Raw genomic sequence first — 144179 nt, forward strand, 5'->3', positions numbered from 1 at the left:
TCTTTTCATGTGCACTCAAAGCACTTTTATTTAAAATATTATTTTCTTTCTTCACTTTATTTACTATGCATGACACTTTTAGATTCATAATTTATTGTTTATTTAAATGCAACTCTAATTTAATTATTATTAATTAAGTACTTATATTAACTTAATATTTACTCTTTAATATTTTAATTCACTTTTTACTCAATTTTCTAATTTTTAATTTTTAATTTAGTCTTTAAATTAAATTAAAGCATATATTTAATTAATTTCTCAATTAATTAAATATCAATCATACTTTAATATTTCTTTTTTTTAATCAATTAATATTTAATAGTTCTAATATATATGATTAATACAAACATCACAATTAAATCATTTATCAAGTAAATCACATAGTCAAACCCATATAAAAGCAACATAAGCAAAATTGACCAAAGTCAAAATGAAATAACACGCACAAAAAAACCCACAGCTTTCAAAAAGGGTAGTCAGTTAGATAAATGTCATCCTTCTTAGGACAAGTAATAAGGATTTGGTTTGGATTGGGCCTGAATATTAACTCCCCATTTTTACCATTGAGTTATTGTGATAGGCACACTCATCCTAGAAATTTAGGGAAGTTGATGGCTGGTACCTACAACCTGCATATAAGATGAGCATGTAGATGTGCATATATATCTAAGCTAAACAAGCAATGGTGGAGACCGGTACATCATGTAGATCTTAATTCATGGGTGACTATGATTCCCTCCCTCAACCACATTTGGCACATCAAATAGAATAGTAAAATAGACAATGCAAATATTGGGTTAGTACCATAAATAATCGCAAGTGTAAATATCATTATGTTCTAATATAAATAATACATCATCATCATTTAAAGACATACCATATGACATTATTATGGAAGTAATTATATTTACTAACTTAGATAAATTAAAGCATCATCATTATGAAGGTAATCATAACCATCAAATGAAAATGTGAAAGTATCATCATTGCGAATAACCATTATTATCTAGTAAATCAATTACCCTATATATCAAAGTATTAAATTTAAACAATAGTTAGGGGTAATATGTCCACAAAAAAGTTAGATAGAACTTTAACAATGAAGTCTACAATGATAGTAAAGGAGGGTTTTACCTGAAACATGATAGGATTTAGGGTGTCTCAACTTCTACAACTGTAAATTTGTAACCAGCTCCTCTAATGCAAAATTTGTTGAACTTCCACTATTAATGATCACTTTACAACATTTTCCTACCATCCTACATCTAGTCTTGAAAATAATTTTCCTATGAATATATTCTTCATCAATTGTCTTATTACACAAAGTTCTCCTCACCATCAGGTTTTCTCCCACCTTGGGTCCACAAGGTGAACCCTCAAGATCTCCCTGAACTACAACATTTCTATTACCTTGTTAATTTTCACCAAAGTACCTACACTCAAAGGATCTATTTCCTTCTTTACCATGGTCCACATCTATAATAAATACCATGAAAACCTCCTCTAGAGTAATAATTACCTCTTCCTTCATCAGAACTATAACCTTTCCACTCAGTCTTGTTTTTATCATCAATTTTCCATTCAGATTTACCCTTATCTTTTGCAAAATTATCAGATCTACCACCTTCTTCATAAGATCTGTCTCTTCCTCTCTAGAATCTACCACCTCTACCTCTCTATCTTTGTTCATTCTTCTTTGTCAAGATCTCTTCATCTTTCAAGGCATATTGATATGTTTCTTCCACACTTTCCAACTTCACAAAACTTATCTCATCTTGAATTCTAGATATTAATCCATTCAGGTACCTTGAAACTTTCTTGATCTCAGCATCCACATGTCCAGATCTGATGTCTAATCTAGAAATAGAATTTCTTAGCATACTCCTTCACACTCATGTCCTTTTGTCTCAAATTTTGCACCTTTCTCAACAAGCTAACTTGATAATTGGCAAGAAGGAACTTCTACACTTTTTTCACCATTTTCAACCAAGTTCTTGTATTTTGCTTTCCTCTTCTTTGTCTACCAATTTGTAAATGCTCCCGCCATAGTGAGGCATGAACTTTCAACCTAGTGACTGCAATCTTCATCTTCCTATTATCAAGAATGCCTTCAAACTCAAATAACTTCTCCATATCAGAGTTCCAATCCAACACAACATTGGTGTCCAATTTTCCATCATAAGGAACAAATTCTACAATAGGATTTGAATGTACCTTAGATAATACTCTCAATAATATTTCCTCATCTTGATCTTCCTAAAGTTTTAGATTAGAGTTTGGCGTCATTACTTCATCATTGCTCACATCATCTAGATGCACTCCTCTCCTCTAGGTTTTCTCTATCGCATCTAATTTGGTTGCAATTTGTCTCAACGTGTCCATAATAATAGGGTCATCATTTCCTCTACCTCAAACCTGTTAGGATTAAACCATGGACAAAAATAACAATTGCATGCAAATGTAAACAATATCATAAGATAATAGATCACACAAAAAAGAACACAAGACACCAAGATTTAATGTGGTTCACCTAAACCCTAGGTTACGTCCACCAAATAGTAAGTCCAATATTTTTATGATCTAGTGATTACAACTTAATTACAATCTGTAATCCCTTACAGCTCAACACTACCGCAAGCCCTTACAACTCAATGCTACCACAAGCCAATTTTTGCATCACCATATAAAAAATCCCTAACCCTAAGCCCTTTTATACAAGTATTTTTACCACTTTACGGTTAAAATTAATAATTACATGTCAGCCCAAAACCCCAATAAAATTCTAAACCCCGCTGAGGAATTATGGAGTATGTATAGTACTTCTTTGATCAGTTACCATAATCTAACAATCTCCCACTTGGAAATTGATCTTGTAGCTATGCCACTACTCCATGAGGTTCCCACTGGATCAAACCACCCTGGACGTTGTTATCCTTTTATTCATGTTTAGTCCAGAAGACCAAGTAAAGCTGAAGAGGAATTCAGCTTCTCCCTTCTCACTACCTTTATAAACATATCCATTGTATTTTAATTTGTATGTCTCTTCTCTAGCTTTAACTATCCATCATCAAAAATGGATCGAATGAAATGGTACCGCAACTGTATGTGTTTTGTCTTTGAATGCAGAGCCAACTTCTTTGCAAAATGAATGGCACTCTGACTATCTATAAACAAATAATTATCCTTTTCAGGATGTCCCAGTTCTTCCAAGAAGAACTGAAGCCATATCATCTCCTTAGCTACTTTTGTAGAAATGACATACTCTGCCTCTATAGTGGATAAAGCATTTACCTTTTGTGACCTAGAAACCCAACTCACTACTGCACCACCAATAGTAAATACATAACCTATAGTACTCTACCTAGTATCAATATCCCCTACCAAATTTGAGTCAACATAACCCTATAAATTAGCAGTAGAACCCCCAAAGTGTAAACACTTATTGGATGTTCCTCTCAAATATCTGAGAATCCATTTGACTACATGCTAATGCTCAATTCTTGGATGACTCATATACTAGCTAATGACTCCCACTACATGTGCAATATCTGACCTAGTACATACCATAGTATACATCAAGCTTCCTACAGCTGAAGCATAGGGTACCTTGGACATCTTATCCTCCTCTTCTTGTGTCTTGGGACACATCTCCTTAGTCAACTTCAAATGACTAGGTAAAGGTGTGTTGACATCTTTAGCATTCTCCATAGAGAAATGTTGCAACACCTTCTCAACATAATCAGCCTGAGATAGCGTCAATGTCCTATTCTTCCTATCTTTGCAAATCTTCATACCAAGGTTTTGTTTTTCTACCCCCAAATCCTTCATAGCAAATGTATGTGATAACTGGCATTTCAACCCTTCAATATGATCCATGTCAGACCCAGCTACAAGCATATCACCAACATATAAACATAAAATAATGTCGCTATCATCATCCAACCTCTTAAAATAAACACATTGATCTAAATGACACCTACTATATCCATGCTCATGCATAAACCTATCAAATTTCAGATACTAAGTGCTTGTTTCAAGCCATATAATTTCTCCTTACCCTTGACCTCATATCCATGTGGTTGTGTCATATATATCTCTTCATCCAAATCACCATGAAGGAAAGTTGTTTTAACATCAATCTACTCCAAATGCAAATCTTCAGTAGCCACAATACTTAAAATAGTACGAATAGATGTCATTTTAACAACAAGAGAAAATATCTCATCAAAATTGATGCCCTTTTTCTGTGCAAATCCTTTTACAACTAACTTGGCTTTAAAAAATTTCTTACCTCCTTCCTCTTCATTCAACCTGTAAACCCACTTACCTTGTAAAGCCCTTTTACCTGCAAGCAACTTACATAAATCCCATGTCTTATTTTTTAGCCAAAGGGTCCATTTCTTCTTTCATTGTAGACTCCCACTGAATCTTAGTATCCACCTACACAGCTTCATCATAACATCCAAGTTCATCAACATCAGTAAGTAAAATAGAATACAAAGAAGGAGAAAACCTTTCTAGAGGTTTGCATGTCCTTGTTGACCGTCTAACATTCACTGGTGTGTGTGGTATTTTTTGTTGTGGTTGTTGCACATCATGATGAATTGCTAGAACATCAGCTTTTGGAGTATCATCCAACACTACATAATCATCTTCTTTCTTCTCATGTTGTTGCAACAGATCTTTGTACAACACTTTCTCATTGAATATGACATCCCTGCTTCTTACAATTTTATGATTTTCAAAATCCCAGAGCCTATAACCAAATTCATTAATGCCATATCCAACAAATACACATTTCTTTGAGTTAGCTTCTAGCTTGGTTCTATTTTTAGAATATATATGAGAAAATGCTTCACAACTGAAGGTTTTGAGAAAAGAATAACTCACCTTCTTACCATTTCATGCTTCCTCTAGAATACCACAACCTAGAGGAGTAGAGGGACCTCTATTAATCAAATATATAGTAGTATTGATAACCTTTTCCCACATGTAAGGGAAACCTAGCATGCAACCTCATGCTCCTTGCACACTCCATTATAGTCATGTTCATGTGTTCAACCACTCCATTTTCCTTTGGAGTCCTTGGAACAGTTTTTTGTTTAATAATAGCATTAGTGGAGCAATAATCTTCAAATTCATGACTGCAATACTAGCCACCATTATCAAATCTAAGACATTTTAATTTCTTACCAATTTCATTTTAAACCAAGAATTTCCAGTTCTTAGAAGTTTGAAATACATCAGATTTATTTCTAAGGAAATAACCCATACCTTTCTAATTGCATCATCAATAAATGTAAAATAATAATGACAGCCACTAAGGGAAGATATCTGAGCCAATCCCCATACATTGGCATGCACAAGCTCTAATTTCTCCTTTTTATTTTCCTTCCCAGTCTTCACAAAACTCACTCTCTTTTGTTTTCCATACACACAACTTTCACAGAAATCCATATTAACACATTTCAGACCTGGTAAAACTTTCTTTGAGTGAATTAATTTCATACCTTTCTCACTCATGTGCCCAAGTATGTTGTGCCATAGTGTTGTATCAGAATTTACAACAGCTATTTGTTCTTCCTTCTCAACTACAACAATTGTTCCTGAACATTCATTTTTCTCTAAAACAATTAAAGTAGAAGGAACAATATGACCTGTACAGAGATATAAGTTGCCTACTTTCACACCTTTTGCTACTACAAGGGAACCTTTTGAAACCTTCCAATTTTTATCATTAAAAGTGACTACACAACCCTCATCACCGAGTTTCCCTACTGAAATTAAATTCTTACTCAGCCTTGGAACATGTCTTACCTCATGTGGTAGTCAATGATTACCATTTTGCAAATTTATCTTAACTTTTCCCTTTCCAAAAATTTGACAAGGTTCATTATCCCCCAAATAAACAAGTCCAAAATTCCCTTGGACATAATCAATGAAATAACCTCTATGAGGTGTAACATTAAATGAAGCACCAAAATCTAAAACTCGTGAATCATCAACACTTTCTAAAGACAAAAACAAAGCATCCTCTTCAGATTGGTTACTTACCACATTTGCTTCCTTATCTCCACCTAGTTTATCTCCTTCATTTTTCTTTCAAGTCCAACAGTCTTTCTTTTTATGCCATGTTTTACCATAGTACCAACATTCATTTGGCCCTCTCGATTGAGATCTCCTCCCCTTTGACTTTCCTCTTGATTTCCCACGATTTCTAGAATTACTTCCTCTCTTAGTCGTTCTACCTCAACTTTGTGCGTTCAAAGCACTTCCTGATGTAGATCCACCTAAGGTTTTCCTACGATTTTCCTCACTCAAAATAACATTGATCACATCATAATATTTTAGGGTACTAGATCCAAAAATAGAATTACTCACACTCATTACCATACCATTCCAACTTTTAGGCAAAGAACACAAAATGAAGAGAGCCCTAATTTTTTCATCAAAATTAATACCCACAGAAGATAACTGACTAGTAATAGTATTAAACTCATTTAAATTATCTACAATAGATCCACCTTCTATCATTTTCATATTAAATAAATGCTTTACAAGAAATACCTTGTTTGAAGCAAAGGGCTTTTCATACAATTTCTTTAGGGTTTCCATCAACTCTTATGTCGTCTTTGCTTTTGTAATATTAAGTGCCACCGATGGTGCTAGGCATAATCAAATGCTTCCAAGTTCCTTTCTATCTAAAAGATCTCATTCATCATTTGACATAGATCCCTGATTCTTGGTTTTCCCTTCCAATGACTTCCATAAATCCTTTTGATAAAGATAGTCCTCCATTTGCATCTTACATAACTGAAAGTTCTACCCATTAAATTTGTCAACCCTTAGCCTAGACCCTTATTTGGCATCGCTCTCACTCAACTATGAGACTTTCCACAGAGGATAATTGAAAAACAACCTCGCTCCGATACTACTTCTTAGGATTAAATCATAGACAGAAACAACAATTGCATGCAAATATAAACAATATCATAAAATAATAGATCGCACAGAAAAGAACACAAGACACCAAGATTTAACATGGTTCGCCCAAACCCTGAGCTACATCCACCAAACAGTAAGTACAATATTTTTATGATCTAGTGATTACAATCTGTAATCCCTTACAGCTCAATACCGTCACAAGCCTTTATAGCTCAATACTGTCGCAAGACAATTTTTGCATCACCATATGAAAAATTCCTAACCCTAAGCCCTTTTATACAAATATTTTTACTACTTTAGGGCTACAATTAATAATTACATGTCGGCCCAAAATCTTGATAAAATCTTGAACCCTACCTAGGAATTATGGAGTATGTACAGTACTTCCCTGATTAGTCACCACAACCTATCAATCTCCCACTTTGGGACTGATCAGGCTCCACACTAAACAAAAAAACCATCTTGACAAATAGGTTCCTGCAAGATTATAACCCTTTACAAGCTATAGATCAAATTTATAGATCTACCACCCTATAACCAAATCCAACTTAGGTTTTCTACATGATCCAATCTCCTAAAGGATGAACCTTAAGCTCAGATACCACCTAACACAAGGAGAAACTGAATATCTATGGTTGGAGACACACGTAACTACCCAATCACCTTGTTGAGTAAATACAATGGAAGTAAACAACACAAAATACAACAGTAAGGTGAGAGAAATGACAATACTTTATTGATTCATCCAATTATCAACATGCATGCCCAACTGTAAGACCTTCTAGGTTACGGCCAATACAAAGATTACAAACTCTAGATCCATAATCTCTGCAAGCTAACTATAAACTCACTCCTTTAGGATCTTATCCCTAACTCCCTAAGTGATGCTCACCTAACCTAAAAATATGTATTTATACTTGTCAAAAAGGCTTATAGAAGATTCTAGATTTTTGCATAATAGAAGGCCAACCTTAAAATGGTTTACACACATCCCAAGACAATATCCTCACATTAAATTCATGATCCAAATTAAATACACAAGCCATCTCAAACTAAGAACCAATCATAGACAAACTAGGTCCAAGAAGGAACCAAGTATCAATAAACATTAGGTTCACTCGGTATATAAAGGAACACTCAACCACAAAAGTACTCAATCAATACTGGGCAACTCAACAAGTACATAAATACTCATCTAACATTGGACAACTTGGCACATATAAGAACTTGGCATTAACTGGAAAAATGAACAAAGATGAGAAGTATAGCAAGGCAACCTAGGATGCTCTTGCATCACCATCAAACTTTAGATTATCTTTCCTAAAATGTGTCATAGATATCCTTAACTTCTTAATATTTTTCTTCAAGGAATTAATGCTCTAATACCCATTGTTAGAAAGTAAAGTCCACTAAGATAACTCAGAGGTTGGTGGGGGGATTGAATCAGATATACTCTTAAAATAACTCTCAATATCTTTATCAATTCTAAAACATGTAAATGATAGATGCAATAACCATATAAAGATAACCATACACAATAACAAAAAATATAATAACTAAGGAAAGCCCAAAAGATTATGTACTAATATTATGTTAAAGTTTGTAGCTGCGATAGAGATCTTTATCTCTCAAAATTTGGACATTATTACCATTATTATCATCTTCAGTTGAAAAGGACACTTGAGTTTAATTTGTAATATTAATGTAAATGGCATGTGTCATTCACATGCATTGAGGCATGAAGAGTCACAATTAATTATAGGAGTTAGGAGAATCTCAAGAGACCTTCAGTTATCATGTGAAGAGTCTCTCCTATTTTTATATATTTTCTTCAAGAAAAGGATATTGTACACTTGAATTTCATTATCAATAAAGATATGCTTTGTTGTGTGGCTAGGTTTTTCCCTTCATTCTAGAAGGGTTTTCCAAAGATATTTCTGGTGTTCCTTGTTTTAATTTTGTCTTTTGTTTATTGTTGGTTATCTTCATGCATTTATGGGTTGTAGATTTAACATGTTAAAGCTCCTTATGAAAGGATAGACCCTATTAGAAGTCAATAAAATATAATCATTACATATGAGTCCCTGTTAAGAGACTTTGAGTTCCTATTAGGAGATTCCAACCTTGTTAGGAGTTGAAAGGAGGCTAGTTGAACCCATTCTCCAAATAGCCACAGTATTATTCTTCTTGAATAATATAAATAAGAAGTGTTAATCATCAACCAAAATCTTATCTTTCCAAATCACTTCCTTTTAAAATTACTATGTATCTACTACATTAACCTCTCCCTTGACTTAGGAAATATTCATATTCAGGCTTGTATGTTCACACTAGATACCACAATCACAAAAATGCATACCAAAATGATCTTACTGATCAATGAAACACTCTACCACAAGGAAATGGCCTTTCCTTTATACCAAGTCCTAATATAGGTTATTGAATCATCATTGAGGTTTTCCTAATTTACAATAATAATATAGGATATTCGTAAGATTTTGCAATAAATGCTACATCATAATTTTACATCTTATTCAAGATTATACACTAAGTGTTGGCTCAAACTCTTCATAAATTTCCATGCAATGATCTTCTAATTATACCCTCTTAACCAAGGAATCTCTACCATGTCTTCAACCTCTGTCTCAGTCCTCTTAACCCAATTCCATCCCTATGAGGAGATAGAATGAAAACTACAGTACCCTCTTTCCAAAAACATTGTCTGAAAGCTTCCTTCACTAAAATCCTCAAACCTTTGTCCAGTCTTCATATTTTTGTGAGAACTCTTAGCTATAGAATCTATACATCCTATAGATCATAAGCTCAAGTGTGCTACAGCTTATCTTCAGTCCACAAACCACGCCAAACACTTCTTCCTCTATAACTCTGTCAATCTTCACATAATAATAAGTATGTTGATGTCAAACACTATAATGAATGCAACACATAACCATTGAATTATGCCTCCAACATTGATAACATACTCCCCCATAGGAATACCATCATAATTCATGCTAATAGAAACCCACAAAAAAAAATTAAAAACAAGCTTTCATGGAACCTTGAAAATTTCCTCATGGTAGTGACCCTAAATGGGGTTTGTTTAGAAAAAGTTTTAAAAGATCATTTTCTCATCTTTTCAACAAAAAAATGAATTCCAATTTAAAATCTCTTCAAGTCCACCATGGGATTATACCAAATGGCATATTTAAGACCAAGTTAAGTGCCCAACTTAGTTAATTGAATTGATCAAAAAGTAATCGTAGGCATGATAATAAGTGACCACATCAATCATGCAACATAGCACTAATGTCAATCATTAACTTTACTACTTTCTTAAAAATTTTGTCAAAAGATATATTGAGTTTTCAAAAAAAAATCAAATTTCCACCTTTACACGTTATCAGTCATTTGCATCAAGGACAACATTATAGCCAACAGGTTCAAATTAAAATTCAACACATGGGCTAACCTCTGTTAAATGATAGATTGCAAACACATGAAAGAAAAGTGCATTAATAGTTGTCTCATATCCAAGAATTCTACTATATAAGCAAGGCAATTAGCCTTAATTTAAAGATCTTTCTTTAATTGCAAATACAAAGAAAAGTCAGATTGTTTGGACCATCAAGAGGGGTATATTGTACATTTGTCTTCATTATTTGTTTGCAGAGCCATATAGCTTGTAGGTATGCATTAACTTTTTCACTCATCCTCCAACAAATATCAGCTAACTACAAACATAGAGGGCACTTATTTTGGTCATTTCTGCAACCCTTAACTTTCAACTAAATGAAAAAGACTCAACCACCTCAAAGCTTCATCATTTCCAACTTTTTAGACTTTAATTGTCATTCTTAGGACTATTTAAACTAGTAGAAGGGATTATATGTAGTGTCTTTAATGTTTGTCATGGTAACATCTTATTTGAAGTTTTGTAATAAAGGGATCTACGATATCTTGGACATGGATCTAATTAATCATTCATTATTCTCATGTATTAATATGGCTTAAATTGACTAAATTCTAGCTATGATACAAATCACATAAGTCTAATTTTATGCAATAATTGGTATAAGCTTTAAATGTAATCTTCAAATCACATGATAAAACCAAACAATTGACTAAGTGGTAGTGTTTTAGGCCTAAGTTTGGAGAGAGGAGTAAAAAACACCCCAAGGCCAAGGCCTAAAGCCAATGAAATGAAGGACATACCAACAAAGGCCAAAGAAGAAGTACAAGGAATCAAAACAAAAAGGGACTTAATACCATTGAAAATGCTAAATAAAAGAGGATAAATTAAAAAGAAAAGCAAGAAGGTGAAATTGGATACAAATCAAGATAGTTTCTTCCTTGATTGGAATGAATCCCAACATTGAAACATTTTGCTAGATCTAAAATAATAATTTGAGAATATTTGGATGTCATTTCCTAATTTAGGAAGGAAATGATTATAATTCATGAAAGAAGCAAATGAAAAAAACTCAAAGGGAAAAATTGAAATTTTTTAGAAGATGTCAAGGAAATATACTACAACATGAATAATATATAAGAAGAAGCAAGCAACTGAGAATATAAACCGTCACACTAAAAGACTTAACAATGATTTCTCATCAACAAGTAAGGGGAATTTATTAAGTTTCTGGATGAGTATTTTGAGGTGGAAGCCATATCCTCAACTAATAAAAATGTGCTAAGTGTCCCCTTAGAAAGGATTAATTAGATTGTGTCCAAGTTCACTGAATGTAAAAGGAACATGAAGATGAGCAACACATTTCCTAGGGTGATGAGGTGGCATAGGACCAGCTAGCCCTAAATTTTCTCATTGATTGATAAATAAATGCATAACTTTGGTTGGTCCATTTGGTGCCAAGTGGCATATGTCCACATGGCCTTTTTTAATTGGCTCTTGGAAGTGCTTGAATGTTCTCATTGCTCTACTAGCTAGTCGGTGTCTTCTACAAATGTTCCTTTCTCAGTGATCCATTTGTTATTTCAACTTATTTGATTGTTATGCATTTGAGTTTTCTCTTTAGTCCTTGAAAAAAAAAATTGTATTGCCCTGCATGACGGTGCTTAATTGTAATTGGGTGGACATTTAATATTTGTAGCTATGGTTATGAAAACCATAATTAGAACTTTATGTGGATTAATCTTGGCACTTGATTTTAAATTTATATTAGTCATTCATTATAATTGAGCCCACTATTTAATGGTTTTCTCGAATCAATTGTAAGGTAGTTATGTTGGATATTGTTGCTAAAGTACTACCAAAATTATTCTTTATTCATTGTGGTTCTTCATGGTTAATGTACATGATCATTTTGGAGTTGCATAGTTCTTTACATCCTTTACTTAGATTAGATTTCATTTTATGTTAAGAAGGATTAGATGTAGATTGTAATGCCCCACAAGGGAACCCAAAAGAAATTAACCTATTATGTCACTAAGTTTGCCAAACATTTTGTTTTGAAAGATTAAAACAACAAGAGATAACATAGCAGAAGCAATAATTCACATACATGCATAAGCAATGCATTAACAATTACATCTCCTAAGGGTTCCATGATGTTGAATCACATACATAAGTTTTATTAAGATTAAATATGATACATAAAAAAATCCAAATCATAGGATAACCATAAGTATGAAATCCAATGAAATAATATACAAATACATAAGATGCCACACGGCATAATCCAATATCCATAATCATCATCAGTACAAGTCATAAGGTATGAAATGTTAAAAGATTATACATCAAGGTAAGATAGAACATCTCATAAGATCTCTAATAATCAAAGTACAGTAAATCAACATATGACCATAGAAAAAAATCACAAGATCATAAGAATGGAAAAATTGCACAAGTACATCCAACAATGACATTCAATTTTTGAACTTCAATGGTATAAGAAACACTACCACCCGACCTCGTGGAACCTAAATGGCCCACTCATACTGTGCTAAGGAGATAATCTCAAGTCCCAAATGGACAACAATCCAAAATCATGACAAGAATATAGGTCAAGGAATTCTACTAGCAATCTCTCTCAAAGGTACCAAGTACACAAGTAACATCTAATCCCAGAGGCAACAAAGACATGTTGGAAACCTAATATGCATGTGGGCAAGTGTTGTCACATGAGCCAACTCTAAGGTTACCCTAGCAACCTCTCTAGACTCTGGCCCTCTAGTGACTCTATGCGGCATGGGTATCCTTTCACACAAACAAGGCATACTAACAAGGTAAGGTCACAACCAAGCATCCTCTCTACTCCCATCCTAGCATGTACTAGCACTGAAGGCATGGGCGAGGTTAAACACTGACTCTTGTTAATTCAATTTAACCCATTTAATGTAATCACTTATTAATACAACTTACAATGGATTACCTAGGCAACCTCTTTAGGGCTTCGACCTCCATTGCAAGCCACTTCCCAGCATACACATAGATAACCTACCCTAAGCTCATAAAAAGTGTAACTCATAAAATTATAATATTCACCTCAGTCCTATACAAGCAACTAGACAGAACCAAAAGATAATTGATCGAAACCTCATAGGTTACACCAAGAAAATCACACTATTCACCTCAGTCCTATACAAGCAACTGGAAAGCACTAATAAATAACTAATCAAAAATCTCATCATAGAAATACATGAATGCATCACAATGGTTGGGGAAAAAAAGATCATGACCAAAACCTTTACATAATAGCATCCTAAATCAATCACTTCCGAAGCCTCTTGTAAACATACCTGACTAGTCAAAATTAGGTTTACCCCAAACTCAAACATGAAATAAAACATAACATCTTACCATGTAATTAAAAATAACTATATTTATTTAATTGTTTAGTTTTCCATAATAATTTTCAAAAGTTTTGGTTCAATACAAGTTTTCATTTTCAAAATGATCACAGTCGGTATAGATTTCCAAGTTGGGTTGATCAAACTAAAAGTCTCAAGTTCATATCTTTTTTTTTTATCAGTATGAGGCTAAATCCAAGATTCATTATTATGTATTGTGATTAATTATTATTATTATTTATTAAGTGGGTGTGATTCGAACCCAAGACCTCTTCAATAAGAGGCTCACAATTACCATTGTGTTATAGGCTCTTGCCTAGTCTCAAGTTCGTATCTTCATTGTCTATGTTTATCCAAATAAATATATGTTTAAAATTAGTTCAATAATAAAAATATACCTCATCTAAACCCAAGCATAAAACCCATTTACTATTAATTTGGACGATCCAAAAATCAAATAATAATCACCTTAATATATAATATAATTTCTAATAAAATAAAATAAAATACATTTAAACAATAATTAAACTTCCATTAATTTACCCTTAAATAAATTTAAAATATAATTCATTTTCATTCTTTTAATATACTAATATTAAACTATATAACAAAGTTTTTTAATTAACTAATATTAAAAAAATTTAATAATTGTTAAAATATTAATAAAGTAATATTTATTTATACATAAAATAATAATTAAAAAATTAATATAAAAAACAAACCTTTTTGGTGGGGTCTACGATCATAGCCCTTGGGCTCAGGTAACCCCTCTCCTCAAAGGGAGACGACTACTCAAGTAGTCGTGCGCTGCTTGTAAGTAGTCATAGGCTACTTAGCAATTGTGACCTACCTACAGCAATTGCATGTTGCTTGGCAGTTGTGGCCTGCTTACAACAAGCTCATGTTGCTTGGCAACTACGGCCTACTTACAACAACTATACGTTGCTTGACAACATTGGAGGAAAAAGGTAAGTGGGGTGGGGGTAATGGCTTGCCTCCCCATAAATATTATATATACACACACACACACACATTTCCAGGTACAATTTGGTATTAAAAATTTCCAACAACTTTTTTTTAAAAATAAATAAAGAGCGAAGAGAATTTTTACCAATTGAAATTTAGTCCCAAATAAATTTCCATCAAACCCTAATCTTATTTTGTTTCCTAAAATTGAATCTTTTGATGAGGGTTTCAATTATTATTCTTTCACAGACATTTAGTAATGAAGAACAATAATTTCTCAAACAAGGGTTCCAATCCAAACACAATTCTTGAAATGAGATCCATAAACAAACATGAAGACAAAGGTAATTCAAAGAGATTTAATGTGAAAATCTCAATAGAATTCCTACCTTGATCTAATGCTAAACCTAACGAACGCTCGAAGAATGCAAAAATTCTTGTCTCTAAAAACCCTTTCCGAAATTCCCTCCAAAATTTTGTGTGGAGAAATGAGCTCTAATTTTCTAATAAAGGATTTTCTCCTTTTAGGGTTTTCGGTTTTATGAACATGCAAAAGCCTTTTCTTTTATTTCTTAATTCTTTGTGTATAATTTTTGTGTTTTAATTATAATAAAGTTTATTTATATTATTCTCACTTGCATTTATAAAATAATAAGACATAATTAGAAAGTATATTTATTAATTTAACTAATAATAATATGTAGAGTTCATTTTTTAAATGAAACTTCTAAATTAATTATTATTAAATTAAATAAATATAATTACGCTAAATTTGGGCTTTTAATTTAATCTTTAAATTTATTTCATCTATTTAATTAATTTTTCAATTAATTAAATATAATTAAAAATTAGTTTTTCTTTATAGGCAAGAGCCTACAACACAACAGTAACTTGTGAACCTCTCATGTGGGAGGTCTTGGGTTCGAATTCGCTTAACACATAAAAATAATTAATTACAATAAATAACAATAATTAATCTAGGCTTCGACCGTTTACTGATTTTTTTTTTTTAAGTTTTTCTTTATAAATTTTTTGTTAAATTAAATCATTTATTAATATCTTTATTTCATTTAATTATAACTGAAAATCACAACAGATCCACAAACTTAAGAAGAAAACCCATTCTAAAAGACAAAGTACAAATTCAAACTCAAGGGTCAAAATCTCGAATTCACATCACTTGATGAATTCGGAAGGGTACATAACTCAAATAATTATCCTATATTCTAAGATGATTGGCTCAGGGTTAGGATTTGGACTCGAGAACTATCTCCCCTCTTTACCATTGAGATATTGGGATAGGGCACGCTTATCCTAGCAATTCAAAAAAGTTGATGCCCAATACTTGCAATCTGCATAAAATTCGAACATGTACATATTCATGTATATCTAAACTAAATAAGCAATGGCAAGGAGCGGTACATCCTATAGATCCCAACTAGTAGGTGACTACAACTCCCTCCCTCAACCACATTAGAAACGGCAATCATAATGTAAAACATACATGTACACCATACACATGCAAGTATAGGGTGAGTAACCATAAAAACCATATATAAATCATCATGAAACAATTGAAATCACTATATGACATACAAAGCATCATCATCGAAAGAATAAACATGAACACATGAAATAACCAAGTATCAAGTAGCTCATCAAATACATAATCTAAGTATAAAATAACATCAATCAAATAAGGTAACGAAGTACCACTAACTCATAACACATAACTCTAAAAGCTAGCCTAAAAGAATTTGACAATATAACATGAAAAGTAAACTAGGGGCACTACATAGATGGATTGAAGATATTGTTGAATTGTGAATAATGGTGAAGCTATTGTCCATACCTTTTTTTACTTGTTGATTGTAAGTAAAGGTGTAAGGGTAGTCCGGGCCTAAATTGCAAATACTTAACTTCTATTTGAGATGATCATTTCAATTTCACCTTCATAGTGAATTTGGATGAGAACTAGCAAAGTGAAAACCTTTCCTAGATCCATAGAAGATAGCACCCTCATATGCCTAGCTGATTTGATGAAGCAATGACTGGTTAAAGGCTCACCCCATCATCAACAATGTCCTACATTTTGAAAATTAGATAGCTTTTGTTTTCTTTGCAAATTATATAGTGGGAAGTAATTGGAAGATATCATTGAATGAATATTGTAAGTCTTTTTGTGACAACCAACTTATCACATCATAAAACTGAGTGAAAGTCCACAATTAAGAAGGAACCTTGGGGTTACCACATTTGATCACACAATCAATGCAAATTATTTAGCATATGAGCATCTTCACTCACGAGATAGTTGGAAATTTGGTATTTCATCTAAAATATTAAGTATTCAATTTTAATTATAATGATTGAAAGGAACAAACCATACTACACTTTAACTCTTGTTATAGTGTTATGTTGTAACATGTGTTTTATTGTTATGTTGTGATGCATCCCACATTAGTGGATGGAATTATTACATCTCTACTCATGCATATACCTTGATATTATCCTTTTGAGTGTTATTTTGGATGTTCATGTTCAAATAATGTTATGTCTTTCTTATGTGTCATCAACACATCCCCCACCCCCTACTCAAAAAATGTATTAAAAGAATGGTTAGGAGTTTGATGTAATTTGATTAGTTTTAAAGTTAATTAATTGATACATGGATCTAGATTGAATGGGATGGACTCGTGTGGTTATATTATTGAATCACAATTTGTCATTATTGTTAAGAGGGGGTTTAATGCAACTAATAAGCACAATACATCATTATTTGTTTGTTTGAACATGCAGACCATCTTATAACATTAGTATGTGATTAGGCTTGAATGTGTTTGTGTTGAACTAATTATTTTTTAATTAGTGAATCCTTTTGAAAAGTTAATTAACCAAATAGACTTCTTTGTTTCTTATTCCTAAATGAAAACGCTTATATTTATTGTGCTTCAATATAATTTATTTTAATGATAATGATCAAAAGGAATGAACCATTCTACACTATATCTCTTGATATAGTGTTATGTTATTGCATGTGTTTTATTGTTATATTGTGATGCATCCTACATTAGAGGATGGAATTATTAATATTATTATCTTATCTTATTGCGTCTTTACTCATCACGTGCCTTGATATTGTCTTTTTTGAGTGCTAAAATGGATGTTCATGTTTAGATAATGTAATGTCTTTCTTGTGTATCATCAACAAGTTCGCCACCTCCACCCAAAAAAAAAAGTAGAATGCTTAGGAGTATAATCTAATTTGATTAGTTCTAAAATTAATTAATTGACAAATTCATCTAGAGATTGACTGAAATGGGCTCATATAGTTATCTTATTGAATCACACTTTGTCCTTATTGCTAAAAGGGGGTTTAATGGAACTAATATGCATAATACATCATTATTTATTTGTTTTTCTTAACATGCACACCATTGTATGGCGTTAATTTGTGATTAGGCATGAATGTGTGTTTCTGTTAAAATGATTTTTTATAACATTTAAGTGAATCTTTGTGAAAAGATAATTAATCAAATGGACTTCTATATTTCTAATTCTTAGATGGACAGACATGCATATTTCTTGTGCTCATGTCTTTGTTTAATGACAATGATCGAAAGAAATGAATCATAGTGCACTATATCTTTTGTTATAGTGTTATAGTGTTATGTTGTTACATGTATTTTATTGTTATATTGTGATGCATCCCACATAAATGGACGGAACTCTTGTCTTTGTATTCGTGCATGTATCTCAAAGTGATATTTTTTTTTGAGTTTTACATTAAACGTTCATGTTTAGATAAGATAATGTTTTTTTGTGTGTCATCAACACATACGTTCATGTTTAGATAAGATAATGTTTTTTTGTATGTCATCAACACACATCTTTCACTTGTTGTTTGTGCTAGTTTTGTTGACAACAACAATTGTACTTAAGTATATGTGTGTTCAACATTGTTAATATTTTTAATATTTTTTAAAAATTGCAGCTATATTTTTGTTTGTTAATATTAGATTGAGAAGGATCCAAATTGTTATTTAGAACTTGTACCATTAGAATATCATATTTGTCTTCCCAAAAATCGTCAAATTAATCAAGAGAGTCAAATTACATTTTCCTTTCATAGTTCTCAAACTCATGCCATGCCCATTGAACCTTTGGGTAAAACGTTGATTGTATCTATTGGAAGAACGCAAAGATTACAACAATTATTAACTTCTTAGTTTTAAACCAGATCTTGGGTAAGGAAAGTCAATAAGACTTTCTCTCTGAATCTCGGAAGTAATCGCCCCATCAGAACTTGCATTGGCTTTACAAGAAACTAACATGTTGGAGATTCCCCATAGAGAATGAGAATGTTTATGGATCCACTATTGCACTGGTGTCACATGTATCAATGAAATCTCCTCTCACTTTCCATAACTGAAGAGTACGATGTATAATCTCAGATTCCAAACTCTTGGGGAGAAAACACATCTAGATTCAATTATATTGCTGTGAGCTCGAGAACTCTATTTTGTCTTTTGGTCACTCTCATGTAAAGCCCCTGCAAAGGAACACATTCGTCAATAACTACTTGCAATGATCATGAAACCGGAACGCTTAAATTTTGATTTTCTATTTGGTTGGAAGAGACGCACTGTGGTAGTATGAATAGTTGCACCAGTGGTCATGCCTATGGTTTGGTTTGGAACGAGCTCAAAATTGAAGTTCCGCAGAAGGATTGCCAATGCAACCAGTGCTTCCAGTAATGCAAACTGATCGCCTACACACTTGCGTGGTCCACCACTGAAGGGTATGAACCTTACAAACAAACCAAGTAAAAATTAAACTCTGACATACTGTATAATGCCATTAAAAGAACAGTCGATACGACCCTTACAAACAAACAAACAAAAAAGAAAACTCTGACATGTTGGATAATGAAATAAAAAGAACAGCTGATACGAAATTGGAAATTTAAGTAATATTTCCGAAATGCATACTTCTGCAAAATATAAAACGGGCAGAAGTTATCATTCATAAATATGATGTCTAACCCACCTATTGACAGCTAGAATGTTTACCTGAAGTCAGTATTTGACTCATTTGGCACTGGACCATTCAAATCAAACCTGTCAGGTATGAACTCCTCAGCCAAGTCCCACACCTGTTAAATACAAATCAAACGGTATTTAATTTTTACCACCCAGAATATATCTGGAAAAAAAATGGAAGAGGTGCGGCATATACATGTCAGGTGTAGACCTCAAATGTCATTCATGCATATTAGACTTTTCTCATTTTTTACCACACTTTCCTAGCTATCACACTAATGGAAAATTATGCACATTAATAGTGATGCTTGAAATTGGTGAAATTTGAAGATCATTTAACTATCGACAACGAATTTCATATGATCTACAGATAATTTATGGAAATTGTACAGTCAGAACAATGCTATTACACCAGAGGCATTCTATAGTGGCACCAATGCATGGAGCGTCATATTGTGACTCTTTTTTTTTTTAATTAAGCAGGAAATTTCAAATGGCTCTATACCCATTACAGTAAAGTGTTAATGTTTTGCTCAGAAATAAAGATAAAGAACAATAAACAAAATAAAGAACACTGAGACACAGAAAGACATGATAATTTATCCTGGGAAAACCTCCAACTTGAGGGGAAAAGCCCAGCAACATCAAAAAAATATTTATTTTATTAAATAATAGAAGTTCGAGTACAAAGCTTCCAACTGAATGCTACACTCATCATACAAAACAATCATACATATCTTGAATTGAGAGACTCTTCATATCATAACCAAAAGTCTCTTCATATTCCAAATGCATCTCTTCACGCATTGCATATCTTTTCATATTTCCAAATGCATGCTCTTTGCATGTTGGTTCTCTTTTCTTATTTCCAACCATCTTTCTCTTCACATGTAACATGTCTCTTCATATAAAGAACATATGAATCTCAAGAAATCACTACATATCATCTGAGGTAGACATTCTCTCAGCTATAAAACCTCAACAATCCCTCTTAGAAGAGAGAGAATATTCATGTGTTTCCATCTTTAACATGAGAAACATAAGAAACTGCAATAAAAAATCAGTAATAAAATTTCTTAACAGGTTTTCTGAACATAAAATTCTCATCTCAGCATGACATTCACCATGGCTACTCCCAAAGGATGAAATAAAAGAAAACTAAGTCATAGAGTAACATGACTTCAAACATATCTACTCCCAGAGGGTGGATCAGCCATAGTTACTCCTAAAGGGTGGAACAAGGGATTTCACCGCAAACTTCTCTCGCAAAGAAGAACTTATTAACAAGGGATTTCACCTCAAACTTCTCTCGCAAAGAAGAACTTATTAACAAGGGATTGCACCTCAAACTTCTCCCTCTCAGAGAAGAACTCATTAACAAGGGATTGCACCTTGAACTTGTAAGTTTTCTGCTAAATCCTTGTCTTTTAATCAGACTTCAAAACCAGTCTTATATGCTGAGTTAGATCCCTTGTTCTGGTATTTTGAATATGGATGAAGTTATTGCTTATTATAATGTAGATCAATACTGAATATTGCACCTTTCAATGTGAGGGAGAATCTCAGATAAAATCGGAGGAAGTAGAATATTTAGAAGAGCAGACTGCTGTGTTTTTTTGTTTGTCTTCTAAACTGCATTCACAACCTAAATATATATCCTTTCTAGAGGGTATGTCCCTCAAGGGACATAACCCTTGGCACTAACAAAATTGTTATTATTCCTAAGTTGGCGATCTAGCAGATATAGTTTAGTTATAACTTATGACTAACTAATTTAGTCAAGCACCAAACAAGGCATCATCTAGAAATTGCCGGCACCTCTAGGAGCAATATATATTTATATTAAATGCCAATCATTAGGGATATATATATTAAGAGAAGGTATGGTCTGTACCATCAGACCTGTAGGTTTATCTAGGTTATATTCTTAACACTCCCTCTTAACTTGATAATCCTACAAAGAGATATCATATCTAGCAACACCAATGTAGATGTTTAAGCAAGAATTAATACTCTATATCTGTCTGTCTCTTCTTAGTATGTGGTATCATAGAACACATGATACAAAGTCATATTACTAAACCTGTGATATGACAAATCACTGCTACTAGTGATAAGACACATGTTGTGACTCATAGAAACTGGTATTTCTATATCACAACGAGATCCTAAGTTTAAGATCTAACAGAATACAAGATAAACCCGGAGAATACTAAGATTCTTCCTTTATCCAATTTGTGACCCATGAACATAGCAATGTCAACATCACAATATGATCTAAAACTCATCTGGATCTTACAGTAAAATCTATTGTTTAGTACATTATCCAAGAGATCGTCATCTCTCATAATGCCTTTTACACAAGTGTTCATTATTTCAGAGATCGTCACCTCTTTAAATAATGATTACACATGGTGGAGCCCATAACAGTCAATGGCTTGACAAAAATAAAATTATTTTATTAATAATCAAAAGAGTACAAATGGATTACAACTCAACCATACCAAGTCTCCTGCTGAAATGTTCTATCTTTACTCTAGATAGAGGTTTGGTGAGTATGTCTGCTGTCTGATCTGCAGTGCAAATGTATTCCAATTTTACATAATTCCTACCTATCATATCTCTATTACAAGGTAATTGGTAAATACTTGCTTATTAATAACAGAGACCGAAAGGTCAATTTATACAAAAGGAAGAGACGATGTTTCCTTAGGAAACGATCATAAAGAATAGAAACATTCTATTCCAGAGAAAGCAAAAAACGAAAGCAAACTAAAGCTAAAGATATTTACAAGATAACCATTAACTAATAATAGACGTCTTATCTATTATTGTAATACCCTCCCTTAATGGTTAATCTATCTAACACACCAAGCTGTCCTCTAAATTTGACAAACTTATCAAGACCAAGAGGCTTGGTGAGAATGTCTGCAGTCTGATCTGAGGTAGGAACATACTGCAGATCTATAGTCCCGTCTTCAACCAGCTGTCGTATGTAATGACAATGAACATCCACATGCTTGGTTCGTTCATGGAAGACTGGATTCCGTGCTAACTTGATAACGCCTTCGTTATCAACAAACAGAGTAGTCGGTCCTGCTAGTGACATCTGCATATCCCCAAGCATCCGACGAAGCCAGACAGCTTCACATCCTGCCTTAACAGTCCCTCTATATTCAGCCTCTGTAGAAGAGAGAGAAACTGCCTGCTGCTTCTTGCTGGTCCATGTGACTGCACCGGATCCCAAACTGAACACATATCCAGATGTTGACTTTTTATCATCAACAGAGCCTGCCCAATCTGAATCTGTGAACCCACTGAGTTTAGGATTAGAACTCCGAGAATACAGAAGTCCATAATCAGAAGTGCCCTTCACATAACGAAGCACACGCTTTGCTGCCATCCAATGATCAGCCTTAGGAGCTGTCATAAAGCGTGAAATATAGCTGACTGCGAAGCTGATATCAGGCCTAGTAGCAGATAGGTAGATGAGGCTGCCTACTAGTTGCCTATACGTAGTATCATCAACGGAAGGAGAATCAGACTTGGCTGATAACTTGAGACCTTTCTCCATAGGTGTAGATGCAGGTTTGCAATCCTGCATTCGGAATTTGTCTAACAAGGCTCTAGCATATTTGGACTGAGAGATGAATATACCAGAAGACTGTTGCCAAACTTCAACACCTAAGCAATAATGCATGAGCCCAAGGTCAGTCATATCAAAAGACTGACATAAGTGTTGTTTGATTCCCTGAATCAAAGATGCCGAACTGCCAGTGATGATCAGATCATCCACATAGATAACCAGAAGGATGATGTCATTGTCAGTAGTCTTGATGTACAGATTTGAGTCTGAAGAACTCCTCTTGAAGCCTTGATCACTGAGGTACGTATCAATCTTGATGTACCATGCCCGAGGGGCCTGCTTCAAACCATAGAGAGCTTTTACCAATCTGAGAACCTGATGGTCTTTACCAGCAACCTTGAAACCAGGAGGCTGCGTCATGTAGACCTCTTCATGGAGATCACCATTCAGGAAAGCACTCTTTACGTCCATCTGATGGACCTTCCAGCCAAACTGTGCTGCCATAGCTAGGACTAATCTGATGGTGCTCATCTTTGCAGTAGGAGCAAAGGTCTCCTCATAATCAATGCCCTGACGCTGAGAAAAGCCCTTTGCCACTAAACGAGCTTTGTACTTATCCAAAGTACCATCTGATTTGTATTTGATTTTGTAGACCCATTTGCAGCTAATGGGTTTCTTCCCTGGGGGAAGATCAGAAAGGACCCAAGTGTTGTTCTTCAGCAGGCTCTGGTGTTCAGATTGCATGGCCTGTTCCCACTCTAGAATTCCTTTAGCCTCGGAATATGTTTGAGGTTCAAACACACTGTGAATGTTGGCCATAAGAGCAAAGTTGACAGAATCTATAGTTTTGCTCTTTTTTCGAGTAGTTCTCCCATCAATGAGCTCATCATCATGAAGATCAGCAAGTGTCTTAGCCCACCACTTAGGCCGGAGAGGAGAATGACCAACAGTAGTACTAGGAGATGCTTGATCAGCAGGATCCTGATCAGAAGAATTTGGATCAAACTCAGGTGAAGCATCTTCAAAACGAGGTGATCCTGCAGGAGAAGCCGGAGGTGGCTGTACAGGTATCACTGGCAAGACTAGAGCTGTAGGAGCTACTGGAGCCCTCCCATCAGGTGGACCTAATGGAAGCCGAACTCCCAAATCATGAACCTGCATAGGCTGGTCTGCTGGATCAGGAACAGGAGAAACAGGCATGAATGGTCCTCGCTGCTCATCAAAGACTACATCGCGGCTGTATATGAGACGAGATGTCTCAACATCAATAAGGCGGTAGGCTTTGTGAAGACTGCTATATCCAGCAAGCATCAGTTTCTGACTCTTGGCATCCAACTTGGTGCGTGAAGCATCAGGGATCCAAACAAAAGCAAGAGAGCCAAAAACCTTCAGGTGACTGATTCTGGGCTTGCGACCTGACCAGGCCTCTTCTGGAGTTTTACCTTTGACCGCCACTGTGGGTGACCGATTCAACAGATAAACTGCAGTGTTAACTGCTTCTGCCCAAAAACGCTTCGGAACATGTCTGTGTTCGAGCATGGAACGAGCCATCTCGGTGATTGTCCTGTTCCGACGTTCAACTACACTGTTCTGTTGTGGCGTGTGGGGTGTGGTGAACTAGCGTTGGATGCCATGTGTATCCAAGAAGCTGGAGAAAACATTAGAACAAAATTCCCCCCCATTGTCTGATCTAAGAGTAATAATAGATTTCCCAGACTCTTTTTCAACTAAGGGTTTAAACTTCTGAAATACAATAAATGCATCGGATTTCTTTTTAAGGAAATACACCCACATTTTTCTACTGAAATCATCTACAAACAACAGAAAATACCTGTATCCAAGAATAGAAGGAGTGGCCATAGGGCCGCAGATATCAGCATGAACAAGCTGAAGTACTTGAGAAGCTCACCAAGAATCGCCACTGGGGAAAGGTGTGCGATGTTGCTTCCCAGCCTGACATGCGTCACAAACTCCAAGGTGTTGGGTTTGAATCTCTGGCAAACCAAGAACAAGCTCATCCCGAGCAAGTTGTGAGAGATAATGCACATTTAAGTGCCCATATCGCTGATGCCAAAGTGTGCTGATGGAAGATCGCCGAGCAGCCATAGCTAAGTCCTGAGAATCACCAGAATCAGTAAGTCTGAAAAGACCATGATCCTCAAGACCAACTGCAACAGTAGACTTAGTCGCCCGATCAGTGATGGTGCACTTATGTGAACTGAAGGTGACTGCCAAGTGTGGAGAATGTCGCAGCAACTGACTGACCGAGAGTAGATTTAGTTCCATCCCTGGAACGTAGTACACATCAAGGAATATGAGCTTCCTCCCAACAGACTGAATTTGAATGTTGCCTTTACCAACAACCGTGTACTCTTCTCCACCACCAAAGATAACAGAATCTGAATAAGGCTGGTAGTCAGTAAACCAGTCTCTGCGGTGAGTGAAATGTCGAGAGGCACCTGAATCAATGTACCAGGCAGATGACTGTACATGATCTGCGGGTCTTTTAGCCATGAAGGCATAAAAGGCAGATTCCACCTGCTCAGTGTGCTCTGCACTGTTCGCTTTGGGTTGCGAACCTGATTGCTTAGACTGGGCAGCTAAGCGTTTCCGACATGCAACCTTCATGTGACCATACTTGTGGCAATAGTTGCATTGAATGTTCTTCTTTTTGGTACCATCGGATGCTGGAGCAGAAGACTTCTGCTGAGATGGTTGCTGAAACTTGCCCTTATCCTTCTGAAAGGATTTTGCAGCAAAGGCTTGCTCAGTGGAGGTGGAACTGGAGCTGCTACCGAACTGTTGTTTCCACCGATCTTGCTGAAGTAGCAGGGTGCAGAGATCAGTGAACTTTAGATCAACACCAGTAGATGTGATGTTGAGAGTCTCGATAAAATGCTCATAGGAATTTGGTAAACTCCGAAGAGTGATTACCACAATATCCTCTTCCTCCATCTTGCGACCGATGGCAAGTAACTGATCACGGATTTCCTGAATCCGATTCAGGTGTGCCTGGAGCGAGGTGCGCTCATCCATGACAATAGAAAACAGAGTGTTTTTCAGAAAGAAGGCTCTGCTCTTGTCGGAAGTCTCATGAAGACCTTTTAGATGTGTCCAGATTTCGGCCGCTGTCTTACCGGATGGAATCTGAGAAAGCTGGTCATCAGCTACGGAGAATTTGAGAAGCATTACTGCCTCTCGATTGTTCAGATCCCATGTATCTTGATCAGGACCCGGAGAAGTCGGACGCTGCTTAACACCCAGAACAAGTTGATCGGTGTTTCGATATTCAAAGATTGCGATGATGCGTTGCTTCCAGGTTCCATAATTGTGACCATTGAATTTGGAATTATGCTCGAGCAGAATATTTGTCAGAGATGCCATGGCACGTTTTTCAATGAAAAACTGTGAAAATCTGTGAAGGCACGTTCTTCGAGGCAAAAATACGAAAGACCCAGAAGAATCAGAGAATGACCCAAAAGAGAGCTCGAAAAACCCAGAAGGAATCTACTGTCGTTTTTTGAATCTGCTGGCTCAAAAATCGAGGCACAAAAATCAAGGCACCTAGAAAAAACGGACGACAACCCAGTTGAGCTCTCGAAAAACCCACCAAGAATCTGCAAACAAAAAAAAATTTTGACCCCAAAAATTAGGGTTTCGAAAAAAACGGCCCTAGCTGAAAAAAGCTTGAAAAAACTTCAGAATTCTTGATGAAAAAATGGTCGAATCTGCTTCCTAGAGCACGATAACAGACTGAGACGGCTAAGAGCATGAAGATTTGATACAGAAACATGCAGATTTTCACCCCAAAAACGCGAGTCTTCAAAAAATGACCACGATTTCCACGCGATTTGCAGACCCGTAATTCGAAAATTTCTCCAAGCAGAAAAACCCTAGGTGGGTTTTGGAGAAATTAGCTGAAATAATTTTGGAAAAATTTAAACAAATAATTTCAAGAAGAAATTATAAATTTTTCCGAAAAAATTTAAGTATTTAGCTCTGATACCATATTACAAGGTAATTGGTAAATACTTGCTTATTAATAACAGAGACCGAAAGGTCAATTTATACAAAAGGAAGAGACGATGTTTCCTTAGGAAACGATCGTAAAGAATAGAAACATTCTATTCCAGAGAAAGCAAAAAACGAAAGCAAACTAAAGCTAAAGATATTTACAAGATAACCATTAACTAATAATAGACGTCTTATCTATTATTGTAATAATCTCTTACATAATGGTAAGGAATTTCAATATGCTTGGACTTGTCATGGAAAACTGGATTCACTGAGAGCTTGATGGAACTCTAATTATCACAATGAATAATTGTAGGATTCATAGTTTGCCCAAATAATCCCACAAGTAACTTCCTCGGCCATACTGCTTCTCAGGAGGCCATCGCTACTGCAATGTATTCAACTTCTATGGAACTCTGTACTACTGAAGACTGCTTTCTACATATCCAAGATATCATTGCTGATCCCAAACTGAAACAGCATCTTGAAGTACATTTCCTGTCTTTAACACTTCCACCCAATCTGAATCAGTGAATCCATGTAAGTCTAAAGCAACTTTCTCATATTTGAGTCCGAGATTAAGAGTGCCTTGTAAGTATCTCATAATGTGTTTAACTACGACTAGGTGAATCTCCTTCAATTCACACATAAACTAACTTAAGGCATTAACTGCATAGCAAATATCTGGTCTTGTATTTACTAAGTACATAAGAGACCCAATCATCTTTTTGTAGAGAGTAGAATCTATGGATGGTGATTCTGCAGCTGCTTCCATAAGTTTATGTAGATTAGTCTCCATTGGAGAAGACATAGGTTTGCAATTCCACATTCCAAATTTCTTTAAAATATTTGATGTATACTTCCCTTGATTTAGTATGATTATGTCAAAATTCTATCGTACTTCCAGTCCTAGGAAGTAATGAAGGAGTCCCAAATCTTTCATCTCAAATTCTCTAGTTCGATCTTTCTTGCACTGATCTATGAGATGATCATCACCTGTTATTAGTAGATCATCAACATACAGTATCAGAATTACCATATCATCTTTATCTCTTTTATAATATAAATTTGGATCAGCTTCATTCTTGGAGAATCCTAAGTTGGTAAGATACTTATTAACTCTTTCGTACCAGGCCTTGGGAGCCTGTTTAAGCCCATAGAGAGCTTTCTTGAGCATGCAAGCAAAAGTATTAGGATCATGAGTTTCAAATCCCTCAGGTTGTTCCAAATATACTTCTTCTGAAACCTTTCCATTTAAGAATGTTGTTTTTACATCCATCTGATGTAACTTCCATACCTTCGATGCGGCAATTGCTAAGACTGCTCTTATGGAGGTATATCTGGCAACAGGAGCAAAGGTTTCTTCATAATCAATCCCTTCTTTTTGAGAAAATACTCTGGTTACAAATCTGGCTTTATATTTCTCAATACTACCGTCAGCAGCATGCTTTATTTTAAATATCCACTTGGAAGAAACAACAGATTTTCCTTTAGGTCTTGGAACAATTTTCCAAACATCATTTTTCATAATTGATTGGCATTCTTCGGTCATAGCTTCTTTCCAGGCTAAATGTTTAATAGCATCAGAAGGATTGGTTGGCTCTGTTTTGGATAAATCACTCATATTTGTTGTATAACCAGAGAATCTTTTAGGTCTTTTACTTTCTTTGACTATTCTTGAATGTGCAGCAAAGTCTTGAGCTGCTTCAACTATTTTTATGGCCCAAAGTGGTCTTTTCTTTGAATTTTCTTCAAGGTTCATATTTTGAATTTCATCTTCGATCTCTTCTAAGTTCTCCCTCTGGGATCCAGATTCACTATTTCTTTCAGAACTTGATAAAGGAGAAGGTTCATCAGAACTTATGGCTCTTTTGAATGGAAGATCTTCTTCAAAGATTACATCCCTACTAAGTTCAGTAGTTTTCTGTCCAGGTATGAAAATTCTTTATGCTTTAGAAGTTTCACTATACCCTACAAAGATATCTTTCCTCCCAGAGGGTTCTAACTTGGTTCTCTTTTCTTTTGGAACATGAATATATACAAGACATCCAAAAATTCTAAGATGACTTATATTGAGATTTATTTTAGTAAATACTTCTTCAGGGGTTTTATCTTTAAGATAGGAGTGAGGACTTCTGTTTTGAATATATACAGCAGTACAAGAGGCTTCTGCCCAAAGATAGTATTCTAGATTTTGGTCAAAAATCATAGCCCTAGCAACTTCTATAATTGTCCTATTCTTTCTTTCTGCTACCCCGTTCTGTTTTGGGTTATAAGGAACAGTGTACTCCTTAATCCCTGATTCTTTACAAAACCTTTTAAACAAGTCTAAGGTATATTCTCCTTCGTTATCCATTCTAAGGGTTTTAATTTTATGTCCTAAAAATTTTTCAGTTAATGCTTTGAATTCTTTAAATCTTTGTAGGATTTCTTCTGATTCCTTGCATTTTAGAAAATAAATCCATGTTTTCCTAGAGAAGTCATCTATGAACAAGATATAATACCAAAATCCTCCAAGAGAAAGAACGGACATAGGTCCACATAAATCTGAATGAATTAATTCTAGTATATTATTTGTTTTCCTAGTACTATCATGAAAGGGACTTCTGGTGCTTTTATCCAGAGCACACCCCTTGCAAATACTAAGGTGATCTTTATTTAATTTGGGTAATCCAGTAACCATCTTTTCCATAGTTGATAAAGTTTTAAAATTTAGATGCCCTAATCTTCTGTGCCATATTTTGTTTGAATCTTCAGCTTTGTGAACTAGGGCTTGAATGGATCGACTAGATTCTGTATTCAATTCATACAAATATCCCTTTCTTTGACCAATTAACTTTGCTTTCTTGATGGAAGAGTTCTTAGCCCAAGTTAATACTTTGCCATCCACGAATGCAACATTGTGTCCATCATCTTCAAGTGTTGTAATTGAGATTAGATTTCTTTTAATCCCTGATACGTAGAGTACACCTTTAAGAAGAAGAGTATTTCCTGATTTTAGTTTCAAAGTACAATTTCTAATTCCTTCAACGGAGTGTGCAGAGTTATCACCAATGGTAACTTCACTGTTAACTTTTTCTGATAACGAATCTAGAGTTTCTTTGTATCTTGTTATATGTCTAGAAGATCCACTATCAATTACCCATGCTTTATTTGAAATTTCATTTGATAGAGAGGAATACAAAACACGGTTCTCAGGATCATAAGTATCTTCTTCTCTAATGACATTTGTACAATTTACCTATTGTTTGGAATTTTCAGGACAATTATATCTATAGTGTCCAAATTTTTCACATTTGAAACACTTTATTTTAGATAGATCTTTCTTGGGCTTTCCATTCTTTTGATTTCCCTTTTTCTTCTTGAAATGCTTCTTCTTGCCCTTATAGGAGTTTGTATTAAGAACGTGAAGTTCTTCATCTTCTACTTTTGGTTTCCCTCCTTTCTTTAGTTTTTTGGATTCCTCTTGAAGACAATCATTTTTGAGTCTGTTAAAGTCCGAAAGCTAATCTCTGGCACTTATTCCTTGTGCGAATGTTTTCCAAGAATCTAGCAATCCATCTATAGCCATAAGCATTAATTCTATGTCATTAATGATGGTTCCTATGCTTGATAGTTCATCTCTAATGCCGGCAACTCTTAGGAAATAAGAGTTTATTGATTCTCCTTTCTTTCTCTAAATGTGATTCAGTTGCCTTTTTAGTGCAAGAACCCTGGTTGCGTTGTTTACTTCATATGCATTTCGTAATGCATTCATCATATCAAAGGTAGTTTGATGTTTTGTAAGCATGGTACAATATCATTTTTAACTCCATCCAAGATGATTTGAATAGCTTTTCTATTTCCTTTACTCCATATGGATTTGTGAGGTTCAACTGAGGGTTGTTTGGATGCTCCATCAACGAATTGTTTTACATTGTTCTCTTCAAGAATCATCAAGATTCTGAATTTCCAAGCTTCAAATTGTTCTTTTCCATCAAACTTTCCCTCAGGTCTGATTGTATATGACATTGAAGATAGGAGAAAATTACTAAGTATATATAAAGTCTGATGACTGAATTTTGCAGAGCCCTAGGATAGATAACTTGGCTCTAATACCATGTAAGTTTTCTACTAAATCCTTGTCCTTTAATCAGACTTCAAAACCAGTCTTATATGCTGAGTTAGATCCCTTGTTCTGGTATTCTGAATATGGATGAAGTTATTGCGTATTATAATGTAGATCAATACTGAATATTGCACTTTTCAATGTGAGGGAGAATCTCAGATAAAATCGCAAGAAGTAGAATACTTAGAAGAGCAGACTGCTGTGTTTTTTTGTGTGTCTTCTAAACTACATTCACAACCTAAATATATACCCTTTCTAGAGGGTATGTCCCTCAAGGGACATAACCCTTGGCACTAACAAAATTGTTATTATTCCTAAGTTGGCGATCTAATAGATATAGTTTAGTTATGACTAACTAATTTAGTCAAGCACCAAACAAGGCATCATCTAGAAATCGCCGGCACCTCTAGGAGCAATATATATTTATATTAAATGCCAATCATTAGGGATATATATATTAAGAGAAGGTACAGTCTGTATCATCAGACCTGTAGGTTTATCTAGGTTATATTCTTAACAAAACTTCTTCCTCTCATAGATGAACTCATTAACTAGGGATTGCACCTTGAACTTCTCTCACATAGAGAACTAATTATAGTACATAATAAGAACAACTAAATGTTGGGACTCCCACTCAGAAGGGGACTGCATTCTCATGGCTAAATTATCAAAATAAATTACAAAAGACTTCAATGCTTGACCAAATAAGAATCTTTTGCAGTAACATTGCCACACAAGCTTATTGATCCTCTCCAAAGGACCTAACACTCTTCATCTGCCACACAAGCTCCCTATGAATCTTAGTGAGCCTAAAGAAGTCCTTCCTCTTCATCTCATTAAGATTTCCCTTTATGTAATAAATGTTTTCAGTCTCAATTCTATCTCCAGTACATTATCCCTTTAATTGGTTGCCTTGAGTTCTCATAATTTAACCCACTCGGAATGCAACCTCTCATCATCCTTATGCTTCTCGATCCGTCTTGGAAGCATTTTAGAGAGATTAGTAAATACTAGAAGTATACATGATACACTATTCTCTATGTTATTGCATGAATTAACTACACAAAATTTATGATAAATATTCAAAGCTATAATCATAAAATACTTATCTCTTTATTGCGGTCAAAGAATAACACCCTCCAAACGATACTTGAACCCTTGAGAAACAGAGCCTTCAATTGAGTCACTTGAGCCTCTAGCTCCAAAGTGAATGCCACAAAAATGACCCACAGTAATGACGAAGAAGACAATAAAAAATTTCCATTTCAATAAATCTCTACACACACAGTATAACTCTGCATACACACAATGTTGTGGCAAATACCACTCATTAAAAAACTAAACCAACCACGTGCCTCCAATAATCTGTCCACCATACAAACAGGTTGCTCTCTAACCGCTCGCTAACCGATATTCACACACCTCCATCCCAAAAAAACCAAAAAAATATTTTCTTGGTCAAACCTTATACAAAGAGAACCCCCCAATGCAAAAGGAAGAAGTGATCGCATGCAATATGTTCACTGTTACAATAATACAAGCAGCCATAGAATGCCAAAAGTTGATCATGCCACTTCATATGCACTCACAATAGCAGCAAAGAAACTTCATTGAAGAAGGCCAAACAAATAAAGATACAACACTAATTGTCATCAACAATGAAAGAAAGAGAGATTAGGAGATGTCATTGCAGAGCCAAAATGCTCACAGAGAGCAAGACACAAACAGGCCAAGCACAACAAAATACAACAAGGCCATAATAATGGTTAATGGCAAAAGGTCTTTGATGGACAATGAACAGCTGCAGCTTAAATAAAATACTACTCTAAACTGAAACTCCAACCAAACACAGCAAGAGATAAATGCAGAGACTCAAACATAATGGTGTAGAGAATATCGCGACTGTTGAAGAAACAACTCGCAAACAGGATTAATAAACACGAACAACAAATAATAACCCAGCTTGATTATTACAGTCCAACAAAGTAGAAGAATCTCAGAGGACTCTTGGCATTCATTTTAGGTAAATATGATCTCTATTGAAGCTACAATTTCGACACATACAAGCTGCCTACAAAATACTCATTGCAATATGGAACAAATACATGAACTAATGAACAAGAGAAACTTTCTTATTTGTTGTTATCTAATCTGGCTCTTACACCATGTCAATGTTTTGCCCAGAAATAAAGATAAACAACAATAAACAAAATCAAGAACACTAAGACAGAAAGACAACAATTCATCCTAGGAAAACCCTCCAGCTTGAGGGGGAAAACTCAGCCACACCAAAAAAATATCTCTTTTATTAAATAATAGAGATCCAAGTACAAAGCTTCTAATGAAATATCTCACTAACCACACAAAGCAATCACATATATCTTGAATTGAGAGACTCTTCATATCATAACAGAAAGTCTCTTCATTTTCCAAATGCATATCTCTTCACATGTTGCATATCTTTTAATATTTCCAGAGCATGTCTCTTCACATATTGCATTCCTTTTCATATTTTCAAACATGTTTCTCTTCACATGTAGCATGTCTCTTCATATAAAGAACAGCAGAAGAATCTCAAGTAGATATTCTCTCACAAATCTATAGAACTTTAACTGAAATTTCATCCAAACCATAATAGATCATATTGTGACATGTTGCGAGTGTCATGTTGTGGCATGTGACCATGTAAATAAAAATTAAAACACAGTTCACATATGTTTTTTTTAACGTAAAACTATAAAATAAGTTGAATAACTCAGCTTTTAGTAAATAAACTAACTATTAACTATATAAAACTGTCTCACAAACAATGTACAAAAATAAAACAAATATTAAATGGTTATTATGTAAAATAAAATCACTTGGAACTCAATATATTAACGCGGGATTATTTTTGTAAATAATTTTTAAATATATGTATTTAAGATACCTATACTAGTTGCTTCTTGTTGTAGGAATGAGTGGATACCTATACTAGTTGATGTAGGAATGAGAAGAACCTTTGAAGAAAACATGAACGCAAAGATGCAATGCATTATGCTTCAAATAAATGGAGCAACTGCTACACTTCAAGGCGACACAAAAATTGCTTAAAATGAGGTGTGGAACAATACCATTGGTGAATGATGGATGTTGTAAACAGAAATCATTATATCCTGACCAACGTCCACCTTATAACCTCCAGGTAAAACATCAGCCTCCTGAGCCCGTCTGATTAAAACCTGCATTTTCAAATTGAGGTATGTAGTTTGGCAAAGCAATGGATTATTACTTGTAAACGCAAGTTTAAATCACACTGTGTTATATTCATCCAATGCATGAAAAGGCCTTACTCAGCAGAATCTTGACATACAGGTGGGTGTGGATAAAGTCGCATTGACTCATTTATGCAACGGGTCAGATACTTCAGCTCCTTCATATCTGCAAATTGTGGATTCCTTCCTTGCAGTACTCTATCAACCTCCTCTTGTGCTTTCTTCAGTGAAGTAGGGTTCTGGACGTATGAAATAACAATATGTCATATTTAAAACTACTTATTCAGAGATTCAGTATAAACCATGTCAGACACAAATCCTGATTAAATATACAATGTTTTTAGGGCTTTCAAATTTGAAGCAGCTTTCTGTGAATAGTCCTATGCACCCAAATTATATTCTTATGACATTTATACTTCTATAACATGTAAAATATTTCATCCGTGCTCTCTTTATTTGTCCTGCTACTTATTACCTTCTTGACTTGTACAATGCATCTGTACAGTTCTGTTGTAAAGGGAAGGGGAACTTAATTAGCATTAACCTCACTTCTATTTTACAAGAGTCATAGGACCTCCTCTTGAGCTCCGTCTATGATATTAGCTTTCTTGATTTATTGCAAACTAGTATCTTTTATCTAGGAATATTACAATAACATTTGAAAAAAAAATCTTTCTATGCCGACCATCTTACAACTCCAAAACATTGCTTATCATTATAACCAGGTTTTGATGGAAAATGGTGGTCTTTGAAGCATTCTGCAGGAGCAGGCCCTGGAAGAGATCAGGATTAGAAAATTATATTTTCCTGTTTCAGCTTCATCTTGTTGAAAACTTGCTTACATTCATTTGATCTGGTCTTTTCGTTTACAAGAAAACTGAACATCTCATTTATAAGCCAAGAACCATGTGCAGATCTAGCTTATTAAATTGCCTAAAGCTACGGTTTTTTAAGGACTGTTGATGCATGATTTTTTCTGTGAAAAGACAAATGTTTACTAAATTATATTGTTTGACAAGAAGATACAATTCAACAAAATGTCATTTGTCTTTTTGTGAGAATCATCAAATGTACCAGTTTTACATTTATAGATTGCCAGTTTTTCATTTGCTCCTGTAACATTGAAAGTATTGTAATGCTACATATAGGAATTCAGCATATCATTTCATCTTAATTGAAATTTGTAAAAATATTCATTACAAATAAATGGCTTGTTTTAACTATTGTATGCTAAGAGCATCAGTCGATAAAAATTGTTTTGAAAGGTTGAAAATTATGACCAACAGTTGAGTTCTTTCCAGTGGACAAAACCAAATCCAATTTCATGTTTTTGAGCTTGGGTTGTAATCATATCCTTGTATTGAATTTTATTTATTATTTTTTTTCAGAAATGTAAAGAATTACTATTTGAATTAGAACTTGTCACATCCTCTTTCTAAGATCATACTTTTAACTTGATTGTATGGCATTTTGCTACATCAACGAAGAAAACACAAAACACTTAATTACATTGATATAATATCTGCCTTACCAGATTTGTCCCCTGCTGCCCGGATTTTGGTGGGTCTGCGCAGGTCTGGATTTGCATCTGGTTTTGCTGCAGGTCTGGACAGGGTCCTTATTTCAGACTCTGCATTCGCCCGAGTCCATGGGGGAGCGAACCCGGGGCAGTAGGGTCCAAAATATGAAATAACACAACTTTGAAGACTGTTTTTTTCTAAATTTTTTTACGTAACCCTAAAAGAAACCTAATAAAAAACATTTCACTCATCTAATCTCTCATGTTGATGAGGAGGATGATATAGCAGCATCTGGGACTAGTGGAACGGGTTTGGGTTCTAATGATGAGGATCTAGATATAGTTGCAACAGGGGATGAAGCCATTGATCCCTCATTTTTTGATGACCCATTTGACCCTTGAAGAGCATTTGATACTATGATCATTGATAAACTACTACGCACTAATCATTTATCATTATGCTTCAAACTTTACTATTTGATGAACTAGTCTATGTTTTGCAATTTAGTAATTCAAAGTATGGTTTTCTTTACAATCATGAAGATAGATCAATAAGCAAGTATTTAATGTTTATTGCTGACACTTGGCATTGATCAAAGATCAAGCAACATATATTCATACTGTGAAATGACTTCGTTTTGCAATTATGCATGTTTCTCTTATATTTTTGTGTGTATATATATATATATATACACACTCATGAACCCAAATACAAAATTTTATTTTTGCCTAAACGCTGGAACCCGAACTCGAACCCGAATCCATCCCTGAACCCGAATCGGCAACTTAGGAATATTGCACTTAATTTTTACAATCCTACCTCTAAGTTGCCACAAATAGGTTGTGGATTCAATTTTTCTAAGGATGCGAATACAAGTTCAGATGGGCTACAAAGTGTCAAGCACAATGCATATGAAAATGTCTACTCAGTGTTAACAGTATTGGGTACTAGCTAGTAATTGATAGTTTTCATCCTAAAGGTTGCAACTTTAAACATCATTATTTTAATACTCAATACCAGAGCTAGTATGATTGGTTCTTATAGATCAAATCTATCGAATCTCCACAATCCACTAAAATGTGAAGTAAGTTTCTAGATTAGATTGTGTGAATAATTTCTTTACATCAACGTTTCAAATCACACTATGTGATCCATTATCAAGATGCAAGAACACAAAAGGAGAAACAAATGGTGGTTAGCAGACATAACTATCAATAAAAAGAATGGGGAAGAAACGAGGGCAGGGAGGAGTCAACACACAAAACAAGATAAGACCACTCAAGTTTCAACTACCAGATTAAATGAACAAAAGAAAGGAATATAAAGCTGAATAAGTAAAGGAATAAAAGAAAAGAAAAGAAAAATAATAAGAATAAAAATGGAAGACGAAGAAAAATAAATTAAAAGAGAGACAAAGAAATATATATATATACGTACGTATATGTGTGTGTGTGTATATATAACACAGAATATTACAATAAGAAAAAAGTACAAAAAACTAAGAAGGAAAGTATAGCAAAAGAGAGCTTCAAAGTTAAATCTCAGAGCATCAAAAGAGAAAATTAAAATAATAAATTTAAAACATATATAAATTATAAAAATAAGAAAATTTTAATAACAACACTTATACACACACACACACACATATACATATGAACCAGACAAGCATGAAACCATCTAAACCAGATTCTGGAACTCAAAAAAGGTTTATTTACATTGTGGTCCTTGTTGATTACTCACAAACAGAGCAAACCAATAGTAAGTAATCAGAGCAAACAAATAGTAAGGTTGAGTACATAGAACTCTCTATAAAAAAAATTAGAATGAAATTCATTGTTTTTACATTAATATAAAAATGCAAATATAAAATGAGACACTTGAAAACGAAAATCTTTACAATTTCAAATTGTCAAAAAATCTTAATAGAGCAATTAGAGTTTGTTTGCTTATATTTCCTTTCTTTTGTGAATATCAAATACTGTTTACTCTTTTGTGCCCTAATTCATTATGTTGCCGAATGTAAAATAGCATGACATGCATATCATGCACCGCCTACAAAACATAAATCTGAAGTTTGCAACAGTGCAGCCAAGAGTTAAAGTCAATCACCATACATGTTGGATACTAGTTAACTTTCCTTGGTGCTATGGCATTATGCAAAAACATTCTTAACACTCAGATTATCCAAAATATTTAAATTACTTTCCTGTTCAGAATTTTGAGTCTGAGATCCTTGGGTTCATAACAGTAATGCTCACATTTTTGCAAACAAGTGCTTTTTCAACTTCCAGATCTCAATTTATTATCTCATCCTAGGGTTTCTACCCTAAATTTGCAACCATCAAAGAAAGTGTCATTGAGGTCAGAACAATGATATCAGAGCCATTTTAGTGGCCTTGTGGGTGTACATCAATGATGGCTTCCTAGTCAGTTATATGTAGAAGTGATGGCTTGACATTAGAAACTGCATTGTTGGTGGAACAAGTCCTACAAGATCCCTTGGGGAATTTAAACTGAACTATAAAGGAAATAAAATAAACAGTGCAGACATTTATATTTTACAGATGGAAGCAAGGATATAACAATAGAGGATAACAAGACAGCAAAAACCCTAAAATTATTGAAAGTGGGTCATACATCATGATCATGAACAAAACTACCTTGCAAAAAACTGTAACAAAAAAGAGACCACCTATTTAATTTAGTGAACCCACTTTTTGAGGGCCAATGGGAGGGAATTCAGTTCATAATTTAACAAATTGAGAGAGGTTGTCAAGATAAAGGTTTATATAAGAAACACATTCTACTGCTTCCAATTAAACCTTGTGGAGAATTATCAGACATGGTACCTTGGCAGACCAGAATTTGATTGGTTGGCGAATGATTGAATGTAACTGGGAGAAGTGCTATGAAGAATGGAACAGAGAACCAGAAATCTCTACTTGGGGTCAACTTGTGAGTTCATTCTATCCTTACTTTCAAGCTTATATCCAAGAAGTCAACTTAGTCCTCAAGAATATATACCATCTTAACATAGACTTTAACAACTTGATAAGGATTTATATATTGAACCTCCCACAAGGTAACTCATGCCAGATGAGAGGTTTTGAAACCCTGGACGGATTTTTTGCACTTCCATTGATTATTACCTCATCCTTGGTATAATTTCTAGAAGTCTCTGAATTGTTGGCACTAAAAAATTCAGCCAATTAAACTCTCTCCAAGGAGAAACTTGAACATTCAGACTTACTTGCAATATGTACAGAAGAAGCACCTCAGTGCCGTGTAACAATAGCATAATAAAACTTTTTGTGCAGGGTTGTCAAGACACGATTGGAATCAGAGCAATTTAAGAGTCATCAGTTACCCAAAAACAAAAATATTTTTGTACTTTTCTTGGTCATGCAAGTATTATTGGAGACTTATCTGAGATTTTAGCAAAAATTGTATCCCCATTATTTGTGCTACTCTCAAAGTTAGCTGAACTTAATCAGATGCCTACATTCAAATTCATAAGAGAAAAGTTGATTAGTACAGTAGTTATCCACGGACCTGATTGGAAGTTGCCATTCCACAAGAATATTGATGCTTTAAGTTTAAACACTACATTGGAAGTAGTAGTTGGTCAGAAGTATGGTTATACTTGTTGGAAAAAGGTTTTCATTGATGTCAAAGGTGTCGACCAGTTCTGTCTTTTAAGTTTTCTAAAAGAGTACAATTGTATCTTGTATGTGACTGCATTTGAGTTTCGAAAGGATCCAGAAAGACTGTGATATGTCATGTTCATTATATCTGTAGTACAATGTTTGTTAAATCAACTTGTATCTATCATTGGTGTTGAGGTGATCTGGAAAGGGTTCCAAAATGTTCTGAGGTCTGCTCCTCAAACAGTTTGTTTACATTGGTACTTTATTATGCTCTGCAGTCAGTCCATCTTGAGATTTATGATCTCTGGTTTGAAAGAAGAGTAGTCTACACGTTCTATATTCATACAAAAGGAAAAAAGATTTTCAAAATGATAAACATACAATACCCAGGATAATTACAAATGGGGTTTTCATTTCTTGTAAAAGGTGTCAAAACATACCTGACTCAGAAGATACATTGTCCATGTTAAAACAGAAGCTGTGGTCTCATGGCCAGCAACTAGCATTGATAAGAGATCATCCCGGAGCTGGACACTTGAGACCTGCAACATAATAATTCTTAATTGTGTATCTAATCGGCAAAGATGAGAGAGGAGTGGGAAGGAGATACCAGAAACTAAATTCAAGACAAGAGAACATAGTACTGTTATCCTCATAACAACTTGCACAAGCATTTTAGTGATTCAAAGTCCTTCCCAAAAGATGTGAGGTGCAGTATTGTGTAGATTAGCAGGCACTCTTTTTAAGAATCAAGCCATAATATTCATTTTAAACCCATAAGTAGATGTACAGCTCTCCCTGTTCATCAAATTCATTCTTTCTATCTCAAATTTCCACCCTCAAGTACAAATCCAGCAAAAATTAGTTGCATTACACTAGCAAAATAACTCCATATTGGAATGAAATTCACCTTTCTCCCTTTACATTCTCTGTATACATACAATGCTCATTTTCCGAAGATCTTGAATCTATTTGAAAGAAGCTATTGTTGAAAATAATTCTAAATGATTTCTGTTCTCTTTTTTCAGTACTTTTTCAATTTTAACTTAACTCAGAACTAACCTCATCCCGACTTGCAAGCAAGAACCGTAGAATACTTGGGTCTGACTCATTCACATATTCTTCTCCATCTAGTTTCTCCCCTTCAGCTTCTACAATTGCTTTGCATTTCACTATTAATTCTTCAACACATTGTCTAATAATACCAACTGCTTTTGCTGCTTTTATTTGTCTAGGAATGATCTTACATAAGAGATCAATCTGCAAAGATGAGAAAACCAAAAAACAGAATTAAAGATCACAAGAAATGCTAAGAAAAAGAAAAGAAAACCATCTTTCAATAACACGTGGGATCAATGATCATTAATCAAAAGCAACAAACACTATCTAGGAAAACTTTACATGCATGAAGGCAAGTACTTTATGAAGAATGAGAACACGACTTTTACACATACTAGAATCTAAGAATGCTAAATATTGGTGTAATTTTACACAAACCCGACTTTACAACTAAGATACATATTCCATCTAAATAGTATTTTGACTGTAATTTTATGCAATCCTGACCTGGTAAATCTGATCTGAAAATAAATTATTTACGAATTATATTTAAAGATATTGTAGTCTACTGTCAAACATTGTCAATCTATTACTTTTCACTTGGGTATTAATGCAAGTAGTGTTCAAATACACACAAAGAATAGTTGAGAACCAGCGATTTGAAGATGACAACATTTGCAAGTGTGTTGATAAATTTCAGTAGGATCTTTACAACAGCCTGTTTTTGTACTACTAACCATCATTTTATTTGGTTTGAGCCTCAATTTGATAGCTATGGAACTTCTTCCGTGATAAAGGTTAACAGGGTTTTATCATCTCATTCATGATCTCCAAAGTTTTCTGGACTTAGGTTACTAATTTATGTCCACAATGACAGGAAATCTGTATTTAGTCCAAATATAGGGGAACCCCTATAGGATTGAGGGGCAACAGCCCTTGAGGGCTCATTGTAATGATACTAGGCAGGGTTAAGGGGTAAAACTCCCACCACCAAGCCCTATTAAGGCCTTCGAAACCACACAAACCTACATGACACACCATTTTCACAATTTTATCACTTAGTATGAAATTAGGTATATGGGCACTTTTTAGCACTAGTTTATTTTGTATTTTAGTTTGCTTTGGGAGGCTAGGCACCATGGATACCCTTGTTGAACAAGTACACCCTAACTACCACTAGGGCACCCCAATTTCCCATTGAAGAACCTACAAGGAATCTAGGACACTCAAAAAGCATCCAAAGCATAGTTATTAGTGTACTTGTACACGATTGGGACTCGAACCATATCCATACAAAGATGGAGGGCAATACAATATTACTCAATAACATGGTAAAATTTAATAATGATGTATAATATAGATCTCAAAGCATAGTTATAAGTGTACTTGTACACGATTGGGACTCAAACCATATCCATACAAAGATGGAGGGCAATACAGTGTTAATAACATGGTAAAATTTAATAATGGTGTATAATATATATTATAGATCTCATCATCTAGCATAGAATGTTTTTAAGAGAAATTGTGGAATAGGAATTGAAATGTAACCAAGGGAATGTAATGTCCCTTTTTGGGATCACCTTATACTTTGCCCTAAATTCACAAGTCCAATTATAACAAGGAAAGTAGTATAGTTAGAGATATAAACCTAACCCGGGAATAAGATGAAATAAGCATGTCTTGGAACCTACAATCAAATTAGATAATACATGCATACATCTATCTATAGTTCTAGAGGGTGTGATTGAGGCTCCTCTCTATGCTTTTTTCTTTGGTACTAACAACTCATTCTCTCTACCCCTTGTGGAGATTCTACTCAAGGTATACCATGTTATTGATTAAACCTAGGAGCTTCTCTTAAAATGGTTTAAGCAACAACTTGGCTAGTCTTTCTTAAGCAATCCTAGCCATTGCTATGTTAATTCTATCGACATAGTGTACAACAAGCCTTTTCTAGAAGTAGGCATAATACCTTCCCTACTCTTCAAAGCTTAGAACCGATAGGGGTGGATGTAACAAATGGATTTTCATGAAAAAATAAAGGCGAACTAGAAAGAGTTTTCCTCAACAAATTATTGAACAAATATACTGAATTCCTTTTCATGGGACATTAACTGCTTTTAACTACCAACGATTGATTGAAATAACAAAGCTCAATTGAAACAACTATATCAATGATCAACTAATCAATTGTAATAACTATAATAACGATTAACTAAAATAACTGTAGTAATGATCAACTGTAATAACTATAATAACGATTAATTGAAATAACTGTAACAATGATCAACTGTAATAATAAAGATATCGATTAACTGAAATAACTGTAACAATGATCATTTGCGATAACTGAAATAATGATTTACTATCTTTCCATACATATAAGTAAAGTAAATGCTTAACATGAAAAAAAAAAAGAACATACAAGAAATATCCAGTGAATCTTTAGTTGGTTGTGCAAGCCTTGACTTTCAGTAAGAGGAGAAGCATTGACTTAGGCTTAACCTCCAAGCCTTGGACCATACTTATCCCCACACAATCTATTGAATTAGAAAGACCCTCCCTACCCCAGGATTAGGCTTGGGATACTTTTAGTCCAACCACATGAGTATTCCAGTGTTTATAATGTCCGCACAGTTATGGACGGACATGTCTGAATAACTGGCTTTACTGACATCAAGTGATCATAGATGACAAACATGCCTTTAAACAACCTTGGCCAAGGTTTTTTGATGGGTTCAAAGACTCGATCACCACCGCTCGGCTTGACAACAGGAAAACAATAATATGGACGATCATGAGCTATTAAATGAAATTAATTTAGATTTATTGTATCATATCTAACCTTTATTTCCATGTCATTGCAGATTCCATCTCACCTCTTCACCTTTTCCATGGCTAAACAGCCAATGAGTCCTAGGTGCTCAGATCTCAAAGCAATCGGCTCTATCCATTGATTCTCAACTGATTCATAAATATTATATGTTTCCAGCTTATCACAATCTGTGATTTGAAAGAATGTGTTCTTTAAGACTTGTAGAAAAAATATCATTTGATTCTGATTTCCAATGGCATAAATCAATCATGATTCTATGTCATGGATACTTTACTATTATTTATGATAAACAACTTCTTCTTGAGAGGGTCAAACTAATGATACTTAAGTATGATGAATATAAACTCCAACTTACTGCTATGGTAATCGAAATGCAGTAACAACTGTTAATGAAATTTATAGCAATACTTGAAATTTGTTTGACCACATAACCTGGTATAATATGGGAATGTTTGGTGTCTTGCTAGACACTAATGAATCAGCTCTTCCTCAAATTGATTTCCAGGCGCAACCACAGTGTGAATTACAATCACGTCTTCAGCAAGGAAAAATAACACAAGGCAAAACCTAAAAGAGATTGTCACTGTTATAAATGCAGAGGTATCGGATGGTAGAAAAGGAAGTCGGGTGACGAGTTACATATCTCGACCGTCTCTCTCGACCTCATGATATATGAAGGCTAAATGACTCTTTGGCTTCCAAGAAGCCGTAACATAAAAAAAAGTGGCTTGGCTCTTGGACGCCAAATAAATATGCCAAGTGTTCATTTGGTTTTAAGCAAGAAAAAGAATAAAAAGATGGAAAAAGATTTGAAGGTTATAAATCAAAAATAATTATGGTTTATATCTATCTACACGCACATAGATATACTTATGAGGTGGCATCATATTATTAAAAAATATATGTATTATGGTGTCACTTTATTCTTATATCTATGTGTATGTACATAGGTATATATTATAATGATGTGGAGAAAAGATCAATCAAAAACCTTTGAGGTATGTATTATTTTTTAATTAATTTATGTTTTAAATTATTTATTTAATAGCTCATGCGGGTCCTTCAATTGTATCCTAAAGTTCAAGTCGCTAGGTCCTTAACAAGGCAATTTAAGGTCATACCTGTCAACCTGATAATTGGACTAAGCTAGTATCCCATTTCGTTGATCCCATTTAGCAATGCTTCTCCCCCTTCATCTTTTCCTACAATCACCCATGCAATATTTCCACGATAATAACAAGTTCCATAATAATTTCATAATAACATTTAATATAAATAAAGAATTTAATTATTAACCATAATTCCAAAATCAAGCAACTGCTAAACATCACATGACAAATAATGGATAACGACCATCTTCATTAAACAGTTAACATAATTAATAGAACGGATATAAATAACTACCTACTTCACATGATTATGAAAGAAGAATCCGTTCAATCTAACGGCTATAAATAAATTTATAATTAGGTCAAAATTTGGGATGTAATAGTGGAATCCCTTCCCTCATCTATTTATCAATCACTTAAGGAAGCGTCCCAAAAATGGCATAAGAACTTTGAAAAGGAGTGTTCACCTTAAATTGAAAAAGGTAGGCATTCATACAGTTTGGGAAAGAAAGAGCCTAGGAATGGGGAAAGTGATAACCCTTTCTTCATATGCACTTTAGGTCAAATATATAAACCATGAACATGACCTTCTCTACCAAACCATGGACAATACCCTCTCTACCAGACAAATAGAGACCTTATAAAAAACATCCCTTCCTTCCCCATCACTAATTCAAAGCGAGTGCAGAAATGCCCCTACTATTTTATGGCCCTTGCTTCATTGGGTTATCTATCAACTATTTAAGCAAGCATCAAACTGGGAATAACTCAAGACAATCTGTTAAAAGAACCGTGTAGGATCAGCTTGTGCAAACTCCTAAACTTTCCTCTTGTTTATCTAACAGCGACTGGCATAGAGATACATTGATTCAAAGGATCTTAAGCAGTAAGTGCTTACTAATTAAGGAGCAAGAAGTTTCTTTCTTGCATCGTGTAAAGAAGAGGCAACAAATATGTGATGGCGTGGAAAATAAAGATGACCTACTCCAAACCATTACATGAAACAATACAACAAGGCAGCCTACCTAAATGAATTCATAACACAAACACTCTATCCCTATGTAAGTCAAGGGCCAAGATAAAACCATTCACTATCACTAGATCTCACGACCCCACTCACCCACCCATACAATCATAAATAATATAATTTATTCCACTCTTTCATTGCTCTACTTGGTTCCCCCTTCACGCACGATTTACAGAACTTATTCTAACCCAAACTTGCTCAAGGGAAAGGAGTGATAGGTTGACTATGTAGACATAGTCTGTAACATCTCGATTTCGTGGGTCTTAAATAACAACTAACATACTTAAAGGGAATTAGTTATTACTTCATTTCATAGGAAGATAGTTACAACAATCATGTTCATGTGAAAGGGATTTACCATTCAAATCAATTAGACAAAATTTCTTAATTAAGAACTTAAAACACCATCAAGGAATTTAATATAGAAAATAATATCCACGTACCTTGGAATTTGAATCGATAAATCAATGTAGGGATGCTTCTGCAACCACCTAGGTTAGTCCACAATAACCTCCATAACAGTATCGTATAAGGTCTTCCAACTAATACTACTAAATCTAAATCATATGACGATTATCATTAAATACTATTATATAAAAATTAGGGCATCACATACCATAGTATTTATTAGGGCATCGTTTACCATTGGATCATTTAGGGCTTCTAATACCACTCTATCACTTAGAGCTTCCGATACCACTGATTCAATTTAGGGCTTTCGATACCACTAATCAAATTAGGGTTTTCGATACCACTATATCATTTAGGTTTCCAGTTATCACTAAATCAATTAGGGCTTCAGATACCACTATGTCATTCCTTTCCTTCCGATTACTTAACTATAGCAAAAAGTCAAAATTAGAAAATATGTTCATATTCGATATTCATATAAATGAAAAACATTTCATAATTCTATCTCTCGCATTTAGGTGTAAAATAACTGTAACAATGAATTAACTCAATTAATCTTACCTTCTTGCATATACATCATAAAAGTGATATTACCTGTTTCTAACAAACAATTGAATGTACAACTTATCTTTGTCTATTGTTCATCTGACAACTTGGGAAGAGGTGAAACATTGTTAGGGGCTTTACCACCCAACCTCGGACCTCAACTTTATCCCCACACAATCTCTAACGAGAAAGGCCCTCCCTACCTAGAATAGGACTTGGAACATCTTGACATCAACTGAGCAACCTGGTACCCCTCGACTTGACAATAGGAAATTACATTAAACGAAATCATGCATGAGCTATTAAATAATTCATATTAAAATGATAAACATTGTCATGTCATAACTGATTATTGTTTCATGTTGTTGCAGATTTCCTTTCTTTCACCTCATCACCCATTTTCTTGGCTACATAGTCGGGTGAGTCCCAGGTGTTCAAAATTCTTAGAACAACCGGTTCTGCCAATTATACAAGAAGATTACATTCATCTAGTATTTTACAATTTGTGATTACATGATTATATTCTTTAAAGATTTCAGGATTGATTGTTTAATTCTATATCCAGTGGTTTAATGATTTTTGGTTCCATACTTGGTTACTAGACTATCACCTGCCATGAACAAGGCTAATTATAAGAAGTTCAGTCAGCAGATTCAAACAAGATATCAATTTATGGCAAATGGTTGCTTCTAGCATTTCACATTTTGTAATTTGGAACTTACAGAAACTCTCTGCATTTTAGCTTCCATCGAATTAATACTTTATGATTCCAAGACTTGGTACTTTACTAAACATAACAAGGTTTTCCTATGGTTAAACAAGATTGAATATAGCTTGCAATTCTATTGTTAAGGAATCTGATTATGAAGGAAAATAAATTTAACAATACTGAGAGACTATTTATTCACATGACCTGGTATTCTATCCAGAGTTGCTAGAGCTTGTTGCACACCAGATATTCATTCTTCTTCAATCAAATTGTCAGATTGTAATGGCAGCTTCAATTTCAAAAGAAAATAAATACAGCAGTATGCATGAAACGTCAAAACTTAATCTATAGAGGCTCCAAGTTTGCCAAAGGTTTGATGGTATTGGAAACCCGAGCTCAAAGCTTGGAACTATTATGTGGAATGAGGAAAGTCGGATTTTAACAGGGTTTATTATGGAAAGATAACCTCCCGCAATAAGGCAGCTGGGTATATGAAACACAACGATGACTTCCAAGTGTAACCATACAATATCAAGCTCAGTATAGAAAAGAAATCACTTATGGCAGGGAATAGAGCTGGAATGAATAAGGAAAAGTGTTAACTGATAGGAAGGTCAGGAATGTGTTCTCCTCCCTGATGGCAGCAAAAGATTTCCCCAACTCAATATTCAAGCATGCTCGGTTATAAAAGAACAAGAAGGTGAAAGCAAAACGCAAGGTAGGAAGAAGTCTGGAGAAGAAAAAATATATATGCCCAACTCCTCTCATGACTTCCTTAAAAGGAGAGTGAAATATAACTCCTTGGTTCCCATCGGTTACAAAAAGATTAAAGTCGTGACTTCTTGACACCCGTAGGTTAAAAGATTATAAGCCATTCGAATGCATCACAAATTCGAATGTAAAAAGGAGAGAAATAAAGAGGAAAAGGGAATAAGAAGAAGTTGGAGAGTTTTAAACTTTATTTTATTATTGTTATAAGCCCTTATGTACATTTACGTATGTATATCGATGAGGTGACATCAATAAATTATATAATTATAATTTATTGGTGCCACTTCATTTTTATATATATGTATTCGTATTTAAGAGTTTATAATAATGATTAAATAAGAAAATTCAATAATAAATCTTCAAAGGTATGAATTATATTTTAACTCAATTATTTTATGCTTCTAAATTTATTTATTTAAATAGCTCATGTGGGTCCCACAGATGTATCTTGTTTCAAGTTGCCAGGTCCTCAACCCATCTACCCAGTGATGGTGATGCTCCTTGCCTAATTCTCTTCTGACAATGTTTCCACCCCTTCAACATGTTTCCTGCAAGAAAGTTCTCCATAATTAAATTATATTAACATAATAAATTATTTAATCATAAATAATCATATCGGTTAACCATCTTCTCAATTCCATGAACTCGTGATAAATGATCAACTAACTTATTATCCTCACTTTAAAATTATAACGCCTGTCTTACCATTTCACAAGATTATAACGAATTAAATTGCCAACTGACTTCTTGTGAACCTCAATGGCTACATTTTAAATTAGGTCAAAAATTGGGATGTAACAGGCTCTCCTACACCTAATTGATTGATTCTCTACCGCCATTATGCATGTGTGGGCATGCCAATGATACACCAAACGATACTTCCTCTCTTACTGGATTGACTTGCATTAGTTGGATAGAGTTCAATTGAATTAATATATGTTGGCTTCTTCTCATCATTTGTTTTGCTAATATCCAATTCAAGGGATGGGATGGGTGACTCAACCTACAATGGCCATAGTTGGTTAGTCACCCCAATGAGTAAGGAAAACCAACATAGTGGGTCAGGATGGGGGGGGTGAGTGCTCTGTAGAACAAACAAAGAATGGGGACTATATTCTCAATGAGCAAGCTATATTTACATCCAAGGCGTACCTATATTGAAGAAAACAAACTCACTTTGCCAATCAACGATCAATATCTCATCACAACAATGTGTTAGAAATAAGAAATACTAAGACGGGGAGTGAATTAGTATTTTACAAACTTTAGCCCAGAACTGGTTATTATTAACAATCTTATAACTTGCATATGAAAGCAAACTAACTATGTTGAACAATAAACATAACCATGCAATAAGAGAACTCATAACACCATATTTCGTTAACTAGGGAAACCCTGGCCAAGGGAAAACCCTAGTGGGATGGTACCCACAAAATGATCCACTAATCAAAAGTATCTTCTAAAAGATATTAACCCTATTAGAAGTCTATTACATCCGTAAAGTGTCTCGGTCCTTGTTAGAGGACTAGGCCTTATTAGAAGCCTCAAACCTGTTAGGAGTTGGTATATACAAATACAAAATGTATGCAAGATGAGCCCACTTCCCAGACATGCAATATACAATGCAGTTCTATAATACAAAGAGATAGATACAAAAACCTCTTTTACACTGATGCTAATATCTTCAATATTTGATTTTTCCTTTGTTGTTCATCACAAAACTTTATCTCTGTTCACATTCCTCTGATCATACATCAGAATTCGCATGTGACATAATACATACACGTTCATCAAAACTTTGCATATAGAAATCTTTCCTTTATACCCTACTAATTACAAATTATTGCCCAGTCAGGCTTTATGTCTTTATACACTTTACAAAATATAAAATTAGCTTTCACTAACTTAGGGTTAACATCTAGGATGTCGTCTCTAATTATTTAAGTAATTATTTTGTAAACAAAATAATTCCTTAACCCAAAATATGTAATGTTCCCTTTGGGACATTAGAAATATTAAAGTCTTATTCTATATAATATTAAAATTGACACTGGGACATAGACTCAAAATATTAAAAGGTCAATTTAATATTATACAAAGGACAAAGGGTCAAGGAGGAACAAGACGAAATGCCTTAAGTAAGTGGAAGAGCCACAAGGGAATAAGACGAAAGCCAGAGAGGAGCCGAAGAGTCTTCGTTTGACTACTAAAAGGGGAAAGAAGCTCATTGTTGGGCATGCTTGATTTTATGATTCAGTTCAATTTTCTCTCTTGTGAGAGTTTTCAGAAAGTTTCAACTTTCAGCTAGTTTGAGGACATAGCCCCTCGTGCTGGCAAGACAATGGACGCAAAACCATTGTCCTGGGAAACATCAATGCAGGTGTTTCATTCGCGGTTACAGGTTCTTATTCTAGCATTCCAATCTAACTATTAATCTGTATTTAAGATTGGATTTTTGTACTGGTTATTGTATTACTGTTGTAAAATGTAATAATGAATGTTAAGGAGTTATAAGAGTTGCTAGTTTTATCTTACTGGTTTGTAACACATGATTATATGCTCGACATCTTGGATATTATTATGAAATAACGGGTTATATTCTTGTGGAGAATTCCTCAGGTTTTATTATAGCATTGTATTCCATTTTGCCTATATCTGAGTTTGAATGTTATATCTGAGAAAGGTTGAATAAATTCCCATTGGAATTTCTATTGGTTTTCAATTGTGCTAGAAAACTATCTACAAAGTTTTATTGTTGATTATATTGTTAAAAGAGAAATCAGTAAATAACCAATCTTAGGATATTACAGTGGTATCAAAGCTAAAAATCTTGCTATCATGTGAGGTCTATTCAAAAAATAGTTATCAAAGCTGGTTTTCCTAGCCACCCGTGAGATTACTTGAAAAATTTATCAAATTTGGGAGAAGCCAGAAATATTTTTTCTGAAAATAACAGGGTTATGAGGCTCCTTGAGACAGAAGGTTGTTAAAAGAGTTCTATCATTGTGGACCGAAATATTGTGATCCCAGGAGAAACAAGGATATAATTTAAAATTCTAATATTGCATCATCAGGCTTGGTGTTTACAAATATTCAACTAGAGTTGGTATTGCCATTCATGGTGTGTGTAGTCGTCTCTTAATATTCCTTTCAGCAACGATGGAATAAATTCATACAGGGTTCTATTTCCAAGGGTCATAACATTTGCTCGGTTATTAAGGGTCGTGAAATATTCTTCTGACTGGGCCTGCTATATCGGATGAAAATTGGTGCAATCCAAAGATTTTTTCAGGCCTTAATGTATAATGGAGGCCTTAAATTTTAGGAAATATATTTGTGTGGGTTGGGCGGAAACAAATAAACTTGCCATAGGTTTATCAACGTAAATATTTGCTACTTTGTATTATCCAGTTTAATATAATCACAATCTTTGATTAGGCGATACAGGAACTAGAGCAAACATTAGTGGATGCATGCAGGCTTTTAATATAGCCGCACTGAATGTCGAGGAAATAAATTTCGACATAGATTTTGTTGGCAAAAATAATATACAATGATTAATACTTGGGAAAGAATTATTTAGCATTTGTGGGCCAAAGGACATATTGAAACGCCGCGTACTTTGGTGTGGAGCATTAATAAACTTCGGGCCGACTATTGGTATCCCATTGTGCGCAGAGCCTCGTTCCTGAGCACAATTCTTTCAAAACAGAAGTAATGCCCTAGAAACCGTCTAAATGACAGTCGTCTCATGTTTTCTCTGTATACTAGGAAGTTTATGTTGCGCAATTGCCTTAGTAGCAGGGAAGAATAAAGGCGTTAAGAATCACTCAGAAATTGCATAACGTATGCACTCAAAGGATGTTGTTGCTCCGAATCAAAATCTATCCTCTTGTCTTGTCTTGAAGGAGATTCAAGGAAAATCCACGCGGCAATCTTGTATTCAAGAGTTACAACTTCACTGACAATTTTGATGATTGACTTCCTTGCATGTGGAAGAGGAGATATCGAATGTGCAGTGGTCAAAATGATTCTCTTTAAGTTACTGTCAATATATAAATTGCAAATGCACATCTGGAGGAGCATTACCATAGGTGGGAATTATATTAAACTGTACGCCTAATTAAATAGAAACTTGAAGAGTGTAAAGGATGAAAAAAATGTTGAGCATATAATTGTTTCTGGAGCCGTCAATTCTTATATTGGGCGGTTTTAGTAAAACACGATTCATTATGATGATATCGTGAACGACCGAAGGGGGCAGGACTATAATTTTCATGAAGATTGAAGTACTTCCTCAAGATTGGAACCGAACACTCCCTTGGGCAATGAAAAAATTGATCCAGTGATAGAAGAATAAGCAGATGGAGCAATTGTTATTTGGTGACAACTGACACCAAAAGGCAATACTCAAAATTCGGATAAATTAGTGAGGACCATTTCAAGTTGCAAATTGACTGTTGAAGGTGGAAGGTGACGTGTACAATGATCTCCGAATAGCTTGATATAAGTGTTGGAATCACTAATAATTCAATTCGAGATTTTCCTTGTTCCAATACAATGTGAATGTGAAACTGCGTGGATGCGGAAGGGATTAATGACTTTAGATCATACTAAGCATGGAAGTCCTAGTCGATAGACTTTGGGGCACGAATTTTGTAATTAACACCTTCTCTGCACTAGCTATTCACCCAGAGATGAGTTGTATCGAGAGTTTGGCCAAGGAATGATCATTGTCATCTTTTGATGCTCAATAAAGGATGCTAGAGGGAAGCGTCAGGAACAGTTGCATGACATTGGAAGTTAGAAGACACATTGAAGTTTTATTATACAAGCCAGTTGAGGAGCCGAGTACAGGAGCTTTGCATATTGCTGGATGATTATTGGGAGCACATGAACATAAAGGTTTGGAATTGGTGGTTGGCATGAGACTCGTAGGTAGCCCATCTACTATCCACATATCAAAATTTTAGCCATTCCTTGCCAAATGTTGGATATCAACCCTAGCAAAACTGATTATGAGAATTATGAGCAAGGGATGTCACATGAGAGATTAAATCCAGAATAATGCGATCATCAAGTACTAGGTGATTCCAACCTATGATTATGCAAACTCAGGATAAGTGGAAGACCAATAGTGATAACATTGTTGTTTTGAGGAAAGAGGCCTAAGATTGTAATCAAATAAAGATGCACTATTGTTGAGTCTGGAGTTTGGTTTCAAGAATTATAGCCATAATTAGTATGATGCAAGTGATAAGATTAGAATTCATGGTTTGAAGGGTTAGTAGAAGTATGGGGAAAAGTCAGAAGACATATGTGTAACCTTACCTACCTTTAAGCACACCAAGAATGCTATTATTTTAGAATATTCTGGTTTGCAGGATAACAACTTTCAGCAATGGAAAATTTTTTGGATAAAATCAGGAAAGGTACGATGAAGCCACATGAGCAGTTAGCCCAGATTTCTGCATCAGATATAAGAACTGAAATACTCAACATTTACAAAGATTATCAAAGACTCCCTAACCGAATTCAGAATGATCTATCATTCAGTGATTATATGAATTTTTATCTCGAGCAGCAAAATATGACTGATATGGCAAAAAGAAAGTATCTAGAGTTGGTCTAGGATCTCTTTGCAAACAAACAACACACAGAGGTGTACGAAGAATTTCTGATAGACCAGAATTATCATTTGTATGGTTTTGAAATAGAAGAGCAGACAACTACCTATGATTTGCAGCCTTCTCGCAATCACATAGAAGATGTTACACAAGGTACAGGTTTCTTGGTTGGTGACTTAGAGGTGAGCTTTGTCAAGCAGATTAATGAAATAGATTGCACACAAGGTAATAACAGTTTGGGACTTTGGCATCATGAACCATATATTCATGATACTCAGAAGATGAATTTAGAGGAACAACCTAAGATGACACTGCAAGACAATGAACAATTTCAGCAAGGAGATAATGGAATACATACCTTACAAAATCAACTAAAGGCTAGTAAAGATATGGTTGTGGCATCCTTGGTGCAATATGACAGTACCCACAAGTTGGTTGAGGAGCTCTATAGGAAGGTCCCAAGGGAAGGGGAAGGTGATTGGCTTGTAGCCAATTTAAAGAGGGTCAAAACAGCCCTCGAGACTATGAAATCAAATTACTTATATCTGATTTCCGACAGGGATTATATTCTTAAGGTTGTTGAGATTTATGCAGCACAGTCAAATAGGGAAAAGGATGAGATTGAGGATCTCAATAGGACACTTAAGTTTGTTCAGGAAGCACTAAGTGAAACTCAATTTTCTCTACAAGGAGCAAAAAATCAAATCAAGCTCATGGAACACTCTCGAGAACATGATAATAGAATGAGGCAGGAGTTCTTCCAGGAAGTCATTGATGAATTTGAGAGCATTCAGCAGAAGTATGACTTGGATAGCTGCCCCAAACGATTAAGTAGCAAAACTTCAGAACACTTGCAGCTTGTTGACAACCCTTTGTTTGAAGTTGTTGCTGATTGGACGTCCGATGATCCTTTTTTTGTGTTAAATGAGGGATCATCTCTTGTTTGCCATGAAGAGGAAGAGTTTGATTTCAGACTTTGGGATCTTGGCTCAAATCCTAGTAGTGAATCCGGATCTCAACTTGGGAATGATGAATCAACTTTTGTTGCTTATCTTTTGTTCAGCCCCAAAATATTTTCTGATTTCACCCCATTCAGGAGTTGGGTGAATTTTCTTCATCAGCCTCTGAACAGTTCTTGGTGGAGTAGTTATGTGAGGTCTGTGGTTAGATTCTCAGCATCTTTCACATTCATAGCACCTATGCGTTTGGAAATTCTCCAAGTTTATGCTGACAGTATGAATTTTGATGTTCATAGGATGGTGGTTTCCGCTTTTGAACAGCTCATTTCTTACATCATCCATTTAGGTTAGATCTTCACATTCTACTGGATTATAAATGGACCCTGGATATATTTCTATCTCATCATAGTAGTGAGGCAGTGTAACAAAATTTGGGATCCAAGTGTTGGCAGAGTTTATCTATGGTTGGAGAAGTATTTTATTGTGGTCCTATTCAGTTTGAGGTTGAATATGGTGATGATCAGTTTACAGGTGTTGAGTTTTTTTAGAGAGTTATATGGGATCTAGGGGTCCGGTTGAGAGATCTCAGATAGATTGCAGAGGATCATCTGGCTACGCAATGTGGCCAAAATTGTTTTCAGTTTGGATTACAGGGCTGTCTGCAAACTCGTATGGGATCTTGGTACTGATTGCTTGGGGACAAGCAATTTTAAGGAGGGGAGATTTGTAATGTTCCCTTTTGGGACATTAGAAATATTGAAGTCTTATTCTATATAATATTAAAATTGACTCTAAGACATAGACTCAAAATATTAAAAGGTCAATTTAATGTGATACAAAGGACAAAGGGTCAAGGAGGAACAAGACGAAATGCCTTAAGGAAGTGGAAGAGCCACAAAGGAATAAGACGAAAGCCAGGGAGGAGCCGAAGAGTCTTGGTTTGAGTATTAAAAGGGGAAAAAGGTTCATTGTTGGGCATGCTTGATTTTATGATTCAGTTCAATTTTCTCTCTTCTGAGAGTTTTCAGAAAGCTTCAGCTTTCAGCTAGTTTAAGGACATAGCCCCTCGTGATGGCAAGACAGTGGACGCAAACCCATTGTCCTGGGAAACATCAGTGCAAGTGTTTCATTCGCACTTACAAGTTCTTATTCTAGCATTCCAATCTGACTGTTAATTTGTATTTAAGATTGGGTTTTTGTACTGGTTATTGTATTGCTGTTGTAAAATGCAATAACGAATGTTAAGGAGTTATAAGAGTTGCTAGTTTTATCTTACTGGTTTGTAACACACGATTATATGCTCGACATCTTGGATATTATTATGAAATAACGGGTTATATTCTTGTGGAGAATTCCTCGGGTTTTATTATAGCATTGTATTCCATTTTGCCTATATCTGAGTTTGAATGTTATATCTAAGAAAGGTTGAATAAATTCCCATTGGAATTTCTATTGGTTTTCGATTGTGTTGGAAAACTATCTGCAAAATTTTATTGTTGAATATATTGTTAAAAGAGAAATCAGTAAATAACCGGTCTTAGGATATTACAAAATACCTATTTCTTTATCATGCTTTGTTCTACCTATATACTGTTGTAACTGGTAAACTGATCATAACTCTATCCGTACTGACCTGCGTACTTGCATACGTCATCATCATAGTGTCAGGTATCCATACCCAACTTTGGACATATCCATGATGCTTCTGTGAACTACACTGATCAAAACTCTATCTGTTCTGCCAGATAAGCTTTAAGTGATACTTAGACAATTTTCTAAGTACAACTGTCATAACTCAATCTCCCTAATCTGTCTTTTTCACATAGATGATATGTTGCCATAAATGACAACATCAAATATCCTATCTTAGCCAAATTGTCAACACAATGCTCGACAATTGGATAAGTTTCAGTCATTGAAGATTGAGGCTAAGATTCAGGCAAACTTCAATGTAATGGCGATAACATTTGGCTTGAAATTTCAATCAATAAATTGGCATCAATCCATCAAAGATGAATAGTCATACTGGGCGCAATAAGTTCGGCATAATAAATGTGGCACAATGGCATAATAAAGATGGACATTATCTCCAAAAAAGGTCAGTGTTCCTGAAGGCAGTCTTGTCATTACCCAATGACTGTTGAGGTGTTGCCATCTCCATAAAAACCACAGCTCAATGGAGTGGGTGCAGAAATTATGGAATAGGTCGCACCATTTTTAAAGCAAGGGCCAACCTTGTTATCAGGCACATATTCCTAGCATGCATAACACCTGTGATTGACCTACTTACCATTGAAATGGGGAAAGTTTTTGAATTTTTTCTCCATGGTGTGGTTATATACATAGAGTTGGGCAGCGATAGACAAGAGGAGAATGTTGGAAAGAAGACAAAGAAGACACTTCTGCAAGATAGATCTTATTCAATGGTATGACACGCCAAGATAGTGACACGCTGAAGTGGAGGAGGGAAGGACAGTCTCTACATGTTGAGCGTGAGTGTTTTGTTTGGTTTTTTCCTCTCCATCAAAGTATGAAGCTACAAATTTGTTTTGGTTGTCGATTTGTGAAGGAATGCGCAGAGAAAAAGACGCTTCCTTGTCTCACAACCCATTTCATTCCTTTTCCCCCAATTTTTTATTTGGTTTTCTTTCTGTCTTGAGTAGTGATGTCATGATCTGGAGTAGCTGCTGCTGACTAATAGACAGGGTCTTGTTCAGATTATCTCAGGCTCTTACAAGAAAGAGAGGAAATAAATCAGAGGGCATTCATTCAATTTCAATTCGTTTGCTTCTCTGCAATAAGGCAAAACGTCCACTAACAATGAGTGCCAAATCATGAAAATCAATTAGGTTTGTTGATGCCTTCCCTTGTTGCTTTGCCCAGATTAGCAATCAATGGCGGACTCCCCTTCCAAAACTAAGAAACCGGTGTGTGAGCCAAATTCAGAGGCAGCAAACTATTTTGGTTGTGTATTATTTTGAATCAATTTGTAATGTCTCCTCTAACTTCTGCTATTGTTCCTTTTTTTAGGACAGTACATCTTATTTATTTATTTTGATCCATCTCACCAAATATAGCCCAATTAGAGCAGGTCCCCATGCTGCCGCTTAGCTTATTTTTGATAGCAGCAGCTGCTCATTATTTTGTGGCACGATTTGTGGAGCTCTCACAATGTTTGTGCTCAATTTTAAGCAATGTTTTTAATATTTTTTTAAAATAATTTTTAAGCAAATGATTCTGAAAACTAAATTGTAGGCAAATAAAAAGGGGCTGAGGAAAAAATGGTGAAGACGTGTCCCATTTTTTAATAAGCAGCTGCTGCTTATTTCCAGTCCCCCCTCTTTTCCCATAGCTTATTTTCAATTGTTATAAAATAGCTGCTCCACAAAAATAGGAAAAGATTCTAAATTTTGCTTTTCCCATGATTTTTATTTTGCATGAGACCACTATACTGCTTGAATTTAAGCAGCACCATGGGGACATCACATTAAAATCAAAAAATACTCTTAGAAATTATGTATAGATAGGTTATCATTAAGGTTAGGTTAGGATTATGATTATCATTTTAGGAGCATCACTAAGAGTATCTTCATCAAAATGCAAAGGTAGTTCAATGACTACCAATTGCAAACAGGATGCAAGACTATTCAACCCGCTACAATCGATTCTGATATCTATTTTTGGTTACTGTTTTAATAACATTTTAATCTGATCCTACTCTGATCCTACTGTGAGCTTTTAAAGTCGATAAGTTATTAAAGATATTTTAACTTCAATTTAATATCATCACACAGGAGAGAGAAGATCCATCAAAGCCAATACAATGTCATTTAATTTGACTCACAGTGTATTTGGCAGTCAATATTTACATGTTTTCATAATATAATTGGTTTTTCAATTTTAAAATGTATTATAGATTTTAACTATTAATTTTACTTCTCTTAATACTGTAACTAACATTTTCCATCAATCTTGTTCAGTCAAGGATTCTTCTTTTTTTTCACACCCTATAAAATTAAATACATCAAGTAAGAATAATATTTTTGATAATTAATAATTAACTAAAGGAATTGTAAGGAAGATAAGTTCATACAAAGCTACAGTAAGAATTTACAAATAGATAAATAAGAATAAAAAATAAAATAGAACTCTACTTTATTAAATTAAATCTTCAAAACTTATTCTTAACTCTTTAAATATATGTTGTTGTTTTTTATCGGTAAGAGTCCAAAGACAAGATTCATTAGAATTATTATGTGTTGTGATTAATTATTATTATTTATTAACCTCAAGTAGATTTGAACCCAAGACCTAGATAAGAAGCTCACAATTTACCGTTGTGTTGTAGGCTCTTGCCTAATTCTTTAAATATATGTTTAAGATAAGTATATTACAATATTAATTTATAAATTCTATTTTTCGTAGAAGTAAATACATTTATTAAATGTTGGAAAGTTTTATAATAACAAATATTGATTTTTTTAAATCTTAGATAAATATTAAATTGTTTAAATTTTAAAATAAGATAATTATATTAACTTTAATGCTCAATCAATGAGACTATTTGTTATTCAAATATAATTAAATACCAATCAATCAAAATTCTTATTAAATATCAAATAGATACAAATAAATAGACATTGTAAAATTATTAGAAGCATTTATGATTTTGCGTCTCTATTTCAAAGGCTAATTACTACATTATCATTAGTGTTATTACTGGAGTTAGGATTAGAGTTTGAGATTATGATTATAGTAAGATGTATTAATCATAAAATAACTATGCCAGGATAAGGGGTTAGATCATGGTTAATGTAATGGTTAAGGTTACAATTTTGGTTAGGCTTAGAGTTAAGTTTAGGATTGAGGTTAGACTTAGGAGTATGATTAGTTTTATGGTTGAAATTAGGGTTAAGTTGATGTTTTAGAATTCAGACCTCTCTTGCACAGACATCCTTCATTAACTAGCCATCCACTCACCTTAGTTGAATAAAAACATGGAAAAACTAGACCAAATCTTCCTTATTCACCATCACTATCTCTTTGGCATACCTATTGCACCTAAAGGTGTGATTGCTAGTATACTATATGGTATATGGTTGGTTTTTTATGGAGATAGACTACCCAACTAGCGTAAGACCAGGCCCAATATGTGGGAACTCATTATGACTATTTCAATTAAAATGAAATTCCAAAACTAATCAATATTCATTCCCTTATTTTGGAGCAAAGCATATTCAGGGTTTTCATTATTTGCTTTCTCGGCTCCTAACCTAATATTATGAAAGGTGCACTACTTCATTCATGACTATACTCATATCGGGATCACCCCTTTAAACATGTTTTTATTACCTCAAAAGTTATACCTCAAGAATCACAACCTATCTATTCTTTCTTACCATCACACAACTCAACCTATAGGGCTATAGACCTTCCCGAGTGTCGGTAGAGCAAATTACTAACCTAGACAGTCAAAATACTATCCTCGAATGATTCCCTGGGCTCACTAATACATGGATAGGAACACCATACAATCAAACCACCAGCTACTATGTATGTAGATTATCAACCGATAATATGTTCCATTTTGGGTTTCAATTGCTTTCTGGTTAACATTCCATATGCCTAGAACCGTTAGGTGCACAAAGAGCAAGGTCATCAAAAGATATTTTTATTTCTTGAACACCCCCAAACTTCAGCAATTTCAAGTTCAATATAAAGACAATAAATATATATTCGTTATCAATTGGCATGTTACGTAAAGAATCTAGTCGGTCAACTATCACAACTTTAGTTTCTTGGAATACTTATAGTAGCTATAGATTTGTAGGGCCCACCCTCTCTATATATAACTGGGCCCCTACCCTTATAATAATAGATTGGCAACCACTGGAGAATAGTAGGGGCCTTCCAATCCACTATCAAACCAACCATCCCCTCCTCTAATTATAGTTGTTATCCCCCCTTTAATTATAGTTGCTACTGATGGAACTCAAAAAATTTCCAAATTTTAGAGTCCCAAATATCATACCAAAGAGAGAATTTTCAGATCCTGCTCAGATCAGGCACAAGCATTTGAAGCAGTGTGTTTCAGTGAGAACTGTCATTATCACCAAAAGGGACGATCATTCAATAGGTGGACGTGCGCTTGGTACTGTTGCAGCAACAAGAAAAGATAACATGTTGAAGGAGTCATGTGTGATGAGATAGCTAACTGTCAAAATGGAGGCAGAAAAACAATCCAGTGCTGCTTTTGTTATGGTCAAGAACCCTACTGAGCTGAATGATAATCTGTCAAAGGAGTTGTTCAGGGTAAGATGGGAATTGTCCTGTCTTTCTTCAGTATTAAGCATTTGAAGGCTGTCCTCCTTGAAAAGGAGAATGAGGTTGAGCAACTACAAAATCAGCAAGTTACCCAGATTTCAGGCACTGCTCCTAAGTCTGCTTTGGCAGAAAATATCAACAACGTAAGTCTTGCATTAGGAGTTGAGAAAATGGAAGCTGGGCTGGAGATGAAAAGAATATTGGATGAAAATGAAGAATTGAGCAAGTCTGTGAAAATGGTGCGAGACTGAAGGGCTAACTAATGAAATCAAACATTTATGTGAAGGCATAAATCATAAACAAACAAAACTTGAACTCCTGCAGGCAGAGATGGTCCAAGCCCTTGAGGCAGTGGAGGAGAGGACAAAGGAAACTGAAGAAAAATAGCATTTTCTTGTTATTGCTGAGAGTTTATATATCTAATGGAGAAAGATTACTGGAATGCGTTTGAGGCAAAAGTTGGAGTTTTATCGCAAATGAAAACAAATGAAGCTGTATTCAATCACAGGTAGCCAATGTCAAAGCAATGTATGGCAGAAATGGTCAATTTTGATCAAACTTTAATGCAGTGGCAAGTCGGATCCATATCATTTCAATGTTGAGGCGTTGTCAGCAAATTTCAAACCATGGTCTTCTGGGAATTTTTGGTCTTTTGGCACAATTCTTGTGTTGCTCTCTAGCCACGATTGTGGAAATATTAGCGCCCGTTTCTGACACAGTTGTTAAAACGAAAAATAATTATTATTAACCACAGTTTATAATTTGGCAAATATTTTGGTGCAGGTCTGAGCTATGTGCGGCAAGGACATTCTCCCTAATCCTGATCGAACTGAGGATGTGATACACATGCTACGGCAGATTGCTTCAGATTGTCCAAGAACTATTCCAAATGTTTCTTTCTTTCAACAAACGGCTACTCAAATATCCCTTGAGCGTATTCTCTATACCTGGGCTGTTCGACATCCTGCAAGTGGATATGTCCAAGGTTCATCTAACGAAAGCATTGAATTGGAAGAAGTCTTGTGATATATTGATGCACAGGGAAGAAAATATTTGAGCGCAATAGACTTTTATAAAAAAGAAGAGAGAAAACATAATACGCAAAAACTATATTAATTCTTGGTCATATTAAATCATTATTATCTTAAGGATAAATGACCGGTTAATTGTTATGAAGGGGTATGATTTTTGGATGAGTAACCGACCCCTTTGGATGTTTTATAAATATGAGATGTAAAACATAAGAGAGATACGATATTCATATTCGTTCTTTTTTTTCAAAAATTTTATCTATCCTATGCACAATGATATATTATATATTTATTTGGCGGAGAAATAAATTTTTTAACTAAGCCTGTGGATTGAATTATGGAGCAAATTTATATGCGATTCCAGAATTGAAATGCAATAAATAGATCATCTATAAGGAGTGTCTTTATTGCTATTTTATTTCCAGCAAAATTATTTATTTTAAATTTTGGAGTTTTAAATTATTATTAAGTTGTGTCATTTATAAATATTTTTATTTACTTTCCATAAACATTTTAAAATTCAGATAAGTGGACCAGGTCATTATTGCATTTTAAATTTGATAAAACATAAATATTGTGAAATATTTTATTATTTCCATATTTATGTCTAATTTGTCTCTGCAGGAGTTAAAGTGCATCTTAGACTAGTTTAAAATTGCGTTTATATAATTGATCTGTCGCGTCTAAATTATTAAAATTGTTTATAGTTAAAATATATTAAACTTTATAAAGTTGTACGTTTCAGCTAATAATATTGACTCTATTGCCCATTTAATTAAGCACTGGTCTTTTAATCTTGATTCATAATCCATATGCCTAGAAACTGTTTCATTTCTTTCCATTGAAGAATTAATATTGTTTACCGTACTGGTAAAGAAATCAACGCATACAGACAATGAACATGAACAACAAAATTTCTTAGATTATTCGCATATGCCAGACTTACATTATGCTTCATAATATTCGCAATAGATGTTTATCGTACTGGTAAAGAAATCAACACATACAGACAATGAACATGAACAGCAGAATTTCTTAGATTATTCGCATATGCCAGACTTACATTATGCTTCATAATATTCGTAATAGAAGATGATTGATGATTTACAATGATCCTAGATACTATCCGCCAAACCTTCCCGGAGGAGTCCGTCGGCCACAAACATTATGTCCACTACAAACTATTTACCCGTCGGCTACAAAATACAAAACATTGACGACAATCATTTCGTCGGCTACAGAATACAAAACATCGACAACAATCATTCTGTCGGCTACAGAAACACCGTCGGGACCATCCAGTCGGCTGACACCATCCCCCCCAAAAAGAAAAGTCGTCTCTGGATGACAATTACAAAATATCTGAAACAATTTAACAAACAAAATTCATTAACGGACTAACTGTAGCAAGAAAAATCTACTCCTGTCACATCACTTTCAGCTTCATCCCGTTGCATCTGTAGCCTCTGCTAACACAATACTGTCTTCTCAAGATGACCTTGATAGCCACCCACGCTACTTTCTCTGTTTCCAACTCCTGGGTACCCTGAGCCAAGTGTCGCTGCACTGCCTCCAACTGGATGATCAGCTCCTCCCGAGCTCTCTATGCATCCACCAAGACAGCCTCACAGCCAACACCTGCTCCCACTGCCTCTGGTACACAGAAAGTCCATGCCTACAACAACTTCAACTCTTCTCAACTGGTCAGACTCCCATGACTGATATCCGCAACGACTGGGGGTCTAGGGGGCAATGCCCCCGACGGGGTCCTAGGGTAGCGCCTCGGGTGCTGCCAAGACCAAATTAGCACTTCGCAACCCACACAAAAATGCACGGAACACACCATTTCTATCATTTTCTGCCGATTCTACACTCTTTCTGGCAACCACTGATGCGTCTCCTTCCCTTTGGCATCATCTGTAACTCATTCTGAACAACTTGCATCTGTCGTCGTTTTATTTTTATTTTTTTTAGAAAACCCCACACACCCATCTTCTACATAGACTCAACAATCTCTCCTCCGCAAATGAGAAACAAAACTCCAACAATCTTTCGCTAAAACCACTCCTCCGCCAATGAGAAGCTCAACAATTCTTCCGGCAATGAAAACAAACAGATAGATCACGCTGCAGAAGACCTCCCGCAGGACAGTCCGCAGACCTCTGTCGCGAGACAGTCTGCGGGGACTACCCGCGGGACATGTCTGCGGGAGCCACCCGCGAAACTGTCTGCGGGAGCCACCCGCGGGCTAGTCCGCAGGGACTACCCGCGGGACATGTCCGCAGGAGCCACCCGCGGTATAGTCCGCAGATAGCTACCCGCAGGACATGTCCGCAGACAGCTGCATTTGCCCGCGGGACTTTTACTAACTTTTTTTTTTTTTTTTTGACAAAAATAAAATAAAATAGAAAGACAACACCTCAATTTTGCCTCCAGGCATCGCCATTCTGCAATGACGACGGACTCAGCTGGCCATTCTATGACAGCGACGGAGTCTTCCTGGCACCATATATTTGCAATTTAAATCTGTTGACTACCGAAGGCACCTCTTCCTCGTCCAATGTCTCCAATTTTATCACCCGATTGTCGCCGATCTCCCGAGTCTGATATGGTCCAACCCATCTTGCCTTAAACCTTTCTTGTTTGATTTCATCCCCACCGTCATACTTGAGTACCAACTACCCCGACTGAAACCTACTAAGTTCGTCATGCCACGCCTTATGTCTGTTCTGTGTCCCTTCGTCGCCCACTGTGCCTGCGATCGTCGCGCATCTAGCTTCTTTCCTTGCCGTCGGTACTCTTCAAGTAATTTTATGGTGCGATGCGTTCTTTTCCTCCTGTGCGGTCCATTCACCGTGTACCGAACGATAGAATTTTTCTTTTTTCTGGGTCTGTATTGTATGTCCTTCCCTTCTTCAGCCGTAACCTCCTTTGCGTCATCTGCTTCTCTGTATTCCTTCGGACACTCATTTTCCTCCTTTTTCTCACCTTCATCGACCCTTAGCATATTACAACTTGGAAAGAGTTCGTAGTCTTCTATTTGCCAATGGTAAAGGCCATTCACCGAGTCTAGGTCGTCGTCATTCGATCCTCCGTCAAGTCTCAATACTCCTTCATCCGATTCCATTCTCCTCTTTCCTTCGTCATCACTCTCGCCTTCATTGTCAAAATCTGACGATGCTGCCTCCTCGCCAACCATTTGCGTGTGTAGGTCAATTATGAATCTTTTGCCTCCGCGCTCCATTAATAGGGTATTTCGTTTCCAATCATGTTTTACTTTTGCTTGCACCAACCAATCTCGTCCCAGAATAGCATCATATCCTTTTCTTTTCAATGGAATGACTACGAAATCCAATAAAAATGGTTGTGTACCAATGGTTACCGGTTGTGCCCTCAAAGTTCCTAACGATTTGATCCCGTGCTGGTCCGCCGTGAGCAACTGGAATGTAGGCGGCCACAGCGTCGGCTTCTCCAACTTCTTCCAGGTATCCTCCGGTAAGACATTCACGCCGGACCCTCCGTCAACAATTGTCTCTGTCAAAACATTTCCCAAAATCCCCATCTCGACGACCGCCGGATGTCGTCCGGAGGTGAGTGCCAACAGCATTGGGTCTGTTGTCGTTACTTCCCTACTGTCCCTTCCTGTGTCCTCCGTTGCTTTCAGAAACGGTGTATGATTCAGAATGGTCGTTCGTAACTGGGGCATTGTGAGAAGGAGGTCACTTATCTTGACCGGTATCTCCGTTTGTAAGATCTGTCGTACAATGTTTTGTTTTGTGAAGTTCTTTGCCAAGGTGTCAGTGATGTCCTTAAACTGAGATGTCCCTGCCAACGATACCTTTGCAATTTCCGCTTGCGCTTCCTTCAATTTTCTCTTTTCCTCCGCTTGCCTTCGTGTAATTGCCAGAACCTCCTCTACATCCGTGCCGACAGTGATTAAGTTTACTCCAGACTTTGGACACTTGGAATCTTTGTGATCGTCGGGTCCGCACCATCTGCATAATAATTTTGATGTGTTTGCCGCTATACAATCTCGCGCAAAATGACCCCACAAATTACATTCTTGGTATTGAACGATTGGCCGTCCGTTTGCATCATACTAAGTTCGACTTCGGCTCCCATTATTATTGTTATTGTTTGCATTGTTGTTATTTTGCCCTCTGCTATTATTCCTGTACTCTCTGGATGTGGCACCATCAATGTTTGCATTTCCGTTACTACCCGACGGGGAAGCCTACTGCTTAAGAAGCACCTACGGAGATCCTCGTCTTCATGTTAAAGGGACAGTCCTTTGTCGAATGGCCCATGATCTGACAGATGTCACAAAATTGGTTCTTTGGACACGATCCTTTAGTATGACCATTGGTCTTACACTCCGTGCACCACAGTTCACTGCCTTTTGGCTCCTTCTGCATGTTTTTAAACTCCATCATGCGAACCATATCCTTCTGTAGGGCACGAACCTTCTTGATGCTACCTTCGTCATCGCTGCTATCATCTCCGGCAGGCTCATCGTCATCAGAATCAGAGGAGCTAGTTTTCTTCTTCTTTGTCTTCTGTTCACTTTCAAGATCCAGTGCTCTATTATACGTGTCCACATATGACGACGGTGGCACAATTTTCATTTTCCTCCGCAATTTCGAGCGTAGGCCGTCCACGAACCATCTTTTCTGCAATCCGTCCGCCGGCTTGCTTTCCATTTTGTTTATTAAGTCTTTTAATCTCCTGGCATAGACGCGGACAATTTCGTGCTTCCCCTATTTGGTATTGAAAATCTCTGCTACGATTTCATTATCATCCCGCAAAAGTTTAAATTCTGCCAAGAACTCCTTTTTAATGTTATCCCAGGTATTCAGCTTTTGTGGATTCGTATCCGAAAACCAATCAATCGCCACACCCCGTAGGTTTGCCGGAAATTGCCTGACCCATTCGTTGGCATCTATGATTCCATTTGCCCGCCAGATCGTCTCACATGTCTTACAATGTCGGATGGGGTTGGCTGTACCATCGCCCTCAAACTTCGGCAGCTTTTCTTTGTGTCCCGCCATCGGAATTGAATTTGGTAGAAAGGCGTTACTGGGTCCTGCAACACTAGTGCTATTTACTCCAACACCGGAGGTCTGCACTCCCACATCGGCGGTCTGCATTCCCACACTAGAGGTCTGCACTCCCACACCGGTGGTCTGAACTCCCACACCGGAGACCTGCACTCCCACACCGAAGGTCTGAACTCCCACACCGGAGGTCTGCACTCCCACACCAGTGGCCTAAACTCCCACACCGGAGGTCTCAACAGCTGCGAACCTTGGTGAAGAAGAAGGATCTTCTGAAGTTGTCTCCCGTGGAAGTGTATCCCAGACGAAAAGGCCACTCCACGCTCGTGCTCCCTCGGCACTCCGAACCGTGCAAGTTGATGCTCTTCCATATGAATTCTCTTCCCTCGGCGAACACAATTTCAAGAACACCTCCTGTGCTTCTTCCACCAACTCCACCCGCTATCGAGTCTCCTCCAACAATTCCTCCGTGCTTCGGTTTCCGTCGGCAATCTTCTGGAATCTCCTCCGGCGCTCTGCCTGCTGTGCCAGAATTAAATTAGCTTGAGCTGCGTGAATCTCATCTTTATCCTTCACCGTGTTCTTATTTTTATTCAATAGATTCGGTATTTAATTTCCATCCGCTTGCCTACGTACCAAGTCCATCGGGCAATGGCACCAAATGTTTACCGTACTGGTAAAGAAATCAATGCATACAGACAATGAACATGAACAACAGAATTTCTTAGATTATTCGCATATGCCAGACTTACATTATGCTTCATAATATTCGTAATAGAAGATGATTGATGATTTACAATGATCCTAGATACTATCTGCTGAACCTTCCCGGAGGAGTCCGTCGGCCACAAACATTATGTCCGCTACAAACTATTTACCCGTCAGCTACAAAATACAAAACATTGACAACAATCATTCCGTCGGCTACAGAATACAAAACATCGACGACAATCATTCTGTCGGCTACAGAAACACCGCCAAGACCATCCAGTCGGCTAACAAATATATTCATTTGTTGCAATCATCTATAATAATCACTTTTATTTAAAAAACATTCATACAATTATTTACTTTTATTCTTAATTTGTAATTTGTAAGTTCGAAGTTTTCTATAATTCTTTCTATTTTGAAAGCTTTCATCGCATTCACGTTCTAATTGATATGTTTTAAGTGTCTTGGACCTAAGTGTTTCGTTCGGGATCAGGTACACCGGCCTCGGTTTTGTAGAGCTAGAAGTGCAGGGGATTTGGATCGCATTGATCAATCCCGTCAAGTTGACCTGAACCGGTTGGATATCCCAGCATCGAGCAGGCAAGGCTCGTAGGATTCCAATCAGTGGTTTTGGGAACCAACAGATTGGCAACTCTGTTGGGGAGAGTTGCTCGCAATAGGCGTTGTGAAGTTACCTAGGATTTCTAATTCGTAGATCAGATCAGTATCAGAAGTTGTATCAGTTTGTTTGGAAGTGTAGTCTACTGGGAGTAGGAACCCGGAAGATAAATACATTTCTCGAAAGAGGTGGCAACACTACTCAATTAAGTTTCAGTTGGTAACTCTACTGAGGGAGAGGACTTAGAAGGAGATGATTTGATTACCTAACATGGAGAAAGAATACTACGATTAGGAGGAGGATCTATGTTATGTCATGGAGGAAGAGTACATACACCCCCCGGATGCCTTTTTCAATTTGGAAAGATGTGAAGGTAAGACATCGGCACATTTGTTTGTAAGGGTGGTGGATATTTTTAGGCAAGTACCTTCAGCCATCATGCCTTCGCGCAAGGAATTGATAATGAAGTTTTGTGAGTTGGGAATCTCACCAGATGACCCGGATTTGATGCTTCTTTTCCAAATATTGGATGAAAGTCCGAGTTATCTATCTCCTTTGGATGCATATTTGAATTTAGAAAGGCAAGAAAATGAATCTGCAATAGAATTCTTTATGAGAATGTTCAATGCTTATCAAGAAATACCTTCAGAATACAAACCTCCATCATCTGATCTTCTCTACAGGATGCGGGAATTAGGCCTCTTATATGATCATCAGTTTCTTAACTTTCTTGAACTTATGGATAATGAACTAGTTCCAGAGGATAATGAATGCAGGACTGAAGTAACACATGAGTCAAATGAAATTTCAGATTCAAATGGAGATGAAAATTTTAGGCATTATGAAGGAGAATCAGCCCATGATGATTATCATATGCTTACAGGTGATAGTGAATGTGAAAATGATGAAGAGGATTCTCTTAGTGTGGAAGAGATTTCAACCTTGTTAGATCTAGAATATCAGAAGCATGTTGAGAAAAATGGCTCAAATTTTTTCTCAATTCACTATGGTGAGCAAGGTGACGGATCAGCGCATTCTCAGGAGGTATTGGATGAAAGAGATGATCATTCTAAGGAATCATATAGTGAGGATGAAATAGAATTGCATACAATGTATGAACATGAAGAAGTCTTAGGATATATTGTTGATGAAGATATCCATCTTACTAGTCAAGAAGATAATGATTCCCAAAAGGATGAAATTGGTACATTATTTGATGAATCATTTGTTGATTTTGATGAAAGCTCTCATGATAGTATTCCTGAATTCTCCATGTACCTAAACCCATTGTTTGAAGAAGAAGTGATTGAAGACAGCTCTAAATTTACTATATTATCAAATCCATTGTTTGAGGAGGATTTTCCATGCAGCCAAATCCATCAGCATCATGATGAAGATAGCAGGTCTGATTTTGAAATTGATGAAACTCATGAAGTGTATTCAGAAGATGCGACTTCTTTCAGTTCATCTTATGAGCAGGAGTTGCAGCAAACATGTGAAGAAGCAATAGAATCAGAAAGGTATAGTGAGGAGAATACATTTGAGCATGATTCTGAAAATTATCAAAGTATCCCATCTGATCTTGATATTAAAGCAGTTACTATTGATGAAGATGACCCATTCTCCAAGCTTTTTTCTGAGGGTAAGCAATATCCGGAGTATGGGAACAAAGCATACTGTGACTATAAGGATCCTCCATTCAGCAAAAAACATAGGGCACCTAATGATTTTGTGAAGGCTAAACATGAGACGGATATCAAAGAATGCATCGGTGAAGTAGAAGCAATATGTATTGTTTATAGGAATGATGGCATCATGATCAGCAGGTTAAAAGTGTTACATGATCAGAACTTTGTGTTTGATAGAGGGAAGAATTTATGTTCATTTTTTGGGGGCCTGGGGTCACCCAATCTCACCTTGCATCATGTTAAAGCATGGATGCTTGGTCTGCTCCTCCAGAGATATCTGGAATCTCATTATGCCCACCACGGGCATATGTCCCCAATAAGAGCCACTGATGGAGCCCTTATTTTTTTTAAAATTCAGGTCTCCATTTGAGGATTAAGGTTATAGATTTATGAAGGATTGTTAAAACATTTCTTGATATACACAAGGGAAGGACCTATTGTCATGACATAACATATTTCATATAAAAGATTTCAGTTTCCATATCACTGTGTATGAACAAAATATGTCCCAAGATGTAAAAGGTGCAGTAGAGGATGATTAATTACAGTGCAATAGGAGATTAAGGATGATAGTAAATAAAGAAATATTCAGAAGCTATTAAGAAAAATATATGCTGATCTCTATAAGCAATTGTGCAGCATCTCATTTGCAGATTAAAGTAGCTTATAATTTTGTGCACGAAAGAACACAGAATTTGAAGAAATTAAGCAATCAGACAGAGGAAAGGACACTTTGAATCACCCACAGATCACTTGTTCCTGGTTATTAATAGCAGCTGAAAATACTAGAAATAAATGAAGGATGCCTGATAAAATTATAGATAAGTTTGTCTTATGTTGCATCAATAGTATCAATCAGTGGAACAAAATGTACATGGAAAGCATCCACATAAAGATATCTCCAGTCAGAGAAACGACAGAAGTAGGAGGGTATATTTGTCATCACATAGCAAATATGGAACAGTAGGGTATGGAGTATGAACAGCCCAATCTGCCTGTGATTCTATGGCACACAGTATAGAATAAACATATAAATCTGTTGTTTACGAAAAGAGTATAAATCTAAAAGAGAGCAAAATGACCACTAGGAGCAACAAGGAGAACTTCCCCCAAGGAGATTCGAAGGACTAGAGGCACACATCTGGTGCAGCACGATACTTGCGGAAGACAGGTAAAGAAAAACGTTTCACAATGGTCAAAGCCATCAATTTGAAGAAACATCGCACATGAGCCAATAAACAGCAAGCAGACGGGAATATTGTATGGCACAAATTGATAAATGGAAGGATCAATGACCATACACAGATACTATCGGGAGTTTTATAACTTTGAAGGGCCTCATAAAGAAGATAAATATTAGCGGCAACAAAAAAATCGAGTCCATACAAACAGTTATGTGCGAAAGCCTTATCAAAATATAAATGGAATTCATGTGTCTGCGTGTAGTAAAAAGAAATACGGGCATTCTATGTTTCCATATCATATACGTGACTTCTGCTGGTGAAGAAGATAGTACTGGTGATGGACATGAGGCAGTGTTTTAACCAAGCAATCTTTGACGGAAAATGCATACGTCTGCGCGATTCTGGAAACCTTTCTTTTTGACATTCATATCATTAGTAAATCCAATGTGCCCGCATTTTAATGATATAGTATTCTTGCAAAAGTTCAGCTTCAGGAGGGAAATGTCTTTATTCACTATCCCCAATAATAATCAAGTAAAATGACTATAACAATGGAGGAGTGTGATTAATTAAAATAAAAGCGACATGGCTTTTCATTTTGAAAAGTCACAATTTCAAACTTAAATAAAAGATATATATAGGAGTTGTAGGATATAAGAATAAAACATATCTGAATATCCGAACAATTACATTTTATTCTCTTAAGAGAAAAGTATTTTTATTATTGTATGGAGGAATAAGGGGTCTATTATGATTTTGTAATATAAAGCCCATTATTTTATTTTTAAAATAAAATAAAATGTCTTTTGTTTATTTCTGAGGTGTGGAGACTTAAACTACAGACGAATCGTCCTTTGTAATTATCTTTTGAAATTTTGATATCAGATAAGTGGATATGGTCAATTAGCATTTTAAATTTGATCATCGTAGGTATTGTGAAATATTAAATTGTTTCCATACCTCTGTCCAGTTTGTCTCCCTACGGAGTTAAAATTCAATCTGGACTAATTTAAGATTGCCTTATAATTGGTCTGTCACATCTGGATTATTGAAATTGTTGGCAGTATAAGTGCATTGAACATTATGAAGTTGTACGTAAAAGTTCACCGAAGTTGACTCTATCGCCCGGATGAGCAAAGGCACTAGTCTTGTTATTAGAGTCAGAAAATCTATATATTCCTTCTGCAAGCATCAAATTCATTATTAACAAACTTTATACAAAACATTCAATTATTATCCAGCATCCAGTTTCAACGAGTTCGAGGACCTTGCCAGCCAAAGAACTCCAGAAGTTTAAAATCACTATAGAAAAGCCTTGAACCAGACAGTCAATATTAAGGTGAAGGTTTACCCGCCTGGGTGTAGCAGAGCCCGAAGTATAGGGGAATTGAAGTCATTCCCATTCATTGGCCAGAACTGATTGAGAAGTCCTATCGGAGAAGTGGCAGGCTCTTGGATTTCCAATATGCAGTTTTGGGAACCAACAGCTACCCCAAATATCTAGAAAAGGGCCCCTCTAGAAAAGGAGAACTCAAGTCTACTTGTGAATAATGTCATTAGACTACGTCCATAAGCAATATAACCCCCCACAATAATGTTAAACATCTAGGGAGGCCCTTGGTTGGGAGGAGAGATGTTGGAGGATATAGAAATTACGCTCCTCGCTAAGAATAGTACGGGTCCCCTCATGCGTAAACACTCGAAAGATAAAGCATCTTTACATCAATATAGGGAATTAAATCAGTGTTCAAATAGAATTGCCCTTTTTCTAGAGGGGCCCTTTTTCAAACAATTGGCTATTGAAGAAAGGAGCATAGAGAGGATACTCAATCACACGCTCTGAAACTATATAAGATGTGCCCAGTCAAGTTATATTGTTTGAGCGCATAATTCTCATGGGCTCAACCATAATGAGGGTTGACATAAGAAGACGTGTTGAGGTGCTGTAATTATCCCTGACCGTAAGTCCAAGGGTGGAAGCTCTATCCTCCTTTGCGTCATGTGGTTGTTGTTGGTTCCCAAAACCACAAACCCGAAATCCAAGAGCTTGCCAATTCTCCAATAGAATTTCAAATCAGTTCAGGCCAATGAACGAGAATAGTTCAAAATCCCATGCACTTCAGGCTTCACTACACCTAGGCAGGTAAACCTTCACTCCAAATTTGATCACCTGGTCTGAAGCTTTTCTATAGTGAATTTGGTGAATATGAATTCTTTTGGTTGCCAAAAATCTTTAGAAATTGTATAAAATAAAAATTGTATGAATGCTTTTAATATTTGTTTGTGTAAAGGAATTTTATTTGAATAGAAGGAATAATGTTTATGAATTATGGATATGAGTGACTATCGAACTTCAAGACATAGGAAAACTTGATTGGGAAAATCCAATTGTGGAAGATGCAAGGTGAGTCGCCAAGTACATCTATCATCACCCTTGGGTTCTAAATTTGATGAGATAATTCACTAATGGAAAAGATTTGGTGAGACCCATTGTCACAAGGTTTGTAACAATTTTCTTGATGTTGCAAAGTATTATTACTGCATTGTCTTCTCTGAAAAAAATGTTTTGTGAGTCCACCATGGCTTGACTCAACTTATTCAAAGAAGCCTGAGGTTGTCACACGCATAGTCTTTGACCAAATTTTTTGGTCAAAGCTACTAAGATTGTGAATGTAACTTTGAAACATTAATTTTTAATTAATCTTGATCCTAGTCTCATTATTAATTTGTAACTTACTATGTTAGTAACTTAATTAATTAATCTTTTTGTAAACTAGTTTGTATTTTTCAAATTTCAATTGGAGGTATCTGAGTCCCTGGTTAGAGTTTTGCGCTTGGTTGATGGGGATCAAACCCCAAATTGGATTTCTTTATGAGGTCATGGATAGGGCCAAATAATCTATTAAAGAGTACTAGAACGGGGATAGACTCAAAGTTGATCCCATTTGGGAAATAATTGATAGGAGGTGGAACAATCAGCTCCACCAAACTATTCATGCAGCAGGATACTTCCTCAACCCCTCTTTCGGGTACAATGATTCTTCTCCAGATTTTAATAAGCTTGATTTGACTTTTTTTATTAGGTTGTATAAGACTTGATTTCACTTTCTATTTGTTTTAGGCACGATGATTCCTTTTCAGATCCTGATGGAGAGCTCATGGAGGGCCTCTTTGTATGCATTCAAAGGATGATATCTGATGTTGCGTGGAGAGAACCTGTTGTGACCAAACAACAAATCTATGTGGAATCAAAGGATAATTTGTTCTCTCCTAAGCTAGCAAAGAGAGAAAGAGGCACACAAACCATAGGTAAAATGTTAAAAATTTGAAATTTTGCTATTTGATAAGTTATGTTTTTGCTTTTATCACTGCTTCGTAACTTCTTTATATTTTATTTTGCAAATGCCTAGTGGCAAAGTTGGGGTGGAAATATCCCCAATCTAAAGCAATTGCTCTCAGAATCTTGTGTCAGCCTTGAAGCTCATCCCATTTTGAATGCAATTGGAGCTTATTTGAGTCCATCCACACAAAGAAGAGAAGCAATTTAGCCCAAGAGCACCTCGATGACCTTGTTTATGTGCAATGTGATCTTAAGTTGCACATTAAAAAGGCATAGGAAGCAATAGTTGTTCCAATTGATTTTGACGATATAGATCCTTACTCTGATTGGACGGCACAGGAGCAGTCTCCATTGTCCACAAAGGATGACATTTCTGATTTGGAGAGGCAGGTCATGGAGGAGGGGGGTGGATTAGATTTCACATTGGATGACATTGAGGGTAGGATAATGAGGAGTTAGATGAGGATTCATTGCCAATGCTTGCCAATGCCAATGCTAGAGGAGAAAAGAGATACATCTAGGATGGAGAGCGAGTCAGCAGAGATACTGAATGAGGAGGTACAATCACACCCAACATAGGGTTTCATTTCTAGTACTAGACCCTCTCCCTTATTTTCTTGTAGATCTGGGAAAAGGAAGATGTGATTGTAAATGATGTACTTACTTCTGGTTTGGTAGAAACTATTTACTATTTTGCTTCTAGCAATCAGTATTGTGCGAGAATGTGATTTTGTACCCATTCTACATTTATATATATCTAAACTCTGCTTGTTTATGTGTTCTCATTAATTAACTCATTGGATGCATCTTCTTTTGTAGAAAAAATGCTTTTTTAGTTGAATTTAAGTTGTTTTTTAAGTTCCCAAGTTATTCCCTGAGTTTTTACAAAAACTAGCTGAATTTTTCCCATTTCCTTTTTTGGGCTTGGCAAGTTTTTCCCGAGTCCAAGGTTTCCATCTATGGTTCACAAGATGTCCATTTTTGGGTGTCTACACCAAGCTGCACAACAAAATAACAAGCTTGATTCTCTAGCTCATTCAGGTTTTCCACAGGGACCGTCATTTTCTTTTTTAGTTTTTCCTATGCAAATGGACTTCTTTTCCACACAATGTTTTAGTAGCAAAGGATAGGTCCCTCTAAATACTACAACCAATTGAACCTGCCCATTTTTTGGACAACAGAAAACCACACTAAGCTTGGCAATCCACTATAATAGTATCAGTTGAGAAAATTTTACTTGGGTATGCAATAAACTGTATTGGGATATTGCTTACTACCCTATCAAATTTACTTCATGAGAATCCGTGGCATAACATTTTTCATGAGGCTTTAGAACTTGTAGCCCTAAGTGGTCCATGACTTCTAATGGCATCACATTGCTGTATCCACCAGAGTTTAACATACAATTATGCATTAATCATCTATTCATTAGCAAGGATGCAAAACAGATCAACTACTTGTTTGTAACTTGTGGAAAGCAACCTTATCCACAATATCCTTGGGAACATCTGGAACTTCATTTGGCTGATTAAACACAGTAGGGACGGTAAGTTGTAGAACTGTTCTTTCCCTATGCTGAAGAATTCTCAATAGTTCTCTAACTCAGACTCCAGCTTTTACTTGACTCAAAGCTTGAGCCATGTCAATGAGCTACTATGCAAGTAATGAAGTCGAAGATGGACTTGTCACAGAATTAGTAATTAAGGATGAAAGGCATTTCTTGACCACTAGCTTCAATTTTCTTTATGTTTTCTATTTTAGAAAGTCTCCTTTATGATTTCATTGCACTGTTGTTCTTTTGCATTGTCTATGTTAGTTTTATGATTTTCCAGATTCTTGTCTGGAGCATCAGCAATCTTTTGATTCAGGACATATACTTGTTGCAGGGGTGTATTTGATAAATCCATCTTTTCCCTGGGTGGAAACTTCCCTGGAGCCTTGTCCAATGTCCTATCAGTAATGCACTCCTTTTGTTTTTCTTTGTTTAATTTTGTGATTAACACATATGGGACAACTGCACCTTTATTACTATCTATGACACCTACTTGCCTATTCCTCAGCCGGTAATCACTTTGTACTAGCATAATAGTGACTTCAGTAAGAGCTTTACTGTCTTCATCAAATGGTTTTGCCCCATTGTACCTCTACCTCATCTATTTCTTGAATTGTTCAAAATCTTTTCTTGGCATCTCACAGGGAACATGATGGCTTCCATAGTCATTTTGATGGATTCCTCAGCCATTTTGAAATGACTCCTCAATCCTCTATGCTTCCAATTGATCTATGTTGGCATCATCATAGTACTCAAGTGTCCCTACATGTCCTTGGGATCCTTTTTCATCATCAAGTGCAACTGCAACATCACATTTGGATGGGAAGATAATAAATTTTACACAAAAATATAATCTTGTTGAAGATTCACGTGATCCTTCCTCAAGGGATCAGGGGCATGCTTCTCTTGGCATCCTTGGTTTGAATTTCTTGGCATCACTTGTCTATCATTTTCTCTAGGATTCTTAGACCAATCATGATTGTAAGGTCTGTTATGAAACCATTGACCATCATTAAAATAATAAAATGTGTAGGGACAGCATTATAAGACATATTTTTCATGTTTTGCAAATTTGTATGATGGATCCTTCATAGCTCCCATCAGCTTATCCATTTTTCTTCTGTAGTGAGAGGCTTACTAAGTATCATGGCTCTTGACTTTAATAATTTTATCTCTTCTCTTTTAATACCAACTGCTCTATGATTGGTTTATATATTCAGTGTCAAGGCATAAGCCTCTCTGTTGATGCGAGTTTTGTATCACTTACATAACATATTAGCAATTGAACATTTGACACGGAGTATCAAACATACAATTCCTCTCTTGAAAAGTTAATGCTCATGAGACATGAGTATAACTCCAATGTTCCTTACACCGTTGGATACTCGCTTAGTTTTATCGATGTGATTTGCTGATAATCACGTAGGTGGCCTTACGTAAATTGTTGAGGATGACTTGGACTTTGATGGGATGAAGGTGATGGTGGCTTAGTTTGTGAAATGTGTGGAAGCAGATAATGTTGATGGTGGCGATGATGGAGGATGTGCCTACTGATGATGATGTTGATGGGAAAGCGATGGTGGTGGAAGGTGAATGGATGTGTTTTGATACTTAATCTACTCTAACTTTCTTCCCTCTAAACTTCAACTACCCAGCTACTCACTATTCTACTCCTACTCCTATGAATGGAAGGTTAGCAAATGGATAGGGATCGAACCTAATGAGAGCTGACCAGCGGCCTCACTTCCACAGGTGCAATGATTTGAAGGAATAATAAACTAGTTTACCACACAAAGCTTCCCAACCAGCCGCTAGGATGCTAGTGGCCTGGTATTGATCCCTATCAAACATTTACCAATGCTACCATACAACTATCCAACTACTTTACTCTCACTTAAACAACTTAAACAACTTGAAATGAAACTTACTTCAACAACTTGAAAGAAATCTAACTAAGTGGAAGTAGAAAACATGCAATAACACCCAATGTTCTTAATCAACATGCAAATCGCAACAATGAAGAAGAGAGCAATTTTGGTATTATCTTCGCAACAATTTCTCCAACACTTTACAAATGAGAGCAAATGACCTTTTATAGGGGCCAGAAATACAACGAACGGTGGCGATCAAAACAAGATCAACGATCCAGATTGGATCCTCAAAACCCAAATTAGGGTTGCCACCCCATCGGCTAATGAGAAGACGCCACCTCATCAATGGACCAATGAAAAAAGTGCAAAAGGTGGCAACCAATGAGAAGGCACAAAAATGGTGGCCAATCAGAAATAGACACTTGTCCTATTCTAGAAGAAGAAGGGGAAATTGCCACTTGGGCTTACATCAAATGATCTTCTAATATAAATCTTCCCTTTTCTTTCATTTTCTTAGCTAAGGCAATGAACTTAGGTAGCCTTTCGTTAAGTTCTTCCATAGGAGGACAAGGTGTGTGCTTCGCCTTGAGTTCCGCTGTCTTTGCCACATTGTTCGCTGCTTGTAGTATCTTTTCGTGATCCTTCTCATATTCCTTTGCAAACCCAGTTCTGCTTTAGATGCGTGTAATAGGCCTCTTGGTTATCTTGAAATGACTTAGTTGCTTGATCCATCATCACAATCGTCATGCCCTTATACTGAGGAATGTTGAATGTTTCTTCGATTGCTTGTTCGCCAATGCTGGCCAACACTCTCTTCCCTTCATTAAAAAATGATGGAATTACTATTTAGATCAAATTTGGATGCACATTCCATAATCAATTCTAGACAGGGCAATGTGGGAGGAAAAGCCGCTACATGTACAATTCCGCTCTTGTAAATCCTTTTTGCCAAGAGGGATTGTCCTTCCTTCAGTCTGTCCCTCATCCGTATCATGTCCACTGTACCGATATTGGTGTCGGTTATTCTCTTTATTTTCGAGAAGAAGGAAGTTTTGGGCGTCATATCCTCTTTGGCTTTCTTAGTGTTCGCCTGCTTGGGATTCTGGCTTGCACTATCATCCTCCATGCTCGTCGCCCTACTACGGGATGGTAGAGTGGTGGACCAAAAGGCAAGAAGAACCAAGTGGAGTAATCCTTAGACTAGAACGAAAGATGGATGTCAGCTTAAGCACTCGTTGCAACTCTAGATGATGAAAATTCACCTTAACCAATAATCTTATAGCAACTTTTCGAAACCTAGGATATGATTTTCAAGAAGTTCAAACCCCTTTGCAAATTAGAAATTTACACTTCTAAAACTATCCAACACTTGCCTTCTATGCAAAAAATCAAACTTTCACATGTATCTCTTCTCCCCAACAAAATTGCCAAAATCTGGTATAAAAAATGCAGTCCTAAATAGGAAAAAATCACACCTTCACCATGAATTGCCCAAAAATCAGAATCAGATCTGCCTCAATAAAATGCCAAGAATGGAAAATTTTGCCTTTGTCTCAAATTCGCCCAAGCATGAAGTCTGAAATTTGCCCAAAATGCCACCTAGGGCACAAATCGTAGCCCACAAATGGAGGAGAAAACCACCAAAATCTACAAAAGATCTGCCCCTTGATAAATCGCCAAGCATGAAAATGGAGGAATGCAAGCAAAAATCGCCCAAGCATGCAAAAAACTGCCTTCTACAAAATCGCCTAAGTCTAGAAAAATCTGCCTTCAAGGAAATTCGCCCAACAAGGAGAGGAGAAAAAATGATTTGTGAAAATGAAATGGGGAGGAGACTCCCTTTATAGCCAATTCCTTTCTCTCCCAAAGCTGGCTGACCTGGTCTAGGAGAACAAAAAAAAACAAAATTAACTCCAAATTAAGGCCCTCAATTAAATACTTAGCTCAACAAAAATTAATTTTGCCAAAAGGAAATTGCACTTTTAAATTTGCCAATTAGCTCCAAATTGCAAAACGAAATTAAATGGCCTTGAGGGTGTTAAATATTTCCATTTAATGAGGGTTTAGTAATTAATACGTCATTAAATTTGGATTTTGGCTAACCAAAAGCCATTTTTTCAATATTAAATTACCAAATTCATTAAAAACTAAAAACTTTCAAGGCAATTTTAATCCAATTAAAGCCAATTTTTTGCAATTTTCCACCAAATTGATTTTGCCAATCTAAATAAATAAAATCAAATAAAATTGCATCTAGAACCAAAAATTGATTTTTTGCAATTTTCCTCATTTCAACAAAATTAAAATTTTCACCAAAGAAAAATTTGAGATTTTCCAAAAACTTAAGTCTAATTAAAATTTCTCTTTTGAAAATTATCCAAATTTACAGAGTTAAAACCAAAATTTTCAAAAGAAAACATCTAAGTACAAAATTCACAACTTTATCCTGCCAAGTTGAAATTAAATTAGAAAATTATTCGGCCTGGGGATAAAATTGATAGCTCTGGAAAATCAAGTAGAAACCGAGTGAAAAATAAGCTAAGCCTCCTTATATATGTCCTGAAGGTGCCAAGGCGTGAAATTTTCAAAACTCAAAAAATTTTGGACAAACCAAAAATTTGCCAAGGCGATTAAAAGGGGGGGGGGTCCCCAAGATTTGGGGCAATGTGTGAAAACCTCACAACACTCTCTTAACGAGGGTTTTTATCTCTGAAAAAATATCCCAACTTTCAATCAAATGCCCCATGGTATAAAACAAGGCTCATAGGGTCATTTGGCGTAACCAGTTAAGGTACTTTACTCACTTTCATAATAAACCTCTTGTGCAATCAAAAACCAGCTCACTCACCCATTTTATAATGGCAGTCAAGTCATTTATAAAAAACTTTGGGCCCACTCTTTCCTTATCTTACAATCTGAATCCTCTCATAAACTCATCTCACAAGTAAATGCTACTAACTGGAAGTCTCTTATACCCTTCTTTTGCACTTCCCTCCAGTGACTGCACAAAAAACTTCACCTTGACATCTTCATGCTATACTTCATATTCATGAATGACATAGATGAAATGTCTCAAGTGTTCCAAAGTCCTCACCAATGGTTGCATTGTGACCTTGGAACTTCGGTATTTTACCCCTAGTTTTTGTTGGAATGGGATTTGGGATAATTCGGAATACTATTAAATTCTAGTTATTTGTACCTTGACAATCCTAATGGTGCTCTCGCAAGAGAATATATTTGACCTTGTATTCTGGGGTTGACTCCAATGTTTCTCATATTTTTCTGCTGTGGGCTCTGCTTATTTGGAACAACTTGGGGCACATTTCGTGCCCGAACAACATTCTTCTATTGTGGAACATTTTGTGTTCGTTGGACAAGGTTCTGATTTTGATTTAGTAGTAGGGTCTGTTGAGATGCAATTTGTGCTTCTATTACACATTGTCTTTCTCTAAGGTGATAAATAAGATCAATATTGTGGTCAAGTTCTCTTTCTCTACCCTCAGTTTCCAACAATAAAGTGAAGTCAAGACCTTACAATAGGAACTCATTTTCTTGTTCAAAATGTTGAAGGGTATCATATCAGTCAACTTGTTGATTTTCCAAAGGTGGAAGCACGGATGGAAGCACATCATTCACATTTATATTTTGAGTACTAGGATCTATTTTATTTCAATATCTGGAAAAGTCATGCCTAATGGTTCTTCTTGTAGTTCTAACCCTATTATTGGAAGAATCATCTGACCTATATTGAACATAATCTCTAGACGCGGAACTTCTCCTTGAAGTTTCTACTCTTCTAGAGTTTCTTGAACTATTAAAAGGTGGCTTACCTGATTTTTACCTCTCTATTCCTTCTCTCTTTCTTGCATTAGATGCAGAGACTTCAAGCAACTCTCAACCTTTGGCTTGCTGATCATTTTCCATATTTATATTATAAAGCAAGTTTCTCCATCTTCCTTGACAGAGTCGCATCTCCTATAAAGGAGAAAATTATCAGAATTAACACACTTCCAATTTCTTAAACCAATAACCAATAACTTCCTAGCTACAATGTACTTGCTCGGTAGTCTAGGACCTCAAATTTGATTCTTGAATTATTTTCATCCCCAATAATGGTGCCAATTTGTTGTTTATCTGAGTTGTAATTCCCAAATCCCTAAGGCCTAGCAATCTCTCGTGTGGCAGGGGTGACAAACCTGAAAATGTCACCACAAACCTGTCTGCAGGCAAAGCAACTAAGGACCAACAATTAAGATGAGCAAGACCTCCACTTCCAACTCTGAAAGACCTACAAGGAATTCCCTAAGATTTTGGGTTGACAAAGATTGAGGACTCCCTTAATGCAAAATGAACACAAAGCACAATGCATCCCAATACTGATGTCACAATATACTTATGTTCCAGTTTAGGCAAATAAGGATGAGCATCTAAATAACAGATATGCTGTCATATGAGCATCAAAGAATGCATTTTTTATAGCCCCTTATTGTCATATCCCCTCTTTAGCTCTGTCTAGCAGTGACATGAGAGTTAGCCTATTATGGAGTCTTGTAGGCTAGCAGTGGTGATCAGGGACTTAGTCAGGGTTTTCAGCATCTGGATTTGGTATTACAGGCAGTAGTAGATCAGTTGAGAGCAGTTCCTTGATTGTAGGAGGAGATTCCTACCTTTTAGGATGTGGTAATGTTTCCAGAGTTGAGGTTCTATGAGATAACCCCTTGGTCTCAATTTCAGGAGATTTGGGTGTGTTTCCTATTTTTTAGGAGTATCCCTAGATTTGAGGGTGTGACTACCAATTGGCCCAGGTTGTCCGGCATCAGTCACAGGCAGGTGACAAGCTCAATTTCATGTTTTAAAGGTGTTTGGGTTGTTCCTTGGCTACTTGGGAAATATTTTAATATATTTAAATATTCTCCTAAGTTAGCATTTTAATAATTTAAATAAGGCTAAGTGTTTAGCCATTTTGGAGTAATAAGGAGTTTTCTGGCTCCATTTGGATCGATTTGTCTATGTGATAGCTCGTTGGAAAGAGCTCAAACTCTACTATTTGATTATTACTTTTCGAAAATTATTTGATGCTTGGAGCTATTTGTCATTAATAAAGTAATGGTTTCCTTCTATTTGGACACCTTTATTGGGGAAATAATGTTATATTATAAAGTTCAAATGAAATCCACTTTAGGGTTCGATTTGCCTTGGAGAGGGAATATAAGGAGATGGTAACCTAAAGGTGAGTATCTTTATTTTTTTGTCAACCTATTTTGGACACCATTGCTCTGGAAGAGAATTCCTCACCTAGGACGCAAACCTTAGTGTTGAGAACAGATTTGTTGGGACGTAGCCCTCAACAAGATTAGATTTGAAGGTTCTTATGCATACAGTTTGATCACGGCAGAGGACCAATTTTTAGTATTGCAGTCACACTTTGCAGGCAATGGATTTATAGGGAAGGCGGTCACGGTGGTTCAGCCTAGCTTTTCCTTATAGCAGCTCATAGGAGGAATTCTGGAGTGTTTATTTGCAGCAGACTGGAGTTGTTTTATTGCAGCAGCTTGGACTCTATCATTTGAACTTGTTTGGCTGTAGCCGGTTCCCATCTTCAGCTAGCGTCAGCCTTGTTTGAAGTACATCTGTATTGGTACTATTCTGAAATATATCAGACTCTATTGGTACGGTTTTAGAATCATTTCCAGAATAGTATGTATTGCTGCATATGATTTCTATCGCTTCTATTTTATTAGTTACTGTTATTTATTTGTTGCAATACCTTTATTCTGAAAAATACAAAAAAGAAACAACATTCTTCTGCAACTTCTATCTAGCTCTATAAGATCAAAGAAAAATCTACAGGAAAATATAATTTATATAATCAAACATTATAACAGCAGCAGAGCAAATATCCATTTGGGATATTTCACTTATGATGTTATGCAAACTTAAAAATGGCAAAAAACTCGGTGAGCTAATGAAACTGAAATATGTTTAATATAATTAATTTTGAATTTGTTGAGGACTATGAGAAAGAGAGAAAACCAATATAGACCAATGCCTATATTCAGTTTGGCAACAAAGTATATGGATTCAAATAAAATATGCAATAATTATAACTAGGGTAATTCCTTAACTAAGATACCACATAAGACTATATCATTTGAAATGCATAAACAAGCCACATTCCATATAAAATTTCAAAATAGTATTAGATTTTTGCAAAATATTAAGTGAATTTACTAGTAACCTTGAATATTCAAAAGGACTTCCTTATTATTTTGAAAAGATAACAAACAATACCATGGCAGAAATTTTAGAAACATCTAAGAAAGTAAACATTATGAAGGGTTGTGACTTTTCGGAAGGACGTAGATGAAAAATAAAACAAGATTTATAAACTACCATTGAATGAAAAACAGACAAGGAGAACTTACAATTATGGAATAATAGATAATTTAGATTGGAATTATTCCAAAATAGAATAAGATGGAATGGTATCAATTCATATCAATATTGTGATCCCAATCCAAGAAAATGTAGGGTATTTGAGGCAAATCTTGTAGACCTTAAGGGATACCTTTAAAGGAAGATGGCTAACTAATCAAGGGTTGTTCTATAGAATACAGGTGTCCTCACAAAAGGTTATGAAGCCTGACATGAATAACCATTTCAGGGGTGATAGAAGAATAACCGAGGACCGTTCTCCAAAACATAGGGGATCCTCTCATAGGGTTAGGAAGCTTGTTTAGAAGGAATCCTCAAAGACTATGTAGAAACAAGTGAATATCTAAATATTAATTATTATAATAAAATTTAATAGTTTTTATTGACAAATCTTTGTAGGTTAATCTCATTGAGAAACAACTAAACAAAGGGGGATATTACATTCATCCTCCCATACAAATGAGGCTTTTTATATCTTTCGTCTTTCTGCGGGACATCAAAAGGAATTAGGGCACAGATATCTGATCCAAGCAATGAAAAAGGGCATGAAGGGATACCTCTACAAACAATCACATTTGGCATTGATGGTTTCTTAGATTGAATGTACTGTAGGTCAAATCCCTTGCATAATCATCAACTTAAGAGGATGTTTCTAACAGAATGAAGTCTGAAAATATCAAAGGTAGAATGAATGTTTCTTTTATCTTTGGGAGTCTTGGCAACAACATTTAAAATCCTTCTGCAAAGCTTAGGAATCACAGTCTAGGTGTTGGAGAAAATTGGGCACTAATGGCATCCGTCAAAGTAAATAGTATCACTAGGCCAAAAGAACTGCAACAAAAGCAGCTCTTTTGGAAGAAGTTGCATTTTGTCAAAGTTAGGTTTCAGCTCTGCACCATAGTACTTTCCAAAATTAGAATTAAAAAAACATGACGGTCACGTCTCAAGAAGAAATGAGCATTAGAGCTTGGCAATTGGAACTGCATGATAAAACTTTCTCGGAATGGGGAAAAGAAAGAATCGATTCCTAAAGTCTAACAAAACACACTGCATATTTTTCTTTTCAGCAACCTTTCCTTCAATCAAACCAAGCTTCGGTAAACTAAACAAAGAGCAAACCAAGTATGCTGACAAATAATTTAATTTTGCCTTTAACCGTCCATTAACTTTAGTGAACATTATTTCAGTGGGCTGTAAAATTTGGGAACCATAATGCTAAAACATTCCAAATAATGGACTTGACCATATTTTTGAAATGGAAGAGATGGCAGGCCTTGGGCATGAGGGCAGAAGCACAAAAAAATGAACACTGAAACCCTGCTGGACTGAAAAATTATACTTTGACAAATTTTATGATTTTAGCAACAAAGGAAAAATTTGGATAAGGTAAGGAGAAAGGCAAATATAGGTCATCTAAGATCTTTCTTATTGATTGTAAACAATAAAACACAAGAAAGGGGCAAGGTGAAAAACTTCATGGAACACAAAACAAAGAGAACATTGACACACAATCATTTGAGGTGCCAAATAAGCTTTAAAGATTTAATAAAAAATCAAAACAACAATACAAAGAGACTGGTCTTTGTGACAAATCGAACTTGTGAAACAAATACCAGACTATTACTTCACAAAAAGAGGATACACCATGCACTCAAAATAGTGGTCTTAAATTCTTGTTCATGGGTTGTCCTCATCAACTATTAGCCCTACAAACAAATTAAGAATCAAATATATCCCTTCCCCAGCAGGAATGTGGAAAATGAATTTTGACAATAAATAATAAGGGCATCCGGTTCCTCGTGTCTCCTTCAAGACTTAAATGGTATTTAAACCAAAGCCACCTCAAAGAATCTCGCCCCATTGTTTAACAATGTTACAAAGGCAGGTGTCCTTCTCCTTGGCTTCCAACTGCTCAAAGCTGTCCTTTGAATAAGGTGATCATCAAGAGCGACTTGATTATTATCCAATGTTTAAAGAAGAGGAATTTGTTCAATTGGAAATACAAAATATCATAAAGAAAGCATTATCTCTCCTTGATTTCTTCAAAGAAAGTCTGATTCCTTCTTGTTACCAGGAGGCCGACAAGATGGCAGATTTTCTTCCAAATGGTGGCATTTATCAATTGGAAGCAATAATTTCAGCAAGTAAATGACAAGGTGGCAAGACTCAAATCATTTGTGGTAATATGAGTACAAGGCACGCCTTGCTCAATTTTATTATTTAGTGATCAAGCATACACCATTTTGATGGTGGGGTTGTCACCATTATTGCACAACACATTGCAAGTTTTGTTTCATCTACAAGATCACATTCTTCTATTCACTCCAGAACTAGCTAATGGTGTTTTCATTGCTATTTTCTAGAAATAGGCATGAGGAAGATGTCAAAGAAGCCACTGAGGAATTTCTAGAGAATGCTACACATCACGATCCAAAGATATCCTCCATTTTTGTAATCAATGTTTATGGGCTCATAGGGGATAAAACTTTAACCAAAACTAGGTAGAATATCTGGCTAAAGTTCAAGATGGATTTACTGAATGTGGTGGATAAAGCCAATCTGACTAAGCTTGCCACAATGCCTTGTACAGGTTCTGAATTTCATGGTTTGGTCTCAATTCAAAATGTTAGGGCATGAAAGCCCATGTGGAGACCATTTTGAAGGAATTGGCCTCCATCCAATCTTTTCTTTGTCATGATTGATGGCTGGAATGGTGTAATCCATCTGTGGAAGAGAAACAAATCTTCTTTATTGCAGGAACAGTTCAATGAAGCTATAGCAGAAAAGGTTATAAAATTCATCACCAAATGAGCTACATTATTTAAGCTTGAGGATGGTTCATTTGGTCTTAAGATTGGAAGCTGATATTTCCATTCTCTGGTCCGTTAGTGATGAATCTCATGTCTGTATGTTATTTTTATTACGATAATAGATAGCTTCTATTATTATCTATTACTATTTAATGGTTATCTATTTGTAAATCTATTGTAAATATTAGAATGTTTCTAATATTTAGTTAGGTTGTAGATAACTATTAGTTTTCTATGAGCTAGAATAGAAAGTTTCTATTCTTTGCGATTGTTTCCTAAGGAAACATTGTTTCATTCTTTTGAATATATTGCCCTCTCGATCTCTATTAATATCAAGCAAGCATTTACCAGTTACTTCGTAAAATAGTATCAGAGCAAGGTCTTTTTCTTTAATTCGAAAATAATAATTTCTTTTTCCGAAATTATTAGAAGCTATTTTTGAAATTATTTGTTTAAGATATTTACTTCAAACTAGGATTTGTCTGGACTTTTTTGTCAAAACTTGAGCATATACACATCAAGATCGATATTTTTATGGTCGTTTTTGCATGCTCGTGACCAAAAAATTGCGCCGTCTACTCTGTTCCACGATTTTTTCATGGTCATTTTTTGTCATACCCGCGAGTGGAAAAATCGGTTCCTCTTTTCCCTCTGTTTGCATGACCTCTAGGCGTTGTTTTTTGTGTATATATGCTTGTGCCAATCTTCTTTTTCCGGCTCTAAAACCACAAACTCATGCATTTTTTGTCCTTCCCTTTTCTCTCCATACTACTGCGACCTTCTTCCAGCACTGATCAACTATTGAATCCACCATTTTTCAATCCTGATTCTGCAAATGTTTTGCCTGAATTCACCTTTGTTTGTCAAGTAGGGTTTTCTGTTCGAAAATCCTAGTTTTTGGGCTCAAATTTTCTTTCTAATTACAACTTCTTTGTGGGTTTTTCGAGAGCTCAACTGGGTTGTCAAATTTTTTTGGGTGCCTTGATTTTTGAGCCAGCAAATCCCAAAACCAAGAACATTTTTTCTATGTTTTTTCGATCTCTTCTGGGTACCCCTTCAACTTTTCTACGTCTTCTATTTTTTTGTGTCAAAGCCCGTGCCTTCACAAATTTTCATGCTTTTTCATTGAAAAACATGTCATGGCATCTCTACTAATATTTTGCTCAAGAGTGATTCAAAATTATGCCACTTGGAAGCAGCGGATAATAGCAATTGTTGAATATCAGACAACTTATCAAAGTGTTTTGGGTGTTACACACCATCCGACTACCCCTGATACTAATCAAGATACATGGGATCTGAATCATTGAGAGGCGGTGATGCTTCTCAAATTATCTGTAGCTGATGAACAACTCTCAGATTCCATCCAGCAAGACAATTGTCAAGATATGGCTCATCTCAAGAATCTTCATAAGACTTTTAACAAAAAAAGAGCTTACTTTTTTAAGAACACTCTATTTTCTATTATAATGGATGAGCGAACATCGCTCTAGGCTCATCTGAATAGGATTTAGGAAATCCGCAATCAGTTGCTTGCCATTGGTCACAAGATGGAGGAAGAGGACATTGTGGTTATCACTCTTCGGAGTTTACCCAAGTCCGACAAGCGTTTTATCGAGACTCTCAACATCATCTCTTTTTGGTGTTGATCTAAAGTTCACATATCTCTACACACTTCTGCTTCAACAAGATCGATAGAAATAACAGTTTGGTAGCAGTTCCAGCTCCACCTCCATAGAGCAAGCCTTTGCTACTCGATAAAGGAAAGTCTTAGTTGTATTCTCAACAGAAATCCTCTGCTCCAGTTTCAGAAGGCTCCCGGAAGAACATTCAATGCAACTATTGCCACAAGTTTGGTTACATGAAGGTTGAATGTCGGAAACACTTAGCTGCCCAATCTAAGCAATCAGGTTTGTAGCCCAAAGCAAATAGTGTAGAGCATATTGAGTAGACAGAATCTGCCTTTTACGCCTTCATGGCTAAAAAACCAACAAATCTTGTGAAGTCGTCTGCCAGGTACATTGTTTCAGGTGCCTCTCATCATTTCACCCACCGTCGAGATTGGTTCACTGACTATCAGCCTTTCTCAAAATCTGTTATTTTTTGTGGTAGAAAAGAGTACATTGTTGTTGGCAAAGGCAACATTCAAATTCAGTCTGCTGGGAGGAGTCTCATTTTCCTCGATGTGTACTACGTTCCAGGGATAGAACTAAATCTACTCTCAGTCAATCAATCGTTGCGACATTCTCCATAGTTGGATGTCACCTATAATTCACATAAATATACCATCACTGATAGGGAGATTCAGTCTATTGTTGCAGTGGATCTTGAGGATCATGGTCTTTTCCAACTTATTGATTCTAGTGATTCTCGGGACTTAGCTATGGCTGCTCGGTGGTCTTCTGTTAGCAAACTTTTGCATCAGCGGTATGGGCACTCCAATGTGAATTATCTCTCTCAACTTGCTCAAGAAGAGCTTGTCCTTGGTTTGCCAAAGATTCCAACTCAACAGCTTGGAGTTTGTGATGCATGTCAGGCTAGGAAGCAACATCGCACACCTTTCACCAGTGGCGATTCATGGCAAGCTTCTCAAATACTTCAGCTTGGTCATGTCGATATTTGTGACCCTATGGCCACTCCTTTTGTTCTTGGGTCCAGGTATTTTTTGTTGTTCATTAATGATTTCAGTAGGAAAATATGGGTATATTTTCATAAAAAGAAATCAAATGCATTTCCTATCTTTCAGAAGTGTAAACCTTTAGTTGAAAAAGAGTTTGGGAAATCTATTATTACTCTTAGGTCAGAAAATGGGGGAGAATTTTAATCTAATGAATTCTCTAGCTTCTTGGACACTCATGGCATCAAACGACAGTTAACCACACCCCACACACCACAATAGAATAGTGTAGTTGAACATCGGAACAAAACAATCACCAAGATGGCTCGCTCCATGCTTGAACACATACATGTTCTGAAGAAGTTCTAGGCAGAAGGAGTTAACACTGCAATTTATCTTTTGAACCGATCACCAATAGTGACGGTCAAAGGTACGACTCCGGAAGAGGTCGCAAGCCCAGAATCAGTCACTTGGAATTTTTTGGCTCCCTTGCTTTTGTTTAGATCCCTGATGCGTCCCGCACGAAGTTGGATGCCAAGAGTCCAAAAAATCATGCTTGTTGGATATAGTAGTCTTCACAAAGCCTACCACTTGATTGACACTGAGACATTTCCTCTCCTATATAGTCGTGATGCAGTCTTTGGTGAGAAACAAGGACCATTCATGCCTATTTCTCTTGTTCCTGATCTAGCAGACCAGCCTATGAGGGCTCATGATTTGGGAGTTAAACTTCCATTAGGTCCACCTAATGGGAGGGCTCCAATAGCTCCTGCAGCTCCAGTTATACTAGTGATCCTTGTACATACACCTCCAACTTCTCCTACAGGATCACCTAGATTTGTAGATGCTTCACTTGAGTTTGATCCAAATTCTTCAAATGAGAAACCTGATCATAGCACATCTCCTGATGCTAATTTGGTCATTCTCCTCTCTGACCTAAGTGATGGACTCAGACAGTTGTTGATCTTCATGATGATGAGCTCATTGATGAGAGAATTACTCAAAAAAAGAGCAAACCTATAGAGTCTGTTAACTTTTCTCTCATGGCCAACATTCACAGTGTGTTTGAACCTCAAACATATTCCGAGGCTAAAGGAATTCCAGAGTGGGAACAGGCCATGACATCTAAACACCAGAGCTTGTTGAAGAACAACACCTAGGTCCTTTCTAATCTCCCACCAGAGAAGAAACCCATTGGCTGCAAATGGATTTAAAAAATCAAATACAAATCTGATGGTACTTTGGATAAGTACAAAGCTTGTTTAGTTGCAAAGGGTTTTTCTCAGCATCAAGGTATTAATTATGAGGAGACCTTTGCCCCTACTGCAAAGACGAGCACAATCAGATTAGTCCTAGCCATGGTAGGACAATTTGGCTGAAAGGTCCATCAGATGGACATTAAGAGTGTTTTCCTAAATGGTGATCCCCACAAAGAGGTCTACATGACGCAATCTCCCGGTTTCAAGGTTTTTGGTAAAGAACATCAGGTTCTCAGATTAGTGAAAGCTCTCTATGGCTTGAAGCAGGCCCCTAGGCAATGGTACATGAAAATTGACAAGTACCTCAGTAATCAAGGCTTCCAGAGGAGTTCTTCAGACTCAAATTTGTACATCAAGACTTCTAAAAGTGATGTCATCCTTCTGATTATTTATGTGGATGATTTGATCATCACTAGTAGTTCGTCATCTTTGATTCAAGGAATCAAACAAAATTTATGTCATTCTTTTGATATGGCTAACCTTGGGCTCATGCATTATTGCCTCGGTGTTGAGGTTTGACAACAATCTTCTAGTATATTCATCTCTCAATCCAAATATGCTAGGACTCTGTTAGACAAATTCCGTATGCAGGATTGCAAACTTGCATCTACACCAATGGAGAAAAGTCTCAAGTTATCAGCCAAGTTTGATTCTCCTCCCACTGATGATACTACATACAAGCAACTAGTAGGTAGCCTCATCTACCTCTTTGCTACTAGGCCCGATATCAACTTCACAATCAGCTACATCTCACATTTTATGTCAACTTCTAAGGCTGATAATTGGATGGCAACAAAGCATGTACTTCATTATATGAAGGGCACTACAAATTTTGGACTTCTTTACTCTCGAAGTTCTAATTCTAGACTCAGTGGGTTCACAGATTTAGATTGGGCAAGCTCTATTGACGATAAAAAGTCAACTTTTGGATATGTGTTTAGTTTGGGAACCGGTGTCATCACATGGACCAGTAAGGAGAAGTAGGTGGTTTCTCTCTCTTTCACAGAGGTTGAATACAAAGGGACACTCAAGTCAAGTTGTGAAGTTGTTTGGCTTCGTCAGATGTTTCTAATATTTAGTTAGGCTGGAGATAACTATTAGTTTTCTATTAGCTAGAATAGAAAGTTTCTATTCTTTACGATTATTTCCTAAAGAAACATCGTTTCATTCTTTTGTATATATCGACCTCTCAATCTCTGTTAATTTCAAGCAAGTATTTTACCAATTAATTCGTAATAATTTTGCCCTCTCGTTTTTGTACATGTTGCCAATGGTTCATAGTTAATGAAGTTTACCCATATGCAGTCAGTTGTAGGGTTTTAGAATGTCAAGCAAAATCTTTGATGTTTGCAGAAAAATATGTAATAGTCATGTCTATAGCTGCTAAGTGACAGTGATAGTGTCAACTGTTGGTCAGTCGGATCAAAGAAACTCTGTGTATATGTCAATGTTTGATTTATTTCAGTTTTGGTCTATCTTGAGCAGCATCTGTACATATTTCTGAAAGTGTAATGGAAGAGGGCCCTAAACCTCACTTTATATATCAGGAAATAAATATAGTCATCTTAAATGCAACCCAGGTATTTGGATTCCTCCTATAAAATTTCAAAAGATAATTCAAAAAAGAAATGTGAATTCTTGTCTCTTAAAGCCATCAACTAACCTTACACCTGCAAACCCTCACTGACAAAAAGAACTAGGAATCTATTATATTTCATGCCAATTCCTTATTGGATACAATCTTAAAGTTTCGGGGCAAAAGAGCTCTTGGGCTAATTAACATTTCAAAGGATTGTGACATTCTGCAGATACAAAGTAGATTACTGAGGTTGAATTCTACGATCCCTTTCACATTCTTATCAGGTGTCCTTTCTGAAGAACAAATGGTTGAACTCTAAAGACATTAATTCTTCTCCACACATAATTATGCAATTTGGGCATCTAACAAACTTGTAAAGCAGAGGAAACACAGTTAAAATGAAAATCCATTCAAACCATATAGAATAAAGCTCAACTCTACCTGCCAGTAGGGTAGAATATCTGTTGATCGAGATTCTGCCTCTTTTAAAGCAGTGTAAACAGCATTAATGAGTGGGCTATCTGATTTCAGAGAATCAAAGTTGTAGTTAAACAATGATAGTCCAATAACATCCAGTGTTAGCTGTGAAAACTTTTCCTCCATGTTCACCTCAACGGCCCTTTCTGTATCTATGTTTAGTTTCTCTACTAGCCTCTCAACACACCTGCAAAAAACTCTATCAACCATTATAGAAAGATACTTCCTATGAATGGAAGGCAGAACTGCCTTTCGTCGAACCTGCAAATGCATATATAAAATATTGCTCACATTCAATAAAATACATATCTATGTTGAAAAATCTGAAAACCCTGTAAAAAGGTTATTCTTCTATTCATAAGTATGCGTTGACAGATAATTTATCTACTCTTATGATTTTTACTACCATACCAATCAAGTTATGTCCCTAACATTACATGATATTATCCTGACTCCTGATGATATAGAAAGTTGCACTTACACTTGAATAAGAACGCAATTCAATAGTTGTGATAAATTAATGAACACTATTGTTTCTTTAAGAGAACCTAACACGTGCACATATTCAGGGCTTACTCTTAAAAATGATAGATATTAAATGTTCACATATTTATAAGATGGGTAAACAATATGCATTAAGGTGGTGACCATAAAAGTGGCAGAATTAAGATCCATTGAAACTGCTATTGCTGTTATGGCATTTTACATAACAAAACGTTGTAAGCATTGATAGATCATTGAGTATGATCCGAAATGTTGATGCAAATAAAATTGACACAGTGAAATCCAGAAACTATGGACTGTGGAAAGCTAATGTCTACTATCAAAATGTTGGACGTTAAAACTAACTCATTTAACTTCAAGATTTCCTGAAGTATCAAATGATAGAAATGGACACATCACGGCTCGGCAGGCCATTTGTTTTGAAATATGTGAATGAGAAGCCACAGGTTGTAATCTTCTACAGCGATATAGAGAGATTCCTTTAACTTCACATAAAATTTGCAGAGAGTAAAGAGGATCACATAAGTAAAACTCAACAAAACATGAGCTTAGCAACTCTAAGAAATGCAGCTTCTATAAAGATACTTCTTTATTGGAGAAAGTCCGATGGAAAGTGCTATTGGTCAAAAATTTTAAGCCTCAAAGGTTACCATGAAATACAATCCATGGGAAAAACCCATGCTCCATGGTATTCCCCAGATGGGGAAGTCTGGGGACAGCAGTACATAATTTGGGAAAGATAGCCCAGTAGGCTATAGTTTGGGGAGAGCAGTACAAACATTGTATGTATGCATGTATGGAAATTCCGTTTTTTACAAGTTCAGCCAGACATGACGTCAAGATCAGGTTTAGACATTCACATAATGTATCAGATCCAATATTCACTGTTCAACAGTCATTGGTTCAAGTACAGAAACAATTAAAAATTAAAATATCCAAATCATAGATGGAAACTCGCAGAGTAATCCCAAAATTTGCAAGTACTTGTGAGCGAAAAGCCATTGAGAGTCAGGCAAGTTTTTGAAAAAATTTGCAACGAATTTTGTCAAAAGCTTGTCAACAACTAACATTATCAGATTTCCACAATCCATTTCAATGCCCCATTGGTTTCTGGATTCAATTATGTATGTTTTCTTATCATCAATGTTTTGGATCACACTCTGTGATCCATCATCATGATGAGAGAGATTTCATATCCTTTTCTCTCTCATCCTGATGATGGATCACAGAGTGTGATCCGAAATGTTGATGATAAAAAAACATATACAATCGAATCCAGAAACCAATTGTACATTGTTAAAAACTCACAATTTTTCATGAAAAACTTGCCTAAATGAGTATACGTTTGGTTTTTTCACCTGAATTCATTATATTAAAAAAAGATTACATGATTTTTAAGACAAAAAGTGTCAAACTAATTTCTCTCTTAAGAGATAAAGTTGTGAAAATGGTGCATGCTATGAAGGTTTGTATGGTTGCACCAAGAACCCCACAAGGGGTGCTGCCCCTCGACCTTGCAGGGGGCATTGACCACATTGAAGGGTTGCCTGCAAACCACTATTAGGGATGCTGCACCTCAACCCTGTTGGGGATATTTGTTCTGCAAATTTAGTAATATGCATTCATTAAAACTATCATTTTTCCTTAGATAAGTATCTTAAAATGTTCAACAATATTCCTGAGTTATTGCTTTAGGTTTTCCCTGAGTTATTGCCAAGTCCAGAGTTTATGAAAATTTTGGGAGCTTGCCGAGCAACTGCCTAGTCTGAGCTTTTCAGATATTGTTCAAACTACAAAATGACAAAAATATTCATCATAGGCATTGCAATAAGATTATAGATATAAAGACATACAACTGTGAATAGCTGCAAGTAAAAAATGCAAATTGATTGTGGTACTCGTCAGTTGCAAATAAAAAGATGAATTTATAAAAAGGAGGGATTTGTTTTTCACATTAAGGGCATAGAATCTTTGTGGACCTGCCACACTCCCTTTTTCATTTAATTTTCTTTCTTTTAAGCCAAAAAATGAGGACATCTCGTTGTCGTTGAGATGGTCAAGGGACATTACATATCCCATATCACCCAGGGACGGTATACATCCCAAAGACAGTGTGCCTCTTAAAAGACATTTCAAGGGATGGGTCCCTGAAAACTTGAAGAGTAGGAAACAGCCAGAGACCTCCTGCCATCATCATATCTAGTGAAAACCACAAGCGATGGGGATACAGTGTTTGTGAGGAGAGGGAGGGGTAGGTAACCCTGGAAATCACTCAATGGCAGCTAATACTCCTATGTATATGTAGCAGAGGCGAAATATGATCCTAAGATCATAACTATCAAAAAAAAGAATCCAATTTTCTTTTTTATATAATTTACTAAAGGATTGTATAAGGGTACTCAGCTATGCATAAACTTTTAAAAAACATGTAAATTGAACCACGGAGGGATAAAATCCAACTGAAACAAAGCCAAACAGACAACAAACCAAAGAGATGGCAACAGCAAACAAGAGGCCATACAAAATGCCTCGCCCAGAATCAATAACCAGCAAAGGCAACACAGCACAGCCCAAAAACAAACAAACTCCAAGCTAGACATTACTGCAACCAAATATACTCAGCTGTACCATCTGCAAACATTTGGAGAAGCCACTGTCTAACATTCCGAGAGATAGTTCGTTAATTCATTTTGAAGAGATTCATTTTATTTGAGCCTACTCCCTTAAGCATATCTCTTGTTTTTTCACACTATTCTAGGAATCCTAGAGGTAGATTTTGCTTTATTCTAGGAGAAAAACTTAAAAGCCTTTTACAGTGGCCTAAAATATGGGTCATAAGTCTTGGAAGAAAATATCATTCTGATAGCATTCTACATTTCAACTGATGGTTACTTTGCATGAATATGAGAAAAATTATTTTTTTTTCAATGCGGGGTCTTACTTTACTGAGTTAGTAACTTGTTACTCTATTGATCAAAGAAGATATTTTGGTCCAGTGCCCTCGCAGAGGATTTGAAGACTAATGAAGGAAACATCTAACTTCATATAGCAGTCTAGTATTTCAACTGATGGAAATTGCTTGAATGTAGAAGACATCCAAATTCTTTTAAAAAAATCAACTAAAGATTGATTTGCTGACAAACTACATTTAAGAAAATATTTTTTATAGTAACCTGGTATTATTGTTTTATCATATCCCAGCATTTGGGCTGATAAGTAACAAGGAAACATCTATATCTTATGGTATTCTACCTCTTCAACTGCCAGATATAGCTTGCATACAGAAACCACCGATTTTCTTTTCAAAATTCAACTATATCTTACTTCACTGGGATGTCTGTAAAGACAGGTGGTAATGAAGGCAGCTACCACTATGTTGAATGCATTATTATAAGTGCTCACATGAAATCGTGATTACCAGTATCTAGAAATGGGCATTTTTTCAGAAAAGGTTGAGTTGGCTACTGTTTGGAAGATTTCAAGAGAGTGCTCGGAAGGGGTGAAGCTTTAAGAATTTTTTGCCAAATGACAGCTAAAGGTGGTTTAACTTTTCCAACATTTTCTTGCAGAATATAATGATCATTTAAAGTTTCGAAGAAGGCTCCCATTTATTTGTAGCAGAGCAGGAAAAATGCATCGTCTGTGAACCACTAAATTACGAACACACCTATATATGCTCATCAGTATTAGTTTTAGGTAGCTTGGACAGCTGTTCGTCTACATGTGATTAATTAGCAAATAATTATTTGTTAATTAATTGACTCCTTCTAGAAGCCACTAGTAACCTATTGGTTAGGTTGTTTTAATCGAAAAGCAACTAGAAACTTCTTGGTTAAGAACCAACTAGAAACTTCTTGGTTGAGTTGTCTTGATCAAGAAGCAACTAGAAACCTCTTGGTTAAGTAGTATAAAAGGGGGTCAAGGGAGGCATTTGGAGAACAGAACAGAACAGAGAACAACAAGAGTTGTAGAAGCATTTGCAGTGTTAGCAAATGCTTTTGCAGTGATAGCAAACAGTCTTACTGTGTTAGCAAGGGCACAGTGATAGCGTTGGGAATAGCAGTGGGGAATATTAACAGGAGAAATTAAGAGGTTGTCTAAATTTTGCTAGTGAGAGCCAAGGAATTTTGTATCTCTTGATTTGCTGAAGTTAATATATTTTCCATCTGCAGAACTAGTTTTCCCTTAGGGGTTTTACCAGGGACGATTTGTCTGAAAATATTGTGTTCTTTGTGTTTTGAATTTCTTTCTATATTTTATTGGTGAAGTTGCCGTTGTGTTATTTTTTGATATTAGCTGGAAATTTATTTTCGGCAGTTTAATAATCATTTACAATAGGAGATTAATAATTAGTGACTACAATAGTGTTAATTTTCACATGGTATCAGAGCGGTGTCGAGGGTAGAAGAGTTTTGCCCTAGGAAAGAAATTAAGGGTTTATATAACCTAGTGTGATCTCTTCAAAATTATTATTTGCTTTAATCCCTTGAGATGGCTTCAGCTGGTTTGAGAGATCAAGACAGATTGGATGGTACCTCGAATTTTGGCGTCTGGAAAGCAGAATTTCTTTATTGTTGGAAGAGAATGGTATCAAAGATTATGCTACCACTGGTATAGTTGTACCTACAAATGCTATACAGCTTGCAAAATATAAGGACGATGCCAATGCGAGGAGGATTATCCTTGATGGTGTCAAGGATCATATTGTTCCACATATCGCAGAGCTAGATACAGCGAAGAAGATGTGGGACGCCATTCTGAATTTGTACCAAAATGCTACCACCAACAGGAAGATGATTCTCAAAGAGAAGTTGAAGAATACCTTGATGAACCAAGGTGAAAACATTACAAGTTACCTCACCAAGCTTAGACTTGTCAAGGACGAGTTAGCAGTTGTTGGAAATAGTCCTAGTGATGAGGAGCTGCTGAGAATAGCCCTAAATGGGTTTACTAAACAATGGAGTGTCTTTGTTCAAGTTGTTAGTGGATAAGATACCTTATCGATTTGGGATCGACTATGGACTCATTTCACTCAGGAGGAGTTTAGACTAATTCTAGTCAATGGGGCCAACAAGAGTTAGAAAAGTGAGGTGGAACAGGAAAACATTGCCCTAGCGGGGAAAGGGAAAGCAAAGAAGGGATCTAGCTCACAAAGTGAAAAGAAGAAGGACCTTTCTAAGGTCAAGTGTTTTGGATGTCACGAGTATGGTCACTATGTCAGTGATTTCCTAGAAAGGAAGAAGGCAAAGAAGCAGGTGGCAGCTTCAGCAAGTGCAAAAGAACTGGAAGATGTGTTTGCACTCATAGCTTGGATGGTGAGCTCAACCTCACAGACTATCCAGTATATAGATAGTGGGGCGTCATTTCATATGATAGGAGTTAGAGAGTACTTCTCCAGTTATAAGGAGGAGAACACCAATATCCAGATTTCTATGGGAAACTTGTCCAAACTCAACCCAGTTGGAAAAGGGACTATTCAGTTTCAGAGGGAAAATGGAAAGATAATTCCAATTCATGATGTGTTGCATGTGCCAGGATTAGGTATGAATTTGATTTCCATATATGATCTTCGAGATAGGGGGTATAATGTACTCTTTAGAGGGACACATGTGTTGATTAAGCACAAGGATTGGAAATCACCCATAACTATTGGAGTTAGGAGTGGTCGCCTTTACAGGTTGCAATTTGATACTCCTAAGGCACTCATGAGCATCACTAATCCTAGAGATCTTGGAGAGCTTTGGCATAGGAGGATGGGCCATATTCATCATGGAGCACTCAAATTGCTTTGTGAGACAGTGACAAGTGTTCTAGAGGTGAGCACAGAGCATGATGATGTTTGTAAGGAATGTGTGTTGGGGAAGTTTGCGAAAGCATCTATTCCAAGGAGTGACACTAAATCTAAAGGTATTCTTAATCTAGCACATTCAGATGTATGTGGACCAATGTCAACAAAGTCTATCAGAGGATATGAGTACTATGTTACTTTTATCGATGATTTCTCCAGAAAGACCTAGATATACTTCTTGAAGACCAAGCATTAAGTTTTCAATCAATTCCAAGAGTTCAAGGCTCTAGTGGAGAACTCGACAGGAAAGAAGATAAAGGTTCTTTAGTGAGACAATGGAGGCGAGTACAAAGGAAATAACTTCTAAGAGTTCTGTACCAAGGAAGGAATCAAGAGACAGTGGACTGTTCCTTACAATCCACAGCAAAATGGAGTTGCTGAGAGGAAGAACCGTTCTATATCGAAGGCGGCAAGAGCCATGCTACATGACCAGGATATGCCCCACTACTTATGGGCAGAAGCGTGTAGTACATCAATCTACATTCAGAATAGGGTTCCACATAAGGTGCTAGGGAGGATGACACCAAAGGAAGATTTCACAGGTAAGAGGCCTGATGTTAGCCATTTCAAAATATTTGGGAGTTTGGCATATTGTCATATTCCAGGTGATACACGTACCAAGTTAGATCAGACTACAGAGAGGGGGTACTTTGTGGGGTACAGTGAAACCTCAAAGGCATATAGGATTTTTATCCTTGGGACGAGAAGAATTATTGTCAAATGTGATGTTAAGTTCATGGAGGACAAGGCATTTAGAAGGTCCAGAGATCTTTCAGCAAATGATCAGAGTGAGCAGCCAACAAAAGCTCCAAGGCCTAGTCAAGGGCAGCAAAGCACAAGTACAGTTACCAGTACAAGTGTAGGCTCAGGTGGTGAAGTTTCATAGAGCATGGAGCAACAGGTGCAAAAGGAAATGCATCTAGAAGACTTAGAGGTTGATATCTCATCCTCTACAGTTGGCAACAGGAACCATGAGGTTCGAGAGACACTAAGGGATACTTAGGAGTTTGTGGGAGCTCCTAGGAAGAGTACTAGACAGCAGATACAACCAACCAAGTTCAATGACTATGTGGCATTAGTTAGTCAGTTGGTAGACAATGAACCTTCCAGTTATCAGGAGGCTACAAAGCATCAAGTATGGTGAGATGCTATGGTTGAGGAGTATTCCTCGATAATGCAGAATGATGTGTGGGAGGCAGTTCCTAGACCAACAGATAGAGCAGTAGTTGGATCACGCTGGATCTATAAGATAAAGCACGGTGCAGATGGTAGCATCGAGAAATACAAGGCAAGGTTCGTGGCCAAGGGATTCTCTCAGAAGGAGGGAATAGACTACGAGGAGACATTTTCTCCAGTGGCCAGGCATACTTCTATACAAGCTATGATCTTGTTTGTAGCACAAATGGGATGTCAGATCCATCAAATGGATGTCAAGACAGCATTCCTTAATGGTGAGTTAAAGGAGGAGATATACATAGAGCAACCAGAAGGCTTTGTAGCACATAGCAAAGAGACCCACATGTGCAGATTGAAGAGAGTATTATATATTCGAGGTGAAGGTATCAGGTTGATGGGCTATTCTGATGCAGATTGGGTAGGAAGTAAAACGAACAAAAGGAGCACTTCAGGGTGTTGTTTTAGTTTGGGATCAGGAGTTGTATCTTGGTTCAGCAGGAAGCAGAAATCTGTGGCTCTGAGTTTAGCAGAAGCAGAATACATAGCAGCTAGCATGGCTACATGTGAAGCTATATGGGTTCGGAAGTTGTTAGTAGCCTTGTTTGGTCAGAAGGTTCAGACTATTGTGATACACTATGACAATCAGAGTTGCATCAAGTTGTCTGAGAATCTAGTATTTCATGATAGGTCTAAACATATAGACATCAGATATCACTTCATCAAAGATTGTGTACAATGGGGGGTTGTTCAGCTATAGTACATACCTACAGAGGAGCAGGGAGCAGACATTCTGACAAAGGCATTAGGGAAGGCAAAATTCATCTTCTTTAGAGATAAGTTGGGTGTCATGCAGAACAACTTCCTTGCTAAGAGGGAGTGTTAGTTTTAGGTAGCTTGGACAGCTATTCGTCCACATGTGATTAATTAGCGAATAATTATTTGTTAATTAATTGACTCCTTCTAGAAGCCACTAGTAACCTATTGGTTGGGTTGTTTTAATCGAGAAGCAACTAGAAACTTCTTGGTTAAGTTGTCTTGATCAAGAAGCAACTAGAAACCTCTTGGTTAAGTAGTATAAAAGGGGGTCAAGGAAGGCATTTGGAGAACAGAACACAACAGAGAACAACAAGAGTTGTAGAAGCATTTGCAGTGTTAGCAAATGAGTTTGCAGTGATAGCAAATAGTCTTGCAGTGTTAGCAAGGGTGGAGTGATAGTGTTGGGGATAGCAATGGGGAATATCAGCAGGAGAAGTTAGGAGGTTGTCTGAATTTTGCCAGTGAGAGGCAAGAAATTTTGTATCTCTTGATTTGCTTAAATTAATATATTTTCCATCTGCAGAACTGGTTTTCCCTTAGGGGTTTTTCCAAGGACGATTTGTCCGAAAATATTGTATTCTTTGTGTTCTGAATTTCTTTCCGTATTTTATTGGTGAAGTTGCAATTGTGTTCTTTTTCAATATTAGTTGAGAATTTATTTTCAGCATTTTAAAAATCATTTACGATAGGAGATTAATAATCAGTGACTGCAATAGTGTTAATTTTCACAATTAGCTCTGCTATGAGAATTTCGGAAGCCACTTCCATGGGACAATCGCCTTACCATATTGAATGAAGAAGATAGCATTTAACAGCATTCTAACATTTGAGTGAATAAGTAACCAAAAGGAATCACCTTAACAAATAATCTTTTATAGCATTTGAAAATCGCCCCTGATTGTTATTGCTTCGATTCTGAAACCTTCTAATATCAGTACATGTTACAAGTAAATCTCCTCATTGATATTAGCTTACAGAAGCAAACAAATTAATTTCACCTTTCTCAACCCTGGAAGTTACTCAAAAGTAGCAGAATTTAGGTTGGACTAACTATCAGATTTTTCATGTTTCCAAGGGTAAGTGTTTATTGTTATACTTCATATTCTTGATATACCGTGTCATTCCTTTTACTGATTCTTTTATACAAGTTATCATCCCAAGCACGCAAATAAGTGAATAAAATGTGCTTACCATCCACAACTCTCCTTCGGCAATGGCAAATCCCGAACCAAAGAGGAACTGAGAAACCTCAGAAACAAGTCCTTTGCCGTACTTGCCATAGTTTCTCAAGACATGCTTGGCTGCTTCAGGGTCACTAATTACAACAAAATTTCTGGGACCAGCAGCTAATCTATAAACAGGGCCTGACTCCTTCATCCATTTGAAGAGGGGAAGAAAAAGAGCACCACCCAACAAATCCTTCACATCAGCCAGCTTTGCATTTGCCATGGGAATGCCAGACTCATCTGTGCCAGTCCTCATCTTCATTAAAGACGTTAGCCAATCAGGGCTCACCCATGAAAGACCAGCCCCTGCTTTATCAGAACTTGTACTCTTCTCATCCACTCTGCATTGTATTCTCAATAATCTCAACTTCTTCTTCCTCGTGGATAAGTTTGGTGCTGACGCTGCTAAGTTGCAGGTTAATGAAGGCAAAAAAGGAGTTATCGTTGTCATGCTAGAACAATCAATAAACTAGATCAACTGTCACGAGTTGTTCCAGCAAAGAGTGTTTTAAATTGGATGCCTGCTCCTTTGTTAGTTACTAAACAAGTCGACATTATCCATTGTTGAATGCTTGGACATTTTATTTTCCATCATGCAATGATTTTATTCTCGTCTCGAATCCAAAATGGTTAAACGATCCGAAAAGCCCAACTTGTCTTTGTTATAGCCACTAAATGCATATAGTTGAAGGACGAATCCAACTCTCTCTTCAGAAATTGGAGCGTGGCATATTAGTGTTTATACAGAATCAATGAAAGATTTTAGTAGATTTTAATAATATGTACAGCTTACAATAACTCAAACTCCTAAAATAGAATGCACCTTAAAATAGGGTACTAGAATTTTAGATCATTTGATACTTATTTTTAATCTGTTTTTTAAATTAATTTTTTACATTAAGTTTGTTGTTTTGTTTAGTAGCTAAATTGTTATTTAAAATATCTATCTAGTTTGAACATGTTTTATTGTATGCAAGACATTTTATTATAAAATGTTTCTTTATCTCACCATTGTCATGTTGCAAAATAAATATGTTCTTTTCTCTCACTCTTTCTTATGTATGTCTATTTACCTATTTCACACTTCAAATAATAATAAGAACTTGTTCTAAGGTGTGTTTTAAACATTTTGTGGGGTTAAATTCTTTGATATAATAATTCTTTTTGTACTCATTTTTTAAAGATGGGTAATGGAACAAATGAGAGATTAATTATTATTATGTGTTAAAGCTTGAGTGGACTCAAACCTAAGACCATTATGAAGGGCTTATGACTTTAACATTGTGTTGTAGGTTGTTGTCTAAATGGCCATTTTGTTTTAACGATATGATAATATTGAATTATTCTCCTCTCAATTTTTTTATTTCTTAAATATAAGATAAAATCATTTTATTTATTTAAAAAAAATTATTTAATAGTTTTTATTAATGGTAAATTGGGTTTTGAAGGGATCCACAATCATATTTACAAAAAGTACAAAATGTGGCTTTTAAGATACTTGTAGTTTATCAACAAGGACGCGGTGAACAAAATGCAACTATGATGCCAGCATAGACAAACAAAGAAACATTAATAAAGGTTCTTGAGAGCCTTAGCAACCCCTCCTTACATTTGGTTCTAGTTTTTATACAAATTATTGATATTCTACAAATCATTCATATTCTACTCAAACATTGTTTTTTAAACAAGGACTCTTATCAACAACACTTGGGATTATTGAATCCACATTTTCCAAATCAACAATAGTTCCATCAAAGGACTTGGAAGCTTGGAGTTTTGTCATTTATCGACTAGGCATTGCATTTTATGCTCTCAACACTATTTGAATATCTTTAAAGCTAAGGTTGATTAAATTCACCAAATTGTTGCTTACCTTCTTCATTTTTTCCCCAAACTCTACTCTACACCCTTCATAGTCACCGATTCAAAACACCAACACGGTCCTTTACAACTATCTCCAAAATTACCAATATGTTATTATTGTCCTCCTCCAACATGGAAACACCCTCTATAGTCTAGATTGAAGAGATGTTCTTAATAGATTGTTTTTAAAGGTTGATCTTGTTGATCTCCAACTATAACATTTGGACATCATAAACTAGTCCATTGCAACATCTCTTACAACCCATCGTGAACCATCAAGGTCCTCTCTCTTTGATTTTAATAGTCAAGAGTCCTTCTATAGGAAATGGTGAAAGGGGGGGCAAGGCTCCTCTATTCTTTGTTAAGAAGAAGGGGGCGAGGGAGATCCCAAGTTGGGTATATTTTCTTTTGTTTCCACATTAGGAACATTAGAGCCTTCCTCCCCCACTAGGACACTTTTTTTGGTACGGGCATTTACATTAGAAACCATCTTCTCAAAAGTTGACTCCTCCATAGTGGTATGTTTTATTTTCTTCTTCTTTTCTTTGTCACCATGCTTAAAGGGGGCGTCCTGAAGAATTTGAGCAATACGCAATACAAATCCATGAAACTCAAAGAACACCTGCATGCAAGAACCTATAACAAACAAGAAAATCAAAGAAGAGGCAAGGGTTTTGCTTTGAAAATATGAGAACTATATTAGTAGAAAAAAAAGATGAAAGATAATTACAAAAAGATTAATCCTTATAGAAGGAGATCAAAAACCTAAAAGGGAAACCCTAGAAGTAAATGACATTTAATAATTACTATTTTATTATTAAATGGAAATGCAAAGTGCATAAAGTGAAATCTTAAGAACGGAGTAAAGGTAATTTAATAAATTAAATTAAATTAACCTTTTACTCCAACACCCCCCTTAACATGAGCAACAATGCAGCTACAAACAATTCATAAAAAGCAAGGAAACTACAATGTTGAAAGAAAGCTTGGATCCCAGCAACAAGGTCTGCTAACGTACCCAATCACAACCAAATCTCTATGAAATAGAGAAATAGAGAAAACCTAGTGGGAAAAACCCTACTCCAATAAGAGTTAGAAAATGATCTCAAGAGACTCTCTCAAGATTATAAGTACAATAAAACCCCCTATGATAAAAGCTTGAGACTCCATAGCCCCCCCAGAATGGCAGAACTCTTGTGTCAATAAACATACCAATGTGGTTCCAATCTAAAAGAAACAAAGGCAGTGGACAATGAGGGTAAAACCCCTGAATGTAAGGTGAAGCTAGAAGTCCTAGCTGATGCTCAAAGGAGAATGCATTAGATTCTTGAAATGGAATCTCCAATGGAGGATGGATAACAGGTGTGTTGAATATGTCATATGAGAGGAGATTTGTGTCCTTAGATATATCCTCAACAACTATAGTAGGTGGCTTGATTACTGGAGCTACAATGGTAGGCAATGTTGAAGAGTAATCCTATGCGATAGATGGAATCTGAACAGGAGGCAAAGGTGTAGAAGTCACAACACTAATCTCAGAAACAACACATAAGTTCAAGCGACTTGACTTCACCTCAGTAGACTCTCATGAAGGAGAGTGAGTCTCCGATAATGGAGATGGTGGACCAAAATGTGAGAAGGAATATAGGTGGTAAGCATGATCAAAAATCCATGTAGCAATAATATTATTTGTCTCACTATCTCTAATGTGCATTGAATCTTGTGCAAACTCAACAATTTCTCATGTCCCACTGTGTGTAATTTGATAGATAGAGAGAAGATTAGAGGATAAAGATGGAACACAAAGTACATTATGAAATGTACCATCATCAATATCAATAGAACCTTTCCCACATGTAGTCATAACAGTCTTGTTCCCCATCAAAATGTGTGTAGGAGAAGCCTCAAAAGAAGAGAATAAATCCTAAGAAGATGCCATATGATGTGAAGCACCTGAATCAAGTAACCATCTAGAAGAATATGGAGTAGTAGTTGCACATTGTGCATGAACCTTTCCTATATCTTTACCATTTGACTGAAATGATGGCGATGAAGACAATCTATGAGAAGTAGAAGGAATATCAATGTTTCTCTTCTGAAGCAAATCAATCAAATCTGAAACCTGTTTGGCATAGCCATCTAACTTCTTCTCATAGCAATGTGACTCATCATGATTAGGATTATTACAATAAGCACATTTCAGTCTTTCTGGGTTTGATTTACCCCCCTTAAGAGGAGGTGGCCTTGATTAACTATGAGTGCTAGAATCAATCTTAGACTTTGTAGAATGAGAATTATGTGTCTTCTCCTTCATCCCTAAAGATGGTTGAGCTACCAATGCATAAGTTTGTGAGCCTGTGAGAGAATCCAACTGAGAGAGCTTAGCTTTCTCTTGAGTCAAATGATCACAAAAAACCTCAAAGGATGGCATGGTAAATCTATTACCCAAAGCATCTTTGGTGGAATAGAAGGTAGAGGCAAAAATTTGAAAGCTTCCATGAAGCTTAGAAAGAATCAAGTAGATGCACTTAGTATCAGTCTTGGCTTTCCCACAACCCTGCAATAAAGATCTCTATTGTTTGAACTTCATCAAGAAGCCCTCAATGGAAGGAAAAGAATCTGGTACAAGAGAGGTAACCTCTACCTCAATCTGAAGTTCCCTAAACTCATTCACTTTACCAAACAAGTCATCAAGCTTGGTCCACATATCTAGAGGGGTATTGCACCCATCAAGATGAAACTATAGACTATCAGATACCTATGAAGCAATTAACCCCATTGCCTCATCCATCTTGTTCCTATGCTGCAAAGTCTGATATTGACTTTGAAATACTAGTTGCATTGTATCTAAATAATACCACAACCCTTTTGACCAGAGAAGTCATTTCATCAAGGTCTTCCATGTGTGATAGTTATTAGGGGTTAGAAGTTCTAGAAAAGAAGAGGTCTTGGCCATTGTTTTAGAAGGTGTTGAATTGTTTTTTGAAAAAGTTCTAGTTTACTCATGTAAATAACATAAATAATAATACAAAACACCCCCTACAATGCAAATAAATTGAACCTCAGCTGCTAGTAGGAATGTGTAAACAAGAAGAGAGCAAAAAAGATTTGATTTGAGAAACACGTATACCTTTGAGAAATAATGATGAAAATAATAGAGAATCTAGATAGGGCTCGAGAAGAGCTTTTCGGTGCTTCTTTTGGATAAAAAATGGAGTTAAAATGAGCAAGTTACACCCCCTAAAAGATAGAAAGCATTATCTGACTTCGAGAAAAAAAGTAGGGCCAAATGCCTAAGGATCTATGCCAATATAAATTGATTTTTGTGTTGCCAAAAAATCTCAATTTGCGCACAAAAATATCAATTTGTGTACTAAAAATCTTGATCCACATGCCAAAAAATTATGATAGATGTGTCAATAAATCTCGATTTGTGTGCCAAAAATTAGAAAATTGTTGCATTAGGAAACGTGCCAAAAAATCTCAATTTTGAAACCAAAAAATCTTGAATTGCATGTTGAAAATTATAAAATTGTCGCCTTAGGAAACGTGCCAAAAATCTTGATTTTCAAACTAAAAAATCTCAATTTGCATGTTGAAAATCATAAAATCATCACCTCGGGAAATGTGCCTAATCTGGAAGTAATATTATTTTGCCTCAGATTCTAGTTGTGTCCAAATTAAACCCATGTTATATGAATTTGGGGGTTTTGACACCTTCTGAATCCAACCATGATGTCTATTTGGCCTCAAAGTGCTCTAAAAATTAAAGACCCCCCTATTTTCACAAAAATACCTTTAAAATGTTAGATTTGTTATCTCAAACCCTTGTTCTTCTTTTTCTCCAAATACTAAACAAGCTACAACAAATCTGACTCTGATACCATTAAGAATTTGAGCAATATGCAATACAAATCCACAAAACTCGAAGAACACCTACATGTAAGAACTTGTCACAGTGAAGAGAAAGCAAAGAAGAGGTAAGGGTTTTGCTTTGAAAATATGACAACTATATTATCAGATTGAAAAGATGAGAGATAATTACAAAAGATCAATCCTTATAGAAGGAGATCAAAAACCTAAAAGGGAAACCCTAAGAGGTAAATGACATTTAATAATTACTAATTAATTATTAAATAGAAATGCAAAGTGCATAAAATGAAATCTTAAGAAGGGAGTAAAGGTCATTTAATAAATGAAATGAAATTAATCTCTTACTCTAACACATCCTGCTCCTAAGAATGAGAACCCTCATCATCAACCTTCCACTCTTCATCCTCTAAATCAACCTCACTCGACATTATATCCATATCATCCCCTAAATTTGACCCAAATTTTTATTCATCCACTAGGAAAGAAGATATGTTCTTCTGGGTTTGAATATCTTAGCTGGAGGGGAGGGCTTTAGTATGCTCCATAATCAAGAGAATCATTCCCTTGTGAAGGAAAGGGTCCTTAGACTTCTTCTTATGCTCCTCAACCCTCAATTCTTGGGAAGAGGGTAGATAAAAGGGAAATGACGCTTTAAGCTTGTGCTTTAAGGGGTTCAATAGAGAAAAATGGAAGCCAAATGCAATAGTGTCTACCATCCAAAGGGAAGTATTGAATTATCACCTTAACCACATAACACAAAGAGACATTTGATCAATTTTACATGGTATGTCTTAATTTCCTTGTTAACTAGTTCATTCCCTTCCTTTGTGGAATTGTTGAGCCACATGCTTGGAGGATTTTCTATTCGAAAAAATCCTTTTATCATCCAAGAGAGATGAAATATTTTTGTAATCCACACATTTTCTTATGCCAAAAGCATGAAATCCAACTTTTTTAGAACATTAGGGCCTTCCTCCTCCAATAGGACACTTTTTCTAGATAAATGAGTGTTGGAAACAATTCTTTAATTGTATTTTGTCATTGATGTTACACAAATATCAATATCAACCGAGCAAAGAAGAGTCTACAATATTAACCTTGCATATCTCAATATTGACTAAGCAGTCGAGTGAACAAGAACTTTCAATATTAACCAAGCAGTTATTTAATGAAGGATATCCTACTTGTAGTATTGACCGAGTGGTTGGGCATCAAAGGACTCACAGTATTGACTGAGCATTCAATCTCAATATTGACTGAGTGACAACATAATGCAATCGTATAATATTTAATTATTTTAGGCTGACTTTTTGGATGTTTATTGATATTTGGAAGGGTATTCAAGCCAACTTGTCCTAGCTTATGATATATAAGAAAGGTCAAGTTGTGAGGATGGAATGCATAGGTGGAATATGAAATATAATTAGATATGTGAGTAAAGGCAGAGTAGGAAAGTGTGAAAGACAAGCTATAAAGAATATTCTGATTAGTAAGGATCTAGAGGTCAAGCTAGAATAGAGATATGAATCTGCAAAGGAAGTTTCTTTATAAATCAGGAAAAATTGTTGTTACCTTCTAACCATTTTAGTAGTAAAGAAATCTCTTAACAAAGTTGACTAAATAGTCAATTTGTAAATCCTCTAAAAAGGTGACATTTCAAGATTGAAGTCTTTGAAGACCTCTAACTAGGCCACTCCTGATAGGGTGATCCAAATCGTTTAACAAGGTCATACTTAATAGTATGTATTGTAACCTTTAACAAGGTTGGCTCTTAATAGGGCTCACTTCATAAGAGTGAGAAATATTGTGACTAGTTGCAAGGTGGTTTTTCCCAAATTGGGTTTCCACATTAAATCTTGGTGTCATCTATGTTCATGTTATTTAATTAATGTTTTATGCTTCTAGAACTAAGTTACTAAAGGTTAAAATAGATTAATATCATAAGATTTCTTTGTGAACCAAGTGAAGTAATATTCTAGTGTTAACCGAGTTGGATAGTATTGCATTATCAGTGAAAAGTTTGAATTGACATCTAGGGATAGGGAATTATTTTTGTGGTAGCTGATTCACCCCTCCCCTCTTAGTTATACTCTTCATTTCCAACAATTGATATCAGAGCATTTGGTTCTTATAGGAAAGGTGTCAAGGACCTAAGCTAAATATCAAGATGTCTTATAGAAGGGAGATTCCTAAGCTTAACAAAGATAAAATTTTGGCATGACAAGAATTGATGAAGCTACATATATCAAGCATCAATGGTATTGGTCTATTCTAATTTGAGAAAAAATATGTGCCACCACCTAAACCAATGATTGTGGAATAGATGAAAGAGGCAAAGCATCACAATATAATGATGATTGATATAGCTTCCACTCTGAATTATTCTAAATTTTATGAGGTTAAATATTTTCCTACTACATTTGAAATGTGGTAAAATCTATAGAAAGTCTATGGAGGTGATAAAAATGTGCAAAGAGCCAAGGCAGAAAGCTTGAGAGACAAGTGTGATCGAATGAAAATGAAAGAAGGTGAAAACATTGTCCAATATAGTGAAAGAAACAAAGAAAGTGTGAGTACAATTAGAGCTTACTGATGAGACAATGGTTAGAAAGGTACTAAGAACTCTTCTTCCTATTTATGCAACTAGAGTTTTAACAATTCAAGAGATGAGATGCAATCTTGATAATGATATAACCTTGGATACACTTGTGGGAAGATTGACTTCTTTTGAATTGGATAACTTTGATAACTATGCTCCTACCTCTGGCAAATATGAATCTGCATTCAAAACCAAACCAACTCTTGGTAGAAAAGGAGGAAACTCAAAAATAAAATAGGTTGAAATTGAAGAAGAAGAAGAATTAGATGAAGACCTTGAAGCCTTAATAGAAAAAAGAGTAGCAAAAGGGAAAGACAAATTCTGAGGCAAAATTTCATTTATTTTTTTCTCATGTGAAGAGGCTAAAATATTGTTGTAAGATGTCCAAACAAATTTCAGATAAAGATGAGAAAAGAAATAACAGGTTCAAAGGCAAGAAATAATTCAAGAGCTACAAGGACTACAAAGACAAAGGTAAGAAATCTTATTACATTGCTAAAGATTTTGATAGTGATGATGATGAAGAAGTAGTAGTCTATATTGTTGTTAAGGATGAATCTACTAATGAGGAAAATGAAAAGATGGCACTTATCTCTCATGTTAGCAAAAATGATACATGGATCATAGATAGTGGTTGCTCTCATCACATCACTAGTGACAAAACTAAGTTTGAACATTTAGACAACTATGATGGTGGAAGTGTTAGATTTGGAAAAAATGAACCATGTTATGTAGAAGGAAAAGGAATCATAGCATTAACTGAAGAAATCAAATGTGAAATGCCTACTGGGTTGAAGAATTAAGACATAATCTACTTAGTGTAGCACAACTAAACAATATAGGATACAAGGTAGAATTCATGAATGGCAAAGCTAAACTACTAGATGGAAAAGGAAACCTGGTTAGGACTAGTAATCAGATAAAAGTTAACTTGTTTTACCTTGATCTCACTCAAAGAAAATGTTTATTGGCTTAGATAGAAGAAATTTGGCTATGGCATAAAAGGATGTGTCATATTAACTTTGATAATCTAGTTACCATAAGCAAGAACAAAAGAGTAAGAGACATACCTTATCTAAAGAAACTTGAGATGGGCATGTGAAAACAATGTCAAATTGGGAAGATGAGTAAAATAAGTTTCAGAAGTAAGTCCTGCAATTTTGAAGAAGTTTTGAAACTAGTTCATACAGATCTTTGTGTGCCAACAGGTATGGAAAATTTTTGCGGCGACATATATTTCATTCTATTTGTTGATGATTATTCTAGGATGATGACTATAATATTTTTGAAATAATTTTGATGCTTTTCAAAAGTTCAAATGATATTTGGCTAGAGTTGAGAAAGAAACAAGAAAAATCTAAAATGCCTAAGATCATACAAAGGAGCTTAATTCATCTCAAATGAATTTGATGAAAACTGTAATGAAAGAGGAATCAAAAGACATGTATCAACACCAAGAACTACAAAGAAAAATGGAATAGCATAAAGAAGAAACATATACATCATGGAATGTGCAAGAATACTAATGACTAGGAAGAATGTTGCACCAAAATACTAGAGAGAAGCAATCAGCTTAGTAGTTCATATGTTCGTACACTTAATCGAGTTCTACTAATGAAAGGTACAAATAAAACACCTTATGAATTGCGGTATGGGTACAAGCCTAATTTTTTTTTATCTCAGAGTATTTGGAAGAAAATGTTATATTTTGGAAGATGTAAGGAAAGAAAAACTTGATGCAAAAAGTAATGAAGGTGTATTCCTAGGTTTTCCCAATAAAAGTAAGGCATATAAATGTTTGAATCTTACTACTCACAAAGTCATAGAGAGTGTACATGTGAAGAATGATGAGTTTGTAGAAAGAGGTGAAGAACATAGAAGCAAGGAGTCTAATGACTACAAAAAGTTTGTTAACTATGAGGAGGAACCTAAGACTATGCCACAATTAGCTGAAACTAATTAGTAGAAAATTGAACCTAGCAAGTCACTAGCAGTTCAACTCGAGTCACAAACAGTTCAACCTGAATTGTAGTCACAAGTAGTGCAACCTAAGTCATAGGAAATGCAACCCCAAGGCATAGGAAATGGAACCTGAGTTATAGCCAAATCAGCTAGAAGAGCCTAAACAAAAGGTAGAAGATCATGGAGAACCAAGTTAACCAAGTTCATAATCAAGAAAGAAAGATCCAAGACTTGCAAAACATGTCAGAAGACATCATGCACCTGAACAAATAATTGGATGAGAAATAGAAGGCATGTTGACAAGGAACAAATTGAAAGGTACATGTTTTGTTGGTGAATTTGAACCTAAATTTGTAATAGATACTTTAGAAAATGAAAGGTGGATAGAAGCAATGAATGAAAAAATTGAACAAATAGAAAAGAATGAAACCTAGTCTCTTGTACCTAGACCTAAGGATAAGAATGTGATTGGTACAAAATGGATATTCATAAATAAGTGGAATGAGAAAGGAGAAGTAACAAGGAATAAGGAAAGGCTTGTATGCAAAGGTTATGCTCAAGAAGAAGGTATTGATTATGGGGAAACATTTGTCCCTGTTGCAAGACTTGAAGGAGTCGGAATACTTCTAGTATATGTTGCACAAAAGGGATTCAAAGTATATCAAATGGATGTAAAGTTAGCTTTCTTAAATGGAATCTTGGAAGAAGAAGTCTGCATTGAATAGCTTGAAGGCTTCATTGATCCAAGCAAAAGAGACATGGTATGTAAACTTCACAAAGCTTTATATGGATTGAAGCAAGCTCCTAGAGCATGGTATGAAAGACTACATGGATATCTAGTAAGAATTGGTTTTGTAAAGACAAATGATAATAGTAATTTTTATATAAAGGAAGGACCATAGAACAAGATATTGCTTATAGAAGTATTTGTAGATGATGTCATATTTGGAGGACATCAGATGTTATGTAAGTCATTTGCTGAAGAAATGAGGAAAGAATTTGAAATGTCTATGTTTGGAGAATTTAAATTCTTTGTGGCTCAACAAGTTCATCAAATGAATGATGAAATTTTCATCACTCACTCAAAGTACATTAGGAAACATTGAAAGTATTTGGAATGGAAGATTACAATCCAATTGGAACACCTATGTCTGTTGGACATAAAATCTCAAAGAATGATGATTCAAAGGAGATAAATCAAAATACTTACAGATTAATGATTGGGAAACTTCAGTATGAGGTACACACCAGACCTAATATTGCATTGGCAGTTGTCATAGTTGTAAGGTTTTATACTAATCCTAAAGAAAATTACATGATGACAGTTAAAAGGATTGTGAGATATCTAAAAAGAATTGAAGAATATGGTTTATGGTATAAGAAAAGAGGAAATCTTGAGTTAAGAGCCTTTATTGATGCAGATTGGGCAAGAAGTATTGATGACAAAAAAAGTACTAGTAGAGGAGCATTCTTTCTTGGAAAGAGACTAGTGTCTTGGACAAGCAAGAAACATAATTCTATTTCTCAATCAATAGGAGAGGCAGAGTATATTGTTGCTACAATCAATTTTTCTAACATAATATGGATCAAGCAACTATTTTCAGGTATGAAGAAGGAAATCAAGGAACCAGTGGTTATTTGCTATGATAACATACAATCAGTATACCCAAAAATCCTGTGATGTACACAAAGACAAAACACATTGCAATCAAGTATCATTTTCTAAGGGAATTAGTTCAAAACAAAGAGTTGAGATTGGAATATGTGAAAACCAAGGAGAAGATAGTAGATATATTTACTAAAGATGCATTTATGTATCTAAGAGGTAAACTAGGGGTTATTCCCCTAACTGATGCTCACTAAAGCAAAAGATAGTGATACATCAACCAAGTTCCATTGAAGATCTATCAAGTTGATGCAGGTTGTCACACTTCAGGTGTGAAATGCAGAGCATATTGTATATGAATCAGGACAAAAGGTACATAGTAACTTCAATGTTTGTATCCTTTGGCATTTTATGTCAAAGAGGGATAGTTCAACAGTACAAGGGAGAGTTGCAAGGGAGAGTTGAAAGGAAGAGTGAGGGAGAGTTCAGTGTCAAAGTGAAAGAGGGAGAGTTTGGTATCTTAGAAGCAAGATATTTTGATGATGGAATCTATAACAAAGAGGAAGAATTCAATTTGGAAGCATCTAAGACAAATCTAGGAAGAATCTCAGAGGGAGTTAGTATGGATGGGAAAGAAATGAAACTAAGGATATTATCTAATTGCTCATACTTTTATCAAGTTTATGTTGACATTTTGTTTTGTCATCAATGCCAAAGAGGGAGTTTGTTGGAAACAATTATTCAATTGTATATTGTCATAGATGTTACAGAAATGTTAGTATTAACTAAGAAAAGAAGAGCTTGCAGTATTAACCATGCATATCTCAGTATTGACCGAGAAGTCAAGTCAAGAAGAACTTTCAGTATTAATGGAGCAGTTGATTAATGAAGTATATCTTTCTTGCACTATTGACCAAGTGGTTAGGCATCAAAGGACTCACAGTATTAACCGAGCGTTCAATCTCAGTATTGATCAAGTGACAACAAAATGTAGTTGTATAATATTTAATTATTTGAGGTCAACTATCTTGATGTATATTGATTATTTGGAAGAGTATTCAAGCTGACTTGTCCTAGCTTATTATATATAAGAAAGGTCAAGGTGTGAGGATAGAATGCATAAGTGGAATATGAAAAAAAAAAAATGGATATGTGAGCGAAGGAAGAGTAGGAAAGTGTGAAAAAAAAGTTAGAAAGAATATTCAGATCGGTAAGGATCTAGAGGTCAAGTCAGAATAGAGATCTAAATCTACAAAAGAAGTTTCTTTATAAATCAAGTCAAATTGTTGTTATTGTCTAAATATTGTAACAGTAAAGAAATATCTTAATAGAGTTTACGTAATAGTCATTTTGTAAACCCTGTAACAAGATAACATTTCAAGATTGAAGTGTTTGAAAACCTCTAACTAGGCCACTCCTAATAGGCTGATCCAAATCCTCTAACAAGATCATACTTAATAGTATGTATTGTAATTTTAAATAGGGTTGTCTCTTAACATGGCTTACTTTAGAAGAGTGAAAAATATTGTGACTAGTTGCAAGGTGGTTTTTCCCAAATTGGGTTTCCACATTAAATCTTGGTGCCATTTGTGCTCATGTTATTTATTTAATGCTTTATGTTTCTGCAACTAAGTTACTAAAGGTTAAAATAGTTTAGTAATCATAATATTTCTTTGTTAACCAAGTGACATTAATATTCTAGTGTTAACCAAGTTGGACAGTATTGCATTATTAGTGAAAAGTTTGAATTGACATCTAGTGACAGGAAATTATTTTTGTGGTAATTGATTCACCCCTCCCCTCTTAGTTACACTATTCATTTCCAATAATAAGAGGGGGGTGAATAAGTTATATCCAATTATCCTACAAATCACTTAAAATATTTTTCACATACTTGAACACTTCAAACTTTCTTTATCAACAAACTATAAACTTCATATACCAAGTATCTGAGTAAACTTTTAACTTATACCGAGTTGTAGTGATAAAAAATAAACATGAAATGAACATGCAACACAATAAGTCTCCACACAAATTGACACAAGTATTTAATGTGAAAACCTTATTGAGGGAAAAAACACCTAGGACCGACACCCCAAAAATTTCACTCATTTGAGGTGAGCTCTGTTAGGAGCCAACCTTGTTAAAGGTTACAAATACATTTTCAAATGTGACCTTGTTAGAGGATTTTCATAAAATATCATCTAGACCTTATCCTGAAATATCTATAGAGTGGCTTTCTCTAAAAAACATACAAAACATTCAATTGAATGTTAGCATATAATAGATTTACAAATAAGACTTGGTAGGTCAACTTAGTTAAGATATTTTTTTCTACAATGGTTAGAATTCAATAGTAAATTATTTTTTTATAAAATACCAACTCACTTTTCTTGGTCAAATCTCTATTTCACTCATTTTGTCTAATCTACTCATGTATACATTAACTTAGCACCTCCTTTGCTTGATCTTCAAAATGCAGTTCTACTCAGTTTTCCTTCTAGCTATCACTTGATTAGAAATAATGAATAATGTATCCATCCCTTAAATAGAAATTTTTTTTCTACTTTACCACACTCTTTTAGGTTTTGTCACTTAATCATCAGATCTTCATCTAACTCAAAATCATTGAATCTAGACACTCGAGTACTATACCTTCACCTTGAACTTTGCACATCATTTGAAATCATCAAATATCATTCATTAGATCTTATTTGAAATTCTCCCTCCATTGATCTTATAACTAACTTCATCCTTATCTTTGAAACTTCTGAAATACTCCATATTTTCATCAAATGTATGCCTTTGGTTAATTCTTTTCCAAACTATTCTTCCTTCCTTTACTTGGTTAAATCTATACTTCACTTGGTCAAAGTTACACATTCTTCACTTTATTTCCATATACTTAGTTACAACTATGATCACTCAATGAAAACTATAGTAGCTTGATTAATACTAGGTTTCTTCATTCACTGATTAAATTGTCTTCTCGCTTCAAGACTTCATAAATTGCTTACACATGATCTTAATACTTAATCAAATCATGCAAAATAATCAAACCAATATTATATTGTTAGATTCTAACTCATTCAAGTGTCCATTGAATACCATAGACTTATCAACTCTTACATCACCATTATACTTTCTGCAAATCTTCTTCATCAACCAAATGATATGACACTCTATTGAATTAGCATAATGTTTTACACATTAAGGTTTGACATCAATGACAACATAAAAATTGATATGAATCTTTCACATACATTAACAACATTATCAGTTGGAGCTATCAATATCCCCCTTTGGAATTGATGGCAACACATAATACATTATTACATAACATTACATTATGACATTATGAGATAATATATCATCATATAACAACACATCATTAGCTCTCTAACTTCATCAAGTTCTTTGCACTCATGATCTCTTCACTTTATTAGGTTCCTTATTCTCCATTAGGGTTTCAACTTGGTCTACAACATTCTTATGCTCCCCCTTTGGATATACTTCTTTGTTTAGCAATACCTTCATGTTCTCCCTTTTGATAGAAATACTCATCTTCATACAACACTTTTCTTTTACTCATTCTCTCCTTTTACTCTCTCTCCCTTTGACTATATAGAACTTCATTGATTCTCTCTCTTTTTTTCTTCATTACCAATCACTTCATTTAGTATTCTCTTATTTTAGTATTTTTACATAGGTAATCATCTCCCTCTTACATATATTCTTCTATGCAGTTCTCCCCCTTTCATCTATTCTCCCCCTTTGAAAACAATGTCAAAGGTAATTATAAGTTTCATATCAAATCTTATAAAACCTTGTAGTTATACCTTGTACCTTGCATATACTAAATTAATCTATGTCATCACAATCATTTTCACAACTCTAGGACATTCCCTAAAGAGTAAACTCCTACATCAGCTCCATAAAGATATTCTACTCATCCATGAATTGATGCAACATGTATCTTTACTTATTGAATGTTGGATTGGGGAAGGAACCCTCACCTCCTAGATACTCAAAAGAATCCTTAGGTAAATTCTTTGTGAATATATACACAATCTTCTCCTTAGACTTTGCATACTCCTATCTAACTTGTTTTCTTGAACTTTCTCTCTCAAGCAGTGATACTTGATAGATATATGCTTCTTTTTTACATACATCATACGGTTCATTAATATGTTAATAGCACTTGTACTATCATAGTAAATAGTAATAGATTTAGTGACTTCTTCTTGTATACCCTCCAATAGTTGCTTGATCTATATGATATTTGAATAGATAATTACAACAACAACATACTTAGCTTCAATAGTGGACTAGGAAATACAACTTTGTTTCTTACTTATCTAGGTAGCCAACCTTTCTCCTAAGGATAATACACCTCCACTTGTACTCTTTCTATCATCAACATCCCCTTCCCAATCAACATCAATATAACTCTTAGCTCAAAATCACCTTCTTTCTTATACCATAATCCATTATCTTATGTTCCTTTCAAATATCTAAAAATTCTCTTAACTATAGTCATATGTGTCTCCTTATAATTGTTTGAGAATATTGCAACTATACCAACTACATAAACAATATAAGGTCTATTTTGAACTACATATCACCACTTTTCAGTCATTGATCTATATTGTGTCTCATTCACTTCAGTATAGGTGTCTTCCTTAGACAATTTACACCCAATGACCATAGGGGTTCCAACTCACCTTGACTCATCTATACTAAATATTTTTAATATCTCCTTTATGTATTTAGATTGAGTCACATATATTCCTCCTTCTGTTTCACAAACTTGTAAACCAAAGAAAAACTTTATCTCACCAAACATAGACACTTCAAATTCTTTACTCATCTGATCAGGAAATGACTTGCACAAAAAATTATTACCTCTAGATATTATATCATATTTCTATAAGTAGGACCTTATCTTCAACTTCACTTTTCAAGTACAAGTTACTATTTTCACTAGTTGTAAAAAATCCAATTCTGATCAAATATGAATGCAATCTTTTATACCATGCTCTCGGTGATTACTTAAATCTATATAAGGCTTTGTTCAATTTACATACCAGATGTTTTTTATTAGGCTTCACAAATCCTTCAAGTTGTTCAATGTAGACCTCTTCCTCTAGTAATCCATTTAGAAATGTTGACTTAATATCCATTTGATAGGCTTTGAATCTATTGTAAGCTGCATATGCTAGTGATGTTTTGACTCTTTCCAATCTATCAACAGGTGCAAAGGTCTCTCCATAGTCAATTTTGTCTTCTTATCCATAACCTTTACAAACAAGTCTAGGCTTGTTCCTCACAACTTCTCCTTTCGTATTCATCTTGTTCCTAAATATCCATTTAGTTCTAACCACATTTTTTTATTTGGTCTTAGTACCAGTGTCCATGTATTATTTTCCTCAATATGATCTATCTCCTCAATCATACTATTAATCCAATCATCATTATCAAGTGCATCTCTTATAGCTCCAAGATCAAAATCACAAATTAAACATGTATTATCCTTCAACTTAATTCTTTTCATAACTCCAACACTCTTATCTCCAATGATTTGATCTTTTGAATGGTGTCTCGTATCATACTTTTCCAAAATAAGCTCATTTTTGTGTTCTCCAACATTATCATCACTGGGTTGGGGCTCAACATTCTTCTTGATTTATTCTATATGTGGCTTAGGTAGTGTAGGAAATTGCTCGATATATCTTTTTTGTTGCTCAATGTACCATTGTAGTAACTTAGTTACATGTCTAGGTGCAGTTATAGGTGTATCATCTTGAAAATTGACAAATATGTTATAATCTTTTGACCCATTCATGCTTTCCTCATCATTCTTATTTGTGAACTTATCAATTCATTCATTTTCACTTTCAATCATAGTGTCATTCACCTTATTCAAACATGTATATTATTTTCTCCTAGTAGATTAAACTAAGAACATGCCTTCATCTCCTTTTGAATAAGACTTTCAATTTCTTGCATCTTTATCAATATAACACCTACTTCTAAATATTTTGAAATAACTTACATTTGGTGTATGACCACACCAAAGTTCATATGGTGTCTTGTTTGTTCCTTTATTCTACGAAGCTCAATTGAGGGTATAAATAGTAGTGCTTACTACTTCTCTTTAGAAAATTTTTACAATTCATTTTTCAATCAGCAGTGTTCTAGCACAATCAACAATAGATCTATTTCTTCTTTTTACAATACCATTCTACTATAATATCCTTGGTGCAGATAATTGTCTCTTGATTCTATGATCAATAAAATATTTAGTAAATTCATCAAACATGAAATCACCTCCTCTATTAGATCTCAAATACTTCAACTATTTACTAGTTTATTTCTCCACTCTTACTTTATACTGCTTGAATGTCTGGAATGCATTAGATTTAGCTTTTAGAAACATCACAACCATCATCCTTGAATAATCATCAATGAATAGAATATAATATCTATCTCCATAATAGATCTCAACTTTTATAGGACCACATAAATCAATATGAACTAACTCTAGATTATCATTAGATGAATGTGACTTTCTTGATAAACTATACATAGTCATCTTACCGAGTTGACATTGTTTACAAATAGCATTATCAGTAATATGAAAGTTTGGTAAGCCTCTCACTTTCTTCTTTCTACTCACTTTAACTATCTTATCAAAGTTTACATTATAAAGTATCTTATTTCATAACCATGCATCCTTAACTTTATAAAATAGGCATGTGCTTACACTAGGATCTAGGTAGAAAATATTACCTTCTATTTGTTCTTCAATTCCAATCAATTTTCCATCAACATCAAAGACTTTTACCTTTCTATCTAGAAACTTCAATTTATGACCTATATTATTCAATTGTGCAACATTCAATAAATTATACTTTAGACCTTGAACCCAATAAGCATCATCACATCTGATCTTATCATTCAACATTGGTGAATCTCTACCTCTCATAGGGTATAGAACATAATTTAAAAGCTTAACAAATCCACCATCATATTCTTCTAACTTATCAAACTTATCAATATCACCATTCATCTAGTTGAGCATCCAGTACCAATAATTCATGTATCATTTTTGCTAACATGAGAAATAAGGGTTTTTTCATTCTCATATTTGTCCTCTTCTAATTCTTCTTTCATAGAAACATATACAACTTCCTCACCTTCATTCCCATCTTTATAATATGACTTAGTGTGTTCTTCCTTAGAAATGCAACATGTCTTCTTTGCTTTGTCTTTGTAATCCTTGTTTGGCATAGGAGCATCTTGGGTCTTAGAGAAATCTTGCATCAACAAAAAACATACCTTATTTTATGTACCAGTCTATTGTTTGTGAAGTAGGCATTGCTACTATTGGTGTCATATTATGCACGATTAACATGTTGAAGAGGACCTATCCTTGATCCTCCTCCTAAGAGTGCAAGCTTTGACCATTTTTATTTCTTGAGTTGTGAACCATTCTTTGCAGTCTCTATTTTAACATTTTTCCTTCTAGCAAAGCATGTTGTTTCTTTTGGTGTGATTTCTTATGTTAATGTGATGTGTTGTAAAGTTAGGAGTTGACTCCTTGGACACATGTAGATCCTCCTTTAAGTGTGCAATACTTTATATTTTACTTAGCATTGGTTTTGGTTTACCCTTCCTAGGTTAGACCTATAATATAATTAAATGCTTGACTAGCTGACTTGTGGCTTAGCTAGATATATAAGAAGCTTGGTTAGAGATAGAAGTAGTAGAAGAGGATGATAGGAGATAGTGAGAAGCAAGAGAGGATGTGAATTTGGATTCTAACTCCATAAGTTCATTGTAAATGGTCGAAACCTAGAAGGCCTCATAGTCGGGCATGTTGACTTGAACTTCTTTTAATTATTACATCAGTATGGAATCTAATTGACTAGCCTTATATGGACCTTGTTTCCATTTTTTCATGTGATATTTATATTTCTTCCATGTGTAAATTTGAGCAGGGCTTGTTGTATGTTTAAGTTCAAGTGTTTTTTCTTGAATATACCCTGCCCCTACGTCAGGTGGTATCAAAGAGAGTTCTTTCTTATGGATTGGATTGTGGGGAACCTTATTTGATTGGTTGTAGAGTGGAATATTTGAGATTTGACCTATAATTTTCATAAGGTTATGATCTTGTAGGAATTATTATCAAGATGGTTCATGGTAGAGGAAATGTTCACAATGTTAGAATGGATATGTTGAGGTAGATTACAACCAGACTTGAAGATGTGGAAACAAGCCAGAGAAGAGGAGTACATCTTTAAGATGTTAGTGATGAAGAAGAGGCAATAACTAACCCTAATCCTAAACTTGAAGTTGAATAAGATGAAGAAAGGCTTCTAAGAGTTTAATCTAGAGAAAATGCTAGACCTGTTGTTGAAGTTTCTTGCTATGATGGAAAACTTGAGACTAATGTGATATTGGATTGGATCTCTAAAGTGGAAAAATATTTTGAGTTTGAAGTTACTCCTGATAATAAAAAGGTTAAGATAGTAGTTACAAAGTTGAAAGGTCTTGCATCTCTTCGGTGGGATCATTTTCAAGCTCATAGATAAAAGAGAGGGAAGGAAAAGATCAAGACATGGATGAAAAGGCTTGGAAAGATGAAGTAGAAGTTTCTCCTTGTAGACTACCAAGTTATTTTTCTAAGGAAGATGCAAAATTTGAGAAAAAATTACATGAGTGTCATAGAATATACTAAGTAATTCTATAAACTAGACATTAGATCTGGACGTGGATGATGAAGTTGAAAAGGTGGCTAGATACCTAAATGGATTGAGAATATTAGTTCAAGATGAGATTAGCTATGTTAAGATGGATAGTGTGGAGGAATCATATCAATTTACTTTGAAGGTTCAAGAAATATTGACAAAGAAACATGATCAAAGATAGAGAGGAACAGGTGGTAGATTTCATAGAAGCAGAAGTGGAACTAATGGAGAAAGTAGTAGATTTGAGAATTTGGTGCATGATAAAAGATGGAAGGATGAACTTGCTAGTAAAAGAGGTAATTACTCTAGAGTGAGCTATATTGGTTACTCTAGGAATAAAAATAATGGAAAAAGGGAAGAAAGATCTTGGTTTAAGGGTACTTGTTACAAATGTGGAGAAGGTCACAATTTTTTTGAATATACTAAATTTGGAAAGAAAGCTAGAGGTAATAGAAAAAATAATTTGGCTTGTGAAGAAGTTGATGAAACATCTAATGAACCTAAGAAGGGTGAAAACTTGATGGTGAGAAGAGTATTGTGGAATGAAGAAACTGATGAAGAACTTATCCTAAGAAGAAGTTTATTCAAAACCAGGTGTAAGATAGCTAGAAAATGTTGTAAGGTAATAATTGATAGTGGAAGTTATGATACTTAGCATCTGAAAAGCTAGTTAAGGGTTTTCCTTATTCAAACCCCTATTTAGGAATCAAACTTGAAATAAAATGAAATCTTTTTACCATTTAGTAGAGGCTTGATCTAAGAAATGAAGTGTATCATACATAGGCAATGCAAGTTCTTTAAATGTTATCAAATATTTTGATGCAATAGCTTCAAAATAACACAAAAACCCAAATAAAATCATGAGGGATTAAACCTTATGAAATTGATGTCGTAGTTTGCCTCAATACTAGAGAGAGAGAAAGAGAGAGAGAGAGAGAGGAGTTATGTATACATCCTTACTTGGTAGAGAACTTTTATTAGGCCTCCAATGAGGGAAAGGATAAATATATATGGATAAGAACACCTTGAATTCTTGATAAGAATGCTTGATAATTGAAATCTCGTCTTCAAATTTTTAATTCACCTTGATTTCTTGTAGTTGATCACGGTTACCAAAATAAGGATAGATTAGGTGTTTATATACCCCTCAAACTTTTTAGGATTCAAAATTGAGCTAGACTGATCACAAGGCCTAATCTTACACACAAACACCAAAACAAGGTTTTGGTAAAAGTTTTATATGTCATTTTCATAGTAGAATAACATTTCAATATCTATAGTCCTAGGAACATAATGTTTCAAACATTACATATTGATAAAGTGAAACAATTTGGATTTGGTGTTAGGATTATAAGGAAGATGTTGGATTATGGAGGGTGACTAATTTTGAGGTTGGGATAACACACAAATTCCATTAATGGTAACACAGTTCCTAGGTGATCAAATAAATTATAAAATTAGAGGAAAAATAGAGCACACTTAATTATAAGGGCTAATCTTGAGTTTGAACTAGATTGAAAGGATGAGGAACTCATATTTGAATTCAGGTATCCATTAATTTCCATGTGAGGTTCTACTATAGAATACACACTAAGGTGAGTGCCAAATAGTCCTTAAATTATACAATAATTGAGTTCTTACAATTTAGGACACTATCATTGAAAATAGATTAATATAAGTATGAGAATGTGTTTTCAATCATTGTTTTGTCACCGATGTCAAACTTGCTACTTGCTAGTAAGACAACTACTTAGTTGATTTGAGTACTATCATTTGTTTGATTGATGAAAAGGGTTTGATAAAATGAGATAACAAAGTCACCTAGAGGAAAGGTTGAGTTATGGTATGAAAAAGGAGTACAAAGATCATTTAAGACAGTGATGTTATAGTGCATTGATTATCTACTTAAGGTTGCATACATTGACAAAGTATAGGAGAACAAGCAAGAATAATTGAGTCTACCCAAGCTTGACCAAGTGGACAGTAGGTGCCGAGAAAAGTTAGTGAAAGCTGAGCAGAAAATTAGTTGGATCCAAGCAAAGTCAAATTTTAGTGTATGCCGAGTAAAGTTTAGTTGATGTTGAGCACTAATAAACTTTAGTATTTGCTGAGTGATCTAGTTGAAGACGAGTGGAATAACAGTATGGAAGCCAGGTGAAAACATATTGATGCTGAGTTCCAGTATTCATGTTAAATCATATATTTGATGAATTTGAGTAGACTTTTTTTTTCTTGAATTTTTTGAAGCGTGTGGAAGATAACTATGATGAGTTGGTGGCAAAGAATTCATGATAACCCATTTGGAGGAGAATTCAAAGAGGATTGAAGAAGAGGTTTCTAGAAGGGACTAAAATGAAAAGATGGGTAGATTCATTGAATTATAGCTAATTCTACTTGACCCTAAAATGGACAATAGAGGATGAATGACAAAGGATCTTAATTTTCTATTTATAGAGATGGCTAGTCAGAAGTAAGATTGGTCAATGCTTGAGAATCTAAGTTAGACAAGAGGTGTAAGGTATTGCTTCATTCAAAGACTAAACATAAGAGACTGCTATTGGCAAGAAAAGCAACAAGACTTTAGAGTGTAAATGATTGAAGGGTGAACAAGTTATCAGAGATGAAGTGTGTGAAAGCCAAGAAGAATGGAGGACTGAAACATAGATCTATAATCTACAAGTGAGTTGTAATTTTTTATCAGATCAAGCCTTACTATTACTTTCTAATCATTGTACCAGTCTAAGGTAAATCCTTTGGATTAAGGTTGACCTAGTAGTCATTTGTAAATCCTTTAACTGGGTGACATTCCAAGTGAATGATCTAAAGTCCTTAACAAGGCTCACTCCTAATAGAGTGATTGAAATCCTCTAACCAGGTCACATTTAACAGTGTGTATTGTAGCCTTTAACAAGGTTTTCCTTTCATAGGGCATCACTTTAGAAGAGTGAGAATGAGTAGCATGTTACTAATGGTGTTTCCCAAATTGGGTTTCCACATAAAATCATTGTGTCAAATGTGTTATTGAATCTATTATGTTTCATGCTTACATTTTTGCAAAGTTGATTTGGTAGTAACTTGCAAAGTTTAAGTAATTGTATGATCTAATAGATGCATGCATGAATATGGGTTCACTGAGCTGTGAAAAGTTTTATTTGAACATTTGGACCTTGAATAATTGATTCACCCCACCCCAAACCCACCACCCCCCCCCCCCGCCCCTCTTAGTTATTCTAAAGAATTCCAACAATTGGTATCAGAGCCATCTGCTTAAGAGGACTAGTTTGAAGGTACTAGAAGCAAAATATCAAGATGTCAAAAAAGAGAGGTACCCAAGCTTAATAGGGACAACTTTCCTGCATGGAAAAGTCTGATGAAGCTACACTTAGGAGGTCTTGGAGACCATGCACAATCTACCATCACTAGTGAGAATGTTGATCCTTCTAGAGCCCTAACTGTTGAAGATTTGAAAAAGAAGAAAGAACACAATCAGGCAATGTTGGAGATTTCCTCTATCATAAGTTATGCCAAGTTCGATGACATCAAGAGTTATGATATTGAAAAGAAGATGTGGGACACTCTTCAAAAATTCTATGGAGGTGATGCAAATGTTTTGAGAGCTAAATCAAAAGTCTTAGAGGTAAGTTCATTGATATGAGGATGTAAGAAGGTGAGAATGTTGCTCGATATTTCTCTAGGATAAAAGATGTTGTTAATGCTATAAGAGGATCTATTGGTAAGATAGATGATGGAATTATACTAAGAAAATTTTTGAGAACACTGCTACCCATCTATGCTATTAGATTTTTTGCAATACAAGAACTAAGATGTATACCAGGTTCTAATCCGACTCTTAAAGGTCTAGTAGGTAGGCTCACTCTTTTTGAGCTATCCAATTTTGACAACTTCAAATCTGACAATGTTGAATCTTCTTTCAAAGCTAAGCTATCATTGATGGAACCTAATGAGATGAAGAAGAAAAAGGTAAAATATGTTTTTGGTGACAGTGATATAGATTAGGAGTGTTGGGTCTCAAAATTGAAGCCTTGATTTTGAGTACCATTCAAAAAATTAAGCCCTATAAGTGCTTTTTAATGCATGTGTACCCGGCTATCTATTTGAGGCCTAAGAGGTGTTTAATGTTCCTACCAACTTGCATTCAGTATATCCACTTGTCCCTTGAAGATAAATTACCATTCTGAGTCATTCTGTGAAGTTTTGTTTTGAGCAATGTTCAAATCTGCATTTTTACCTAAGTGTCAAACAACTACAGGAGGCCTTGTTTGCAATTAAATATCTCAGACCCAGTAATGTTTCATGGCTCATTCATTTGGGAGTGTTTAGTATCCATTTCATAGAACCTATGTTTCATAGTTCAAGTCATTTTGATGTGTTTTGACTAGGTTTTGAATCCCTCAAAGTTGGTCATTTATTGTTGTCATGTTGAAGCAAATTGTTCAAAATTTTGGAAGGCCTTGTTTGACCAGTTATAACTTTGACTTAGTTGAATGAAATGAGAAATTTACTTTTTCATTGCATTCTAGAAGTCATAGAATTTTTATGTTTCCGTTTTGAGCTTATGATGAATCTGTTTGATCAATTTTCGAACATGATTCCATATGCAATTTATAACTTTTAACTAGTGTCAAGAAAGGCAGATTGGTCGATACCCTTATTCGGGATGTCATAACTCTAAATCTTTGATAGGTGAGATAAAATGGATTATACTATTATTTTCTACTATGAAAATACTTTAAGTGTGCTAGTTTGCAAGTTTTGACGAATCCGTCTGCACACTTTCCCAAGTCCATTCTGTTTGCAAAAAACACTTTTCTACCAGTGTTTCTAGTCTGCAAATTTGAGTAGCCCACTTTGACCATTTGCCAAATTTTCCCTGTTATTCATCATGAGCCCTAATCACAGATTTATACTCTCCTTGTGACAATGAACCAATGCCCTAGTTTTTGTGCCCCAAGTGTCAGTTTGACTTGTTTTCAAAGCCAAATCCGAATACATTTTATGGTTTTCTAACATATTTTCTTGTAGGCAGTTCTGAGAAGGCAACTTTGATAGTCAATATATTTTGACTGGGTATTCATCATGGGACGAGATTCAAGAGGGTGCAAGAATGTGGAATAGAGAATCAGTGTGTCAAATCCTAGGGCTCGATCAAATGTTTTTGTTAGTTTTTAAGGCCAGTCAAAGGACCCCTTGGCAAAAAATTTGCAATTGGTAGGAAAGGGTAAAATTGAGTTATAGATGTTGAATTAGTAATGCAAATTGTTTTTAGTTAGTGCCAAATGTTAATTTGATCAATTCGAGACATCAGGTTGTTAAGTTTATTTTTTTTTTAAGCCAGACCCACTTTGGGGCCTGACTAATCCCACTAGACCAATAAAGCATTGGGAGATTGACGATGTTATAAAATAGGGAATTGAGACTATCAAAGGGGATTGTTTGCCAACATTTCTCCATTTTAAGGTTGATATCATTTCTTTTTCACAAGTTATATTTTGCAATGGTGGAGGGTGTTTTGAACACACGACATTCCTAAGTGGAATCCTATTCGAAGGAAGATACCCTCATTGATGTCTTGTTGATTTTAGTCAAAGTGAAAGAGAAATATTGCTCGTTTCCCTTGTTAGCCAACATGTCCAGTGTAAGATTGAAAGTGAATGAAACCACCATTTTCAATGGAATATCATTAAATCAAAGACAAGTTTCTTGTTTTCTGCTACTCCTTTGGTGAAGTGTAATCTGTACGGACGTTGGTGATTCAAATTTTGATAACAAGAATTGGCACTTTTGATGGATTTGATGAAGGATTTCCAATTTTTAAAAGATATCCATTTGATTTTTAACTTTTAATTCATTATACATCATAATGCATCATAGGAAATGAATGTTTGTGTTCGCCCCAATTGTTTCAAGATGAACTAGGCAACTGCATTTTTTACCAATAACATTTTTTATTACACCTTCAAATGCTTGATAAGTTCACCTCACCAATTCATAGTTAGTATTCATAGAATGGGTATGTATGAAATGACTTGAAGTTGTGGTTGCTATCAAGAATATCTATGCAGTTGGTGGTGAAAAAAGAGAAGAGAGGTTTTCATAGCTCAGAGCATCTTGAATCTTGATAAGGGAGAACTGTAAACAAAGTTCATTCAAAACCGTAGAGTGGGAGTGGTATTTTTTGGTAAGCAGTTGGAAACTGCAGATGGTGTTGAAAATATGGTATAAGTCTTAAACAAGAAACAAGAAGGTTGCTTGGTGGCTTGCGAGCACAAGTTGAGATCTTTGAGGTTTCTACCAGAGTGTGGATCTGGACTAGCTTGGGTTTGGATTGGATCTTGAGAGATCTTGGAAAAATGTTATTGTAATTGCTATTGAATTTTCAGGTATAATAAAATTGTCTTCATCTTGTTGCATTCTTTGTCATGAGTTGGTAAGAGTGGTGTGGCCCTTCGTCAGTGGTATTAGAGCGTACCTACATTAGTGGTATTAGAGCAGGAGTTCCTGAGTGTACAAGCAGATCGTCGAAGTGTGAGGTAGTTTGTACCAGGACCTTGGTTGGGTGAAGTTTATCAGAGCTGGTGGATTGCAAATCCGTTGTCCTATATTTGTGATGTGGTTCCTTATTGTTCATGCGAGGTGACAAGTTGCAATCTGACTTGCAAACAATTCGAGGTTGTCACAAGGAGTGTAGGAAGGATTTGTTGCGGAGGGTTTACAAAGATCTTGGGAGATGGCTCCAAGAGGATTGGACCCTAAGATGACTGCGAAAATCCATGATAGAGTGGAGAGGAATTTTTCTAAGATGTTTGCTTGGTTGGATGCTAAAGCTAAGAAGGTCAAGGTGGAAGAGGATGGTTTTGCTGATCAGTTTGTGGAGCCTGATGCAGAACCTGTAGAGCAAATAGAGGTTGTTGCTGAAGATATTCCTAATGTTGTTGATGCTGGGACAGAGGTTGGTTTTCATGATCAGTTGGTTGAGTCTGACATGGAGACTGCAGAGCATTTGGTCATGGATGATCTAGTTGATGTTGGAGGTGACTTGTATGTTGTAGAGCACTCAGTCGTGAATGATTTGATTGTTGGAGGTAAGTTATGTATTGCAGAGCATCTTATTGTGAGCAATGAGGTTGCTGGTGTTGAGAGTTTTTCATGTGTTGATGGAAATCTACATGTTGATGCTAATGCAAAGCTTGTTATTGCTGGTATGGATTCACTAGTTGCTGATGTGAATGGGAGTTTGGTAATGAAGCATTATGTTCAGTTTGTTTCTGAAGGTGAGCATGCTGATTGGATGGTTGAGATTCTGGTGTTTGATAGAGTAATGCAAATGTGGAAGATTTGCATGGTGGTTTTGTTGTTCTCGTTGAGGTGGAAACCTTTGGTGAAGATGAAGATGGTGGTAGATCTTACTTTTGGCGTCAAAGTGTGGGACACACTTTTCTATTTACTGGGGGAGTCTGATGCAAGAGCATCTTGCATGGGAAAAATATTGGGGGAAAAAAAAAATTTGAAAAAAATAAAAAATAAAAAATAAAAATTGTGGAGGAGAGAGAAAGTGACGAAAATTAGAAGAGAAATAATAAAAAATAAAAAGGAGAAAAGAAAGGAAAAGAGGATTTTTATTTTCGAGGTGCATAGGTGGCATAAATAGAAAAAAAAAAAAAAGTTGTCATTACATTAATCGAGGTGTGTAGGTGGCATCTTAGAAGCTTGTGGAAAGTTTCTTAAATCTTGCATTTAATATTTGTTGTGATCCATAAAGGAAATGTAATTTTCTAATTGGGCCACATGGTGGTGCTTAGTTGTAATTCTAGAAGGTTATGGAAGTTTTAGAAGGTTGTGGATATTGTGTAGGAGGAATTCTAGAAGGTTGTGGATAAGTCATGCATGGGGTGGTAAGTGCCTATTTAAGCAAGGCATATGAGCATTTCTAAATGAAGCTCAAGGGGAAGCTCGAGGAGTAGAAGCTCAAGGGGAAGCTTGAGGAGTAGAAGCTCAAGGAGAAGCTTGAGAAGTGGAAGCTCGAGGAGTAGAAGCTCAAGGGGAAGCTTGAAGAGTAGAAGCTCAAGGAGTAGCTTGAGAAGTGGAAGCTTAAGAAGTAGAAGTTTGAGAAGTGGAAGCTTGGAAAGCTTGGAAAGTTTCAAGGTGTGAAAGAGAAGGAGGAAGTGAAGAGTGAGTGTTCCTAAGTCTGTGAACAGAGCACCGAATGTGAGGCAGTTTACAGCAGGATTGTGATAGACTTGTGAGTGTGTAGACAGAGCACCGAATGTGAGGCAGTTTACACTTGGATCTTGGATTAGGTTTGTGAGAAGAGCTAGTGACTGCGGTTTAGAAACAAGAAGGTTGCTTGGTGGCTTGTGAGCACAAGTTGAGATCTCAGAGGTTTCTACCAGAGTGTGGATCTGGACTAGCTTGGGTTTGGATTGGATCTTGAGAGATCTTGGAAAAATGTTATTGTAATTGCTATTGAATTTTTAGGTATAATAAAATTGTCTTCATCTTGTTGCATTCTTTGTCATGAGTTGGTAAGGGTGGTGTGGCCCTTCGTCAGTGGTATCAGAGCATACCTACATTATAGTGCCAGTTTGAATTTTAATTAAATCAATAGATTTGATTTCTTTTTGATACCCAATGATTTTCTTTTAGGCATGGGATCCCATGACATCTTCTTTACAAATTACACTTTCCTCCACATTTTTTGTGCAATGATGAACATATAAAACATAGGCTTCTATCATTTTTGGTCTTTAGTAGTATTGATGTCTACAAAAGTTACCTTAGGTGAGTCTTGTTGAAATTGATCCCTACTCATAGCTCACCACACCAATTCGTAGTCAGTATTCATAGCATAGGTATGTATGAAATGACTTGGAGTTGTGTTCACTATTAAGAGTATATGTGCAGTTGGTGGTGAAAAAAGAGAAGAGAGGTTTGCATAGCTCAGAGCATCTTGAATCTTGATAAGGGAGAATTGTAGACAAAGTTCATTCAAAACTATAGAGTGGGAGTGGTATTTTGTGGTAAGCAGTTGGAAACCACAGATGGTGTTGAAAATATGGTAGAAGTCTCAAATAGGAACACATTGATGCTCATGTTTTATTGTCAAAATTACAAATTGGTGTAATTAGGGAACCCAGTGCTAGTTTGAATTTTAATTAAATCAATAGATTTGATTTCTTTTTGATACCTAATGGTTTTCTTTCAGGCATGGGATCCCATGACATTTTCTTTAGAAATTACACATTCCTCCACTTTTTTTGTGCAACGATGAACATAAAAAACATAGGCTTCTATCATTTTTGGTCTTTAGCGATATCGATGTTTGCAAAAGTTACCTAAGGTGAGTCTTGTTGACAATGATCCCTACTCATTTTAGATGCCTCTCACTCACCTACCTCAGTAATAAAAAATTAGCAAGAGGATACTTCATAGATGAAGATGTATTTAGTAAATGGAGGAGATGGTCTGGAAATTAATGAACATTCCTACCATTCAAACTATAATTACAATTGATTTAGATGGTTTCAATATTTGAACTCAACCAACAAGAAGATGGAATCCGTAGATTCCCCACTTTAAACCATAGTCTCAAGGCATGCTAGAAGTGTAAAGGTGGAAGAAAAGAGGCCCACATGAAGGAGAAGTGGTGTCCAAGGCTATTAACTGGTCTGACGCCATCTTTTTAAAGTATGGAAGCCACCGATTGAAGAGAGTGGGAAGTGTTTTTCTTCCAAAGAGTCGTACCCTTCCTTTTTACAGGCATATGTTGAAGCAAAGCAAGAGTGGTCATCGACATCTACCATAAAAGATCATTGTCATTGTGGTTTTATTTGCCTTTGCCACTATTTTTTTTAAAGATACACCTTATGAGAATGTTGCCTTTTCTTTTTCCTCCACCTTGGCGCAACAAGTTATTTGCGGAGCAATCCTACAATGTCAAGGCCCAGAAGTAATGAGTAATGATAAGGAATCAGGACAACAAATGAAATTATAAAGAGCATTGTGTGCAGGTTTTGGATGGGGCCAATTTTGTAGAGGAGACTAGTCAAGAAGGCCTTGAAAATCAGGGTGCTTTGATATGTTTTGATGGAAGAAACTATGAGTGAGAAAGAGCAAGGAAATCTATAGTAAAAGGGAAGTTGAAGAGATTATCCCACATTTTCCAAGTGGGTGCTCTTTTAAACTTTTAAATATACCAACAATCCATTACTTAGTGTCTAAAAGGATCATGCCTTTTGAGACACAAAGCAAGCTCATTGTGGGGCCCGTGGCCGATCAGAGGAATTATTTTTTTTTGAAAAAATGTGTCAAATAAAATGATGACATCAACAATGAAGTGGAAATCTAACAAATCAAAGATTGACACATGGTGCCAACAGGATTGGGTTGGACAAATTGTGCACTAACAAGTTGCAGAGACCTTCAAGTTGGGCATGGATTTCAAGGTGCTGATGTGGCATGGGGGACACATGTCATGAAGGCACATCCTCACATGCATAGTTAGAAGCTTGTTGACTATAATGCGGTAATATGCCTAGCTAACACATGGTAGTGGGCCCTAGTTAGTGATGATGTGGCAGTACAATCAACAGGTGATGTGGAAGTGATAGGGCAGTTAGGCAACGAATAAGAAGCTAACACGTGGAAGTGACATGTCAGCTAGTCAGAGGATGCCATGTGGCACTCAAGTGGAGGATGATGTGGTAGACATTGACCAATAGTGTGTTGCCATGTGGCAGAAAAAGTCAAACATGTTTGACTCAGATTCATATGTGGGGGCAAAAATAAAATGATAAAAAGCAATTTTTAAAATATTTTTCTCAAAAGTCACATGTAGAAAATTTTGATTTGAAATGGATATAACCTAAATTTTTAACTTTAGGTAATGTAAATTTTTTTGCATAAAAATTTAAAATGAAGTGCAGACCACATGGCTATAACAGGGGCATGATTTTCAAACTAAGATTCTAGGTGTTCCTAATAAGCAAATATAGCAATATTATATATCGCCAAAATTGGGAGAGAATGAACTTTCCATCTTTGGAGTTTGTTTTCACACAGGAAGCCATCTACTCAAGTTATATGAGGTTTTGTCCTAGATTCCCAGTTTGCAACCACATTCAAGTATTAAAGTTTGGCATTGTTTTCTAGCAGGGTGATGAGCTAAATGTGTGTAAAAGACAGTAAAAATGTAGTTATGGGAATTTTTTTTTACCTTCAAGTTAGTTGAATCAAGATATTATTAGCATTTCATGATGCATTTCAGATATTTGAGTGACACAAGGGTTTTCATCATTCATAAGAGATATTTCCTAATTTGTTATAGAATAATGATATAAACCAAATCAGATTTCAGGGGTAGAAAGAGGAGAGATATTTTATAACAACAAAGAATGGAGATTTAAGTGGACACATGTCACTTCTAGATCAGATCCAAGATTCCATTCTTCTTCTATATCATTATTTTTCGCATCCATGGTAAGGGTTGGCAATTTTTTGTGTGAGACCACATTGTTGGTTCTAGAGCTATGATTCCACCATCATTCTTCAACATATTTCTCTTGTATGAACAACAATAGTGAAGATAATATAGCTAGTTCTAATCTATTTAGTGGTTTTGTGAATTATTCTACATACATTTGAATGTACAATTTTAAAGAAATGAATACAAATGAGCAAGAATCTCTTTAGTTTCATTCTAATTCTCATCTCTTATCTGTGTAATCTACAGTCTTATGTGGTTTAGGGACAAAGAACTAAAACCCATTTGCATCCCCTTAAGGTTGTATGTCTAAAATATTTTGCTATTGGAACAAAGGGCCAAGTAAATGCTTGATGTGTTTAACAGGGTTGCTAGTTATTTTGAGAAGGATACTTCATAAGAATGAGGTCTTTATGAACATCGATGTATGACTCACAAAGTGATAAGATAGATATGATATCTGGGTGTATGAAATATGTCACTGAGATCATAGATGCATGTTTTTTATTTATGGAATTTCCCAATAGATAAGGCACTGATTAACTAAGAGATCAACTTGTTCTTACTGCTGCATATTTGGGGATTTGCTGAAATCAACATCATTAATTAAATGTCTTTCCCTTTAAAATTGAAGAACTAAAAAGGATGCCCTCACATAGCTTAGCAATTTATTTGGCCATGTTATTAGCTATTTCATGTTTGAGATGTTTGCATAAGTGTTAGAAGATTAAGGGTTTTATCTGCTTTGTTTAGATTCAGTGTATACTTTTGACAATTGGTACCATATGAAGAATCTACAGGTCCACTCGCCTAAGTTTTGTAGAGCTTGAAGAAGAAGAAGGGTCTAGCCTTATAGTTGGCATGGTGTTTGAAAGGGTATGTTGAAGATGGGAAGTATCTGCCCCTAGATGTATCTTGTTCTCATCAGGGTAATTTGAAACCAAGATGTTTCAAAACACCAACAAAGAGGATGTAGAATAGCTTGAAGAACTACTAGCAAGGAGATTTCACTGTGTTAAAGACAAATTCAAAGGTAAGTTACCTATCATGTATTTTAATTGTAATGAGGTTGGTAATATTGTTGCTAGATGTCTAGAGAAGAAGAACTTTAGAGGTGGAGACAAGTACAAAAGTAAGAGAGATGAGGACAAAAAAGATTACAAAGATAGAGGCAAGAAGTCTGGCTACATTGTAGAAGAGGAAACCAAAGATGGATCTGACGATCATGATGATGAAGTGGTGTATGTTGCAATGAAGGATGATTCTAATTTTGATGAGGCAACTGCATTAGTGTCTTGTGTAAACAAGAATAATGGATGGATCAGTGATAGTGGGTGTTCACATCACATGACTAGAGATAAAAGTAAGTTCATTACCTTGAATTATTATTATGGAAATAGTGTAAGGTTTGGTAATGATACACCCTATTTGATAAAAGGAAAAGTTTCTATCAAACTCACATAAAAGATTTAATGTGATAATGCTTATTATGTTGAAGGACTTAGCTATAATTTGTTGAGTGTGTCACAACTGAATAGTTTAGGTTGCAAGGTTGAGTTTGAAAACAAGATAGCTAAGATATATGATACTGTAAGGAAACTCAGGTGCGAAAATAGCTTCCTACACTAATCTCTTAAGGAAAGTATGGTAAAAATCCTTTTAAAATTTTTACACTTGCAAATTTGATATCATATAAACAACAATATTGCAGCCAACCATGCATACAGAAAATAGATAGAGAAAGAAACACATAACATAAAGATTTGCCGATGGGGGAAAACCTTTCGATAAAACAACCCCACCCCTTCAAAACCTACACAATGTATTATCTTCAACACAAGGTTACAATACACTTGCAATGCAAGTTTAACAACAACAATAGAAGACTTCAGCAGCACCTTAGTACCTGCACACCCTTCTTTTCATTTTCAACATGCAATACTACTTTTTATGAACATCTTAAGACTCAACAAAATGCCCACAAAGGAGTTGGGAATTTTTCATGGCTCAACCACCAAGAACCATGCACAATGCCACATGTACATGCAATACCAAGAAAAGGGCATCCATCCCTTGAATAGGCAATGATAGCTTGTCATAGAATCCGCCAAAAATAGCGGTCACAAGAGAAGTGTAAGGGAATCCATCATACCAACCTATTTTTGGCATATTCTCTTACACACACCAACCACTCATTCTTGGGCACCCAAAAAGGCCCCATGTCATAAGATGCTCTTACACCTATCATAGCTTATTCCTTAAATAGCTCTTACACGTCATAGGAATTTTTCATAACCTTTTCAGCCATGATCTCCTTCACACACTTCAAGATGCTGACACATGTAAGTGATCAACATGCCAACTAGACATGTACACTCACATTTACATATTATTTGCAAAGAATACATTTACAAAACAAATAATAATAAGAATAGGAATTATACAAGGTTGAGACACCTTATTCCTAACATTCTCCCACTTGTCGAACACCTTGTAAGAGCAATAGGAACATAACAAGGATTAACTGCTATAGGCCAGAAGGCCCATAGACTCCGAACACCATTTGAACTTCTCTGTGCCCACTGGTTTTGTCAATGCATCTGCAACATTCTTTGCGGTATCCACCTTCTCCAAATTTATATTTCCATCTTCCACCATATCTCTCACAAAGTGAAATTGCACATCAATGTGCTTTGTTCTGGCATGAAGAGTTGGATTCTTTGCAAGGCAAATAACACTTTGACTGTCACATGAAATAGAATTCTTTCTTGCATCAACACCAATATCAGAACACAGTCTCCTAATCCAAATGGCTTCTTTACAAGCATGAGTAGCAGCCATGTACTCAGCTTCTGTAGTGAACAAAGCAACCACAGGTTGTTGCTTACTCATCCAACTAATGGTACCACTGAACATAGTGAACACATAACCACTGGTGGATCTCCTGCTGTCAATATCACTTGCCCAATTTGAATCCACAAATCCACATATACAAATTGAATGTGGAGCTCCAAAAGAGTTACCATGATAACATATTTAGTAATCTAATGTACCCCTCAAATATCTAAATACTCGCAAAATTGCATCCCAATGTACTCGTCTAGGATTAGCCATAAACTGGCTCAGAACTCCCACTGCTTGGGCAATGTCTGGTCTAGTACAGACCATAGCATATATAAGACTACCAACTGCACTAGCATAAGGTATGCTACTCATGTCCTCCAGCTCACTAGGAGATTTTGGACAATCTTCTACAGATAACTTTGTTCCCATAGAAATAAGAACACATAAAGGTCTACAATCTGCCATGTTGAACCTATCCAACACAGAGTTCACATACTTACTCTGACTCAACCAACATTTTCTGTTAGACCTGTCTCTACTAATTTCCATACCCAAGATGTACCTTTCTGCCCCAAGATCTTTCTTCTCAAACTGTACTGACAACTGAGATTTAAAAATAGAAATTACACCCTTACCCTTCCCAAATAGCAACATATTGTCAACATATAATGCAACAATAAAAGGCGATCATCTTGAACTCTGAAATAAATACAATGATCTAATTTCGATCTTACAAATCCAATTGACAACACAAAGGCATCAAATTTAAGGTACCACATCCTAGGAGATTGCTTCAAACCATATAGAGATTTCTTTAATCTGCAAAGAAAGGATTCTTTACCTTTAACAATGTAGTGCTCAGGCTGTGACATATAAATCTCTTCCTCCAAATCACCATGAAGGAAAGTTGTCTTCACATCCATCTGTTCTATCTCTAAATCATATGATGCTGCAAGAGATAACATAAATCTAATGGATGTCAACTTTGCAATAGGAGAGAATATTTCACCATAATCTATTCCCTCTACCTATGAATACCCCTTCGCAACCAATCTAGCTTTGTACCTTTCAACACTGCCATCTGTACAGAATTTGTTCTTGAACACCCCTTTACTATTAACAGGTTTTCATCCTTTAGGCAAAGGTACAAGATCCCAAGTTTTCTTTTTATCCAATGAAGCCATCTCATCATCCATGGCCTCAATCCAAGAACCTGCATCTTCCATACCCAAAGCCTCTTTCACAGATCTAGGCTCATCAGTATTAGTAACCAAAGCGTAAGCACAATTGGAATCTAACATAGAATAACCAAAGCTTTCTGGTTGCTTTCTTACTCTCGTGGATCTCCTCAAGGGGTTAGGTTGAGGTTGTTCTTCCTCTTCTTATTTTGAACTATCAGAGCTACTAGAGCTCTCCTCATCATTAGACCCAACATGGTCTTTCTGTTTAGTCTTCTTAGGGGTAGAAGGAAACTGAACAATATCTTCTTTCTTTTCTTTTTCATCTAGTTGTAGCACAATAGGAGAAGATGTTAGCTCTCTAAAAATAACATTTCTACTATACAACACCTTACTAGTCATAGGATTCCAAAGCTTGTATCCTTTCACACTAGCACTGTACCCGATGAAAATACATTTAACAGCTTTGTTTTCCAACTTAGATGTTTTCTCCTTTGGAACATGTGCATAAGCTTCACAACCAAAAACACGAAGATGTCTAATTGAAGGCTTCTTACTAGACCACGCCTCCATGGGTGTCTTACCAACAAGGGCTAATGTAGGAGATCTGTTAACCATATAGCAAGCAGTGGCCATAGCTTCAGCCCAAAAATTTTGTTCTAAGCTAGCTCTACTAAGCATACTCCTAGCCTTCTCCATCAGTGTCCTATTCATTCTTTCTGCAACTCCATTTTGCTATGGGTATAAGGAGTTGTCTTTTGCCTCTCGATGCCCCATTCTTTACAGAACTATTCAAACTCTGCTAAGCAAAACTCACCACCATTGTCAGTTCTCACACACTTAATCTTCTTACTAGTCTGATTCTCTACAAGGGCTTTAACTTCCTTGAATCGACTAAAGACTTGTGTCTTACTTTTAAGGAAATAAATCCATGTCCTTCTACTGTAATCATCTATGAAAGATACAAAAAATACAGACTTGGAGATTGAACAAACTTTTACAGGACCAAATACATTAGAATGAATAAGATCCAAAACATCAAAAGATTTGTGAGAACTAGAGTAAAATTGAACACGATTTTGTTTACCATAGATATAGTGTTCACAGAAGTCAAACTTGAGATTGCAATCTTTTAATCCCTCAACGAGATTTTTATTTTTCAGGATTCTGAGACCCTTTTCACTAATGTGACCAAATCTCATATGCCACATCATTGTCTTTTCTCCAAGAAGCTTACCTTCCAAAGTGTTTGCATTGCCATCAGAACCAATAACCATAGAATTCTTCATTTTTGGTTCAGATGGTGAGGATGAAGAACTATTACATAGAGGAATACATGCATCTAGCTGAAATAAGGTACCTCTCCTAGTACCCCTTGCAAGCACTATCGATCCTCTCATCATCTTGCATCCTTCTTTCAAAAAAACAACTTGCACACCTACATCATTCAACATACTTATAGATAATAGGTTTCATGCCAAACCTAGAATGTGCATAATTCCATTGATTCCCTTTACTCATCCATCTGGAAATTTGATAGTGACCCTTTCGTGTCCAACTATCTTTAGGTGAGAATCATCACCCAAGTACACCTTTCCACCATCGAACTCTTCATATTTTGAGAACCAGTTTAAATGAGAAGTCATGTGAAAAGATGCACCCGAGTCAACCAACCACACATCATCAGATGCATGGGCTACCAAAGCTATGATGAATGCATCGCCATCTTCTTGAGATCTTTCTAATGCTGAATCTAAACCTTTCTTCTTCTTCTTTGGCTCTTTGCAATCTTTACGGAAGTGCCCAGGTTTATCATAGTTCCAACATTTTTCCTTGGACTTATTGGAAGTCTTTGACTTCCCATGGAATTTGGATCTACCCTTATTTTCAGACTTATTATCATTTTTCTTCCCTCTTTCCATGGATCTCCCACGAATAGCAAGGGCATCTTTTTCAGAAATGGAAGCCTTTCTCTGCATCTCGTATGATAGCAGTGAAGACACCACATCATCTATTTTGAATGTGACTATCATGCTTTTGAGATCCATCACAAGATGGTCCCATGAATCTGATAAAGAACACAAAAGTGTGTAGCAACGATCCTCCTCCTCTAACTTGACACCAGCTGATGTCAACTGTGTAGCCAACAGATTGAATGCATTTAAATGATCTGTTAAGGAACCACCTTCCTCCATTCATAGAGAATACAACTTCTTCCTCAGGAAAAACTTGTTCACCAGAGATTTGGCCTGATACACAGACCCAAGTCGTGTCTACAAACTATATGCGATTTTCTCATCTAGAACATTCAGAAGAACTGCATCGGTTAAACAGAGTCTTATGAGACCCTTAGCTTTATAGTTTTTGATATCCCAATCTAATTGAGCTACAGTTTCTAGTCTTGTAGCACTTGAAGTCGCTTCCCATAGGTCACGATCTTCCAACATGTCTTCCATCTTGAGTTTCCACAACTCGAAATTAGTGCCAATAAATTTCTCCACCTCCATTCTTCCATATGATGAACTCACCATCTCAATCTACAAATAAGATTCAAGATGCTTTGCACAAGACTCCCACTCAACTTGAGATTAGCTCAAAAAACCCTACCCAACAACTAGGATCAAAAGTTGATCAAGCTCTGATACCACTTGTAAGGAAACTCAGGTGCAAAAATAGCTTCCTACACTAATCTCTCAAGGAAAGTATGGTGAAAATCCTTTTAAAAATTTTACACTTGCAAATTTGATATCATATAAACAACAATATTGCAGCCAACCATGCATACAAAAAATAGATAGAGAAAGAAACATATAACATAAAGATTTTTCGGTGGGGAAAAACCTTTCAATAAAACAACCCCACCCCTTCAAAACCTACACAATGTATTATCTTCAACACAAGGTTACAATACACTTGCAATGCAAGTTTAACAACAATAATAGAAGACTTTAGGAACACCTCTATACTTGCACACCCTTCTTTTCATTTTCAACATGCAATACTACTTTTTATGAACATCTTAAGATCCAACAAAATGCCGACAAAGGAGTTGGGTGTTTTTCATGGCTCAACCACCAAGAACCATGCACAATGCCACATGTACATGCAATACCAAGAAAAGGGTGTCCATCCCTTGAATAGGCAATGACAGCTTGTCATAGAATCTGCCAAAAATAGCGGTCACAAGAGAAGTGTAAGGGAATCCATCATACCAACCTATTTTTGGCATATTCTCTTACACACACCAACCACTCATTCTTGGGCACCCAAAAAGGCCCCATGTCATAAGATGCTCTTACACTTGTCATAGCTCATTCCTTAAATAGCTCTTACGCGTCATTGGAATCCATCATAACCTTTTCAGCCATGATCCCAATACATGTAAGTGATCAACATGCCAACTAGACATGTACACTCACATTTACATATTATTTACAAAAAATACATTTACAAAACAAATAATAATAAGAATAGGAATTATACACGGTTGAGACACCTTGTTCCTAACAGATACTGATGGAAAACTAATGGAAAAAGGTGACCAAACTATAGGTAATATATTCTATCTTGATATGGATGATGCTATTTGTCTAGTTGTAGAATTTGATGATGTGTGGTTATGGCACAAGAGGTTATGTCATGTTAATTTTGATAACTTGGTTAGTATTAGTAACATGAGAAGAGTCAGAGGTTTGCCTAAGTTGAAGAAACCTAACAATATAATTTGCAAACAATGTTAGTTAGGAAAAATGACAAAGTCTAGTTTTAAGAGTAAGACTCACACCTCTAAAGGAATTTTGGAGATTGTTCGTACTTATTTGTGTGGACCAATTGATGTGAAAAGCTACAAAGGTGATAAGTACATTATGTTATTTGTTGATGATTACTCTAGGATGATGATATATTTCTGAAACTTAAATCTAATGATTTTCAAATATTTTAGTGGTACTTAGAAAGAATTGAGAAGGAAATAGGTAAAAGCCTTAAATGTCTGAGGTTTGACAAAGGAGGAGAATTTATATCAAATGAGTTTAAGATGTTTTATCATGATAGAGGAATCAAAAGACAAACATCTACCCCTAGAACCCCTCCACAAAATGGAAATGCTGAAAGGAGGAACATAGATGTAGTGGACTATGCTAGGACACTCATGATGGAGAAAAATGGTGCTTTGAAATATTGGAGAGAGGTTATAAGTACAACTGTCTATACCTTAAACCATGTGCAAGTTAAGAAAGGTACTTATTCAACACCTTTTGAACTATGGTATGGATACTCACCCAATGTAAAATATTTTAAGGTATTTGGAAGCAAGTGTCATCTTCTCAAATATTTTAGGAATGGTAAATTAGATGCAAAAAGTGAAGATGGTATATTTCTTGGCTATTCGACAAGAAGTAAAGCTTATATGTGTTTAAATACTAACACTAACAAAGTTGTGGAAAGTGCAAATGTGAAATTTGATGAATATACAAAAGTACATGAGGCTGAACCTATGAAGGAACCAAAGGAATACAAATCATTTATATACTTTTATGAAGGTATGCTTGCTGATGAAGATGTTATAAATCAAGTTGCAAATCAACAAGTTTCACTGATTACCAAGCCACATACAATGAATATCAAGTTGCATTAAGGAATTGAGCTATGTTTAGGTGCCAAGTTTTAGAATGAAGTTGAGGCATATTCTAATTCTGAGATTAGTGTACATGAAAAATATGTTGAATCACATGACAAATAAGTACATGGTGATTAAGAAGTTGATAGACCAAATGAGGAAAATATAGCAGAACCAAGATTGTCAAACTATGTCAAAAGATATCACCTTGCTGGACAAATTATTGGAGATAAAGATGCAATACCAATGACAAGAAATAGGTTGAGAAGTGATACATGTTTACTTAGCATGCATGGGCCTAATACAGTGA

The 144179-nt window shown here is 35.6% G+C and overlaps 1 protein-coding gene across 3 annotated transcripts; it reads right to left on the reverse strand.

Annotated features, from left to right (window-relative positions):
* Positions 1-18795: 18795 nt before the first annotated feature.
* On the reverse strand, positions 18796-103823 carry LOC149578182 (carotene epsilon-monooxygenase, chloroplastic-like). 3 transcript variants are annotated; one of them, XM_089827766.1, is made up of 9 exons: positions 103039-103784; positions 93468-93764; positions 40958-41155; positions 40336-40437; positions 34827-34967; positions 34645-34695; positions 19797-19879; positions 19371-19533; positions 18796-19276 (listed from the first exon to the last, which is right to left on the reverse strand). In XM_089827766.1, the coding sequence occupies exons 1-9, from the start codon at positions 103522-103524 to the stop codon at positions 19217-19219; spliced, it is 1581 nt and encodes a 526-aa protein (XP_089683892.1). In that variant the 5' UTR covers positions 103525-103784; the 3' UTR covers positions 18796-19216. The 3 variants fall into 3 exon arrangements, with proteins under 3 accessions (XP_089683892.1, XP_089683886.1, XP_089683898.1); XM_089827760.1 differs by having other exon boundaries at positions 34588-34695; XM_089827772.1 differs by lacking the exon at positions 93468-93764 and having other exon boundaries at positions 34588-34695; positions 103039-103823.
* Positions 103824-144179: the final 40356 nt, after the last annotated feature.

The sequence above is a fragment of the Cupressus sempervirens genome, chromosome 1 (assembly GCF_028749045.1).
Source record: "Cupressus sempervirens isolate cs-2001-9-10 chromosome 1, ASM2874904v1, whole genome shotgun sequence".
In the NCBI taxonomy this organism is placed as follows: Eukaryota; Viridiplantae; Streptophyta; class Pinopsida; order Cupressales; family Cupressaceae; genus Cupressus; species Cupressus sempervirens.

Bases quoted from the DNA above. Each gene is read 5' to 3' on its own strand.
- LOC149578182 (XM_089827760.1), bottom strand. From the start codon at position 103,524: ATGACAACGATAACTCCTTTTTTGCCTTCATTAACCTGCAACTTAGCA. The intron at 93,765-103,038 runs GTAAGCACATTT...ATGCATTTGCAG, and splicing joins CCGAAGGAGAGTTGTGGATG to GTTCGACGAAAGGCAGTTCT. The intron at 34,696-34,826 runs GTATGTCAAGAT...TTGAAAATGCAG, and splicing joins GACTTTATCCACACCCACCT to GTTTTAATCAGACGGGCTCA.